This window comes from Loxodonta africana, unplaced genomic scaffold (assembly GCF_030014295.1).
Source record: "Loxodonta africana isolate mLoxAfr1 unplaced genomic scaffold, mLoxAfr1.hap2 scaffold_95, whole genome shotgun sequence".
NCBI classification, from domain to species: Eukaryota; Metazoa; Chordata; class Mammalia; order Proboscidea; family Elephantidae; genus Loxodonta; species Loxodonta africana.
Genome location: NW_026975669.1, coordinates 150812 through 294990, shown reverse-complemented (window position 1 = coordinate 294990; position 144179 = coordinate 150812).

Genomic DNA, 144179 nt, shown 5'->3' with positions numbered 1-144179 from the left:
GTAACTTAATTCTCAGTGAAATGAAACCTCATATGGAAACATGGGAATTTTACTCTTCCTTGATAATTACATCATCTAGAATCATCTCATGTGAGATTTTTATCATAAAGGAAGGGTTCATGGAAAGGAGATGCCTGACTGGAGCCCGCTGTGGATTATTCTTAATTGCCTCTCCACTCTCACATTCCCAAAAGGAAGGAGGATATCAGGGCTTAATATGACTCAAGTAAAGCATGAGAAAATGGAATATGTTTACAAATGTCAACACAACTATCTGTAAAATAATTCGATATTTATTAAATCTTTTTGTGAGAAATGAAGTGGCTCTAATCAGACTTAAATAAATGGGTTGACTAATTTTTTTTTTGTTAATATTTGAATGTACCATGCAACTAGGTTGATGGAAGTTGTATATAAAAGTTATCCAAATCACTCAGTAGGATGATTTCGAAGAATCTGAAAAAAGTTAGGAAAATAAATTTGAAATACTGTGGCACTATGAGTCAACCAGAATTACAGAGCGTTCAGTAAATTGGAGTAAAAAAGAACTGAAGGTATCATTTTCAAATTGATTGTTATTGTTAGGTGCCATCAAGTCTGTTCTGACTCATAGCCAACCTATGTATCACAGAACAAAACACTGCCTGGTCCTGTACCATTCTTAAAATCGTTACTATCCTGGAGCCCATTGTCGCACCCACTGTGTCAATCTCTCTCTTTGAGGGTCTTCCTTTTTTTCCGCTGATCCTGTACTTTACCAAGCATAATGTCCTTCTCCAGGAACTGATCTTTCCTGACAACATGTCCAACGTATGTAAGACACACTCTCGCCATCCTTGCTTCTAAGGAGCATTCTGGTTGTACTTCTTCCAAGACAGATTTGTTCCTTCTCTTGGCAGTGCATTCAATATTCTTTGCCAACGCCACAATTCAAAGGCGTCAATTCTTTTTTGGTCTTCCTTATTCATTGTCCAGTTTTCACATGCATATTGGGCGATTGAAAACACAATGCCTTGGGTCAGGCACACCTTAGTCTTCAAGGTGACATATTTGCTTTTCAACACTTTAAAGAAGTCCTTTGCAGCAGATTTGCCCAATGCAATGCGTCTTTTGATTTCTTTCTTTTTTTTTTTTTTTAATTTTTGTTGTGCTTTAAGCAAAAGTTTACAAATCAAGTCAGTCTGTCACACAAAAACTTATATACACCTGGTTACATACTCCCAATTGCTCTTCCCCTAATGAGACAGCCTACTCCCTCCCTCCACTCTCTCTTTTCATGTCCATTCCTCCAGCTTCTAACACTCTCTACCCTCTCCTCTTCCCTCCAGACAGGAGATGCCAGCATAGTCTCAAGTGTCCACCTGATCCAAGAAACTCACTCCTCACCAGCATCCCTCTCCAACCTATTGTCCAGTCCAATCCCTGTCTGAAGAGTTGGTTCCTGTCCTGGGCCAAGAGAAGGTCTGGGGGCCATGACCACCAGGGTCCTTCTAGTCTCAGTCAGACCATTAAGTCTGGTCTTTTTACGAGAATTTGGAGTCTGCATCCCCCTGCTCTCCTGCTCCCTCAGGGGTTCTCTGTGTTCCCTGTCAGGGCAGTCATCAGTTGTAGCTGGGCACCATCTAGTTCTTCTGGTCTCAGGCTGATGTAGTCTCTGGTTTATGTGGCCCTTTCTGTCTCTTGGGCTCTTAATGACCTTGTGTCCTTGGTGTTCTACATTCTCCTTTGATCCAGGTGGACTGAGACCAATTGATGCATCTTAGATGGCCGCTTGCTAGGGCCAAAGACTCCAGATGCCAATCTTCAAAGTGGGATGCAGAATGTTTTCTTAATAGATTTTATTATGCCAATTGACTTAGATGTCCCTTGAAACCATGGTCCCCAAACCCCTGCCCTGGCTACTCTGGCTTTCGAAGCGTTCAGTTTATTCAGGAAACTTCTTTGCTTTTGGTTTAGTCCAGTTGTGCTGACCTCCCCTGTATTGTGTGTTGTCTTTCCCATCACCTAAAGTAGTTCTTATCTACTACCTAAAGTAGTTCTTATCTACTACCTAATTAGTGAATATCCCTCTCCTTCCCTCCCTCCCATCTCTCTTAACCATCAAAGAATATTTTCTTCTCTGTTTAAACTATTTCTTAGTTCTTATAGTAGTGGTCTTATACAATACTTATTCTGTTCTAACTAATTTCACTCAACATAATGCCTTCCAGGTTCCTCCATGTTGTGAAGTGTTTCACAGATTCATCACTGTTCTTTATCAATGCGCAGTATTCTGTCATGTGAATATACCATAGTTTATTTATTCATTCATTCATTGATGGGCACCTTGGTTGCTTCCATCTTTTTGCTATTCTAAACAGTGCTGCAATGAACATAAGGGTGCATATATCTGTTCCTGTAAAAGTTCTTATTTCTCTAGGGTATATTCCAAGGAGTGGGATTGCTGGATCTTATGGTAGTTCTATTTGTAGCTTTTTAAGGAAGCGCCAAATTGATTTCAAAAGTGGTTGTACCATTTTACATTCCCACCAACCGTGTGTAAGTGTTCCAATCTCTCCACAACTTCCCCAACATTTCTTGTTTTGTGTTTTTTGGATTAATGCCAGCCTTGTTGGAGTGAGATGAAATGTCATTGTAGTTTTGATCTGCATTTCTCTAATGGCTAACGACCATGAATATTTCCTCATGTATCTGTTAGCTACCTGAATGTCTTCTTTAGTGAGGTGTCTGTTCATATCTTTTGACAATTTTTTAATTGTGTTATTTGTCTTTTTGTAGTTGAATTTTTGCAGTATCATGTAGATTCTAGGGATCAGGCACTGATTGGAAATGTCATACCTAAAAACTTTTCCTCAGTCTAGGTAATCTTTTAACTCTTTTGGTGAAGTCTTTGGATGAGCATAGGTGTTTGATTTTTAGGAGCTCCCAGTTACCTGGTTTTTCTTCTGCATTATTAATAATGTTTCATATACTCTTTATGCCATGTATTAGGGCTCTGAACAGTGTCCCTATTTTTCTTCCATGATCTTTATCATTTTAGATTTTATATTTAGGTCTTTGATCCATTTTGAGTTTGTTTTTGTGCATGGGGTGAGGTATGGGTCTTGTTTGATTTTTTTGCAGATGGATATCCAGTTATGCCAGCATCATTTGTTAAAAAAAACTGTCTTTTCCCTATTTAACTGTTTTGGTGCCTTAGTCAAATATCAACTGCTCATATGTGGATGGATTTATGTCTGGATTCTCAAATCTGTTCCAGTGGTCTATGAATCTGTTGTTGTAGGAGTACCAGGCTGTTTTGACTACTGTGGCAGTATAATATGTTCTAAAATCAGGTAGAGTGAGGCCTCCCACTTTATTCTTCTTTTCCAGTAATGCTTTACTTATCATTAAAAAATGTCGTTGGACTCATTAGACATGGATTGGACTGGACAATGGATTGGAGAGAGAGATGATGAGGAGTGAGCTACTTGTATCAGGTGGACACCTGAGACTATGTTGGCATCTCCTGTTTGGAGGGAAGATGGGACGGTTAGAAGCTTACAAAATGGTCACCAAAAAAGAGACTGGAAGGAGGGAGCGGGCTGTCTCATTGTGTAGTAAGGCGTATATTATAAGTTTATATGTGAGAGACTGACTTGATTTGTAAACTTTCACTTAAAGCACAATACAAATTATTTTTAAAAAGTTGGAATTTGGCTCAGAATTGCATTAAATCTATAGATTGCCTTTGGTAGAATAGACATTTTTATAATGTTAAGTCTTCCTATCCATGAGCCACGTATGTTTTTCCACATAGGTAGGTCTCTTTTGGTTTCTTGCAGTAGCGTCTTCTAGTTTTCTATGTTTAGGTATTTTACATCTCTGGTAAGATGTATTCCTAAGTATTTTATCTTCTTCGGGGCTATTGTAAATGGTATTGATTTGGTGATTTCCTCTTCGATGTTCTTTTTGTTGGTGTAGAGGAATCCAACTGATTTTTGTATGTTTGTCTTGTATCCTGATACTCTGCTGAACTCTTCTATCAGTTTCAGTAGTTTTCTGGAGGATTCCTTAGGGTTTTCTGTGTATAAGATCATGTCATCTGCAAATAGAGATACTTTTACTTTTTCCTTGCCAATCTGGATGCCCTTTATGTCTTTATCTAGCCTAATTGCTATGGGTAGGACCTCCAGCACAGTGTTCAATAAGAGTGGTGATAAAGGGCATCCTTGTCTGGTTCCCTATCTCAAGGGGAATACTTTCAGGCTCTCTCCATTTAGGATGATGTTGGCTATCGGTTTTGTATCAATGCCCTTTATTATGTTGAGGAATTTTCCTTGTATTCCTATTTTGCTGAGAGTTTTTGTCATGAATGGTGTTGAACTTTGTCAAATGCCTTTTCTGCATCAATTGATGAAATCATGTGATTCTTGTCTTTTGTTTTATTTATATGATGGATTACATTAATGGTTTTTCTAATGTTGAAACATTCCTGTATACGTGGTATGAATCCCACTTGGTCATGGTGAATTATTTTTTTTTGATATGTTGTTGAACTCTATTGGCTAGAGTTTTGTTGAGGATTTTGGCATCTAAGTTCATGAGGGATATAGGTCTGTAATTTTTTGTGTGTGTGTGATGTCTTTACGTGGTTTTGGTATCAGGGATATGGTGGCTTCATAGAATGAGTTTGGGAGTATTCTGTCCTTTTCTGTTCTCTGAAATACCTGTAGTAGTAGTGGTGTTATCCCTTCTCTGAAAGTTTGATAGAACTCTTCAGTGAAACTGTCCAGGCCAGAGCTTTTTTGGGGGGGGGGGGCAGTTTTTTTGATTACCCTTTTCGCTTCGTCTTTTGTTATGGCTCTATTTAGTTGTACTACCTCTGTTTGTGTTAGTTTAAGTAGGTAATGTGTTTCTGGGAATTCATCCATTTCTTCTAGGTTTTCAAATTGTTAGAGTACAATTTTTCAGAGTAATCTGATATGATTCTTTTAATTTCAGTTGGGTGTGTTGTAACATCGCCCATCTCATTTCTTATTCGGGTTATTTGGTTCCTCTCCTGTTTTTCTTTTGTCAGTTTGGCCAGTAGTTTATCAATTTTGTTGATTTTTTTCAAAAAAACTAGCTTTTGGTCTTATTAATTCTTTCTATTGTTTTTCTGTTTTCTATTTCATTTAGTTCTGCTCTAATTTTTATTATTTGTTTTCTTCTAGTGTCTGTGAGTTTTTTTTTTGTTGCTCTGTTTCTATTTCTTCAAGTTGTAGAGATAATTCTTTCATTTTGGCCATTTTTTCTTTTTGTATGTGTGCATTTATTGATATAAATTGGCCTCTGAGCACTGCTTTTGCTGTGTCCCAAAGGTTCTGTTAGGAAGTGTTTTCATCTTATTGGATTCTATGCCATCCTTATTTTTTTTTTTAATGTCTTCTATAATCCAATCTTTTTTGAGCAGGGTATTGTTTAGTTAGTGTTTGATTTCTTTTTCCTGCTTTTCCTGTTATTGATTTCCACTTTTATGGCCTTCTGGTCAGAGAAAATGCTTTGTAATATTTCAGTGTTTTGGATTCTGCTAAGGCTTGCTTTATGACCTAATATGTGGTCTATTCTATAGAATGTTCCATGTGCACTAGAAAAGAAAGTTTAGTTGGTTGCTGTTGGGTGGAGTGTTCTGTATATGTCTATGAGGTCGTGTTAGTTGATTGTGGCATTTAGATCTTCCGTGTCTTTACTGAGCTTCTTTCTGGATATCCTGTTCTTCAGCGAAAGTGGTGTGTTGAAGTATCCCAGTATTATTGTGGAGCTATCTATCTCACTATTCAATGCTGATAGAGTTTGTTTTATGTATCTTGCAGCCCTGTCATTGGGTGTGTAAGTATTTAATATGGTTATAGCTTCTTGGTGTATTGTCCCTTTAATCATTATATAGTGTCCTTCCTTATCTTTTCTGATGGATTTAACTTTAAAGCCTATTTTGTCAGAAATTAATATTGCTACTCCTGCTCTTTTTTGCTTATTGTTTGCTTGATATATTTTTTCCATCCTTTGAGTTTTAGTTTGTGTCTCTAAGTCTAAGGTGTGTCTCTTGTAGGCAGCATATAGACAGATCGTGTTTCTTTATCCAGTCTGAGACTCTCTGACTCTTTATTGGTGCATTTAGTCCATTTACATTCAGAGTAATTATGGATAGGTGTGAATTTAGTGCTATCATTTTGATGTCTTTTTTTGTGTATTGACAGTTTCTTTTTCCCACTTGATTTTATGTTCTGAGTAGATTTTCTTTATATATTGTCCTTTCCTCATATCTGTTGTTGTTGATTTTGTTTCTGCTGAGTCTCTATTATTATTATTATTTTTTAATGAGTAGGGTAGCTTGTCTCCTTTGTGGTTACCTTATTATTTACCCCTATTTTTCTAAATTTAAATGGAACTTTTATTTCTTTGTATTGCCATATTTTCCACTCCATATGGAAGGTGTATGATAACATTTCTTACTCCCTCTTTATTATTCTAATGTTGTCTTCTTTTCTATGATAACATTGCTGTTACCCTGTTTTGAGCTTTTTTTTTTTTTTTAATAATCTTGCTTTGTTTTTTTGGATTTCCCTATCTGGGTTGACTTCTGGTTGCTCTGCCCAGTGTTCTAGTCTTGGGTTGATACCTGATATTATCAATTTTCTAGCCAAAGAACTCCCTTTAGTGTTTCTTGTAGTTTTGCGTTGGTTTTTATGAATTCTCTAAACTTCTGTTTACCTGGAAATGTCTGAATTTCACCTTTATATTTGAGAGACATTTTTGCTGGCTATATGATTCTTGGCTGGCAATTTTTTCCTTCAACTTTTTATATGTCATCCCATTGCCTTCTTGCCTGTGTGGTTTCTGCCTAGTAGTCCAAGCTTATTCTTATTGGCTCTCCTTTCTAGGTGACTTTTCCTTTATCCCTAGCTGCTCTTAAAATTCTTTCTTTATCTTTGGTTTTGGCAAGTTCAAGTATAATCTGTCTTGGAGACTTTCTTTTGACATCTGCCTCATGTTCAGTTAGACGAGTATCTTGGATAGATATCTTCTCATCTTTCATGATATCAGGGAAGTTTTCTGCTAAAAAATCTTCAAAAATTTTCTCTGTATTTTGTATTATCCCTCCCTGTTCTGATACTCCAATCATTCGTAGGTTATTTCCCTTGATACAGTCTGCCATGATTCTTAAGCTTTCTTCATTTTTTAAAAATTCTTTTATCTGATTTTTCTTCAAACATATGACTGCCAAGTGCTTTATCTTCAAGTTCAGAAATTCTGCCTTCCATTTGCTCAAATCTGCTTCTCTGGCTTTCTATTGAGTTGTCTATTTCTTTAATTTTATTGTTAATTTTCAGAATTTCTGATTGCTGTCTGTCTATGGATTTTTCCAGCTTATGAAATTTTTCATTATGTTCCTGAATAATCTTTTTAATTTTTTCAATTGCTTTATCTGTATGTTCCTTGGCTTGTTCTGCACATTGCCTTATTTCCTTCTTGATGTCTTGAAAGGTTCTGCATATTAATGTTTTGTTTTCTGCCTCTGGTAATTCCAGGAATGCACTTTCATCTAGAAGATCCCTTGATTCTTTGTTTTGAGAGTTTGTTGAGATAATTATGGTCTGTTTCTTTATGTGACTTGAAATTGACTGTTTTTTTTTTTTTGAGCCATCTATAAGTTATTGCATTAGTTTATTTTATGTTTGCTTACTGTGTCAAAGCTTCTTGCTTTGTTTTGTTTTGATATGCCCAGATGGTTGCTTGAGTGAGCTAACTTGATTATTTTCACTTTTGGAGCTCAGATGTCCTCTCACCAGATGGTTAGAGCTGTTATCAGGTAGATCAGTCTAGGAGTGCATTCAGTTTTCTTGTATGAATTCAGCTCAGGTGTCTAGGTAGCTGATCATCAAGTGTGTGGTGCAGGCTGTGTCCCACACCCTTAGAGGGGCAGGGGTGATTGGTGCAGGTACCTGTATCTGGTTGTAGCAGGTGGTCATACTCTGAACAAGGCAGGGGGCTGAGAATCATCCCCCAAGTGTCTCTGAGGAAAGTGTGCCCCTATTCCCTAGAGTGTACAGTTGGGTGGGTTCTTCAGACGGACCATGGGCACCCAATATTTTTGGTTGTAAGAACTGAGAAGTACCAGTTATCCTCGGACCCCTTTTGCGGGTGGCTGGGTGACCTGAGTGGAGCCATCTGTCTTTAGGCCCCTGATATGGGTAGGTGAGGACCCTGTTTAATAGGCAAAGCAATGTCAAACATCAAACACCCACCTCTCCACCACACAGCTGAAATAGTTGGTGTTTGCCAACAGGGGCCTATTCTCCTGAAATAGGCCCAGACAGGTCCATGCAGGGGGGAAGTTTGTCAAAGTCCACAGACCGTTTATGTCTGATCAGGAGCTGCTTCTGTCCTGAGCTTCCCCAGTTAATGGAGCTGGTAAATTATGTTTTTCCCCAATTGCAAATTTATTCCTTCTCAAAGCCCATGAGGATAGGTCTAGGCTCTCAACAGGACCTATCTCAGGCCCAGGGAAGTCAGCCACTGAAGCCATCTTGGGAGTAGGGGGGGCGGGGGGGCAGAGTGGGGGGTGCAGTGAAATATATGCAGGTAATTAGCTTTTGCTGAGAGCGCCATTCTTCTCTGGTTCCAGAGGTCTGAGTAGGCTGTATGGCTGGCTGCTTCTCCCTGAGGAAACTGTGGCCGAACACTAGTACCAACCCGCCACTGCAGCTCCTGGGAATGGGGCCTAAGGGCTCCCCATGATTCAGGTCTGGTAACTCCTCTCCACTTCTGAACCATCTCTTCCTCCCCCTGCCCCTCAGTTCTTTTTCTAAGCTTGCCTTTGATACTCAGGGCTCCTAGCTTGTCATAAATATACTTGTTTCACTTGTTTTTTTCAGGTGTTTGTTGTAAAGAGAGCTCGCTGGAAGCGCCTGTCTATTCTGCCACCTTGGCTCTGCCTCTGGAAATAGCATCTTTCGATTTCTTGATTGCTGCTGCTATGGTATTGATTGTGGATCCAAGTAAAATGAAATCCTTGACAACTTCAATCTTTTCTCTGTTTATCATGGTTTGGCTTATTGGTCCAGTTGTGAGGATTTTTGTTTTTTTGTGTTGAAGTGTAATCCATAATGAAGGCTGTAGTCTTTGATTTTCCTCAGTAAATGCTTCAAATCCTCTTCACTTTCAGCAAGCAAGGTTGTGTCATCTGCATAATGCAGGCTGTAATGAGTCTTCCTCCAATTCTGATACCTCATTCTTCTTCATACAGTCCAGTTCCTCAGATTATTTGCTCAGCATAGAGATTGAATAGGTATGGTGAAAGGACACAACCCTGACATTCACCTTTCTTCACGGTAAACTACTCAGTCTCCCCATGTTCTGTCTGAACAATTGCCTCTTGATCCATGTACAGATTCCTGATAACACAATTATGTGTTCTGGAATTCCCATTCTTCACAGTGTTATCCATAATTTGTTATGATCCACACATACTCGAATGCCTTTGCATAGCCAGTAAAACACAAGTAAACATCCTTCTGGTATTCTCTGCTTTCAGCCAGGATCCATCTGACATCAGCAATGATATCCCTGGTTCCACTCCCTCTTCTGAATCTGGCTTGAATTTTTTGCAGTTCTCTGTTGTTATACTGATATTCAAATCTATTAATGTCCCGTTTATCTTACCATTAATAAGGACCAGTTATAAAAATATATAAATGGTCACCTAATGGTATTAAAAATATGATATTCAAGTCAGCTATTATAGGGACATCTTTGGTTTAGGGTCTGTCAAAACCAATATGCCTATTGTTCATAGGAGACACCTGTGATATCTCACTGGTTTCTAGTCATGCTTGTAGAGCAAGTCAAAATTTCACCCAAGCTCCTGTCAGTATTAATTATATAAAATACATATGGGTTGGGACAGGTGTATATCATCACCATTATCATCAGCAGCAGCACTTTTTTTGCATTATCACTAAATCAGTTAAAATTTGTGTTAACTGGGTTAAAAAAAAAAAAACCTGAGTTCAAACTTGTATAATAATTACAGGTGCATGAACCCCTTCTAGAATAAATAAACAGTTGACCTAATTAGACAACATCTGGTTTAATTCATGCTCCAGAAATAATCACGACAAATGGGATTACTGTTATTGGTGAAATGGTTGGGTTATATCCTTGGAACTGGGCTTGAACTCTATCCTAGTTGATTGACAATCCACAAGTTTCATTGACTTAAAATGTGGGGATATTTCTCATTTATAATACCTCTTGGGTGTGAGTCAAGTGCAAATCTGCTCTGAATTATCATCTTTCCTATTTCATTTCTGGTTAGCAGCTCTTATGTTAGTCACTATCCTGGCAAATGCATAGGAATATGGATGGAACCAGGTAAATGGCACTTAATTCTTCTGTTTGAATGTGGAATCTTTCACTTCATTCATATTCCATTTGCCCAGCAAGTCATATGGCAAATCCTGATGTGGAAGAGATGAGAAATACCCCACTACTCAGGATGCACCAAGGATAACCCTTTCCCTTGTTTCTAGGTATAGTGAATTAATCATACACTTCATATACCATTAGGTCTGTATTTGGCTTCCATATCATGTTCCTATATTAGTCATGGAATCGACTCGAAGGCACTGGGTTGGGATATTAGTCAGAATTTTACTACAATAATGATGTATAAAAGACAACCACAAAATCTTAGTGACACGTAATAAAAAGTATTTCATGCAACTCTACAGATGAGCTAGGTTTTGAGTTCAGGTTGTTTCCATGCATCTCTTAATTTCCTTGGACAAGTTGAAGGGGCGGCAGACACTTGAGGCAAGTTCATCTCATGGTAGAACTTCAAGCTTTCAGAGGAGAAATCTCTTACAGACTAGGCTGGGAAACACCACACTCACACTCATATCCACATTGCATTAACCAAGTAACATGGCCAAGACTAGTGTCAATGGGTCAGGAAATATACTCCTCCCATGGAGACAGTGTAGGTCTGTGTGGGGGGGGGGTCAAGCAGGGGAATAATGTCAATATTTGGTGACTAATAATCTAATCTACACAAGTTGCATTCACTCATCCAAGAAATACTTTCTGGACACAAATATTTTTTTCAGATACCAAAGCAGGATGTCAAAGTATATGCATTCTAGTTGTTGTTAGCTGCCATCAAGTTGGTTCCGAGTTACGGTGACTTTATGCATAATAAAATGAAAGATTGCCATGTCCTGTAACATCTTCATGATCTTTGGTATTTTGAGTCCATTGTTGCAGCTATTGGGTTATTCCGTCTCACTGAGGGTTCCCCCCATTTTGGTTGGCTCTCTACTTTACCAAACATGGTACCTTTTCCTAGCAATTGGTGTTTCCTGATGACATGTCCAAAGTAAGCAATTTGAAGTCTCACCAGCTGTCATGGATTGAATTGTGTCCCCCCAAAATATCTGTCAACTTGCCTAGGTCATGATTCCCTTGTCCGATTCTATGATTGCCTATCATTTTACGATCTGATGTGGTTTCGCTAAGTGTTGTACACCTTATCACTATGATGTAATAAGATGGATTAGCAGAAGTTATGTTGATGAAATGTATAAGATCAGGTAGTGTCTTAAGTGAATCTCTTTTGAGATACAAAAGAGAGAAGTGAGAAGAGAGACATGGGGGCCTCATACCACCAAGAAAGGAGTGCTGGAGCAGAGCATGTCCTTTGGGTCTGAGATTCCTGCACTGAGATGCTCCCAGACCAAGGGAAGATTGATGACAAGGGCATTCCTCCAGAGCAGACAGAGAGAGAAAGCCTTCCCCTGGAGCCGACGACCTGAATTTGGACTTGTAGCCTACTAGACAGTGAGAGAATAAATTTTTCTTTGTTAAAGCCATCCTCCTGTGGTATTTCTGATATAGCAGCATTAGATGACTAAAACACTGTCCTAATTTCTAAGGTACATTTTGGTTGTATTTCTTCTAAGACTGAATGAGTAAACATTCATTCTATTGGGAGTCTATGGTATATTCAATATTCTTCATCAACACTGAAGTTTGCATGCATCAATTCTTTTTCTAGTAGTAGACAGAAATAGATACACATAATTACATATATAGTTAGATGGTGCCTTGCTCTCTGAAGAAAAATTAAAAAAGTAGGGTAAAGAACAAGATAGTAACTGGTTCAGGGATGAAGTCTCTCTATCATTTCTAGAAGCAGACTGCTCAAAGCAAATGAACTGGCTAAAGCCCTGAAATAAGAGATGAGTTAGTATCCAAAGAAGAAACCTCAGCAAAATGTAGCTGTAATACAATGAAAGAGCCCAGTGATGTAATAGGAATTGAGGAGCACACAACAATGGAGGCCAGGTGGAGTTGGGCCTTGAGTTTAATTTTAAAAGCTTTCCATTCAACTCAGGTTTTTGTAAAATTGAATAGAACCGTAATAAAATCTAACATACTTTAAGTGGATTATTCCATGTGCTTTATGGTACAAAGATGGGCACAGTAAGACAATTTAGATAGATATTACAAAAGTACAGGTGAGTAAGTATGATGACTTGAACCATCAAGTATGGAAAATAGCAAAAGTAGCAAAATCCTGAAGACAATGAGCAAATGTTGAACAATGCATTCTTTGAGAGAACAGTGGAGTCAGGGATGCTACTAAAGCTTTGGTTGAATAAAGGCATCATTTATTGATAGGATGAAGATTGAGCAGGAAAATATCTTGGAGAGCCTAATCAACCTTTAAACTTCAAACACGTCAACTTTGAATACTTAACATATATCCTCATGGAGAGATTAACTTGGAAGTTGATATTCAACCATAGATTTCAGGGAAGAGATTCTATTTGGAGATATAAATTTGGTAGTTGTAAACATAGAGATAGAAATTAAACAATGACATAAACGATTTAGTCAAATGAGAAGTCTGTTTATTTAAATAAGGACACAGCACTGTTCATTTATTACAAAATGTCAGGTATCTGGTAGGGGCTGTTACTTATTTTTTAGTACTACTCTAGCTACTATTGGGCCTTTACATACCTACGTAAGTTTTAGAATTAGTTTGTCATTTTCTTTACAAATTTTGTTGTGATTTTTATTAGATTTGCATAGAATATATAAACAGTATTGATGGAATTTAGTCTTCTTAACCATTAACTTTCTATATCTCAAGAATTATTGAGATCTACCTTCATGTCAATATTATAATTTTATCCGTGAAATCCTTGAGTGGATATGTGTGTTCATGAGTGTAGGAGTGTGTGCATGCATGTGTGTGTTCATATACACGCGTGTAAGTCTGTTCACAGATATACATTAACAAAATATAATCAATAAAATACCAAAAAAACACTGAATAGAAAATACCTAAACTAGAAAGCTACTGAACCATTAAAATCCAAAGCAAATCACTGTCATATAATTTTTATGTTACTTTTATCAAAATAGCAAGAAACTTGCAATTCTTATACTTTGTAATATATTGCAGACACAGGGCATAGTGAGGGTAAGGAGTTTCCAGGGGCAATCTCTAAGTTCAGCCTTTCCCTATCCCAAATTTCAAGATGAATAGATGTTGATGAGTCAGCAGAAATGTCTTCCCCCTCTTGTCTGGCTTTCATATTTGTGGTGCCTAAAAGTATTCTGTACCTTGTCTGCTGCACCCTTGGACTTGGACCCTGGGGCATGTGCCCTCCTCTGCCCCCCTTTTGTGATGCTTCTGTTTAGACAATGGAGAATATAAAATAGAACAAAACCATGTGATTAATAATAATCATACGAATTCTAGTTGCATGACCAAGAACAAGTTACTTAACCTCTCTGAGCCTCAACTTTGTCATCTGTACAATGGCAGTAATAACAGTAACAGATTCAATAGAAGTAATAGGTTTTGATGTTGTGAGGATTAACTAGTTGCCATCCAACTGATTTCATCTCATGGCAAACCCATACTCTGTAGGGCTTTCAATTGCTGTGACCTTTTGGAGGTAGATCACTAGGTCTTTCTTCTGAGGTGCCTCTGGGCAGACTGAAGCCACAAATATTTTGGTTAACAGCAAAAAAAAAAAAAAAAAAATTTTTTTTTTTTTTAGTGCAACTAGGGACTCCCTGTGAAAGTTAAGTGACTTATTATAAACAAAATGTGTAGAACACTGCTTGGTATATTGTAGTTGCTACTTAATTGTTATCAGAAATTGTTATCAATATATCATGAATATTTATGGCATTATCACTGAAACATTTGATAAAAAGAACAAAAATATAAAGTTGGACAAGCCTCACTTATGCATATTATTTAATACCATAAATCAAATCCCAGAAAATGAATGCTGTCAGTAGATAAAAAAGATACTGTATTTTAAACATATATTTGTAATTACAAAATTCCTAAGATGGCCCTACAATAGGACCAGTACAATAATCCATTCATTAAAAAATATTAAGTAAGTGCATATTGTTTGTCAACTGCTGTTTCAGGTCCCATAGAAACAGAAGTAAACCATCAGACAAATCTCTGCCCATCAGAAACTTACATTCCAATGTAGAAGTACACAAAAAATGCATATACAAATAGAGATACAGTAAAATTCAAAGTAATGCTAATGCTTACAAAATGAGCAAGGCATTGAAGTAGAATGTTAATTTATAGGTTAAATTAGTTGGTCAGCAAAGTCCTTTCTTAAGAGTGATATCTGAGCAGAGATCTGAAAGAAAGGGGAGAGACAACCAACAGGAAAATATGCAAAAAAAAGAAAAAAATGCTAGGAGAGAGAACCAACCCCAGTCCAAAAGCCTGGAGGCAATGAAACAAAACAAGGAGGATGCACAACAGAAATCAAGGGAGAGAGGGGTGCTCTGTAGTGAGGTGAGAGATATGTCCAAAAGACTATCATGGCAGCCTAAAGGACTTGGATTTATTTAAAATCTTTGAAAAGATTTGATCAGAGAGACATGTCACCTGAGTAATGTTTTAAGAACTTCTCCCTGGTTGTTGTCTGATTAGACTCTAGAGGGAAAAATTGAAGGTTGGGAGAGCAGTTAGGAGGCCCTTGCAGTGTCTGAGCAAGCTGTAATGGCAGCCAGGCCCAGGGTGTTGGCAAGGGAGTAATTTAGAAGTGGGCAGATATGGAATCTATTCTGAAGATACAACCAACAGAAAGTGTTGTATATAAGATGTTAGAGAAAGAGAGAAGTCAATGATGACTCCAAATTAGAGAAAAACCCTGACATCACATAAGTGGGGGATAAACATTTTTGGTAAAAAATAATGCAAATTCCCATAGAACACTAAATACAAACATACTAATTTTTTTTGATAGTCTAGAAGAGGCAGAAAAAAATCTGTAATATGATAAAATGCATACATAGTTTAAATGGAAAATAAAACACTGTTAATGTTTTCCATCAATGTTACAATCAAACATTAAGGATCAAATACTCAACATTTTTCTTGGAAGTTGTAGACCTGGATATCATGGCAAACAACACTGGAACCAAAAATATGTTACCTTTGAAAAGCTAGCAAAAACGAATGGTATTTACGTATGATATAATCAACCTGCAACACTATTAGACTCAACTGAAAAATCATATGAACTAAAAAGAATGCTCAGAAAGTATAATTGGCACCCCATTAATATAGATAAAGTATAACCCTGAAGAGTTACAAATTTTATTTTCTCATAAATAAAAAATGCAACAAAATTTATACATTTCCTAAATCTAAATTATCAATTTAGATTTAGGAAATGTATTTTGCGATATTTATATAAAACATTTTTTCCTTGAACTCCACTTAAACCAAATGAAACCCGTTGTTATTGAGTTGATTCCAACTTACAGCAACCCTATAAGAGAGATGTAACTGCTCAGTAGGATATTCTTGCTGTACTTCTTCCAAGGCAGATTTTTTTTCTCCTTTTGGCAGTCCACGGTACATTAAATATTCTTCACTAAAACCATTATTCAAAGGCACCAACTCTTCCTTGATCTTCCTTACTCCTTGTCCAGCTTTCACACACATATAAGGCAGTTGAAAACACCATGGCTTGGATCAGGCACTCCGTGGTCCTTAAAGTGACATCTTTGCTTTTTAACACTTTAAGGAAGTCTTTTGCAGCAGATTTGCCTAAAGTAACACGTCATTTGATTTCTTGAATGCTGCTTTGATTGTCACTCCAAGTAAAATGAAATCCTTGACAAGTTCAATATTTTCTCCTTTTATCATGACGTTTCTTAGTGGTCTGGTTGTGAGGATTTCTGTTCTCTTTATGTTGAGGTGTAGTCTATAATGAAGGCTGTGGTTTTTGATCTTTATCACTAAGTACTTCAAGTCCTCTTCACTTTCAGTAAGCATCGTCTTGTCATCTGCATATCACAGGTTGTTAATGAGTCTTCCTCTAATCCTGATGCCAAATTCTTCTATACAGTCTGGCTTCTCAGGTTACTTGGTCAGCGTACAGATTGAATAAGTATGGTGAAAAGATACAAACCTGATGCACATCTTTCTTAACTTTAAACCATGAAGTATCCCCTTGTTCTGTCGGAACGATTGCCTCTTGATCTATGTCCAAGTTTCTCATGAGCAAAATTAAGTGCTCTAAATTCCCATTCTTTGCTATGTTATCCGTAATTGGTTATGATCCACACAGTCGAATGTCTTTGCATAGTCAATAAAACACAGGTAAACATCTTTCTGGTATTCTCTGCTTTCAGCCAGGATCCATCTGACATCAGCAATGATATCCCTCATTCCATATCCTCTCCTGAATTCATCTTGAACTTCTGGCAGTTCCCTGTCAATACACTGCTACAGCCACTTTTGAATGATCTTTAGCAAAATTTTGCTTGTATGTGATATTAATGATATTGTTCAAGAATTTCTGCATTTGATTGGACCTCCTTTCTTGGGAATAGGCATATATATTGGCTCTCTTCCAGTTGGTTGGCCAGGTAGCTCTCTTCCAAATTTCTTGGCATAGACAAGTGAGCACTTCCAGTGCTGCATTTGTTTGTTGAAACATCTCAATTGGTATTCTATCAGTTCCTGGACCCTTGTTTTTTGCCATGCCTTTCAGCATAGCATGGACTTCTTCCTGCAGTACCATTGGATCTTGATCATATGCTACATCCTGAAATGTTGAACATTGGCCAATTAGTTTTGGTATAATGACTCTGCGTATTCCTTCCATCTTTCTCTCGATGTTTCCTGAGCTGTTCAATATTTTGCCCATAGAATCCTTCAATATTGCAACTTGCAGCTTGAATTTTTCTTCAGTTCTTTTGGCTTGAGAAATACTGAGAGTTTTCTTCCCTTGTGATTTTCTAGCTCCAGATCTTTGCACAGTTCATTATAATATTTTATTTTGTCTTTCAAGCTGCCCTTTGAATCTTCTGTTCAGCTCTTCTACTTCTTAATTTCTTCTATTCCCTTTAGCTACCAGATATTTTAGAGAAAGTTTCGAAGTCTCTTTTGACATCCATTTTGGTCTCTTCTTTCTTTCCTGTCTTTATGATACATATAAACCAAGTCATTGAGTCAATTTTGACAGAGTGGAACTGCCCCATAGGGTTTCCAAGGAGCACCTGGTGGATTCAAACTGCCAACCTTTTGACTGGCAGTCATAGCTCTTAACCACTATGCCACCAGGGTTTCCTATAGCACTCCTCAAATCAACATAAAAGTATAAAAATGAGCAAAATATATGTCAGGAGAGTCCAGTAGAAGATAAGAAGGCACTAATATATTCATGGAAATTTATCTAATTTCACTAAAAAATAAATTTAAATTTAAATGGCAGCTGGAATTCATCCTTTTTCCAAATGGTTTATCAGCTATTGGAAGACTTAAAAATAGTAATAGAAATGGTCCAAGGGAAAGCAGGTGCCCTCAACCATTGTTGCAAATATGGATTGTGAAACTTTGTGATGATATATTTGCAGTTGTTTTCAATATTTATATTTATGCTAGAAATAATCCAAGTTAGGAATTCATAAAATGCAAATAAACAATTTTACATACTTTTCTTCATTACATTTTATAAGAGGATTTTTTGAATCAAAAAAAAAAAAAAAAAGGAAAGAATTCCCATGACTGTGAATTTCCATCAGTCAGGCATGAGAACATAATGTCTACTTTGAAAGCATGAGGAAAACTTATGTTCTAACCTAGAAAAGTATCTATCAAATATAGCTAGACAAGAATGCATCAGATGCAGGCAGGGCCAAGATAGTGGAGTAGTCAGATGCTTCTGATAGTCCCTCTTACAACAAAGACCTGAAAAAACAAGTAAATTGATTATATATATGACAAGCTAGGAGCCCTGAACATCAAAGGCAAAGTTAAGAAATTGGACTTAGCAACAGAGGGAGGGAGATACGGTTCAGAAGCAGCAAGAAGTTGCCGGACCCAACTCAGTGGGAACCAGCGCCCCTCATCCCTGATCTGCTGGTGTGACTGCAGAAGGGCTGGCAGTAGCTTTCTGTACACGGTTTCCCTAGCCACAGAGAGCCAGTGGCACAGAGTCTACTCATGCCTCCAGAATCAGAGAAGAACAGCGCTCTCGGCATAAGTGCTAGCATTTAATTCACTGCACAGATCAAATACCTCCCCTTTCAAAAGAACTCTCTCCCATTTATCTGATCCCTCACCCTCTGTCCCAGGCCCCCAAGCTGGCTTCAGTGACATTCGATTTCCCTGGGCCTGAGATAGGTCCTGGCATGCAACCAGAGCCATTGGAGAAGGAGCAAATTAACAAACAGGGAAAAAATAATCTGATGGCTCCTCTAAGCTGGAAACTCAGGGCAGAAGCAGCTCCTGTCCAGGCACAAGTGGACCATAGACTTTGAATGGCTTTCACCCCTGCATAGAACTGTGTGACCCATATCAGGAGCTGGGTTCTTGTTACAGTGCAAGGGTGTGTGGCCTAAGGTCTGACTTTAATGGTTTCAGCTGTGCAGTGGCAAGGTGGGTTCTTGATGCTTGACACTGCTCTAATAAGCAGGGTCCTCACCTACCCAAATCAGGGGCCTGAGGACTGGTGGCTCCACCTGCACCACCTAGCCACCCATGTCAGGGGTACAAGGATAAGTGGTGTCTCCCAGTCCTTACAGTTAAAAGTATCGGGTGTCAATGGTATGGCTGCAGAGCCCACCCACTTGTGCACTCTAGAGAACAGGGACATGTCTTCCTCACAAACACTCAGGGAAAGGTTGTCAACCCCCTACCTTGCTCAGAGTGTGACCACCTGATGCAACAAGAGACCTGTGCATACACCAATCACCACTGCTCCTCAAAGACAGTAGGTGAGAGCCTACACCACACACTTGGTGACTAACTACCTGGAAATATGAGCTGAATCCTTACAAGAAAACTGAATGGACTTCTAGGCTCATATATCTGATAACAGCTCTAGCCATCTGGTGACAGGACGTTAGAGCTTCAAAGGCTCCATTAATCAAACCAACTAATTTGAGCAGCCTATTAAGTATTTCAAAACAAAACAAAGCAAGAAGCTAGGACACAGTATGCAAACATACAGAGACAACAGTCAATATCAAATCACATAAAGAAGCAGACGATGATCATGTCAGCAAGCTTCCAAAGCAAAGAATTGAGGAATCTTCCAGATGAAGATATATTCCTAGAATTACCAGAGATAGAATACAAAATAATAATATACAGAACTCTTCAAGATATCAGGAAAGAAAAAAAAGAGCTCAGGCAAAATGCAGAACAAGCCAAGGAACACACAGATAAAGCAGTTGAGGGAATTAAGAAGGTTATTCAAGAGAATAACGAAAAATTTAATAGGCTTCAAGAATCCTTAGAGAGAGAGCAGTCAGAAACTCAGAAGATCAACAATAAAATTTCAGAATTAGACAACTCAGTAGAAAGTCAAAGGAGCAGAATTCAGGAAAGTGAAGTCAGAATTAGTGAGACTGAAAATAAAATACTTGGCACCAATATATTCAAAGAAAAATCAGATAAAAGAATTTTAAGAAATGAAGAAACCCTAAGAATCATGTGGGACTCTATCAAGAGAAATAGCCTACAAGTAATCAGAGTACCAGAACAGGGAGGAAAAACAGAAAATACAGAGAAAATTGTGGAAAATTTGTTGGCAGAAAACCTCCCAGATATCATGAAAGACGAGATATCTTTCCAAGATGCTCATCTAACCCCACAGAAGGTAGATCTCAAGAGAAAGATATCAAGACATATTATAGTCGATCTTGCCAAAACCAAAGATAAAGAGAATTTTAAGAGCAGCTAGGGATAAACAAAAAGTCACCTGTGAAGGACAGTCAGTAAGACTAATCTCGGACTACTCAGCAGAAACCATGCAGGCAAGAAGGTAATGGGAGGACATATATAAAGACTTAAAGGGAAAATAATTGCCAGCCGAGAATTATATATCCAGCAAAACTGTCTCAGATATGAAGGTGAATTATGGCATTTCCAGATAAACAAAAGTTGAGGGACATTGCCAAAACCAAACCAAAATTACAAGAAATTCTAAAGGAAATCCTCCAGTTAGAAACTCAATAACATCAGATAACAATCCAAGACAAGAACAGAGGACAGGGAAACCAGATATCATTCAAGACAGAGAAATCACAAAACTAAATCAAAGCTAAAACGCTCAGAACAGGGAAACAGACATCATGAAGTAAAAGATGACAACATTAACTCAAAAAAGAAGGACTAAAAGATATAGTCATAGATCTTTCATATGGAGTATGAAAATAGGGGTAAATTTATCAAGGTAATCACAAAGGAAAATAACAATCCTGCACATCAAAATAATAATAAAAAAGAAAAACATGAAGACAGCAAAAACAAAAGCAACAACACTGAAAAAGAGGAAAAGATAAAATTACTTAATAAAGAAAAATTACTCAGCACAGAAAATTCAGTGGAAAAAAGAAACTGTCAACAACCAAAAAAAAAGGCATCAAAATGACAGCACTAAACTCATACCTAGACATAATTACGCTGAATGTAAATGTACTAAATGCACCAATAAAGAGACAGAGAGTGGCAGAGTGGATTAAAAAAACAAGATCTGCCTATGTGTTGCCTAAAAGAGACATACCTTAGACATAAAGATACAAACAAACTAAAACTCAAAGGATGGAAAAGAGATACCAAACAAACAACAACCAAAAAAAGAAGAGTGGCAATATTAATTTCTAACAAAATAGACTTTAAAGTAAAATCTACCACAAAGGATAAGGAAGGACCCTTTTGTGCAGCCAATGACAGGGCTCCAAAATACATAAAATGAACTCTAAAAGCACTGAAAACAGAGATGGGCAGCTCTACAATAACAGTAGGAGGCTCCAACACACTACTTTTGGTGAAGGACAGAACATCCAGAAAGAAGCTAAATAAAGACAGTGAAAGTCTAAATGCCGCAATCAACCAACTTGATCTCATAGGCACATACAGAACACCCCACCCAACGGCAGACAAGCATATTTTCTTTTCCAGTGCACATGGAACGTTCTCCAGAATAGACCACATATTAGGTCATAAAGCAAGTCTTAACAGAATCCAAAACATCAAAATATTTCAAAGCATCTTTTCTGACCATAAAGCTGTAAAAGTAGAAGCCAATAACATAAAGCAAGTGAAAAAAAAAACCAAACGCACAGAAACTGAACAACAGCTTGCTGAAATACTACTGGGTTATAGAAGAAATTAAGGGTGGAATAAAGAAATTCGTAGAATCAAATGAGAATGAAAACACTTCCTACCAGGACCTGTGGGACACAGCAAAACAGTGCTCAGAGGTCAATTTATAGCAATAAATGCACACATCCAAAAGAAGAAGAGGCCAAAATCAAAGAATTATCCCTACAACTCAAAGAAATAGAAAGAAAGCAGCAAAAGAAGTCCTAGGGTACCAGTAGAAACAAAATAATAAAAATTAGAGCAGAATTAAATGAAATAGAGAAAAGAAAAACAATTGAAAGAGTTAACAAGACCAACAGCTGGTTCTATGAAAAGATCAACAAAATCGATAAACCATTGGCCAAATGGACAAAAGAAAAATAGGAGAGAAAGCAAATAACCAGAATAAGAAATGAGATCGGCAATATTACAACAGACCCAACTGAAATTAAAAGAATCATAACAGAATATTATGAAAAATTGTACTCCAACAAATTTGAAAACTAGAAGAATTGGATAAATTTCTAGAAACACACTACCTACCTAATCTAACACAAACAGATGTAGAACAGCTAAATAAACCTATAACAAAAGAAGAAATTGAAAAGATAATTAAAAATTCCCAATAAATTAAAGCCCTGGCCCTGATGACTTCACTGGAGAATTCTACCAAACTTTCAGAGAAGTGTTAACACCACTACTACTAAAGGTATTTCAGAACATACAAAAGGATGGAATACTCCCAATCTCATTCTATGAAGCCAGCATAACCGTCATAACAAATCCAGGTGAAGACACCACAAAAAAAGAAAATTACAGACCAATATTCCCCATGAACTTAGACACAAAAACCCTCAGCAAAATTCTAGCCAACAACATATTGAAAAAGTAATTCACCTTGACCAAGTAGGATTCATACTAGGTATGCTGGGATGGTTTAACATTTGAAAAACAATCAATGTAATCCATCATATAAATAAAAGACAAGAACCACATGGTCTTATGGGTTGATGCAGAAAAGGCATTTGACAAAGTCCAACATCCATTCATGATAAAGACTCTCAGCAAAATAGGAGTAGAAGGAAAATTCCTCCACATAATAAAGGACATTTATGTAAAGCCAACAGCCAACAGCACCCTAAATGGAGTGAGTCTGAAATCATTCCCCTTGAGAACGGGAACCAGACAAGGATGCCCTTTATCATCACTTTTATTCAACATTGTTCTGGAGGTCCTAGCCAGAGCAATTAGTCTAGGGAAAAAAAAAAAAAAAAGCAACCAAATTGGTAAGGAAGAAATAAACTATCTCTATTTGCAGATGATGTGATTTTATACACGGAAAACCCTAAAGAATCCACAAGAAAACTCCTGGAACTAATAGAAGATTTCAGCAAAGTATCAGGATACAAGATAAACATGCAAAAACCAGTTGGATTCCTCTATATGAGCAAAGAGAAAGTCGAAGAGGAAATCATGAAATGAATACCATTTACAATAGCCCCAAGAAGATTAAATACTTAGGAACAAATCTAACCAGAGACATAAAAGACCTATACAAAGAAAACTATGAGACACTACTGCAAGAAACCGAAAGAGACCTACATAAGTGAAAAAACATACCTTGTTCTTCAATGGGAAGACTCAAGATTGTGAAAATGTTTATTCTACTCCAAGCAATCTATAGATAAATGCAAGCCTGATCCAAACTCCAATGGCATTTTTTAATGAGATGGAGAAACAAATCACCAAGTTCATATGGAAAGGGAAGAGGCCCTAAATAAGTAAAACAGTACTGAAAAATTAGAACAATGTGGGAGGCCTCACACTGCCTGATTTTAGTACATATTACAACACCAGGGTAGTCAAAACAGCCTGGTACTGGCACAACAGCAGGTACATAGACCAATGGAACAGAATTGAGAATTGAGACATAAATTCATCCACGTATGAGCAGCTTGTATTTAACAAAGGCCCAAAGTCCATTAAATGGAGAAAAGACAGTCTCTTTAACAAATGGTGCTGGAATAACTGGATACCCATCTGCAAAAAAATGAAACAAGACCCATACCTCTCACACCATGCAGAAAAACTAACTCAAAATGGATCAAAGACCTAAATATAAAATCTAAAATGATAAAGATCATGGAAGAAAAAATAGGAAGAACTCTAGTAGCCCTCAAGCATAGCATAAACAGTATACAAAACATTGCCAGCAATGCACAAACACTGGAAGGTAAAGTCGATAACTGGGAGCTTCTAAAAATGAAACACTTATCCTCATCCAAAGGCCTCACCAAAAGAGTAAAAAGACTACCTATAGACTGGGAAAAAAAATTTGGCTACAACAAATCCGATCAGTGTCTAAATCTTTAAAATCTACAAGATACTGCCAAACTTCAACAACAAAAAGACAAATAAACCAATTAAAAAATGGGCAAAGGGTATGAACAGAAACTTCACCAAATAAGACGTTCAGGCGGCTAACAGCTACGTTAGGAAACGCTCATGATCAATAGCCTTTAGAGAAATGCAAATCAAAACTACAATCAGATACCATCTTACCACAACGAAGCTGGCTCTAATCTAAAAAACACAAAATAATAAATGTTGGAGAGGTTGTGGAGAGACTGGAACACTTATACACTGCTGGTGGGAATGTAAAATGGCACAACCACTTAGGAAATCGATTTGGCGTTTCCTTAAAAAGATAGGAGTACCATACGATCCAGCAATCCCAGTCCTTGGAATATAGTGTAGAGAAATAAGAGCCCTACAAGAATAGATATATGCACACCCATGTTCACTGCAGCACTGTTACAATAGCAAAGAGATGGAAACAATCAAGGTGCCCACCAATGGATAATGGATAAACAAATTATGGTATATTCACACAATGGAATACGGTGCAACAATAGAGAAAAACAATGAATCCATGAAACATCTCATAACATGTAGGAATCTGGAAGGCATTATGCTGATTGAAATTAGCCAGTCGCAGGACAAATATTGCTTGAGACCACTATTATAAGAACTCAGGAAAAGGTTTAAACACAGAAGAAAACATTCTTTGATGATTACGAGAATGGGGAAGGAGGAAGAGGGATATTCACTAATTACAGAGTAGACAAGAATCATTTTAGGTGAAGGGAAGGACAACACACAATACAGGGGAAGTCAGCACAACTGGATTAATCCAAAAGCTAAGCAGTTTCCTGAATACAACGAAACACTTCGAGGGACACAGTAGCAAGGGTGGGGGTCTGGGGACCATGGTTCAGGGGACATCTAGGTCAACTGACGTAACAAATCGTATTAAGAAAGTATTCCACATCCCACTTTGATGAGTGGTGTCTGGGGTCTTGAAAGTTAGCAAGCGGCCATGTAAGATGCATCAATTGATCTCAATCCGCCCGGAGCAAAAGAGAATGAAGAACACCAAGGACTCAAGGAAATATGAGCCCAAGAGACAGAAAGTGCCACTTAAACCAGAGACTCTAACAGCCTGAGACTGAAGAACTAGATGGTGCCCGGTTACCACCAATGACTGCACTCTAAGGGAACACAACAGAGAATCTCTGATGGAGCAGGAGAAAAGTGGAATGCAGACCTCAAATTCTAGTAAAAGAGACCAGGCTAAATGGTCTGACTGAACACTGGAAGGACTCCAGAGGTCATGGCCCTTGGACTCTCTGTTAGCCCAAAACTAAAACCATTCTGAAGCCACTTCTGCAGACAAAGATTAGACTGGGCTATAAGACATAAAATGAAACTGGTGAGGATTGTGCTTCTTAGCTCAAGTAGACACATTGTGACTGTGTGGGTAGAGCCTCTCTGGAGGCGAGATGAGAAGGCAGAGGGGGACAGGAACTGGATGAATGGACACAGGAAATACACAGGGGAGAAAGAAGGAGAGTGCTGTCACATTGTAGGGAGAGCAACTAGGATCACATTAACCATGTCTGTATAAGTTTTTGTATGAGAAACTTACTAGAATTATAAACTTTCACTTAAAGCACAATAAAAAGAATACTTAATATTAAAAAAAAGAATTGTTATCCATACACATTTGCTAAATATTTACTTCTGAAAAGGTTCCATATACCATAACTTCCCCATTACCCTCACTCTGTTTATGATTTTTAAAATAAGCTTAAAAATTTCAAATTAGAACAATTTTATATCTTGCTATTATGATTTCACTTAAAGTAAATTTATTGCCAATCATAGCTTTTATAACAAAATATTAATTCTTTTTCCCTTGCAAATAATTCATTTGATTGGACTATATATATATATATATATATATATATATATATATATATATACACATTTTTTCTCAATAAGTCCATGTTTAAATTTCTTGTTTATAATTTCTTTTCTTATCCACTCCAAGCCTGGAAATACAATTTGCAGAATGTAGTAGCAAGTTTTGATATAAGACCGTGGATTCACTTTGGAAACCCTGGTAACATAGCGGTTAAGAGCTACAGCTGCAAACCAAAAGGTTAGCAGTTCAAATCCACCAGGTACTCCTTGGAAACCCTATGGCACAGTTCTACTCTGTCGTATAGGGTTGGTCGGAGTCAGAACCCACTCGATGGCAACGGGTTTTAGGGAACTTACTTTATGCTACATAGAAAAAGAAAATATAGCCATCAATTTACATATTATTTAGGTCAACAATTAGGTTATCAAACACTTATCATTTATTAGTCACCGTGCAGGTCATGGTGCCATGAATAGTGATGTTTATGGTCTCCAGATACCAAAAGAAAAATGAGTAGTGATGGTGAACATTTAGAAATTTATTTCATCTAATAAAAAGGAAATACTTTTTTTCTGATTTTTGATGCTCTACCCACTTTTTTTTTTTTTTACCCACTATCATCTGATGCCTACAGCCACGTTTTCTTAGCATTAGAAATATTTGTTTGTTTTTCTGTGAAAGTAATTTACAAGTGAGAACAACTTTCGTGAGGGAAGGGGTCATGTGCATCCTCTGAGGGAGGCTGAGGAATATACTCAGCATTGCATAATCCAGTATATTGGCTGATGCCTTATTGTTTTCCTTGGCAATTTTATTGCATACTCCCAGAAATAAAACAAATTAAGAGAACAGTTTATTGTGATACACTCAGTGATTATTTTTGAAAGCTGGAAGAATATATTTATTTTTACCTTTCAAATATTTTTGATATGAAAATAAAATGGCAGAAATCTTAATGAAAAGTATGATTTCTGAGATTATTCTATAAAATATGAGAAGAACAAAATAATTTATTTTGTATTCCCCTATGTAATTTCCATCTATCCTATATCAGTATTTTTGAAGATTGGGTTACTTCAGAGTCTATGTCTTATTTTGTTAGAAAAAAATTTTAAAAACTACCAAATTATTTTAACATTGGTCTTTACCACTTATACACAAATCTAATTCCCCTTCAACACTGAAATTTTACCCTCTGTGTACTTAGCTACATTCCCAAATTTCTCACTGGAATGACAAGATTTTGTTAATTTTAGATGAGTGGAATCACAAACATGAATTTTCGTCTAGAATGTGGGCAATTAGTTATAACATTCTAGTTTACGCTGTAGTATAACACCAGTGATTAAAAAAAATCTCTATCATAAAACCACAATAGTGGATTTCTGGATCACGCTGCACGTTATCTTGGGATTTGTCCTCCCTCAGGGACACAGGCTGATGGTGCTTCCCTCATTGTGAAGCAACAGCAATTTATGGAAGGTGTAAAACCCAAAACCCAGTGCCCTCGAGTCGATTCCGACTCATAGCGACCCTATAGGACAGAGTAGAACTGCCCCATGGTTTCCGAGACGTTAATTCTTGCCATGGGTTACACATGTCACTTGCACTAATGTTTCACAGTCCACACCTAACTTCAGAGAAAAGGGAAGTGCAATCTAAACTTGAGCCAGGAAGGATGAAGATCAGATGATTAACCAACATTCCTAATCAAGTAGTTCACCCTTCTGGGTCCCAACTCCTCTCCAAAGGAGACAACCAAATGTCCTGTTCAGTCATGGAATAAGCTCAAAGCCCAGGATCTCTTGGTGATAAGCAGTCACCAATAAGGTCCATCTTTTATCTGATGACCTGTGAATTATCTAAATTTCCCAGTTATCCAAATATCCAGCATGTCTTGGTTGGACAGGGACAGGATAACGGAAATAAACACTGGTATTAGGAAAGAAAGAATGAGATATCCACAGGAATCGTGGGTCCCCAGAAATTCTGAAATTCCATTAGGCAGACATTTAAAGGCCCACTATATTTCTGATGAGGAATAGTCACTGATAAGGCCACTTTTCTGCCTCCTTGGAGTAGTTTTCACATTCATTTTTTTGATAGCATAGCCCCTGGATCTTCCCTCTGAGATATGCTTTTTAAAAGATTCATATTGCCTTATCTGCCATGATGCAAAACCCCAAAAAACCCACTGCTGTTGAGTCGATTCTGCCTCATAGTGACCCTATAGGACAGAGTACAACTGCCCCATAGAGTTTCCAAGGAGCGCCTGGTGGACTCGAACTGCCAACATTTTGGTTAACAGCCATAGCACTTAACCACTACGCCACCAGGGTTTCCTATCTGCCATGATAATTGTGGAATATACTCTTATGGTTGCTAAAGAGTTTTTTCAACTAACTTTCTGCCCATGGTGTTTGGAGTCTGTGATAAAGAGACTATCATTTGACAAGTATTTACTGCCTTCTGCTGATCACATGAGGAGCACACTTCTTCACTCCATCACGCGTTAACCTAGTGATTTGATAAACTTTGCTCAATAGCATGTGGCTGAAAGTGTCTGTATACCACTTCCAAGCCTAGAGTTTCAGCGATATTATATTTTCATATTTCTCTATTGTTTCTTCCATCATCATGAGAAGAAAATGTCTCCAGTAGGTTGTCTCTTTCAAAAACTTTTTTCTAGGCCTAATTTCCTCATCTAAAAATCAGTTATCAGGAGAGAGATCACTAGCTATTTCAAAAGAGAGAACAGAATTCAGATAAGTGCTTCAATAGGAGATGAAGGAATCAAGGAACCAAACAAGGGAAGCTGAATCAACTTAGAGACTCCCATCAGTATGTTGCTTCCAACACCCAGAAAACTGTCAAACAGCAGGACAAGGTGGCTTCCAGGACCCCATGGGTGGGGCCCTCATGCAGAACCCAGAACCAAGGTGAGGACCAGCAGACAATATTTGAAACCATGAAGAGAGTGGCTATTTATTCAAAGTGAAATCATGGCGAGCCACGGTTACTTCCAGGAACTATAGTTGAAGTGGGGAAAGAGAGAAGGAGAAATTTGCTGACTTCTGTCCTATAGCCTTTCTAATCTTCTGACAGTCTTACATTGTGATTTCCTACAAGAAATATGCTGGCAAAGGATCTTGGGAAATGTAGTTCTCCTTGGTATAGAGTCAAATAAAGTCAGTGAAAGTATCTGAAAACCAAGGAGCATTACAAAACATGCTGGCTAATATGAAAAAATAAAAACCAATCATGTTGAGTCAATTACAACTCATAGCAACCCTATAGGGCGAAGCAGAACTGCCTTGTAGGATTTTCAAGGAGCAGCTGGTGGATTTGAACTGCCAACCTTTTGATAAGTGTCAGCTTTTAACCACTGCACCACCAGGACTCCAAGCTAATAATCAAAAAAATAGAGCCTGTCTTATATGGTGTGTGTGAGCATCTTCATATCTAGAGTTTTTTTTCTTAAAATCTGCTTTGTTTAATATTTTATAGCTAAACCATATTTCCTTTTAATTAATATTTGTCTTACGTATCTTTTTGACCTTTTAAATTTCATATATTCTTTGTCTTTATATTTAAATATGCCTCCTTAAAATTTCACTCAAGTAAAATTTTGCTGAAGATAATTCAAAAATGGCTGCAGCAGTACATCAACAGGAAACTGCCAGAAATTCAAGCCGATTCAGAAAAGGATGTGGAAACTAATGGGCCGCAACTACCACAGCCTCCACCAGACTGAGTCCAGCATAACTAGATGGTGCCCAGCTACCACCAACGACTGCTCTGACAAGGATCACAATAGAGGGTCCAGGACAGAACTGGAGAAAAATGCAGAACAAAACTATAACTTACAAAAAAAAACCATACTTACTGGTCTGACAGAGACTGGAGAAACCTCGAGAGTATGGCCCCTAAGTGTCCTTTTAAATCAGTACTGAAGTCACTCCGAAGGTTCACCCTTCAGCCAAAATTTAGACAGACCCGTAAAACAAATCAAGACTAAATGGGCACACCAACACAGGGACAAGGATGAGAAGGCTGGAGGGAACAGGAAAGCTGATAATGGGGAACCCAAGATCGACAAGGGTAGAATGTTGACATGGTGTAGGGTTGGCAACCAATGTCGCAAAATAGTATGTGTATTTATTGCCTAATGAGATATTAATTTGCTCTGTAAACCTTCATCTAAAGCATAATTAAAAAAAAAAGAGAAAAATTAAAATATCTACCTGATAACATTTGGGAATTACTGTTATTTCCATCATTGCTATCACATAATAACAATTATAACATGTGCATTGTTAATTATAATTACAACATTTATTGTGCACTGTCAGGAACAGTACCAAGTACTTTTCATACATTGCTCATTCCATGCCCGTATTAACCCCATGAAGTAGGTGCTATTATCACATCCAGAGTCCTGTGGATAGTAATGGGTAGGAATGTAAACCTAGGTTGAAATTCTTAACCACTGTTACATTAACTTCAGTTCTACTTCTGGCCACGGTGGTTCTGTTTTTATATATTAATTGATTAAATGTATTGAGGAAGACTGAGACTATAAACCTAGAGAGATAAATTTGAATACGTAAGTATATAGCCAGTGGAAGCATTTCAAAGAATAATGGAATCAGGGTATTATAATGAAGAAAGATCTGGATCATTGGGATGGCAGACCAAAGAGTAAGAAACACTAACTCTTCAGATGAACTATGTGAGCACTACCCAACTGGCACAATGGTAAGTTCCATCACTTGCCTTGTCAAAGAAGATATGACATACTGAAGCCATATACAGCTGTATTTCTGTATGACTTGATTCTGATCCATTGGGCAGACAACCATGTGTAATGACTCTGATCTACAAGAAATATGTGCTCTGTGTGCTAGGCTTTGGGTACACAGATATATGTTCCCTTTCTTTTCTTTTCTTTTTTAAAAATAAGATGTGGTTAAATAAATATTAAAATAGAAAAATCCTGATTTGAAAGAAAAAAAATAAAGAAAATGACACGGAAGGAGGGATATAATTGCTGATGTCCAGTGGATCTTGGCTAAAAGCTGAGAATACCAGAAAGATGTTTATTGTTGTTGTTATTAGGTGCAGTGGAGTTGCTTCCGACTCATAGCGATCCTATGTACCACAGAAAGAAACACTGTCCGGCCCCGTGCCATACTTACACTCGTTGTTATGCTTGAGCCCATAGTTGCAGACACTGTGTCAATCCATCTCATTGAGGGTCTTCCTCTTTTAAGCTGACCCTGTACTTTACCAGGCATGATGTCCTTCTCCAGGGACTGATCTCTTCTGACAACACGGCCAAAGTATGTAAGATGCAGTATCACCATCCTGGCTTCTAAGGAGCATTCTGGCTGTACCACTTCCAAGACAGATTTGTTTGTTCTTTTGGTATATTAAATATTCTTTGCCAACACCACAATTCAAAAGCATCTATTCTTCTTCAGTCTTCCTTATTCATTGTCCATCTTTCACATGCATATGAGGCAACTGAAAATACCACTAATGCTTGGAACCTGAAATATACGAAGTATGAATCTAGGAAAAACGGAAATCTTCAAAAACGAAATGGAACACATAAGCATCGATATCCTAGGCATTAGTGAGCTGAAATGGACTGGTATTGGCCATTTTGAATCGGACAACACATAGCCTACTACGCCAGAAATGACAACTTGAAGAGGAATGGTGTTACATTTATGGTCAAAAAGAACAATTCGAGGTCTATCCTGAAGTACAGTGCTGTCAGTGATAGGATAATATCCATAGGCCTATAAGGAAGACCAGTTAATATGACTATCATTCAAATTTACGCAGCAACCACTAAGAACAAAGTTGAAGAAATTGAAGATTTTTTTCAGCTTCTGTAGTCTGAAATTGATTGAACGTGCAATCAGGATGCATTGGTAATTACTGGTGATTAGAATGTGAAAGTTGGAAACAAAGAAGAACAATTGGTAGTCGGAAAATATGGCCTTGGTGATAGAAACAATGCCGGAGATTGAATGATAGAGTTTTGCGAGACCAATGACTTCTTCATTGCAAATACCTTTTTTTCACCAACATAAACGGCAACTATGCACATGGCCCTCGCCAGATGGAATACACAGAAGTCAAAACGACTACATCTATGGAAAGAGACAAAGGAAAAGCTCAATATCATCAGTCAGAACAAGGCCAGGGGCTGACTGTGGAACAGAAAGATCTTTCTGTGTTAATTATTGACTATTCAAAGGCATTTGACTGAGTAGATCGTAACAAATTTTGGATAACATTGCAAAGAGTGGGAATTCCAGGACACTTAATTTTGCTCATGCGGATTCTCTACATAGACCAAGAGGCAGTAACTGGAACACAGCAATGGGACACTGCTTAGTTTGAAGTCAGAAAAGATGTGCATCAGGATTGTATCCTTTCACCATACTTATTCAATTTGTATGCTGAGCAAATGATCTGAGATGGACTATATGAAGAAGGCAGCATCAGGATTAGAGAAAAACTCATTAACAACCTGCAATATGCAGAACACACAGCCTTGCCTGTTGAAAGTGAAGAGGACTTGAAGCACTTGCTGATGAAGATCAAAGACGTCAGCCTTCAGCATGAATTACACCTCAAAATAAAGAAAACAAAAATCCTCAAAACTGGACCAGTAACCAACATCGTGATAAATGGAGAAAATAGGATTTAATTTTACTTTGATCTACAATTAACTCCAGTGGAAGCAGCGGTCAAAAAATCAAAGGATGTATTGCATTTGGCAAATTGGCTGCAAAAGCCCTCTTTAAAGTGTTAAAAAGCAAAAATGTCGCTTTGAGGACTAAGGTGCACCTGACCCAAGCCATTGTATTTTCAGTTGCCTTTTGCCACTTCTGCATGTGAAAGATGGACAACGAGTAAGGAAGACCAAAGAAGAATCGATACCTTAGAATCACGGTGTTGGTGGAAAATATTGAATATAAAATGGACTGTCAAAAGAATGGTCAAATTTGTCTTGGAAGAAGTACAGCAAGAATGCTCCTTAGAAGCGAGGATGGCGAGATTTCGTCCCATGTAATTTGGACATATTATAAGGAGGAACCAGTCCCTGGAGAAGGACATCATGCTTGGTGAAGTAGAGGGTCAGCAAAAATGAGGGATTAACACAGTGGCCGCAATAATGGGCTCAAACATAGAAATGATAGTTAGGTTGGGGCAAAATGGGGCAGTGTTTCATTATGATGCACATAGGGTCGCTCTGAGTAGGAACCCACATGAAGGAACCTAACAACAACAATTAAAATACGAAAAGGTTTTCTCCAGTCTAGATTCTTTGCTCGGAATATTTAGTCTATTTACATTTGCTGAAAAACTTATGTTTTTCAGCAAATGTAAATAGACTAAATATTTTAAATTAAAAAAAACTTTATATTATTCAATGTAGTGATTTTTAGTTACTTATCTTCTCTGTGTCCCCCCTTCATCTCATTCCTGTCTTCTTTGGATTGATTATTTTTTTGCATTTCACGATTTCTTTGTGTCATTTAAGACAATATGCACTTTACTTCTTTATGTTTAGTGATAACCTAGGACAATGTACCATACACTTAATTAATCAAAAACTAATTTTATTACAACTTCATCTACTCAAACAATAAAAGGTATTATATATTTTAACTCATATCTTCACAGCTATTGCTGTCTAACAAAACACCACAAAACTTGGCAGTTTAAAACAATAAGTTATTATCTCCCCAGGATTCTGGGTTGAGTGGGTTGGTTCTCTGCTGGAATGTCCATTTTGAAGTTGCAATCAGATACTGGCTGGAGTCACCTGAAAACCTATTGGGCTGGATGTCCAAGAATACTTCTTCACTCCCATGTCTAGTGCTGCAATGCTGCTCCATGGGACCTCTCTCTCCAGCAGACAATTATGGGCTTTTTATGTGACCTACAAGTTCTTGACCGAGTTCTCAGCCACTCTACTTGGTGCCATTCACTGAGAAAGAATTTTCTGCAGATTTCCTGGACCTACTTGAGGAGCTGGGAGGTTAATTTCTAGCTAACTCAGACAGAATTGTGTTGTCCCTTACATTCCCTGGTTTGTTCAGAGTTCTTCTGAATCCTCACCTTTAGGGGCCTTGTAGTTTATCTCCTGTTGTCCATGAAACACAGAGCCATGAAAGTTGATACAGCATTGTTTTTTTATTTCCTTTGACTAATATTCTGGTAAAGAAGCTACTTCCTTCTGCCTTATTTTTCTAATTACTGTTTTTATTTGTGTATGTGTGTGTCTGTGGTATATATATGCAGTTCTTTAATGCATGAAAGAAGAACTTAGATCCACATGCCTATAATCTCTTTCCAAGTCTGTCTATCTATCTATTCAACTAGCTCTGTGTGTTGGTTATGATACCTTATCTGCCATGTTTCCAGGCACTGAAGTCTCTGTCATGTTATTTTCACATTACTAACTTAAATTAATCTTGATAATACATATATTTTTAATTTTAGGCATGCTGTTTTTATAGACAGAATAGCTGTATATCAGAGAAGCTAACTTACCCAAGGTACATGTTCTTAGTTGACTGATCCCAGACGGCAACCCCTGGCCCTCTCACAGAAAAATCTAAGTGGTTTTCCTCAACCACATTGTTTTTGATTTTTCACTTCTAGAACATCTTAAAACTTTAATCAAAGCCGAAGTGGTAAGACTTCTCTGTAATATAAAATAATTCTAAACAGATAAAAATATTATTTTCAGAACAGTGGTTCCAGATTATATGAAGTAGGGAAAGAGAATTATAACCCCTTTTATTCAAATGTAGTTCATATCTTTATTATGGGTTTTAGATAACACATATATTCACCTGAGCACTATTCCAGTGTGTGTATATGTGTGTATGTGTGTGTGTGTGTGTGTGTGTATCCACAAAGCACAGAAGTTTAAAACAACAATTATTTATTTTGCAAATGAATTTGCAATTTCAGCAGGTTTCATCAGGGACAGCTCATCTCTACTCCACGCTTCATCAGTGGAAGTGGCTCAACTGGGAGGTGAAAGATACACTTGCATGATGTGCCACCAAGGACTGAAAAAAATGGCTTTGAATTTGGTTGGGCTCTCAGCGGGGGATGTGCACTAGAAGTCTTGGTTTCTCTCTTTGTCACAGCATGGGGATTATATAATTGCACCAACACAATTACTCTTAAGACATTTCTTAAAATAGGGAATGGGGTAGCATACAGTCACTTGCAATTCTAAAATTCTGGTAGAAATTGTTGCCAGCTCCTTAACTAAGATTCAGTGTGATTCTCTGGGAATTATTCTACATGATTTTTGCCTCTGCTTTCTGAGTCACCCTTGCTCTACCATGAGAAAACGGAGTAGTCACCTCAATCAGCTTACTCCTTAGACCAAACTAGTGATATTTCTGTCAGAAAAACATGCTTGCAAACATTGTGAGTTTTCCATGAATCTTACTGGAATTTACTCCATTAGACAAAACCCACAACTACCAACCTTGGGCTTCCTGTGACTCTGCTGCACTACAGTGCCCTAAAACATTTTAGTAGTCCTATATATTTTTAACTAAAGAGAATCTACAAGACTCTCAAGATTTATAGAAGGTCTTTTGTCTCTTTGGATGTTTATTTAAGGTTTTTTTTTTTTTTGTACAGTGTCTTAAATCGTCCTGAAGCCTTAATAAATGATTTTAGAGTCACAACTTGTGTTGGATCTTTGGCCTGAGGCCCTTTCTTAATTTGAGACTTCTTTGCTGAAAGAAAGTTTTATTTTTGAATCCACTGTGTACTGACTCCTTTGTACACAATATATTTTTTTCTTCAGCTCATCTCTCTACTCTTATGTTTTAACATAGGTCATGAAAAGCCAATTAGCATTTTTATATTCTGTCTGGAAGTTTCTTTAACAAATCTTCCCACAGCAACATTTTGCAAATATTTCTTGATGTCTTCTTACGTATTTTATGTTTGATGGTCACATTGGGTCCTTATTTCATTTGAATTTATTTTATCTTCATTATGTGATTTAGGATCTACATTTAGTTTTCAAAAGGTATATCCCCATCAAAATTAATGATTTCCATTATTTATCAAAAAATACAAATTATACACTTATCATATGCTATTTAGAAACTCAGTCACTCATACTTATTGCCAGAGCCCTAATTTCAGAGCAAAAACACCATTGCAAATTATAACAGGAGGACAAATATAATTTTTAATTAGTTTACCATATATAAAAACAATCATATAGGAACAATGGAGCCAGATTGGCAAAGTAAGAGCAAAATAACTTGATAACACAAAAAGAAGAATTTAAATGGGATGAACAAAATAGCAAAACAATATTTTAGAAATGTAACCTGTATCCAGTTTGGTTGCTGCCCTTTTGGCAAATTATGCTCAGCATTGATATCACATAAAATGTCTCTCCAGCCACCTCCTCAAGGCACCCTTGACTTCTTTATTTCTCACACTGTATATAAGGAGGTTCAAGACAGGTATGAAGATGGTATAAAACACTGAGACCACCTTATCATGGTCCTTTGAATCGTTAGATTTGGACCTCATGTAGATGAACATGATGGTGCCATAGAAGAGTCCCACAACCACCAGGTGAGAGGAGCAGGTCTTAAAGGCTTTTTTCCCAGCTCCGGCTGACCGCATGCAGAGCACTGCAGCCAGGATAAGGCTGTATGAGGCCAAAATGAGAGACAAAGGGATCAAGAGCATCAGAATGCAGCAGACATACATGAAAAACTCAAAAATCGTGGTGTCAGCACAGGCAAGGCATACCAGTGATGGTGCTTCACAGAAAAAGTGATTGATTTCCCGTGAGTGACAGTAAGGGAAGCTCAAAGTGGCACCAGCCTGCATCAGCCCATCGATCCCTCCCAGGAGCCAGGAACCTGACGTCACGAGTAAACAGAGCTTCTGACTCATGAGAATGGGGTAGCACAGTGGGTGACATATGGCCACATAGCGGTCATAGGACATGGCCGTTAAGAGGAAGCATTCACTCCCTCCCAGAGTGAGAAGCAGGAAGATCTGGACTCCACAGCCAGTGGGAGAGATAGACCTAGTGTCCATCAGGTAGTTGGCTGCCATTTTGGGAACGATGGTGGAGACCAGCATCATCTCCATGAAAGAAAGCTGGCTAAGCAGGAAGTACATGGGCATGTGGAGTCCACATGAATGAGAATGATCATAAGGGTGTTGCCCATCAGTGAGGTGATGAAGATCATAAGCACCATGGCAAACAGGAATAGGTGGATCTGTGTGTGGTTAAAGGCCCTAGAAGAATGAAGTTTATTCCTGTGGTGCCGTTTGCATTGACCATGGCTCTACTGGTGCCTGAAAGATGTAAAATGATGCAGAAATAAGATTTGTTTAAAAGGAAAAAAAAAAAAAATTTTTTTTTTTTTTTTTAAAGGAAGCTTGTACATATCTTTATGAAAACTTGATCAAATGACTTGGGAAATCGCAGACTTGGAGGGCTAATTGCTACTTTAATCTTTCACTTACAAACAAGATTTTTGCCATAGCATAGTACTATCCATCTCTGCTGTTACTATACATTATTTTTTATTCACACAAAATTAGATAACATACATGTACAGTAGTACAACTTACACCTCTATTGTTTTTTAATAATTTGTCAGTATGCCACACGTAATTTACTCATGGTGTTAAGAAATATTACTTATGCAGTCCGAGTTCTTTACACTTTGGGTATTTCTATATTGAAGGAAATTCAGATTTATGCACTTTAGTAGGTATTGAGGTGATATGCCTATAGTTATTACTTTTGCATGTGTTTTAGATATTTGCTTAATGGATTCTCACATGATTTTCTTCAATATCAAGACAAATAAATTACAACTGATAAAACTAAGTTTGATGGGGAAAAAACAAAAGCAAAAATTCTCTATTCCACACTTACATGCAGCCTGTGCTCTAAACACACTAGGCTTTCAGCCACCACAGATACTACTGTACCCATCGCCATATCATTTATATTATCATGACTTGCTTTCCTGATCATGGTGCCTACATCTCATTAAGTTTAGAACCCCCTCAACATTTAAACTTTTATGTATTATGTTCTCAAACAATGCTGCTGATTTTAATTTAATATATAATGTATCCATTCTAAGGGAGCCCTGGTGGCACAGTGGTTAAGCTTTCGGCAGCTAACCAAAAGGTTGGCAGTTCAAACTCACCACCACTCCTTGGAAACTCAATGAGGCAGGTCTACTCTGTCCTATAGGGTCAGAATTGACTTGACAGCACAGGTGTTTGGGTTTTATCCATTCAAAAAAGTTAATAATTTCATAAATGAACATAATTTGTATTGCATGCAATTTTCACATAAATTTGGACATCAATAATCTTATACTTCTAAAAGTAGAAGACAAAAACTAATCCATTGATTATGACTTATCCAAATGATATTCTCATATAATGAACCTGAGGTCCAACATCTCCCACAGGTAAAATATACAGGTACTCATTCACTTTCAGAATAGCTCCTCTTTTCACTAGAACCTATAACTTCCGTTTCTTTTACGTCTAAGTATATTTGGTGGTAGGAATGGATGCACATGTAAATGGATTCACCTATTATACTTAGGTAGGTGGTGTCTTTTGCTCACAAATTCAAATTGTCAGAGAGAGCTGTGAATTCAGGATTACCAACAGTATTATGTTTGGACTTCATTCATAATCTGTGGTGTAGTAAATCCTTTTTTAGTTTTTCTGTAATTTATTTGGAAAACATTGCAAATTTTGTGAATGGTCTATGATCTTCACACCTTTAATACATATTAAAATTTTTTGATTCTTAGTATATACCAACATTGACTTTCATATCAATAAAATATGTAGATGTTCCATTTTTCAAAATTGATATACATATGCTATAATAGTGAGCATATCATTCTTTTATGCTTTGTTCCCTCAAATATATATATTTTGAGTGAAATATATATATATTCCGTTTAATATATTGTTAACTACTGCCAAATTTTATTACATCATATATATGCAATTTATATATATAAATATAGATGTATATATATATAATGTTTATTTAAGAATACTTAGCTTCTTTCCAATCTTTTGTTAATATAACCCATATCCTTGTGCATGTGGCAATATTTTCTCAAGTAAATATTTCACTAGAATATTTTGGGTTTAAGATAATTGCATCTCCACCTTTTACACTCCAGTCAACTGTCAATTTGTGTGATAATTCCTCCACATATTTTACTGTTAGATGCGATAATTAACAGCAATCATGTAAGTGTGAAAATAAATTTAAATTGCATGTCACTTAAGTTACATGGCAGAAACTCTTTTAATCTATTCATCGACCTCTTGGATTTCTTCTGCAAACTGTGAATATCTCTAATTCATGGTTTCTAGATTGTTTGGCTTTTTCTTAATAATTTAAAGAACTTCCCATGTATTTTGTAATTTATATATTTAATTTATATATCTTTATAACTTGTTATTTATATGCATTGTGAATATCTTCTCCAGTTGATTTTATACATTTGACATTTTTGTTATTTTGGACTGAAGTTTTGCATTTTATATTACATATATTTGGGATACTTATATGATATTAATAATTTAATATTAATGTTCTGCATTTCATTAATAGGCTACCATTTTAAACAATTTCAATGTTATTTGGATCAAACAACTTGTTATTGGTATATAAGTTGTTTGAATCTATGATCATTGTTGATTTAATATTACATTGTACTGTCTTTGCATGCATGAATATTAAACATATTAAACTCACAAAATGTATTGCTATAGTTCATCTTTTAATTTGTAGTCTCTGATTTTTTTTTTTTAAACAAAAGAGGGATAATCAGTGTTCTTAAAGGCCACTAAAACATAGGGGTAAAGTAGTCTGTGTCTGTAGATTTTTTTTTTTTAAATATTGTATTCACTTTCCTATTAGTTTCAGGTAAGCTGTGTTTTCCTATTACTTTTTAAATTCATATGACTTTCTATTTTTAAGGAAACATTTTCCTTTTCTAATCTATTTTCTTTGTTAGCGTTTCTCACTGCATTGGGTGGATGGACAGGTCTGTGTCTCTGGCTGCCGCTGAACTGGAGGTCATGACATGCAAAGTTCATTCACTTAAGCTGGCCCTGGGTCAGGGCACACTGGGTATAGACATACGAGTTACGAGTCGCTTAAATAACATGAAGACTAGGAGTCAGAACTCTAAAGACCTGTCCATATTTTGTTCACAAATACGTGTTATATTTGGGGAAGGTCACTTACTTTCCTATGAGCCACTCTCCTTGTTTCTAGACTGGGAAAATTCACAGACTTTGGTAGACAGCTGTACTGGAGCACTGTTTTCAATTGTTTCCATCTGGCTCATTCTCTGCTTTGGCGATTTGATAACCACCTGCTAAGGCCCTGAGCTTAAGGGCAGCTTTCCAATGTTTCTCAGATGCCAAGATTCAATGAATATGATTTTGAAAGTCTTCTGTAGATTTAAATTTAAGATGAAATTATCTTAAATTAACTGTATTTGAAAATATTATCATATCAGGCATTCTATTCGCTGGACAAACAGTTCATATAATGTGAAATATATGTATATTTCACATTTAATCAGTATAAATTACGAAGTTCAGAAAAGTTACATGACTAATCTAATAATAAACATTTAAACTGGTAGCTGTATTCATCTGAAGGTTGTCTGAACACAAAAGTACATATTTAATGGCCAGGTTTCTGGAGTTTGAATACCTATGCCACTGTTTAGTAGTTGGATAAATTTGAGCAATATGCTTAAACCTCAGTTTCATTATGTGCAAAATGAGATGACATAATAGTATCTACTATCGGATTATTTGATAACTACAAAATAAAATGTATATAAGTACATTGGAGAATGCATGCACAAGAAGATAGCTCTAAAAAGTTATTGATTATTATCATTATTATATTGTTATTGGCCATACATAGATGTTTCCTACCAAAATATTTTGAAAGTAAAATTAGTATTTTCCCATAACTCACATGGAATGTAATGTTACTTATTTCATACCAAAGAACAAAAATATCATTACATATCAGTCTTCATTTTTCAGCATAAGTGACATGTTTTCTGTGTTCCTTGAGATTTTTCTGTCTGCCCTCTGTCTGTCTACCTTCTATGAATTTATTCTGAACATAGAGGAAACACTCATGACCATGGTAAATTTAATTATTCCAAGGCTATTAGGTTACTTGATTATTAATTTTACAATGTGTTCTCATGCCTTTAATATTCAATGTGTTATAAGAATTGTAATAGATACCATGAAACTTGCCACAAATTCAATAATGTCTCAAAATTCAATCAAAATTTTTTAAAATAGCAGGTAAAAAGAGAAAATATTATCCGTATTTCACATCAAAAAGGCAGTTGTTCCCAAGTGAATTCAATTCTGTGTAATTCCACACTACCAAAGTACAAGAGGGTATGTAGATCAGATAAACTTCTAGTTGTCTATAATATTTCTGTACAATTTAAAAGAGGATAAAAACGTATTCCCATTTATTTTCTAGTTGTATAAAGTGGGTAATTGCAGAGAGCTCAGAGTACTTTTAGATCCATTGTCACATTTTTCTGTCTACCTCAATGTGGTGTTCCCAGAATTAGCAAAGCTTCCCCTTTCTCAAAGGTACACTCTATGTTACATACCCACCTGTCCAATATTCTGGCCTGGCACTAGTATGTTCATTTCTTCAATTCAATCCAAAACAATTCCAAGCCAAAATGACTCTTACTTCACATCTGCATGATATAGATGGAGTAACTCAGACATAACAAGGATTTTTATAACTGTAGCGAACAATGTCCCAAGTCCTGTGTTAACCCTGGATGTGCATTTCCTCATGGAATGTCACAACAATTAAATGAGGTAAACTGTCACTGTTTCAGATTTGCAGATGAAGGACTGGAGGGTTAGATTAATTTATTTTTCCCTGGTCTCAAAAGTAGGAAGCATGGGTCCAAAATCCTGGTCATGAAAGTAAACTCCCCACAGTTATTTTGGGCTTGCCAGCCAGTTTTTTGTTCCAATTATTATCTTAATAATGACAAAACTTTTTGAATAAAACAGACAACATAAATAAAGGAAAAAAAACTTTTTGAATAAAACAAACAGCATAAATGAAGAATGGACCCTCAAACACATCGTTGTTGTTAGATGCCATTAAGTCACCTAACACACGGCTACCCCGGGCAAAATGCTGCCCAGTCCTGCGCCATTCCCATAATCAGGTGTTGATCGGACTATTGCCATCCATCGGGTTCACTTTGGCTGACTTTTCAGAAGTAGATCGCTAGCCTTTTCTTCCTAGTGCATCTCAGTCTGGGAAATCTGCTGGAGCTCACTGGAGCAACTGTGAGTTCTGTGAAGTTAGGCACCTCTCTTATAAACTGTGTGTCTCAGGTTAGTGTATTTAAAATGGGTAACTGTCTTACTTTGTAAAAATGAAAAAAGTGCATGTAGAATGTTTAATTAAATTGTTTATATTTAGTATGTTATCAAACATAAATTTTGTCTCTACACAAACTTTTTCCCAAAGAGAAATTCATGAATAGAGAATTTAATAGAATCAGATACATGCATCCATTTACCTCAGAGTCAGAGTATTAACTAAGACTCAACTTTCCTAAAAGCTTAGTACAGATCGTCCCCGACTTAAGACATATTTGAGTTACAACGAACTGCCCTATGACTATCCTTTTTTTTATCTTTGTACATCTTATTATTAGTAATATGTACTACATATAACGTTGTAGCACGTAATTTGTTGATGTTATCATTCTCTTGCCAATCCCAAAGACAAATAAAGATTGGATTTATAAAGATATTGTTAATAGGAGACAAAAATAATGAATATTTTTTAAAAAATTAGATATTCTACTTATATCAGAGCTGACTTATGACAGAGTCTTCAGAATGGAACCCTGTCTTACACTGGGAAATACCTGTAATATTATTTTCATAATTACAATTTGATAAAGATACATTAGTGCAATATAATCATGAAAGGATGTTTTTTCTCACTGGAAATTAATACATAGTTTAAACGAAATTTTTATAATTTCTATGCATTCAAACATTATACACTCAATGTCTCTTTATGATATTCATTACCAGTAGGGATGCAATGAAGATTAATCTCAGGGTAAAAGTGAAAAATCCTTTATTAGTCAATTTGGCAATATGGAGTGAGAGCCAGAGAGCTAGTCTTGTCCCTTGAAGCATTGCCATACCTTGTGGATATCGTTCTAAAATATGACTAAAAAAGAAGGGCTGGGAGGAGACCCTGTAAACACAAAGGGCTTATTTTGCAAGGTTTTCCACAATGTGCATCCTGAACTATTGTAGAACTAATAAATTTCCCATGGAACACAATAAATATAACAGCTGGAACAAGCTTAGATATCATGCTAATTGTATAAACAATATTTTTCAAATTGTAAAAAATGTATATGGAAGAATATAAAAGGAATAGTTATGATGTTATCAAGTGCAATCCAGGTGCTTTAATTTCTGTGCTTTCCAAATAGTATGATTGTGATATAGTTTTTAAAATTACAGAAATTAAGTGGGCCACAGTGAAAGCATTAGCGCATACCATCCCCGGTTGTAAGCACTCAGTCTAGGAGTCGTAGCACTAACCTGCATCAGAGGAGCCACCGTGCAGGAGGTGTGGAATACTCTAAGCCTCTGGTTCCCAGATCACCGTTCGGATCCCCACCAATGCCTCTGTTGCCGGTATAAAATACAAGGCACCTGGCTAAAGCCTTAGGGATTCCTGAGCTTCAGGCTGCAGAAATGCTCGTGGGAAAGCATTCGGAAGAATACAGATGAGCACATGCTCTCCTCATTTATCACCTCCATACAGGATTATTTTAAAATTTCAGGATATTTGATCTCTGAAGATAATGACCTGTTTTATCAACATGCTAAAGTCAGGATGTGATTATTTTGAATATGATGCTTGCCTTATAATATTATTAGTATTAAACGAGATACGATGCATAAAGCACTTAACTCATACCTAGAAAATATACTTAGTCCACAATCCTGTTAACCTAAACTTTCACAATAACTAATGTGTCAAGAAAGAGCTGGTAATGATGTGGGGAATAGAGTGGACTTCTAGACATGTCTTACCCAACAAAAGGCCATGACCGAATTGAACTTTTCCAGTCTTGAAACTTTCTAGTTATATATTTTGGGCCTGTTATATAACCTCTCTGAGCGTCAGTTTAATCATCTGTAAAAGGGGCATAATAATGCCTCTTCCATAGGATTATTTTTAGGGGCTACTGTATAGAATAAGGAGCCCTGGTAGTGCAGTTGTTAAGAGCTCAGCAGCTGACCAAAACGCCCACAGTTCAAATTCACCAGAAGCTCCTTGGAAACTCCATGGGGCAGTTCTACTCTGTCCTATTGGGTCTCTATGAGTTGGAATAGACTTGATGACAATGGGTTTGGTTTTGGTTTCAGGTATGGAATAAATATAAAGTACCAGATCTATCAAATAAATATAATTTCATTATCTCCTTTCTTCTCTGCTTTAGCTGAATATGTTGACTTATGAACTGACATACAGTAATGAGAGTTTTTTTTTTAATGTCTTTATCTTGCAACAGAAAACAGTAAAAATCAGTTGCCATTGAGTTACATCTGACTCATGGCAACCCTGTGTGTGTCAGAGTGGAACTGTGCTCTGTAGAGTTTTTAATGGTTGATTTTTCAGAAGTAGATCACCAGGTCTTTCTTCCAAGGTGCCTTTGGGTGGACTTGAACCTCCGTCTTTTCAGTTAGCATCTGAACATGTTAACTGTACCACCCAGGGGCTCTGCTCCAGGAGATTATACAGTATAAGTGTTTGCACCACTCAGGAGCTCCAATATGGGAGGTTATACGATGCTGTGCTACATAATCAAAATATAATAAGCATTAACTGATTGATTTGTTACAGCTCTGCTTATGAACTGGTTAAGGGTTAAGAAAATGGGCTGAATTATTGCCGTGCAATGAATCACTTTTATATGGCTTTTCTAGCCCTGGTCTTGTAATTTCACAAAATGATTGTCTGGGCCAAAATTTTGCAAGGTATTAGTAGATTTACTACAAAACTAGTGGATTGAAAATTCACTTAATGGGATTGTGCCCTTTGTGGTCCAACTAGGAGATTGGTTGTTGTTCCTATTCTGTTAGGCTTATATAAGGGCCAAATCCACAGAGGTTCTGGGGCCCCTCACTACCATCAAAAAGAGCATAGAGTGGAGTGCATCCTTTGGACCCAGGGTCCCTGCATTGAGAACTCCCTATATTAAGAAGAGAGAGTTGTAACAGTGAAGACAGGGATGGTGGCCTTGCTGGTCCATAGAGAGAGAACTGAGTGTCTTTGCGCAGGCTTGTGCCTCCTACTAAAGTACTGCAACAGTTGTACCTGCGGGACAGAGACCTGAGTGTGGCTGGTGTAATTTGCTTCCTTCCCCCTTTGGGCATCGTGGTGGGAACAATACATTCCCTCATGCAGGGTAGGCCTTGGTATCACGGCAGCAAGACAGAGAACCACTCTGGCCTGGGTAGCATGGTAGGAGGCAGCAGCATAGGTCAAAAAGGGCCCAGGGGCAGAAGCTCAGGAGATCCTGTGCAGGGGTCTTTCCATTAGTGAAGCAAGGCCCAGTGAGGCCCAGGGGCAGAGCAGAAGCCTCGGAAGCCATGCAGGTGTCCCAGGTAACATGGTGGCAGCCAGAGGCAGTGGTGACATGAAGACAACATTTGACCAGAAACACAATGTGCCAGTACAGTGATATTAGAAAGAATATGAGTAATTTGGAGAAGAATAAGCAGATCTGCTTTGAGAATTTGTTTTACTGTTTACTGTTTGCTTTCTAGAAATAATAATAGTGGCTTTCACTTTGCCAATATTGTGTAAATGTCTTGATCACAGATGGCTGTAGCACTCATGGAATGGTTGATGCCAGTGGTTGTACATGCCTCATTCCTAGTTGTCTGGTAGTTTGAGGCACATCCTGTTTGCATGTGCAATGTGGTTAGATAGACAAACCACACAATTATATAATTATACTAGGATTGTCAAACCAATCTATGAAGGGATATTTGAATTTTATTTTCAAACAGGCATATACCTATGGATATAGTCAATAATATGAGAAAAAAGAAAGTGAAAGTAGAAATATAAGTCAAATTCTGGTAACCCTGAATAAATTAATTAAAAGAGAAAATAATAATATTAAAATCAATAACAAAAATCAGGACAGTTAATATTTATTGAGTTATTAATTTCTGACAAAACAATAATAGTAGAAGACTTCAACACACCACTTTTGGTGAAGGACAGGACATCCAGAAAGAAGCTCAATAAAGATACGGAAGACCTAAATGCCACAAACAACCAACTTGACCTCATAGACATATACAGAACACTCCGCCCGACAGCAGCCAAGTATACTTTCTTTTCTAGTGCACATGGACATTCTCTAGAAGACCACATATTACGGCATAAAGTAAGCCTTAGCAGAATCCAAAACATTCAAATATTACAAAGCATCTTCTCTGACCATAAGGGCATGAAGGTGGAAATCAATAACAGGAAAAGCAGGGAAAAGAAATCAGACACTTGGAAACTGAACAAAACAAAAGACTGGATTATAGAAGGCATTAAGGATGGAACAAAGAAATTCCAATGAGAATGAAAACACTTCCTGTAAAAACGCTGGGATACAGTGAAAGAAATGCTCAGAAGTCAATTTATATCAATAAATGCACACATCCAAAACGAAGAAGGGGCCAAAATCAAAGAATTATCCCCACAACTTGAACAAATAGAAAGAGAGCAACAAAAGAAACTCACAGGCACCAGAAAAAAAAAAAACAAATACTAAAAATTAGAGCTGAACTAAAAGAAATAGAAAACAATGAAAAGAATTAACAAGACCAAAAGCTGGTTTTTTTGAAAAAACTAACAAAATTGATAAACCATTAGCCAAACTGACAAAAGAAAAACAGGAGAGGAACCAAATAACCTGAATAAGAAATGAGATGGGCGATATTACAACATACCCAACTAAAATTAAAAGAATCATATCAGATTTCTGTGGAAAATTGTACTCTGACAAATGTGAAAACCTAGAAGAAATGGGTGAATTCCTAGAAACACACTGCCTACCTAAACTAACACAAAAAGAGGTAGAACAGCTAAATAGACCCATAACAAAAGAAGAGGTGGAAAAGGCAATCAAACCCCCCCCACCCCAAAAAAGCCCTGGACAGCTTCACTGCAGAGTTCTACCAAACTTTCAGAGAAGAGTTAACACCACTACTACTAAAGGTACTTCAGAGCATAGAAAGGACAGAATACTACCAAACTCATTCTATGAAGCCACCATATCCCTCATACCAAAACCACGTAAAGACACCACAAGAAAAGAAAATTATAGACCTATATCCCTCAGGAACTTAGATACAAAAATCCTCAACAAAATTCTCGCCAATAGAATTCAACAACATATCAAAAAAATAATTCACCATGACCAAGTGGGATTCATACCAGGTATGCAGGGATAGTTCAACATTAGAAAAACAATTAATGTAATCTATGACATAAATAAAACAAAAGACAAGAATCACAGGATTTTATCAATTGATGCAGAAAAGGCATTTGACAAAGTCCAACACCTATTCATGATAAAAACTTGAGCAAAACAGGAATAGAAGGAAAATTTCTCAACATAATAAAGGGCATTTATATAAAGCCAACAGCAAACATCACCCTAAATGGAGAGAGCCTGAAAGCATTCCCACTGAGACTGGGAACCAGACAAGGATGCCCTTTATCACCGCTCTTACTCAACATTGTGTTGGAGGTCCTAGCCAGAGAAATTAGGCTAGATAAAGAAATAAAGGGCATCTAGATTGGCAAGGAAGAAGTAAAAGTATCTCCATTTGCAGGTGACATGATCTTATACACAGAAAACCCTAAGGAATCCTTCAGAAAACTACTGAAACTAATAGAAGAGTTCAGCAGAGTATCAGGATACGAGATAAGCATACAAAAATCAGTTGGATTCCTCTACACGAACAAAAAGAACATTGAAGAGGAAATCACCAAATCAATGCCATTTACAGTAGCCCCCAAGAAGATAAAATAATTAGGAATAAATCTTACCAAAGATGTAAAAGACTTATACAAAAAAACTGCAAAACACTTCTGCAAGAAACCAAAAGAGACTTACATAAGTGGAAAAACATACCTTGCTCATCGATAGGAAGACTTAACATTATAAAAATGTCTATTCTGCCAAAAGGGATCTATACATTTAATGCAATTCCGGTCCAAATCCCAACGGCATTCTTGATGAGATGGAGAAACAAATCACCAACTTCATATGGAAGGGAAAGAAGCCCCAGATAAATAAGGTATTACTGAAAAATAAAAACAAAGTGGGAGGCCTTACTTTACCTGATTTTAGAACCTACTATACCACCACAGTAGTCAAAACAGCCTGGTACTGGGACAACAACAGATACATGGACCAATGGAACAGAATTGAGAATCCAGATATAAATCCATCCACATATGAGCAGTTGATTTTTGACAAAGGCCCCAAAACAGTTAAATGGGGGGAGAAGACAGTTTTTTTTAACAAATAGTGCTGGCATAACTGGATATCCATCTGCAAAAAAGTGAAACAAGACCCATACCTCACTCCATGCAAAAAAATGAGCTCAAAATGTATCAAACACCTAAATATAAAATCTAAAAAAAAGGTAAAGATCATGGAAGAAAAAATAGGGACACTGTTCGGAGCCCTAATACATGGCATAAATAGTATAGAAAACATTATTAAAAATACAAAACAAAAACTAGATAACTGGGAGCTCCTAAAAATCAAAAACCTATGCTCATCCAAAGACTTCACCAAAAGAGTAAAAAGACTACTTACAGAATGGGAAAAAGTTTTCAACTATGACATTTCCAATCAGCGCCTGATCTCTAAAATCTACATGATACTGCAAAAACTCAACTACAAAAAGACAAATAACCCAATTTAAAAATGGGCAAAAGATATGAATAGACACATCACTAAAGAAAACGTTCAGGTAGCTAACAGATACATGAGGAAATGTTCACGATTACCAGCCATTAAAGAAATGCAGACCGAAACTACAATGAGACTTCATCTCATTCCAACAAGGCTGGCGTTAATCCAAAAAACACAAAATAGTAAATGCTGGAGAGGCTGTGGAGAGATTGGAACACTTATACACTGCTGGTGGGAATGCAAAATGGTACAAGCACTTTGGAAATCAATTTGGGTCTTCCTTAAAAATCTAGAAATAGAACTACCATAGGACCCAGCAATCCCATTCCTTGGAATATATCCTAGAAGAATAAGAGCCTTTACACAAACAGGTATATGCACACCCATGTTTATGCAGCACTGTTTACAATAGCAAAAAGATGGAAGCAACCAAGGCGCCCTAAGAACTTGAGAAATAGTTTAAACTGAGAAGAAAACATTCTTTTGTCATTACCAGAGGGGGGAGCGAGGGAGGGCGGGAAAGGGGTTTAGATAGTAATAGGAACTATTTTAGGTGAAGGGAAAGACAGCACACAATACAGGGGAGGTCAGCACAATTGGACTAAACCAAAAGCAAAGAAGTTTCCTGAATAAACTGAATACTTCAAAGGCCAGCGTAGCAGGGGCAGGGGTCTGGGGACCATGGTTTCAGGCGACATCTAAGTCAATTGGTACAATAAAATCTATTAAGAAAACATTCTGTATCCCACTTCGAAGAGTGGCATCTGGGGTCTTAAACGCTAGCAAGCAGCCATCTAAGATGCATCGATTGGTCTCAACCCACCTGGATCAAAGGAGAATGAAGAACACCAAGGACACAAGGTGATTACGAGCCCAAGGGACAGAAAGGGCCACATGAACCAGTGACTACATCATCCTGAGACCAGAAGAACTAGATGGTGCTTGGCTACCACTGATGACTGCCCTGACGGGGAATACAACAGAGAACCCCTGAGGGAGCAGGAGAGCAGTGGGATGCAGACCCCAAATTCTCATAGAAAGACCAGACTTCATGGTCTGAGATTAGAAGGACCCTGGTGGTCATGGCCCCCAGACCTTCTGTTGGCCCAGGACAGGATCCTTTCCTGAAACCAACTCTTCAGACATGGATTGGACTGGAAAATAGGTTGGAGAGGGATGCTGGTGAGGAGTGAGCTTCTTGGATCAGGTGGACACTTAAGACTATGTTGGCATCTCCTGCCTGGATGGGAAATGAGAGGGTGGAGGGGATTAGAAGCTGGTGAAATGGACACGAAAAGAGAGAGTGTAGGGAGAGAGCGGGCTGTCTCATTAGGGGGATAGCAATTGGGAGTATGTAGCAAGGTGTATATAAGTTTTTGTGTGAGAGACTGATTTGATTTGTAAACTTTCACTTAAAGCACAATAAAAACTATAAAAAATATATTTATTGAGAAATTACTGAGTGAGCTATATCGTTCCTAACAGTCTATTTGCATGATTTCATCGAAGGAGATTCATGAAGATAATGTTATTTTTAGCTCCCACTGACTTTTGATGAAACTGGATCTTAGTAAAGTTAAGTTACTGCCCAAGGTTAAAACCTTAAAAAGATTAGACTAGGAAAATGGTCTGGTGGTCTATTTCCAATAATTAGCCAATGTAAAACTTATGGATCACAACAGAACATTGTCTGACTCACTTCCTTTGGACAAACCATTAGGAGGGATCAATCTAATGCAGGACCTCATGCTTGGGGAAATACCGGGCCAGAGAGGATAAGGGAGACCTTTGTTGAGGCAGACTGGCACAATAGCCACTATAGTCATTGCAAATTTGTACTTGTTTAATGAATTATTTTAATACATTTTTTACTGCAGTAGAGATATTTTTAATTTTATTGAAGTTTGTAAACAGATACAGTTAAACAAAAAGTCATAGTAGTACAGTGAGATGAATTAACTCAAAGGGAAGAGAACTGAGTACAAATATCCTAGAAGAAGAAGTAGAATGTTTTTTGACATCTGGGAGCTGACCTGGCACTATCAATTAGGTTTTTGTATTGCCAGGAGCTGGCCTTGATGTCTGCCTGTTGAACAGACATGGTTTTACAAAATATCAATACGGAAGATAGGAAAAAGATTCTCCAAAGGTGTCCTTGTCTCAATCCCTGGAATCTGTGAATATGTTAAGTTACATGGCAAAGGAGAATTAAGATTGTACATGGAATTAAAATTGTTAATCAGCTGACCTTAAGAAAGAGTATCCTCTGATTATAATGACATAAAATTAGAAATCAATAACAGAAACAGTAAGGAAAAAAAATCAAATACGTGGAAACAGAACAACACCTTGCTTAAAAACTACTGGATTATAGAAGAAATCAAGGATGGAAAAAATAAATTCATAGAATTAAATGAAGAATGAAAACATGTCTTACCAGAACCTTTGGAAAACAGCAAAAGCAATGCTTAGAGGTCAATTTACAACAATAAATGCACACATTCAAAAAGAAGAAAGTGCCAAAATCAAAACATTAACCCTACAACTTGAACAAATAGAGAGAAACAAAAGTAGCCCTCAGGCACCAGAAGAAAGGAAATAATAAAGGTTAGAGCAGAAATGAATGAGATAGAGAATAGGAAAACAATTGAAAGAGTAGACAATACTAAAAGACGGTTTTTTGAAAAGATCAACAGAATCAATAAACCATTGGTCAAATTGACAAAAGAAAAAACAGGAGAGGAAGCAAATAACCTAAATAAGAAATAGAATGGGTGATATCACAACAGACCCAATGGAAATAAAAAGGATCATAACAGAATACTATGAAAAATTGTACTCTAACAAATTTGAAAATCTAGAAGAAATGGACAAATTTCTAGGAACACACTACTTACCTAAACTAACACAAATTGAGGTAGAAAAACTAAATAAACCCACAACAAAAGAAGAGATTGAAGAGATAATTAAAAAAATAAAAACCACCACCAACAAAAAAGCCCTGGCCCAGACGGCTTCACTGGAGAATTCTACCAAACTTTCAGGGAAGAGTTAACACCATTACTACCAAAGGCATTTCAGGCATAGAAAAGGATGAAACACTCGCAAACTCATTCTATGAAGCCAGCATAACCATGATAGAAAAGTCAGGTAAAGATCCACAAAAAAAAGAAAATTACAGACCAATATCCCTCATGAATATAGACCCAAAAATCCTCAACAAAATTCTAGCCAATAGAATTCAACAACATATCAAAAAATAATTCACCATGACCACGTGGGATTCATACCAGGTATGCAGGGATGGTTCAACATTAGAAAAACAATAATGTAATCCATCACATAAATAAAACAAAAGACAAGAACCACATGATCTTATCAACTGATGCAGAAAAGGTATTTTTAAAAGTCCAAAACCCATTCTTGATAAAAACTCTCAGCGAAATAGGAATAGAAGGAAAATTCCTGGACATAATAAAGGCCATTTATACAAAGCCAACAACCAACATCATCCTAAATGAAGAGTCTTAAAGCATTCCCCTTGAGAAGGGGAACCAGACATGGATGCCCTTTGTCACCACTCATATTCAACATTGTACTGGAGGCCCTAGCCAGATCAATAAGGCAAGAAAAAGAAATAAAGTGCATCCAAATTGGTAAGGAAGAAGTAAAAGTATCCCTATTTGCAGATGATATGGTTTTATACATGGAAAACCCCCCAAAATCCACAAGAAAACTACTACAACTAAAATAGAAGATTTTGCAAAATATCAGGATATAAGATAAACATACATAAGTCAGTCAGATTCCTCTGCACCAAAAGAGAGAACTTCCAAGAGGAAATCACCAAATCAATACCATTATAATAGCCCCCAAGAAGATAAAGTATTTAGGAATAAATTTAAACAGAGGTGTAAAAAACCTACACAAAGAAAACTACAAGACACTATTACAAGAAATCAAAAGAGACCTAAATAAGTGGAAAAACATACCATGCTGATAGACAGGAAGACTCAACATTATGAAAATGTCAGTTCTTCCCAAAGTGAGCTACAGATACAATGCAATCTCAATCCAAATTCCAATGACAACTTTTAGCATGTTGGAGAAACAAATCACAAACTTCATATGGAAAAGGAAGAAGCCCCAAATAAGTAAAGAACTACTGAAGAAGAACAAAGTGGGAGGCCTCACACTACCTGATGTTAGAACCTGTTATACCACCATGATAGTCAAAACAGCCTGGTACTGGTACAACAGACACATAGACCAATATAACAAAATTGAGAACCCAGACGTAAATCCATGCACCTATGAGCAGCTGATAGTTGACAAAGGCCCAAAGTCCATTAAATGGGGGAAAAGACAGTCTTTTTAACAAGTGGTGCTGGCGTAACTGGATATCTGTCTGCAAAAAAATGAAACAGGACCCATACCTCACATCATGCACAGAAACTAACTCAAAATGATCAAAGACCTAAATATAAAACCTAAAATGATAAAGATCACGGAAGAAAAAATAGGGACAATGCTAGGAGGCCTGATACACGACATAAACAGAATACAAACCATAACCAACAATGCAGAAACATCAGAAGAGAAACTAGATAACTGGGGTCTGCTAAAAATCAGTTATGCTCATCAAAAGAGTAAAAACAGAACCTATGGATTGGGAAGAAATTTTTAGCTATGACATATCTGGTAAGGGTCTAATCATTAAAATCTACAAAATACAGCAACACCTCAACTACAAAAAGGCAAATAAAAAAAATTAAAAATGGGCAAAGTATATGAACAGACACTGCACCAAAAAAGATATTCAGGTGGCTAATGTACACATGAGGAAATGCTCATGATCATTAGCCACCAGAGAAATGCAAATTAAAACAACAAAGAGATGTCTTATCACCCCAATAACACTGGCGCTAATCCAAAAAAAGGACACCCTGGTGGTGTAGTGGTTAAATGCTGTTAACCAAAAGGTCGGCAGTTGGAATCCACCAGGTGCTCCTTGGAAACTCCACAAGGCAGTTCTACTCTGTCCTATAGGGTCTCTATGAGTCAGAAATGACTCGATGGCAATGGGTTTGGTCAATCCATAAACCACAAAATAAAAATGTTGGAGAGGTTGTGGAGAGATTGGACTCTCATGCACTGCTGGTGAGAATGTAAAATGATACAATCACTTTGGAAAACAATCTGGTGCTTCCTTAAAAAGCTAGAAGTAGAAATACCATAAGATCCAGCAATCCCACTCATAGGAATATACCCAAGAGAAGTAAGAGCAGTCGCAGGAATAGACACATGCATACCATGTTCATGGGAGCACCATTCACAACAGCACAAAGATGTAAACAACCTAAATGCTCACCAACAGACGAATGGGAAACAAATTATGGTACAGACACACAGTGCAGCCTACTGACGGAGCCCAGTTCTACTCCGACACCCAACGGGTCACTGTGAGTTGCGTTTGATTCTACTGCAACTGGTGGTGGTTTTTGTTTTATATGAAGATATAGCTGTAGCTATGTTGTTGTTGATGTCTTGTGCTGAATGTTGTTGTTGAGAGCAGTTGCTATTTAGTTGGCTTCTACTCAAAGTAACCTAATATATAAGAGAAAGAAATTTTCCCTGGTCCCGTGCCATCCTAATGATTGTTGGTATGTTTGAGTCCATTGTTGTTGTTATTGGGTCAATCCATCTTTTTGAGGGTTTCCTTTATTTTTGTGATCTTCTACTTCACCTAACAGGACTTCTTTTCCTAGTGATCGGTCTTTCCAGATAATGTGTCCAAAGTAAGTAAGATGAAGTCTTGCCATCCTCATTCCTAAGGAACATTTCACTGTTTTATTGTAAGACTGATTTTTTTGTTCTTTTGTTAATCCATGGTACATTCAATATTCTTCACCAACACCACACTTCCACGCATCAGTACTTCTCCTGCCTTCTTTTTTCATTGTCCAGTTTTCACATTCACAGAGGCGAACAAAAAGACCACAGTGTTGAATAGAAGTAGGGAAAAGAGATATCCTTGCCGTGTTCCTGATTTTATGGCAAAATCTTTCAGTCTTTCACCATTGAGTATAAAGTTAATTGTTGGTTTTTCACAACTGTCCTTTATCATTTTAAGGAAGTGTACTGAGGTGAAGGAAATTCAGAACTATATGACAGTATTGCACAACAAGCTATTTAATGGGGCCAACACATTGAAAGTCACATGCAAGGGGGTGGTCCCTGTAGCAGAAGGTCTTCCAGAGGCTAGAGTCACAGGTAGCATCAGAAGGAGAAGAGAGCAAGAAAGCTCCCAGGGGTGAGAAGCGATATCCTCCTGCAGCCAGGCGATAAGTCTCTGGGTCAGAGAGCTCTAAAAGCAGCAGCATCTTAGGGTCTTTATAACTACAGGAATTTATCTTCTTTTTTTTTTTTTTTTTTAGGACTAGCAGAAGTTGAGTCCAGTTTTGCAGGGTATGTAAAACAGGCAGGTCCTAAGTGGCTAAAAATCTGCTTATCTGGGCTATTTTTAAATCAGTTGGACATGTACAAGTTTGAGTTTCATGCCAGTTTCTTTTTTTTTTCCATATAATACGCCTCGGCTTACTTGAAGAAGTAAATAACTTGGGGCTAATACACAGAGGCCATTTTTGACTCTCACACAATAGGAAGTTTGCTTTTATTCCTGATTTTTGAGTGTTTTTTTGTTAAACGCTTTTTTCTGCATCAGTTGATAGATCATCCCCCTCTCCCTACGTTCTATTAATGTGTTGCATTACACTGATTGACTCTTATATATGCTGCACTTGTGGGACAAAGCACACAGGGTTATGGCATATGGTCCTTTTAATATGCTGCTGGATTGGAGTTTTACTATTTGGTTGAGGATTTCCATAGATATTTCTATGCAATATTTTTTTCTGATGGCTTTGTCTGGCTAAATATCAGGATGCTGATAGCATCATGGATTGAGTTACAAATTATTCCTTCCTTTTAGTTTTTGGAAAAGTTTGAGAAAGATTGATGTTAATTTCTATTTGATGCCTTCTTTATAATTTCTTTGTCATTATTGATATTCTCTATTCGTTGAGACATTCTCCTGTTTTCCTTTAGGTCTTTGACCACGTTTAACACAGTAGATTTAAACGATTTGCCTAGCAATTCTATGTCATTGGTTCTTCAGGGACTGCTTTCACCGATTTTTTTTTTTTTTCCTGTGAATTGGTTGTACTTCCTGTTTCTTGGCATGCCTAGTATTTTTACCAAACACTGGGCTTTGTGAATTTTATGTGTTAACTCTGAAAAGCAGATTCTCCAGCCTACCTAGTGCTTGCTGTTATTGTTGAGGGCTGCGGTCATCTGTTTAGTGACATTTCCAAACTATTTATTTGTTTGTATGTATTTATTATTTTTCATAGACTGTTTTCTTTGCCATGTGTGGTCACTGAAGTCTATCTTCAGTTATTTTAGTGGTCAACCAGTGACCTGATAGAGACCTTTTTTGGGGTCAAAAAGAGAAGAAAAAGAAAACTAAAAACCCTTTCCTGGTCATTGAAGATTGACTCTGAATTAGGTACTCTTTCAATGCTTAGCCAGGCCACCTACAACTGGGCCTTAGTCTACACCTCCGTTTGTGCAGAGCCCAAAGATCTGCCAGAGGCTCAAACCTAGGGTCCTCTCAGGTCTTGTCTGAGCATGCATTCAACCTGGGTATGTACATTGGATCTCTGATCCTTCAGTACATTCAGTATCTCTACAAACAGTTTATTCTCCCATGCATCTGCCTCATCAGCCTCTTCTTTTCCAGGCTATCAGGTTTGTCTGCTTCTTTCCCTGTTCTCCATTCCTTACCTAAGCTGGTTATGGCATTATATGTCTTTAAGGCTTTTCACAGACAGACACCACCTGGTAGCCACTCATGTCTGAGAGGAGTAAAGCCAAGGCCTATCTCAGAGCAAGTATCTCTGGAACTACCAGATTGGTCAAAATAAACAACAACAACATTTTTAGAAAAAAGATCTGTCTTGTCCACACCCTGGCACCAGCAAGCCACGCCAGGAATGTGGGCTGCTGTCTTCATGGCAGCTGCCAAGTGGAGAATGGGGGATAGTAGGTGAATAAACAAAAATGCCACAATTTTTCATCAAAATTCAACAGCATCTTTTCTCATGAAGCACTTAATGTTTATTCTGTCAGGTTTTTTTCCCACTTATTCATTGCTTCAGGGAAACCCTGGTGGCCTAGTGGTTAAGTGCTATGGCTGCTAACCAAAGGGTCGGCAGTTCGAAGCCTCCAGGCGCTCCTTGGAAACTCTATGGGGCAGTTCTACTCTGTTCTATAGGGTCGCTATGAGTGGGAGTCGACTCGATGGCATTGGGTTTGGTTTTTGGTTTTTTTCATTGCTTCAGTGGAGGGAATGAATCCTATACCTTCTTAACACACTGTTTTCTGTAACATCCCCTCTCCTGATGTTTTTAAGTGGCCTTTCTCTTATTTCAGAAACACTGGTGGCATAGTGGTTAAGTGCTATGGCTGCTAACCAAGAGGTCAGCAGTTCGAATCCACCAGACGCTCCTCGGAAACTCTATAGTGCAGCTCTACTCTGTCCTATGGGGTCGCTATGAGTCGCAATCGACTTGATGGGAGTGGGTTCGGTTTTCTGGTTTTCTCTTATTTCAGTATTTGCTTGGTTGCTGTAAATATTTTAAAACTTTCTAAATTTCAAAAAAAGTTGATTCTAACACTTTTTGCTTTGTCGCTGTTTCTGTGCAGGAACAGGCCCTCCACAGAAGCTATCTGAGGCTATCAACTTGGTCATTTTCACTGACATTATCCACATCTCATTTTTTAAAAATATACACGGATATACAATTGATCCAACAACTTTCACTGAAATGTGTATCCTTTTATCACTCCCCATACAAGCACCTGACATATGTGACTCATCATTGTACACATATGTGTGCATCTGAATTATGTATTCTCTTCCACTGGTCTATAATTATATCAATACAAATTTTTAATATCACATAGAATGATGCATCTCATTTTATTATTTTTAAAATTCCCTTTGAGCTATTACTGTTTTTTGCATCATTTTATATAAATTCTATAGCCAACTTGTAAATTAAACACACACACATGCACACACTGATGGGATTCTAATGGGGATTATATTGAATTTATGTAATAATTGAAATGATTTATTTTTTCATTGTTCAGTATAATTCATGGATAATGCACTTAAATATAATGGTTTCATTACAAGTAAGTATGGGTAGCAGCTAGGGGGAGGCATGAGGAATCTTCTCAAGTGCTAATAATATGTTACTACTTTCATATAGGTTCGTTCAATTTGCGATAATCTATCTGATTAGTTGTGAATGTACTGTATATGGATTTCTTTATTCTGTATAACTTACACAAATCATCCTTCAAATTGCTATTAAAAAAAGTTTGTTAGCTATAGCTGTTGAAGTTTAGGCATCGTATTTAGTCAGGTTTAGGCTCTATTGGAACTCAAAAGCATGAAAATGGTCAAAAATACTACAAAAATTAATCACAATAATAAAAGATCAAGGATGTATAAAACTCTAAGGCCAAGATCAAGAAGCTGGGGTGGAGATTACCTGAAACTTGAAGCTAGCAACTGGACATACAACCATATACTTCACTGACTGATGTGGTCTGCAGATGTGAACTTTCATGCAGTCTGTGTGAAAAATATTTAAATATGTTAAAATTCATTAAATTTGAATGTACATTTATTAAAATATGGATTTATTATTTTCATTTTTGATAGTAAGTATAAATTAGAATTTCAAACTTTATGTAAAACACAAATGGTTTACACACTTAAGTAATTTCACCACCAATTCCATTCGTAGATATATACAAAATACAAACTCTTGTTTATGGGAAACAGGAGACAAATGCAACAATGTTTATAAGTGCATTGTATATAATAGTAGACAACTAGAAATAAAACAAGCATCTATCAGCAACAACACCAACAACAAAAAATGGATAAATGTGTAGTATAGTCTTAAAATAGAATGCCATTCAATAATAAAATAGAATGGGCTGTCATTTCATTCAACCTGGAGCGTTAGTAATGTCAACCGAAAAAACAATTTTCAAAAAGATTATCTACAACTTAAGACCCCTTTATTAAGTTCTACAGCATCTAAAAATATTTTCTAATACCCTATGAATTCTATATTATAATTATAGCAAGAGAATTAAAAAAACAAAAATTCAGAATGATGATAGAGGTATAGGAGGATATGAGGAGTCCCTGGATGGTGCGAACAGTTAACATAGTCACTGCTAAATGAAACCTTGGTGGTTCGAGTCTACCCAGAGGTATAGGAGGATATGAAGAGTCCCTGGATGGTGCGAACAGTTAACATAGTCACTGCTAACTGAAAGCTTGGTGGTTCGAGTCTACCCAGAGGCACCTCAGGAGAACGGATTGGTGATCCACATTAGAAAAATAAGCCGTTGAAAACCCTACCAAGAACAGTTCTACTCTGACACACATGGGGTCGCCAAGAGTTGGAGGAGCACTAAAGATAAATTTACTATTTTAGTTGTTGGGTTGGGTGGTGAACTTACAGGTATACATTATATTATAAACAAACTGACCGAAGTAAGGCATTCATAGACCAATAAACACATTTTGTCTTGAGCCAGAAATGAGTGTTCCTAAAGGCCATTACATATAATTATTATTAAAATTATTGACAATGGATCCAGAAAAATCTTGTCAGTGAATCTCTAAAATATTTCACAGAAATATACACTTTCTTCCAATACCATTGTTCATGCACTGATGGCACACTGGTTGTATTTTGCTCTCATGGTTTATATTCCACTTTATATTTAGCAGCAAGTAGTTTAGCAACCCACTGCATTATTTATTATCAACACTCAGACTCTAAGAAGTTTTCATATATTACTGATTGGAAAATAAATGATTAAATCCACTTTGGATAACGCTAAAAAAAAATTTTTTTTTTTTTTTTTATTAGAGCTAAACATGTGCCTAATTTATGACCAAGCAATTTCAATTTAGGTATATGTACAAGAGAATTGAGTTCACGTGTTCTCAAAAAACACTTGTACAGGAAGCTTTATGGTAGTTTCATTCATTATAGTCAAACATTTCTGACATCAGAATGGAAATAATTATTCTAAGCCATATGATGGAATTCAGCTTTGTAATAAAAATGATGGAGACACTCAAAAATATGGTTAAACCTTTTAAACATGTTTAGGAAAAGAAGCCAGACATCAAAGAGAACTTATTTTCTGATTTAAAAGTTTCGACTCAATGGTGATGAGAAATAAGAGCTTCTATTTAATGGCGATAGAAGCCAGAATAATGATTGTAATTGTGGGCCTAAGGCATTAACATGAAAGTAGCATAAGAGATGACGAATGATGAAATGCTCCACCTGTGGTTTCCCTCAAGCTGTAATGATGACAGTTCCACACTTCCAGTTGTTAATTTCAAGTTTTAGCCCAATTCTGAAAGCTTCTTATTTCATAGTATTTCACATCCCATGTGTCCACAAAACTCAAATGTCTGCTTTCTCCCAGTCTCCTGAATCTGCCCAGTCTTTGCCTCTCCACTAATATCCCCTTGGTCCAAGGTAATATCTTGTCACAGCTGGACTACTGCAATGGCTTTCTTCTGCCCACATCAATTCTCTACCACAACTCTGCAAAGGTAGCCCATCGTTTTAGGTTCAAAACCACAATCCTCACATCGATCTAATTTACACTGTAAGACCCAGCTCCAAAACATATACCTATTTTCTGTGTCTCACCAATTTACTCCTTGATCTTTTGTGACTATGCTGGGCATATCCCCACCTCAGGGAATTCTCACTTGTTCTTTGCTCTTCCCAGAACATTCATCCACAGATATCCACTTGTCTCTTGTCCTCGACTCCTTTTACTTTTTGACAAATGTTGCATTCTTGGTTCTCCCTTCTCTGTTTGACTTAACATTGCAAATACCCTTTGTTTTCCCGATTCCAATTTTCCACTTAGTTCTTCTTCATGGTGATTAATACTTTTTGGTATACTCTGAAATTTACCCAAACCCAGTGCTGTCGAGTTGATTCCGACTCATATAAGGTCGCTTTACCCGTTAATTTTATATACTGTCTTTCTCCCCACGATAAAATGTAAACTTCATGAGAGCAGAGACTTACGTCAGTTTTTTCTTGTTTAATCCCATTTCACCAGTGCCTATAACAGTGTCACATACAGAGTTAAAGCATTAAAGCCCTTGTTCAATGAATGAATAAGTAAATAAATAAGTGGATGTATGCATTTTGCTCTATATTATAGTTTGGTCATCATATGTATTTTCCTGATATTATGTATTATATGGTAAATTATATTTCATGTGCATTTTATTTCAGAATATTAAAAAGGTACTAAAAATTTGTTATGGCATGGGAGCATTGTGTTGACAGGGATTAAATCTATTGCTTTAGAAGATAAAGTTGAAAATGGCAACCATTCTCTTGCTTTTACACGGCAAATCCACCCAGTTCCAATAACAAAGCTTTAGTTATTTCTGAGAAGTGTAGAAACCAAGGCATTGTTACGTTTATTTATTTTGTAAACATTTCTTTGAGCTTACTTCTCTCTAGACAGTAGGCTAATCAAATCATGTTGTTCAGTCTCAAACTATAAAGGGTTCCTAAAGTCATATTTTCTGTACAAATGTCTATTTTCCCAGCACTCTTCTCATGGCCCCCATGACCTCCTTATTCCTCAGACTGTAGATAAATGGGTTCAGAAGGGGTGTAATGATACTGTAAAACACCGCCACCACTTTATCTTCCTCAGGGTAATGCAAGGAATGTGGCCTTGTATAGGTGGAGAGAGTAGCCCCATAGAATAGGCTTGCCACAATCAGATGAGAGGAACACGTGGAGATGGCTTTTGTCTGCCCTTTACCTGAGCTCATCTGGTACACCACAATAAGCTCCTGGGCATAGGAAGCCAGAATGGCCATGAATGGTAGTAACAGAATGACAAGGCCACTAAAGAGGACAGTATACTCATACTGGGAGGTGTCCTGACACACCAAAGGCATTAGAGATGGAACTTCACAGAAAAAGTGGTTAATGATCCGAGATGTACAGAATGGAAGTTGAAATACATACAGTGTATGTATTAAAGCATTGATAGAACTACTGGCCCATGCACATATGACCATAGACAAACAGATCGTCTTGCTCATGAGCACAGGATAATGTGAAGGGTGACAGATCGCTACGTGTCTATCATAAGACATGAAACCAAGAAGAGCTTCAGTTCCACCAAGAGTCAAAAACAGAAAGGTTTGAATCTCACAACCTAAAAAAGTAATGGTCTTACTATTTGACAGGAAGTTTGCTGCCATCTTGGGTACCGTGGTGGAGATGTACACCATGTCAATGAAGGAGAGCTGACTGAGGAGGAAGTACATGGGAGTGTGGAGCAGAGTGTCCAATCGGATGAGGTGGATCAGTATGATATTTCCCATCAAAGCCACTGAGAAGATGACAGTAATGGCAACAAAGAGTATCTTGTTCATTTGGCCATATTGGAAAAGGCCAAGAAGTATAAACTCTGCTCCAAAAGTTTGATTTTCTGTCTTCATGGCCTAAATCAAAACAAAGCAGACCATATCTGAAAATTCCATTAACAACATTGATTGACATTTGAGAGAAAACAAAATGATTATTAAATGCAGTAGGATTCCCTTTAATCAGCTTAGGTGACTATGTCTCTCCCTGTTTTTATATAGCAAACCCTGGTAGTGTAGTAGTTAAGTGCTATGGCTGCTAACCAAAAGGTCAGCAGTTTGAATCCTCCAGGCACTCCGTGGAAACTCTATGGGGCAGTTCTTCCCTGTCCTATAGGGTACTATGAGTCAGAATCAATTCAACAGCAATGGGTTTGGTTTTGGGTTTTTATGCACTGAATCTGTGTCTATTGAGCAATGGGCATTTTGAAAAATCAAATAAAAATAACGTTTCTTTAAAATTGATCACAGAATAAAAATATAATATGGGGATAAAACATTTAGATGATTTGCCAACGTGAGTTATTACTCCCCTTGTAAATATCTTCATGATGATAGACTAGAGACATGTTCACATGTTGTGAAAAATCTTTCACTCAATTCCTTCATATATATAGTTTAGAATTGCACTGTTGGTTAAACTTGGTATAATATTCTTTAAAAAAACTTCTCGACTCCATTTTTCAATTTTGAATTTGTATTGGCTATACATTGTAATAAAAATTATATTAACATTTGTGGGTCAGGAATATTTTAGCTCTTCTAAATGAATTGGTGGTTATGTAGATAACATCTATAAGTGTAAATAGGAATTCATTGACAAAGCCCTCCAAAAAAAAAGATCGATCGATCTACCTACCTACCTACCTACCTACCTATCATCTACCTACCTATCTACCTACCTGTCTACCCACCTACCTACCCACCTACCTACCTATCTATCATCTATCTACCTACCTGTCTGTCTATCTATCATCTATCTTTCTTTCATCTATCTATCATCTATCTATCATCTGTCTATCTATCATCTATCTACCTACCTTAAAACCTATCTATCTATTATCTATCTATCTATCTATCTATCATCTATCTAAAAAAAAATTTTTTTTTCTATCTGTCTTTCTTTCATCTATCTATCTATCATCTGTCTATCTATCTATCATCTATCTATCATCTATCAATCTATCTACCTACCTAAAACCTATCTATTATCTATCTATCTATCATCTATCTGTCTGTCTATCTATCTATCATGTATCTATTTATCTATCTATCATCTGTCTATCTACCTATCATCATCAGCATCTATCATCTATCTATCTATCTGTCTGTCTATCTATCTATATGCCGGACCTAAGGGATGGTTGGAGAATGAATCATTAAAATAGAAGTTAACAATTATTCATCTAAATTTAACTCAAGAAGCATGTCAAGAATGGCATTTTTAATTTTACTTAGTCCTGTTATATTAATTGGGGAAATTTACATTTAAACCGCACTTGGAAGAAGTGGCAATTAGTAAAAGTTTATCACTTGCTCCTCAATTGGGATATGAAATCAAAAGACTACTGATGGCTTTTTTAAAATTCAAAAGTTTTGGATAATTCTTATTGCAGAACAACGTTAAGAAATAGAAAATATTTTCAATTAAAAACTAGCCAACTTTAATATAAAACCCCTTGTTGTTGAGTTGATTCCGATTCACAAAGACCCTATAGGACAGAGTAAAATTGCTTCATAGGGTTTCCAAGGAGTGGCTGGTAGGCTCGAACTGCCAACCCTGTGGCTAGCAGCAAAGCACAAAATTAACTGACAATAACAATTGTTGATTATACACGTGCAAATACTAATACAATTCTGGCATATAAAATTCAATGACTCTAAAAAGACCACACTTAATGGTCTGACTGAGACTAGAGGAATCCCGGCGGTCATGGTCCCCAAACCTTCTGTTGGCACAGGACAGGAACCATCCCCGAAGACAACTCATCAGACATGAAAGGGACTGGACAGTGGGTAGGAGAGAGATGCTGATGAAGAGTGAGCTAAGTATATCAGGTAGACACTTGAGACTGTGTAGGCATCTCCTGTCTGGAGGGGGGATGGGAGGATAGAGAGAGTTGGAAGCTGGCAAAATTGTCAGAAAGGAGAGACTGGAAGGGTTGACTCATTAGGGGGAGAGCAAGTGGGAGTACGGAGTAAGATGTACATAAACTTATATGTGACAGACTGACTTGATTTGTAAACGTTCACTTGAAGCTCAATAAAAGTTAATAAAAAAAAAATTCAATGACTCATCATCAGTTGTATTCACTATTAACTTGACTATACTTGGTCCAAGATGCAGTCACATGAGCAAACCAAAATGTAAGTCTTTGTTCTGTAAATGCCTGACCTCAGAAGCCTAAATGTGAATGAACCAGTTAGTATATGAGCTCATAAACTATATCTGCTATTCATGAATTGGGAAGCTATTGTCTGAAACTTCCTATTCATGAATTGCAAATAAAGCTTATAAATTCATATGCAAATTTACTCTAGTAGAAATTTTATTTTTTACATTATCTATAGTCAACCAAGTTCGTATAAACTGAGGCATACTTTGTTTTTTTTAACTAACAATATCATATTAGGAATTTTCATTGTGTAAATAATTTGTAGAAGTATAATAAATGTAATATGCTTTACGGAAGCATTTTAGAATGATGAGTACATGATAAAAACAGATAAGGGAACTAAAAAAATCAGCTTGGTGAGATAATGTGCATGTATTCAAAATCAGTTATGAAAGCTAGATAGTTACACATTATATATAGAAAAATGTATGCATATGCATGTATGCATATATATTTCACTTGAAATAAAACAATTTACGAAATATTTTAATTCAACTGCAAAGACTCTCACCACGAATTTGTATTGCTTGAAACAGTTTACAGCCTTTCACCACTCCAGTAATATTGTTGAATATGTCTACGCCTTGAGCATAATACAAAGTGGCAAGGCAAAAATAAGAAACATTTTTTTCTACCCCAGTCAAGACTACAAGTGATGCCTCCAGGACCATGCTGCCCAGTAGGGGTTGCACTGGACCTTCAAACCCTACCCTTTTCTCGCTTTACAAAGACACATCTCTCACCTTGCTCTTTTGTGATTGCTGTCCTAAGAAAATTTAAAATCAATATATGGCCAAATTAATCTCAGATAACATATCTAGATATTCAATTTTTGCAGTAATCATCCAAATGTAATGTGGATAATCTAGCCAGCCCAGAAATCGCCCAAATCAAAGGAAATGGGCATCCAAGAAAAATACTATTCACTCTACATAATTTATCAAATAAAACACATTCCTTTAAATAGTGTCCCTGAGATTAGTCATATATTGATCTTTTTGACACGAATTGTAGCGAAGTATTCAAGGTATTATAATATTTTAGGTTAAATTCAGAGTAATTAATGGCCCAAAAGAGCTATTTGAAATCTGAATGGTTGTTATTATGAACAAGACTGCTTTACCTCCAGCAGACCACGTTTTTAAAACTGAAAAACAAGCCACTGTGTTGAAAAGCATATTCTTTTTCATTAGGTATTTAGACATATAGATTATTTTACATACATAAAAATAGTTGAAAAAAATTTTTAATTGAGATATATTGTCTTTTATAGAGATAATGTTTCAATCTCCTAGAAGATTTTTTGAAATAAATCATTAAACAGGGAGTTGGGAAATGGATCTGCAAAATTACATAGATGATTTTCCTGTCACCCCACTTGGGCACAGCATTAGAGAGGCACAGTAAGTCTGTCTTTCAAAAATTTTTAAGTTAAATTATATTATTTGTTTGTCATATATATTAAAAAGTCACAGACAAAACTGCATGTATTAAGAAAATCAAGCTGCTTGACACTTGTACAGGGTGGCAGAAAAATAAATTCACAAAGAAATCCAAAACTGTGAAATCCCTAATTTGAAACACATTTTAGGAAGTGTTACCATTCTATGAACTTGCAGGATTGCTTTTTTTTTTTTTGCCTCAGCAAATAAGTCTTCAATCATTTACCATGAAAAAATTTAGTGGAAAAAAGAATCAAATGTTCAAACTCATTTTCTCGTCCTTATATAAGACTTTAAACCTCTCGGTGGACACAGGCTGGCTGCCTGATCAGGGTGGAATTCATACTTTGTTTCTCAGAGACCTTCTGGGAAAACTAGACCTCTAGTCCGTGATTAAGCACATTGTACAAATTACAAGTGATATTTTATTAGTCCTGGTGTCTGCATTCCTGGGGGGAGGGAGGGAAATGAACAAAGGGTCAAGCCTCAAAATATATTTGTTCAAGTGAAAAAAAAATCAAATAATTGATATTAGCTGATTGCTTTAAAAAAATTTTTTTAAAAGTTAACTATTTTACCTTTAAAATACGTACGTAGATTTTGACTCCGTATAGTTAGTAATCAGCTAATATACAGTTTGATTTTTTTTTCTATACAAAATATGCATGAAATACTGAGGAGTTATCTAATACAGGTGATATTGTTAATGTGCTAAATTTTACAATAATTTTATTCCCAAAATAGGAAGGTTGGCTTGGCCATGGAAGTAAGGGACTCCGATTTCTGAAAGTCCACAGATCAAATACAAATGCTGTGATCCCTAAGGGTTAAAGTGCCCACGTGTAGAGTAGAATTTAGATTTTGGCATGGTGCTCAATAATGTTGTTCTATTTCGATGAGATGTATTTAATCTGGAAAAATTGAAGTGAGCTGAAATTTTGCCCAGTCAATTCCCTTACCTGATTCTATGGGATGACATGAAATAGCTGCTGTGCTCAAGAATGGGAAAAGAAAAGTGCAATAACTTAAGAAGAAACTCGATGTGGGTTAGATTTTGGGAAGAAAATACACAGGTTTATTCTCTCATGTACAGACAGGGATGTAAGTCACATCGTAGATCTTATCTTCATTTTTCTCCAATTATAATATATATGTTATTTTATAATTCACAAATTATTATTTATAATAATTATTCCTTAATTTGAAATATTTTGTCTCATTATTCTCTAAATCACCTTCCAGAGAAAACTCCAGGGGCCAAACAATCACTGAGTCAGTTTTAGGATGAAACACAGGTGTTTAGGAACCTTAATCTCAGATTTTTACTGAATGATTGAGTCCTATGAATAGTCAACATTTGCCTCACATTCAGTCACTTGTGGAAGGATTTCTAGAATATTGAAGTGATATTTGTAAGTTTTGAATACTGTGAAACTTGTACAGTTGCTGGCATTTTCTTTAAGAACAAGAGAGCAAAAATACAAATATAAAATTGATATGACTGTGGAAGAGGCCTGCACAGGTGAGAGGATCTGCAGTTCAAGTTTCTTGTGTTTCAATGAAAACCTACCTCTGAAGTTAGGTTTGATACCTTTAAGTGGTGCTTGTTGTTATTGTTTTATTATTATTATCACCTGATATTGCATGAGAAAAATATTTGTGTATTATACACAGACAGTTGTCAGCTATGGGTATGAGAACATGAAAACCTAGAACTCTTCCTGAGGCATAAAAAAGAGAAATATCTCTCAGGGGCCCATATATTAAATCAGGGAGTAAAAGTGGAGCGTGATGGTGGAAGGTAGGATGGGGGTGACTCACTCTGTCTGAATTGCAGAAGCAGGAATATATTACTTGCTCCCTTGATTCATAGATTATCTAATAATAGCATCTACCGCTAATATTGTTTATTAAAAATTAAATTAGTTAACACATGCAAACAACTTACAATGTTGTCCAGCATGCTGCAAGCCCTTAATAAATATTAGCTTAATGATGATTATTAATGATGATGCTGTTTTTACTGCCTTTTTGGATTATTATTTTACATAAACTAAGATAGATTCAAGGATGGAAGCATCTCCTCCACTGCTTTGCTCAAATGTGGACACAAATCCTTCTAAAAGCTTTCCCCATCCCAGTGTGACATGGTTCTACTAAAGTTTCAAGAGAAAAAGAAACAAAACTAGAACAAACTATCTACAGGGAGAATTACTTAAAATAAGCCCTGTACATACAGTCACTCTCTCTGATAAGGTTCAAAGACCTAAAGTTTGGTATTGAAGAAATCTGAAGTATAAGAGAGTAATCAGTAAATAAACAAAGAGAGATAAATGAATGAATGAATAAACAAATAAGCAGAGATATCAAGTTTGGTTCTCCAGAGCTCTAGTCAAAACCTGATTTTTGTGTGTTCCCCTGACATCCTACAATTTTTTTGGATTTGTATATTAAATCTAATAGTTTATTTTTGTTTTTGTTGGTTTGTTGTATGTGAGTGTGTGTATTCTCTGTTGTTGTTGTTAGGTGATGCCAAGTTTGTTCTGACTCATAGCGACTCCTGTGTACACCAGAAGGAAACACTGCTCTGTCCTGTGCCATCCTCACAATCATTGTTATGCTTGAGCCCAGAGTATTTCTTAGGATATGCTGTATATAAGATCATGTCATTTGAATAGGAACAAATTTACTTCTTTTCAAATTTGAATGCCATTTCCTATTTTTTTTTTCCTAACTTTTCTGGCTAGTATTTATGTAATAATATGGAATAAGAGTTGTGAAGTCAAGCATCCTTGTTTTGTTCCTGATGTTAAGGAAAAACTTTCAGTTTTTCACCAATGTGAGTGATGTGAGCCGTGGGCATTTCATAACTGTCCTTAATCAGATACAAGCAGTTTCCTTACATTTCTAGTTTGTTGGGTGATTTTATTATGAAAGGGTATTGGAGTGTGTCAAATGATTTTTCTGCATCAATTAATATAATCATTTTTGTTCATTCTCTTAATTAATTGATATTTATGTTTAACCACTCCTGCATTTGTGGGATAAGTTTCACTGGGTCGTGGTGTATAGTCCTTCCAATATGCTGCCCTATTTGGTTTGCTAGTATTTTGTTGCAATTTGCTGCTGAATTTGGTTTGTTAGTATTTTATAGAAGATTTGCTTCCATATTCATAAGGTATATTGTGATTTATTTATTTATTTTTGCTTTGGTATCAGGGTGATAATGTCATTCTAGAATGAGTTGCCTTCTATTTTTTGGAAGAGTTTGAGAAAGATTATTGTTAATTTCTATCTGGTATCTTTTTATAATTTCTGTCTCCTTACTGGCAGTCTCTATTTGTTAAGACATTATTTCACTGGTTACCTTTAGTCCTTTGTACATGGTATCCATTAGCACCTTGAACATATTTAATACAGTTTATTTATATTATTTCTCTAGTAATTCCAGTATCTGAGTTGACTCAGGGATTGTTTCAAATTTATTTATTTTTTCCTGTGAATGAGCCATGTGCTCCTGTTTATTTGCATGCCTAATATTTTGTTGTTGCTGTTGTGGAAAACTGAACATTGTGAATTACAAACCATAATTATTAAAATTATTGACAATGGATTAAAAACAATCATGTCAGTGATTATCTTAAATACTTCACAGAAAATGAATACTTTCTTCCAATACCATTATTCATGCACTGTTTTAGCACTGGTTGGATTTTATCGTCATGGCTTATATCCAATTTTATATTTAGTGCCAGGTAGTTTAGCAAGTCACTGCATTATTTATTATCAACAATCTTAGACTCTAAGAATTTCTCTTGTATTGCTGAATGGAATACAAATGATTAAACCCACATTGCGATAACACATTCATAGCTGTACATGTACTTAAAATATGACCAAGCGATTTCAATCTTTGATGTATATACAAGATAATTCAGTTAATAGGTTCTCAAAAAGCATTTGTACAGGAAGTTTTATGGCAGTTTTATTCATGATAGCCAAACATTTCCTGCATCAGAATGGAAACAATTGCTCAGGAGCCATATAATGGAATGTAGCTTTGTAATATAAACGATGGAGTTACAGAGACACACAAAAATATGGTTAAATCTTTTAAATATGTTGACTAAAAGAAGCCAGATATCAAAGAGAACTTTTTTTTTCTGATGCCAAAGTTTCTACCCAATGGTGATGAGAAATAAGAGCTTCTATTTAATGGTGATAGAAGTCAGAATAATGACTGCGTTTGTGGGGCCAAGAGGTCAACGTAAAAGTAGCACAAGAGGTGCTGAATGATGAAAACGCTCCACCTGTGGCTTCCCCCAAACTGTAATCATGACAACGCCATACTTCCAATTATTTAGTCCAAGTCTTAGCCCAATTCTGAAGCGTTTCATATTCCAATGTGTCCACAAAACTCAAATATCTGCTTTCTCCCAGTCTCCTGAATCTGGCCAGCTTTTGCTCCTCCACTAATATCACTTCAATCCAAGGCCATATTTTGTCACACCTGGGCTACTGCAATGGCCTCCTTGTGTTCACATCAATTCTATACTCACAACTCAGCAATGGTTGCCCAGCATTTTGGGTTAAAATCCAGAATCCTCATACTGATCTAATTTATACTACATGTTCTGGCCCCATTAAATCTACCTATTGCCTAAGTCTCACCAATTTACTCCTTGATCTTTTGTGACTATGAAGGACACGTTCCCATCACAGGAAGTTCTCACTTGCTCTTTGCTCTTCCCAGAGCACTCTTCCTCAGATGTCCACTTGATTCTCTTCCTTACTCCTTTTAGTCTGATAAATTGTCACATTCTTGTTTCTCCCTTCTCTATTTTACTTATAATTGCAAACATCTTTTAGTTTCCCTATTCCACCTAGTTTTTCTTCATGGCAATTAATACTTTTTGATATACTGTACAATTTATGCATTAATTTTATATATTGTCTTTCTCCTCACAATGAAATGTAACTTTAAGAGAGCAGACATTTATGTCAGTTTTATATTGCTCAATCCCATATCACCAGTGCCTATAATTGCATCACATACAAAGTTAAAGCATTAAAACTTTTGTTCAATGAATGAAAGAATGAGTGGATATATGAAATCTGCTCTATACTACAGTTTGCTCATCATATATATTATCTAGATATTATGCATTTTGAAATAAATTATATTTTCTATGCATTTTATTTCAGCAAATTAAAGAAGAAAAAATATTTGCTGTGGCATAGGAGTATTGTGTTTATGGGTCCTAAATCTACTGCTTTAGAAGATAAACGACATAGATAATGGCAACCATTCTCTTGCTTATACATTGTAAATCAATCCAGTTCCAATAGTAATGATTTAGTTATTTCTGAAAAGAGGAGAAATGAAGGCATTTGTCTAATTATTTATTTTGTAAACATTTCTTTGAGCTTACATCTCTCTAGACAGTAGGCTAATCAAATCATGTTGTTCAGTCTCAAACTATAAAGGGTTCCTAAAGTCATATTTTCTGTACAAATGTCTATTTTCCCAAAACTCCTTTCCTAGCCCCCATGACCTCCTTATTCCTCAGACTGTAGATAAATGGGTTCAGAAGAGGTGTAATGATACTGTAAAATACTGCCACCACTTTATCTTCCTCAGGGTAATGCAAGGTGTGTGGTCTTGTATAGGTCGAGAGAGTAGCCCCATAGAATAGGCTTGCCACAATCAGATGAGAGGAACACGTGGAGATGGCTTTTGTCTGCCCTTTACCTGAGCTCATCTGGTACACCACAATAAGCACTCAGGCATAGGAAGCCAGAATGGCCATGAATGGTAGTAGCAGAACGATAAGGCCACTAAAGAGGACAGTATACTCATACTGGGAGGTGTCCTGACACACCAAAGGCATTAGAGATGGAACTTCACAGAAAAAGTGGTTAATGATCCGAGATGTACAGAATGGAAGTTGAAATACATGCAATGTATGTATTAAAGCATTGATAGAACTACTGGCCCATGCACATGTGACCATGGACAAACAGATCGTCTTGCTCATGAGCACAGGATAATGTAAAGGGTGACAGATCGCTACATATCTATCATAAGACATGAAACCAAGAAGAAGAGCTTCAGTTCCACCAAGGGTCAAAACCACGAAGGTTTGAATCTTACAGTCTAAAGAAGTAATAGTCTTATCATTTGACAGGAAGTTTGCTGCCATCTTGGGTACCGTGGTGGAGATGTACATCATGTCAATGAAGGAGAGCTGACTGAGGAGGAAGTACATGGGAGTGTGGAGCGGAGTGTCCAGTCGGATGAGGTGGATCAGTATGATATTCCCCATCAAAGTCACTGAGAAGAGGCCCGCAATGGTAACAAAGAGGACGGTGTTCATTTGGCCATATTGGAAAAAGCCAAGAAGTATAAATTCTGCTTCAAAAGTTTGATTTTCTGTCTTCATGGCTTAGATAAAAATAAAGCAGACAATATCTGAAAATTCAATGTAAACAACATTGAATGTCCTTCAGAAGAAAACAAAATGATTATTAAATGCAGTAGAATTTCCTTGAATCACTTTAGGTGACTATTTCTCCCCGTTTCTATACACTGAATCTGTGTCTGTTGAGCAATGGCCAATTTGAGAAAAAAAAAAATGATAATTTTTTTTTTTTTTTACTTCTTACAGAATAAAAATATTATCTGGAAATAAACATTTAGATGATTTGCCAACATGAGTTTTTTCTCCCCTTTTAATATCTTCAAGATGAGAGACTGGAGATGTGCTTACTTGGTATGAGAAAAAAAAATCTTTCACTCCATTCATTTAAATAATTAAACAGGACAGTGATGTTCAAATATGATATAATATTCTTACAAAAAGCATTTCTTTCTCCATTTCTCAATTTTGAAATTATATTGGCTATAGGTTGTAATAAATGTTATGTTACCATTTGTATGTCAGGAATACTACAACTCTTACAAATGAATTGGTGGTTATTTCTATAATGTCTGTAATTGTATGTGGAAATTTGTTGCCCAGGCAAAAAACAAATATGCAAGACCTTTAAGAAGGGCTGGAGAAAGAAACATTAAAATGTTATATTAGCAATTATTAATCTAAGTTTAACTCAAGGAACATGTCAAGAATGGCATTTTGAATTTGACTTGGTCCTTTTATATTAATAGGGGAAATTTACATTTAAACTGCACTTGGACGAAATGTCGGTTAGTAAAATGTTATTACTTGCTCCTCAGTTGAGATAAGGAGTCAAAAGGTATTGATGCCCCATTAAAATTTGAAAGTTTTAGATAATTGTTATTACAAATATTGCTCAACAAAGTTCAGAAATTAAAATTATCTTCAGTAAAAACTAGTCAGCTTTAATACAAAGTGTGACAAATAAGAAAATTGACAATACCAACTGTTGATTACACATACATGCAAATATAAATACAATTCTAGCATATAGAATTCAATGATCTATCATAAAGTTTTATTCATTGTTGACCTGACTATACTTGGTCCAAGGTGCAGTCACTTAGGCTAAGCCCCACATCAGCAAACCAAACCTAAGTCTAGTTTCTGCAAATGCCTGACTTCCCAGAAGCCAAAATGTGAGTTAACCAATTAAAACTTGCCTGCTGAGTTTAACCTGGTTCAAAACGTTCCATTAATCCCATCCCCATCACCAGAACTGTTAAAAACAAAATTTTTACAAAATTAAATTTGTATAAGAACTCAGAACCTGTAGTTGCTATTCATGAATTAGAAAGCTCTTGTCTGAAACTTCCCATTCATAAATTGCAAGTTAAACTTATGGGTTCATATACAAATCTAATCTTGTAGAAATTTTGTTTTTAACATTATCTATAGTCAGCCAAGTTGGTATAAACTGAGGCACATTTGACTATAAATAATCATATCACTAAGTTATATAGGAAAGATACTACACACATTTCATATATTCTAAAAAGCTTTGATCCTATTGAACCGTCATTCTTCATTATAGGCCTTTCTCAAAGAACAGTGCTTTTCTCTAAAAAACAGCAAACACGGTGATATAAAATAATGATGGATGTTTGTATAATTCAGAAAAAAACAAAGACTTATTCTAACAACATTATTTTTTTGAATGTTCTAACCCATGAAATAGAATATGACAAATAAAAATAACAACCAAAAAAGAAAAAAATTTTTTCTATTTAAAAGCTTTACTGTTTTTGAAAACCTAATAAATGAAAAACACTTAACTTGCTAAAAGTGTTCGATAAATGGTATAAATTATAATTTACAGTTAGCAACGTTCTAATACATTATATTTTTAATATTCTTAAAATTTTTCACCTTAGTATAACAATACTCAATGACAATAAAATATTATTTAAATATGGTTATCGAAAAAACGGTTTATGTTTTAAAAATATCAAATGCAAACACACGTAACTGAAAGGACAAAATAAATGTCGTTGCAAGCTAGTTCACTGTAAACCAATTGATGTAAATACAATCTAGATTTCAAGATAGGTTATATATTTCAGACCATGAAGCAATTTTTTAATAAAAATCTGAAAGAAAATGATCAAGTTAAAAATAAAAATAAAATGTCGATAAGAGAATGAAGAGGAGGAAATACAACATGTAAAATTTTATGGATATAAACGTGATAAAATAGCATGATAATTGGGCGTGATAGAAAAGCAGGAAAGTAAGAATACAATAGCTGTAGAAGTTATAAGGAGTCTTGATTCTGTGTAGTGATTTTAGCACTGAGCTGGTAACTGAAAGGCAGGCGGTAGTTGGAACCCACCAGCTGCTGAACAGGAGGAGAAAGATGTGCCAGTCTGCTCCTGTAAAGATTTACAGCCTTGGAAACCCTGTGGGGCAGTTCTACTCTGTCCTATAAGGTCACTATGAGTTGCAATTGACTCCATGGCAGTGGCTTTATAGAAGTTATTATATATCATCAATAAATTATATACTCTGCCCATTGCCTTGGAGTCAATTCCAATTCATAGTGACCCCCGGGCAGAACAGAACTGCACCATAGGGTTTCTAAAGCTACAATCGGTACAGAAGGAGCCCTGTTTGTGCTGTGGTTATGTGTTTGGCTGATAACAGAAGAGTTGGTGGTGTGATCCTACTAGGTGCTTTGAGGGAGAAAGATGTGGCAGTCTGCTCCTGTAAAGATTTACTGCCTTTGAAACCTACTTTGTCCTATAGGGTCACTATGAGTTGGAATCTACTGGATGGCAGTGGGTTAATCTTTATGGAAACAGACTGCCACATCTTTCTCCCTTGAAGTTCCTGGTAGGTAGGTTCCAACCCCTGACCTTTGGGTTAAAACCCAGTGCTTAACCACTGTACAGCCAGGGCTCCTTCAATAAAATATGTAGGGAAGTCTGTTCTTTTTGTGAATTTGATCGTCTGTTCTACATTTTCTCCCACTCTGTCCAGGACTTTCTGTTGTAATCCCAGTCAGAGCAGAGAACCCTGGAGACTATGGCCCCTGGAGATCCTTCTAACTCAGAACTGAAGCCACCCCCGAAGTTTACCTTTCAGCCAAAGTAAGACAGGCCTATAAAACGAACAGTATATGACATCAAATGGGCTACACCTGCCAAAAAACAGAGAAGAGAAGGCAGGAAGGGACAGGAAAACTGGACAAATGGAATGTGGGAATGTGGGGTGGAAAGGGGGAGAGTGCTGACACAATAGGGATTGCAGCCAATGCCATGAAAAAAATTGTGTATAAATTTTTGAATGACAAAGTAATATAAACATATATATGGAAGGAAAAATTTATTTAAAAAAAAGAAAATGGGAACACTGGCAACAATTTCCAATCTATTGGAATGCTCATTTCACCAGGTGGGGGTCGTTATTTTGATTTTGTAGTTTTTACCCCCCAAAATTTCATGTAAAGTATTATAAATCTAAACAAGAACCCAAATTGAATTCTTAGAACAAATAAAAAATTTTAATATCACAAATAAAATCCAATTTACCAAAAATTAATAATAAAAATGAAAAGAGCCGACTAAGCAGAAAAAAATATACAAATAAGTGATACATCGAAAATGAAATAGAAGGCTTAAAATAAAGAAATAATCCAAAAATATTAAAACCTAGTTAAACAAAACAACTTTATTAAATTATTAGGCCAAAAATGTTGTGAGCAACGTTATCAGATATGCAGTAGCATAGTTTTGGTAAAACACAGTAGATCTTTTCAAAACTTGCTAATCATTTCTCACAACCTTTGATCATTTTCATACCTGTCGCAGTCGTTGAGTTAGGGCTGCTTACCAAAAGGTTTGCAGCTCGATTCCACCAGCGGCTCCTTGGAAACCATACTGGGCAGTTCTGCTCTGTCCTACAGGGTGGCTTTGAGTCAGGATAGACTTGATGGAAACCGCTTTTTTTTTTTAACTAACAGATTCATATTAGGAATTTTTCTTGTGTAATTTATAGAAATACACTAAACATACAGGAGAAATTTGAAATGAAGGGCACATGATAAAAATGGAGAAAGGAACTAAAAACATCAACTTGTTGAGATAATGTGCATGTATTCAAAATCGGTTATGAAAACTAGACAGTTACACATTATATACACACATATATACATATGCATATAAGCATATATATTTCACTAAAAATAAAACAATTTGCAAAATATTTTAATACCACTGCATAAGTTTCTCAACAGGTGTTTGTATTGCTTGAAATACTTTACATAGTTTACAACCTTTCACGTTTCTAGTAATATTCCTGAACATGACTATGTCCTAAGCATAATGCAAAGTGGTAAGGCAAAAATAAGAAAGAAATGTTTTTACTACCCCAATCAAGACTATGAGTGATAGCTGCAGGGCCTTGCTGCCCAGTAGGGGTTGCATTGGACCTTCAAACCCTAACCCTTATCTCACCTTACCAAGAAATGTCTCTCACCTTGCTCCTTTGTGATTGCCGCCCCAAGAAAATTTCAATTCAATGTATGGTCAAATCAATCTCACATAACTTACCTTGATACTCATTCTTGCAGAAATCGTTCAAATGTAATCTGAATAATTTGGGCAGCCCAGATATCATGCAAATCAAGGAAATGAATGTGCAAAAAAAAAAAAAAACAATACAATCCACTCTACATAATTTATCAAATAAAACACATTCCTTTAAATAGTGTCCCTGAGATTAGTTGTATATTGATCTTTTTGATATGAATTGTAGTAAAGTCTCCAAGGTATTGTAATATTTTAGGTTAAATTCAGAGTAATTAGTGGCCTAAGACAGCTATTTGAGATTTGAAAGGTTGTTGTTATGAAGGAGACTGCTCACGTCCAGCGGGTCATGTTTTTAAAACTGAAGAACAAGCTACTGCATTGAAAAACACATTTCTTCTTCACTAGATGTGTAGACATCCACATTCTTTTCCAGATATAAAGTAATTAATTTTAAAACTTATTTCAGTTGAGATATATAGTGTCTCATATAGAGATATGTTTCATTTTCCCAGGAAATTTTATTTGAAATAAAACATTAGGTAAGACGCTGGGGAAGGGGTCTGCAAAATTAAATAGATTTCCCTGTCACCCCACTTGGGGATAGTGTTACATACTCACAGCAAGTCCGTCTTTCACAAAGTTTTAAGTTAAATTATATTGTTTGTTGGTTATATATATCAAAGAGTCACAGAGACAAACTGCATATATTATGAATAATTAAGCTACTTTATTTGGCACCTCTACGGGGTGGCAGAGAAATAGATTTGAAAAGGAATCCAAAACTGTAGAAACCTCTAATCTGAAACACACTTCAGGAACCGTTACCACACTACGAGTGTGCAAGATTGCCTTTGTTTTTTTTTTTTTTGCTTCAGACAATAAGCCTTCAATCATTTACCATGAAAAATTTTAATAAAAAAAGAAATGTTCAAACTCATTTTCTCATCCTTATATGAGGCTTTCAACCTCTTGATAGAAGTGGGCTGACTGCCTAATCATGGTGGAATTCATGTTTTGTTTCTCAGAGGACTTCTGGGGAAACTAGGTCTCTAGCCCACAATTAAGCACATTGTAGAAATTGTAGGTGATATTTTATGAGGCCTAGTTTTTTTTAGTATCTACACTCCTGGGAGAAAAAAAAAAAGAACAAAGGGTCAAGGCTCAAAATATATCTGTTCAAGTGAAAAACAAATCAAATAACTGATCTTAACTGAATGTTAAAAAAAGAAAAACCAGTTAACTCTATTTTACCTTTAAAATACGCGTGTAGATTTCGACTCCACGTAATTAGTGATCAACTAATATTTACTTTGATTTTTTTCTGTACGAAATATGCATGCAATACTGAGAATTATATAATGTAGGCGATATTATGTTAAATACTGCAATAATTTTATTCTCAAAATAAACAAGTTGGCTTGACCAGAGAAGTAAGAGACTCAGCTTTCTGGAAGTCCACAGATCCAATATAAATGTTTCAGCCCCTAAGGTGTAAATGTCTCCAAGTTCATAGACAGGAATTTAGATTTTGGCATGATGCCCACTTACATTTGTTCTATTTGAATGAGATACATTTAATCTGGAAAAATTAAAGCGAAGTGGGATTTTAACCAGCCAATTCTCTTACCTAATTCCATGGGATGACATAAGACAGCTGCTGTGCTCAAGTAGGAAAAAGAAATGTGCAATAACTTAAGAAGAAAGGTGATGTAGGTCAGAGTTTAGAGAGAAAATACATAGGTTAACTCTATCACACACAGAGATGGAAGTCACATCAGTAAGCTCTAATCTTCATTTTTCCTCAATTATGTTATTTTATAATTTATAAATTATAATTTATAATAATTATAACATAATTATTCCTTAATTTGAAATATTTTATCTTATTCTCTAAAACACCTTACAAAGAAACTCCAGTCGTCAAACAACCATTGAGTCAGTCATAGGATAAAACATAAGCATCCTGGAAACCAATCTCAGAGTTTAACTGAAGAATTGAGTCCTAGGAATGGTCAACACTTGCCTCACTTTTGTTCACTGCTGGAAATATACCTACAATATCAAGGTGACATTTATAAATTTTGAATAATGTGAAACTTGTACAGTTTTTGGCACTTGATTTTAGAACCAGAAAACAAAAATGAAAATATAAAATCAATATGATCTTGGAAGGGTCCTGGACAGGTAAGAAGGTATTTGCTCTCTTGATTCAGATATTAATTATTAACTTTCAAGTGTTACTGGTAATAGCATCTACCACTAATATTGTTTACTAAAAAGTAAATTAGTTAACACATGCAAACAACTTACAACATTGTCCAGCATGCTGCGAACACTCAACAAACAGCTTTAATGATGATTATTATGGATGCTGCTGTTTTTACTGCTTTTTTGATTATTATTTCACATAAACTAAGATTCAGGGATGGAAGCATTGCCTGCACTGCTTTTCTCAAACACAGACACAAATCCTTTTAACAGCTTTCTACACCCCTGTGTTACATGGTTCTACTAAAAACTCAACAAACAAAAATAGAACAAACTCTCTGCACTGAGAATTACTTAAATAAACTCTATAAATATAGTTGCTCTCTCTGCTCAGGTTCAAAGACTCTCCCAACGACATGATCACTGTTGAGGTTTGACCTCCTTCCAGCCAGGGGCAACCTTCCTACCTAATAGCCAACACAGGGCAAATGAATGTTTTTGCCACCACCTGAGAAGCACTGAGTCTATACACATGGGTGCTTGGGCTCAAATAGTGAACCACGAGAGAATCATTAAGTCTCTTTTCCTCCAAATTTAAGCTCTTTAAACTCATACAAATAAGGAAAAAAAAAAAAAAAGATCATCCAATTTTTTTGGATCAAGCTTAATGAGAAGTAATTTAAAGTAGATTTAAAGCAAACGTGTCACGAAGAAAACCAATCAAGTCAATCAATTTTTCCCGTAGGCATAATTAAGAAGTCATTGACATCTTTTTTGCCTTAAAATCCAGGTCAATTTGAAGTTTGGTGTTGAAGAAATGTGAAGCTCAAAAGCGTAATAAGTAAGCAAATAGAGAGAGATAAATAAATGAATGAACACATGCATGGATGGATGGACGGACGGACGGACGGACGGACGGACGGATGGACGGACAGGCATATAGAAAGACAGACATATGAATGAATGAATAGATGAATAAGTAGATAAAGAGATAGCTATATCAACAAATCAATAAATAGATGGATAAATAGATAAATAAACAGATAAATAATAACAAGTTTGGCTTTCCAGAACTGTATTTTTGTGTGTTGATCTGATATCCCGCCATTCTGTTGAATTTGTATATTAAATCTAATAGTTTCTTTTTGTTTTTTATTTGTATTGTATATTTGTGGGTGTGTGTATGTGAGGGAGAGAGAGAGAGAAAGAGAGAGAATTCCTTAGGATATTCTATGTATAAGATCTTGTCATCTTGAATAGGAAAAATTTTACTTCTTTCCAAATTCAAATGCCTTTAAAAAAAATTTTAGCCTAACTTTTCTGTCTAGTATTTCCAGAAAAATGTAGAATAAGAGTTATGAAATCAGGCATCCTTGTCTTGTTCCTGATGTTAGGGGAAAACTTGTAGTCTTTCACCAATGCGTGTGATGTTAAAAAAAAAAAAATAGCTATGGGTATTTCATAAGTGTCCTTAATCAGATACATGTAGTTTCCTTACATTTCTAGTTTGTTGAATGGTTTTATTATGAAAGGGTCTTGGATTTTGTCAAATGATGTTTCTGCATTCATTAATCAAATCATTTTTCCTTCATTTTCTTAATTAATTGATATTTATGCTTAACAACTCTTGCATTTCTGGGATAAGTTCCACTGGGATGTGGTTTATAGTCTTTTCAATATGCTGCTATGTTTGGTTTGCTAGTATTTTGCTGCTGGATTTGGTTTGTTAGTACTCTGTTGAAGATTTGCATTCATATTCATAAGGGATATTGTGGGTTTTTTTGGCTTTGGTGTCAGGGCGATTATGTCATCATAGAACCAGTTACAAAATGTTCCCTACTATTTTCTTTTGCAAGAGTTTGAGAAGGATTAATGTTAATTTGTATTCGGTACTTTGTTATAATTTCTATCTCCTTATTGTTATTGTTGTTGTTTTTCTAGGTGCGCTCGAGTCATTTCTGACTCATAGCCACCCTATGCACAACAAAAGGAAACACTGCCCGATCCTGTGCCATCCTCACAATCATTGTTATGCTTGGGCCCATTGTTGCAGCCACCATGTCAGTCCATTTTGTTGAGGGCCTTCCTCTTTTTCACTGACCCTATTCTTTACCAAGGATGATGTCCTTCTCCAGAGACTGATCCTTCCTGACAACATGCCCAAAGTATATGAGATGAAGTCTCACCATTCTTGCTTCTAAGGAGCATTCTAGCTGTACTTCTTCCAAGGCAGATTTGTTCCTTATTTTGGCACATCATGATATATTCAATATTCTTCACCAACAGATGCCAATTTTTCTTCAGTCTACCTTACTCATCATCCAGCTTTCATTGCTTGGGTCAGGGTCACCTTAGTCTTCAAGGTGACGTCCTTGCTTTTTAACACTTTAAGGAGGTCTTTTGTAGCAGATTTGCCCACTGCTGCTTCCATGGATGCTGATTGCTGAAACAAGTAAAATGAAATCCTTATTGTTTTAGGTTTTATATTTAGGTCTTTGATCCATTTTGAGTTAGTTTTTGTTTATGATGTGAAGTATGGGTCCTGATTCCTTTTTTCTACAGACGGACATTCAGTTTTGCCAGTGCCATTTGTTAGAGACTGTCTTTTCCCAATTTAACAAAATTTGGCCCTTCGTCAAAAATCAGCGGCCCATAGCTGGACGGATTTACATCTGTCTTCTAAATTCTGTTCGATCGGTCTATGTGTTTGTCATCGTACAAATACCAGTCTGTTTTGATTGCCATGCCTGTATAGTAGGTTCTGAGATTCAGTAGTGCGAGGCCTTCTTTCTACCTTGTTCTTCTTTAGTAGCACTTAACTTATCCAAGGCCTCTTTCCTTTTCACATTGGGTTGGTGATTAGTGTTTCCATCTCATTAAAGAATGCCGTTGCAATTTGGATCGGTCTTGCATTATATTTGTAGATCACTTCAGGTAGTATTGACATTTTCATGATGTTGAGTCTTCCTATCCATGAGCATTTTTTTTTTCTTCCAATTATATAGGTCTCTTGGTTTCTTGCAGTAGCATTTTGTAGTTTTCTTTGTATAGGTCTTTTATATCCCTGGTTAGATAGATTTATTCCCAAGTATTTTATCATTTGGGGGGCTATTATAAATGGCATTCTTTTTGTGATTTACTTTTTGAAGTTCTCTTTGTTGATGTAGAGGAATCCAACTAATATGATATTGTACCCTGCTACTTTGCTGACTCCTTCTATTAGTTCCAGTAGTTTTTTTGTGGAATCCTTGGAGTTTTCTATGTATAGGTTCATTTCATCTGTGTATAGGGAAAATTTTGCTTCTTCTTTCCAATTTGGATGTCCTTTATTTCTTTCTTTTTTCCATATTTCTTTAGTTAAGACTTTCAGTGCAATGACATTTTGGTTAGCAGCCGAGCACTTAACCAATGCACCACCAGGCCTCCTCTATGTCGTTACCTTGAAATTTACCGTTATCTTCCTAAGTTTAAAACAGTCTTTTATTTATTGGTATCGCTTTGGCTTCCTCTCCATATGGAAGTTCTATAACTACACCATTTCTTCCCTCTTTTTTGTTTTGATGTCATCATTTACATATTGATGTCTTTGGTTCCCTGTTTTTAGCTTTGTTTTGTTTTTTAAATTCTTTATTTGGGTTGGTATCTGGGTGGTCTGTCCTGCGTCCAAATATCAGATTATTGTTTAATGTTTTTGGTTCTCTATTCGAAGGACTCTCTTTAATATTTCTCATAAGTTTGGTCTGGTTTTTACAAATTCCCTTAATTTCTGCTTATCTGGAAATATTCTAATGTTGCCATTGTATTTGAGAGACTGTTTTACCAAATATAGAATTGCTGGCTGGGTTTTTTTTGTTTTTGTTTTTTTACTTTCGACCTTTTATATAGGTCTTCCCACTGTCTTCTTGCCTACGTAGTTTTAGCTACATAGTTGGAGATTAGTTTTATTGGTTCCCCTTTGTAGATAGGTGACTTTATTTTTCCTTAGCTGATCTCAGGATTCTTTGTTTGTCTTTGGTCCTTTTTTTTTTGCAAGTTTGTTTATAAGTCTTGGTGACTTTCTTTGGGCTCTATCCTGTATGGGGTTCATTGCGCTTCTTGGATGAGTATCTTCTTATCTTTCATAATGATAGATAGCGAAGTTTTCTGCCAGGATTACTTTGACAATTGTCTCTGTGTTTTGCATTGCACCCAGCCCCATCCATTGGATCTCTTATCATATGCAAGTTTTTCCTCTTGATAGTGTCCCACATAATTATTAGGATTTCTTCGTTCTTTTTTCTGATTTTTCCTCAAACAAATTGGTATCAAGGGATTTTTCTTTAATTTCACTAATCTGTCTTCCATTGCTTCAATTCTGGTCTTATATCCCTCTTTTGAGTTGTCTGTTTCTGAAATTTTATTCTTAATCTTTTGGCTTTCTAGTTGATGTTTTTGTATGGTTTCTAGTTGTTTCGTTTTTATATTGTTTTCCTGAATTCTTTATCGCTTTTATGAGTTGTAAACAACTTGACAACAATGGGTTTTTTGTTTGTTTGTTGCTTTCTTTCATTTTGTCAGTGCCTTCCTTGATTTTGTCTATATTTTTCTTGGTTTTGCCTGTGTTTTCACAGGCTGTTTCTTACCCCCGGCAGTTTTTTTGTTCTTTATTTCAGTCACTTGCTGACTCCATCTTGTCCTGCTTCTTTTTGTGATTTGATATTGTCTGTTGTTTCCGAAGCATCAAGAAATTATTATATCTATTTATTTACTGTGTGTTTGTTGAACCCTGAAATTTTGTTTTGTTTTGATATATCCAAGTAGGCTGGGCCTGTGTTTTGCTCTGGTCTCTAATTTTGCCATTTTGATGCTCTCAGTACCTTTCTCAGGGTTGGTGGAGGAATGACTGCATGTGTGAGTGTGGGTCTCTCGTGGGGCTGTTGAGGATATAGGTGGTGTTTCTGTTGAGGTGGTGTGTTTGTCTGTCCAGCTGGACCCTGGCTGTGGGTGCAGTGGGTGATCTTCCTAGTTTTGGGGTTGGGTGCTGTGTGTGTGCTCTGCTGATTGCAGGGTGGTTGGGTTTGGGGTATCTGGGTTGTTGGTCCCCAGATGAGTTGTCTGGAAACTCTCATCAATGGTTCCAGGTGAGCAGGGTTATGTGGGGATGTTTAGAATTAGAATATAGAATACAGAAGAATATACAATATACATTATAGAAGAATATACACAGTAGAAGACTACACAATACAGAATATAGATTATACAAGAGCATGTAATACAGAATTTAGAACATAGAATGTAGAATAAAGACTATAGAATACAGATTATAAAATATAGAAAATTATGGAATGTAGAATGTAAAATATAGAATACACTATATTCTATTTTCAAAGTTCTTTTATATTCTGTATTCTATCTTCAGTGTTCTATGTTCCATATTCTATATTTCAAATTCTCTATTTTCTATAATCTATGTTCTTCTATATTCTATTTTTGTATATTCTATATTTCATACTTTGCATTCTATATGCGATGTTCTACATTCTATATTTTTCTACATACAATATTCTTCTATATTCTATATTTCATATTCCATATTCTATATTGTATATTTTAAATTCTTCCATATTCTATGCTCTATATTCTGTATTCTACATTCTAAATTCTTTATTCTATGTTCTTCCATTTTCTTCTATATTCTATATACTATATTTTTCTGTATTCTATATTCCATAGTCTACATTCTTCCTTCTATATTCTACATTTTTCTATATTCTGTATTCTTCATAGTGTATATTTTGTTTTACACTCTATATTCTTATTCCATTATCTTCTATATTCTATAATCTATATTCTTCTATATTCTGTGTTCTTTATGCTTTATTTATATTCTATATTTTGTATTCTACATACTATACTCTTCTATATTCTATATTTTCTATATTCTATATTCCATCCTCTGTGTTCTATATTCAATGTTCTTTTTCTATATTCTATAATTTTCTGTATTCTATATTCTATATTCTTCTATAGTCTGTATCATATATTGTTCTATATTGTATATTGTGTATTTTGCATTCTACATTCTATATTCCATAATCTTCTATATTGTATAATGTATATTCTCTATATTATGTATTTTTTATTCTATATTTTATATTCTGTACTCTACATTCTATTTTCTAAATTCTATATTTTCTATATTCCATTGATTGTATTCTATATTCATTTTTTTCTATAGTCTATATTTAATAATTTTCTGTATTCTATATTCCATATTGCATATTCTGTATACTCTATTCTACATTCTATATTCTCTTATATTCTATCTTCTATATTTAATTCTACATTCTATATTCCAGTCTTCAATATTCTATAATCTATATTCTTCTATATTCTATGTTCTTTATTCTACATTTTATATTCTACTTTGTACATACTCTATTCTATATTTCTCTATTTTATATTTTTCTATATTCTCTATTCCATACCCTGTATTCTATATCACATATTCTATATTCTGTGTTCTATATTCGATGTTCTATATTCAATATTTTTATATACTATATTCTTCTGTATTCTATATTATATATTCCATATTCTACATTCTGCATTCTATAGTCTTCTATGTTCTGTATTCTATACTCTTCTACATTCTTATTCTACATTCTATATTCTTCTCTTATAATCTATATTCTTCTATCTGCTATATTCTGTATTGTACATTCTGAACTGTATATTAAATATTCTATGGTCTACATTCTAAATTTTGTAATATTCTTTATTCTTCTCTATACTCTATTCCACATTCTATGTTCTCTATTCTACATTCCATTTTCTTCTATATTTGACATTTTCTATTCTAAATTTTTCTGAATTCTATATTCTTCTATATTCTGTATTTTTTAGTGTTTATTCTACCTTCTAATCTCTATATTCTATATTCTTCTGTAATCTAATATTCTCTTGTATTCTCTATTCCATATTCTCTATTCTACATTCTATATTCTTCTATAGTCTGTAATCTATATTCTTCTACTTTATTCTATATTCTTCAATAGTATATATCTGGTACCTTATATTCCATATTTGTCCATAGTCTATTTTCTTCTATGTTCTATCTTCTATTTTCTGTAGTCTGTCATCTATATTCTGTATTCTTCTATATTCTGCATTCTATATCCTATATCTTCTAAATTTTTGCTCTATATTTTCCTATATTCTGTATTGTTTTTCAGTTTTCTATATTCTTCTATAATTATACTCTACATTCTCCTATTGTCCATATTCCATATTCTTCTATACTCTATATTCTTTTTTCTTTTATATTCTGCATTGTATTTTCTATGTCCTATGTTCTTCTATATACTATATTCCTCTATATTCTATGTTCTACGTTCTAAATTCTTCTATATTCTATATTCTGTACTTTATATTCTACATTCTAAATTCTATATTCTCCTATGTTCTATATTCTTTTATATTCTCTTTCTGTATTTTTACATATTCTAGGTTCTATATTCCATACTCTGTATTCTATATTGTATATTCAAAGTTCTATGTTCTATATTCTTTATTTTTATGTATACTATATTTTTCTGTGTGGTATATTCTATGTTCCATATTCTGTAGTCTACATTCTGTATTCTTTTAAATTCTGTATTCTTTTATATTTTACATTCTACATTCCATAATTCTCTGTATTCTACAATCTGTATTCTATATTCTATAGTCTTTATTCTATATTTTATATTCTGTAGTCTACATTCTATATTCTAAATTCTGTATTCTATGTTCTTCAGTAATCTATATTCTTCCTTGTATAGTCTTCTACTGTGTACATTCTTCTATAATGTATATTCTGTATTCTATATCCTAATTCTTCTGTATTCTCTATTCCATATTCTGTATTCTTCAATATTCTGTATTCTACATTCTACTATATTCTTTTTCTTGTATTTTCCATACCCTTGTACATTCTATATTCTATATTTCGTATTCTATGTTCTTCTATATTCTATATTTTACATTGTACATTCTATATTCCATTATTTTCTATACTGTATGATTTATTTTTTTATTATATACTTCTGTGTATTCTTCACTGTATACTTTGCATTGTATAATCTGTATTCTACATTGTACATTTTATTCTTCTGCATTCTATATTCTAAATTTATATTCTATTTTCTTCTATATCCTGTATTCTGTATGCTGTATTCTTCTATAATGTATATTCTATATTCTTCTTTATTCCAAATCCTCTATACACTATACTGTTCTGTTTACAACGTTCTTTTATATTCTGTATTGTATCTTCCGTGTTCTATGTTCCATATTCTATATTTTAAATTCTCTATATTCTATAATCTATGTTCTTCTATATTCTATATTTTTGTATATTCTATATCCCATACTCTGTATTCTATATTCTACATTTTTCTACATACAATATTCTTCTATATTCCATATTCTATATTGCACATTGTATATTTTAAATTCTTCCATATTCTATGCTCTGTATTCTATATTCTAAATTCTATATTCTTCCATATACTTCGTCTATATTTTTCTATATACTATATTTTTTGTATTCTCTATTGCATATTCTATATTCTTCCTTCTATATCCTACTATATTCTGTATTCTTCTATAGTGTAGTCTGTATTTTAAATTCTATATTCTGTTATCTTCTATATTCTATATTCTTCTATAATCTGTGTTCTTTACCCTTTATTTTATATCCTATATTTTGTATTCTACATTCTATATTCTATATTTTTCTATATTACATATTCCATACTCTGTGTTCTATATTCAATGTTCTTTTTCTATAATCTATATTTTTCTATACAATTTTCTGTATTCTATATTCATTCTTTACTCTATATTCTTCTATAGTCTGTATCATATATTTTTCTATATTGTAAATTCTGTATTTTACATTCTCCATTCTATATTCCATAATCTTCTATATTGTATAATGTATATTCTCTATATTATGTATTTTGTTCTATATTTTATATTCTATATCCTGTATTCTAAATTCTTTATTTTTCTATATTCCATTGTCTGTATTCTATACTCAATGTTTTCTATATTCTATATTTTTTATAATTTTCTGTATTCTATATTCCATATTGCATATTCTGTAAACTATATTCTACATTCTATATTTTCTTTTATTCCATCTTCTATATTCTATATTTAATTCTATATTCCAGAATATTCTATAATCTATATTCTTCTGTATTCTATGTTCTTTATTCTACTTTGTACATACTCTATTCTACATTCTTTAAGTCTATTCAATATTTTTCTATATTCTCTATTCCATACTCTGTATTCTATATTCCATATTCGATGTTCTATATTCTATATTTTTTATATCCTATATTCTTCTGTATTCTACATTCTGCATTTTATTCTTCTATGTTCTGTATTCTATACTCTTCTACATTCTTATTCTACATTCTATATTCTTCTGTTGTAATCTATATTCTTCTACCTGCTATATTCCATATTGTACATTCTAAATTCTATATTCAATATTCTAGTCTACATTCTATATTCTGAATTTTTCAATATTCTTTATTCTTCTCTATTCCCTATCCCATATTCTATGTTCTCCATTCTCCATTCCATTTTCTTCTATATTCTATATTCTGCATTTTATATTCTAAATTTTTTCTGAATTCTATATTCTATATTTTTTATGTATATTCTACCTTCTAATCTCTATATTCTATATTCTTCTGTAATCTATTCTCTTATATTCTCTATTCTCCATTCTATATTCTTCTATATTTTGTCATCTGTATTTTTCTACTTTATTCTCTATTCTTCAATACTGTATATCCTATACCCTATATTCCGTTTGTCAATATTCTATTTTCTTCTACATTCTATCTTCTATATTCTGTAGTCTGTCATCTATATCCTTTATTCTTCTATATTCTGCATTCTATATCCTATATCTTCTAAATTTATGCTCTATGTTTTCCTATATTCTGTATTCTATATTTTTCAATATTCTACATTCTTCTATAATTATATTCTACTTTCTCCTATTTTCCATATTCCTTATTCTTCTATACTCTATATTCTTCTGTATTCTTTTTTTCTTTTATATTCTGTATTGTATCTTCTATGTTCTTCTATATACTATATTCCTCTATATTCTATAGTCCATATTCTATATTCTACGTTCTAAATTCTATATTTTATATTCTGTACTGTACATTCTAAATTCTATATTCTTTTATATTCTATTTCTATATTCTTCCATAATCTAGGTTCTATATTCCATTCTCTGTATTTTATATTGTATATTTAAAGTTCTATGTTCTATATTCTTTATCTTTCTATATTCTGTTTTTCTGTATGGTATATCTTATGTTCCATATTCTATATTCTATATCCTATATTCTTCTGTATTCTGCTATAGTATGCATTCTATATTCTTCTGTATTTTACATTCTACATTTCAGAATTTTCTATATTCTATACTCCGTAATCAATACTCTTCATTTTATATTTTATATTCTGTATTCTACATTCTTTTCTTTTATTCTACATTCTATTTTCTATATTCCAAATTCTGTATTCTATGTTCTTCTATAATCTATATTCTGTATCGTATAGTCGTATAGGGTAGCCCGCACGCACGAGTAGGCCCGAATAGCGGAGCCCCGCAGGTAAGGCGAAGCCTGAAAGGAGAGCTCCACAGGCATGAATAGGCCCGAACAGAGAGTCCCGCAGGCATGAATAGGCCCGAACAGAGAGTCCCGCAGGAAAGAACAGGCCCAAACGGAGAGTTCTGCAAGCAAGTATAGGCCCAAATGGAGAGTCCCGCAGGCAAGGATAGGCCCAAACTGAGAGTCTGGCAGGCAAAAATATCCCTTAATAGAGGAGCCCCACAGGCAAGAACAGGCCCAAATAGTGGAGCCCCGCACGCAGGAAAAGGCCTGAATAACGGAGCTCCACAGGCACGAAGAGGCCCGAATAGAGGAGCCCCGCAGACAAGAGGAAGCCTGAAAGGAGAGTCCCGCAGGCAAGAATAGTCCCGAACTGGGACTCACGCAGGCAAGAATAGGCCCGAACAGAGTCACGCAGGCAAGAATACGCCTGAATTAGAGCCCGGCTGGCAAGAAAAGGCCCTTACACAGTCCCGTGGGCAAGAATAGGCCCGAATAGAGGAGCCCCGCAGGTAAGAATAGGCCCAAACAGAATCCCCCAGGAAAGAATAGACCCTAACAGAGAAGCCTGGAGTTGAGAATAGGCCCAAAAGGAGAGTCCTGCAGGCGAGAACAGGCCCAAAAGGAGAGTCCGGCAGCCGAGAAAGGGCCCGAACGGAGAGTCCCGAAGGCAACAACAGGCCCATACCGAGAGTCCCGCAGACGAGAATAAGCCCGAAGGGAGATTCCCACAGGCCAGAACAGAGGAGCCCTGTAGGCAAGAATAGGCCTGAACAGGGTCCCGCAGGCAAAAATAGACCTGAACGGAGAGTCCCGCAGGAAAGAATAGGCCCAAATGGAGAGTGCTACAGGCAAGAATAGGCCAGAACGGAGATTCCTGTAGCCAAGAATCAGCCCGAACAGAGTCCCGAAGGCAAGAATAGGACCGCACAGAGGAGTCCCGCAGGCAAGAACATGCCCGAATAGAGGAGCCCCACAGGCACGAACAGGCCGGAATAGCGGAGCCTGGCACGTACGAACACGCCCAATAGCGGAACCCGCCACACGAGAACACTCACGAATACCGGAGCTCCGCAGGCACGAGCAGGCCCCAAGAGCGGAGCCCCGCACTGATGAACGGCCCCAATAGCGGAGCCCCGCACGCACGAACAGGCCAGAATAACGGGGGCCCGCAGGCTCAAACAGGCCCGAATAACGGAGGCCCGCAGGCTCAAACAGGCCTGAATAACGGAGCTCCGTAGGCACGAGCAGGCCCAAATAGAAGAGCCCCGCAGGCAAGAGGAGGAAGGAAAGGATGCTCCCGCAGGCAAGATTAGGCCCGAACGGAGGTTCCACAGGCAAGAATAGGCCCAAACGAATGATCCCACAGGCAAGAATAGGACTGAACAGAGTGTCCCACAGGCACGAATGGGCCCGAACGGAAGGTTCCGCAGGCGAGAATAGGCCCGGACGGAGAGTCCCGCAGGCCAGGATAGGCCCGAATAGCGGAGCCCCGCAGGTAAGAAGAGGCCCTAACGGAGAGGCCTGCAGGCGAGAACAGGCCGGAACAGAGAGTCCCACAGGCAAGAACAGGCCAGAATAGAGGAGCCCTGTAGGCAAGAATAGGCCCCGACGGAGAGTCCCGCAGGCCAGGATAGGACCGAATAGAGGAGCCCCGCAGGTAAGAAGAGGCCCTAACGGAGAGGCCTGCAGGCGAGAACAGGCCGGAACAGAGAGTCCCACAGGCAAGAACAGGCCAGAATAGAGGAGCCCTGTAGGCAAGAATAGGCCCCGACGGAGAGTCCCGCAGGCAAGAATAGACCTGAACGGAGAGTCCTGCAGAAAAGAATATAGAATGTTGAGTACAGTATAGAGAATATGGAATATAGAATACACAAAAGTATAGTATATGTAAATATATAGAAAATAGAAGATTGAATATAGAAAAATATAGAATATAGAAAAATTGCAAATGTTTAATATAGAATGTAGAATATAGAAGATTTTAAAATGTAGACTATACAATATGGAATATAGAATACAGAAGAATATAGTATAGAGAAAAATATAGAATATAGAACATCGAATATAGAATAGAGAGTATGGCATATAGGATATAGGAAAATATAGAATATAGAAAAACATAGAATTTAGAATGTGGAATATAGAATATAGAAGAATTTATAATATAGAATATGGAATATAGAAGGAATAGTACATAGAAGAAAACTGAACATAGAACACAGAACACAGAAGATATAGAATGTAAAAGAATATAGAAAATAGAATATAGAATATACAAGAATATGGAATACAGAAGAATATAAACAAGAATATGGATTATAGAATATACATTACAGAAGAATATAGAATACAGAATATAGAAGAATATTGAATATAAATTTAGAATATAGAAGAATATAGAATATAGAAGGCTATAGAAAATACAAGAAAAATATAGTAGAACGTAGAATACACAATACGGAAGAATAGAGAATATAGAAGAATAGAATATAGAATACAGAAGAATATAGAATATACATTATAGAAGAATATACACAGTAGAAAACTATGCAGTACAGAATATAGATTATACAAGAACATGTAATACAGAATTTAGAATATAGAAAGTAGAATGTAGAATACAGAAAATACAATATAAAATATAGAATAAAGACTAGAATACAGATTATAGAATATAGAAAATTATGGAATGTAGAATGTAAAATATGGAATACACCATATTCTTCTATTTTCCAAGTTCTTTTGTATTCTGTATTCTATTTTCAGTGTTCCATATTCTATATTTTAAATTCTCTATATTCTATAATCTATGTTCTTCTATATTCTATATTTTTGTATATTCTATATCCCATACTCTGTATTCTATATTCTACATACAATATTCTTCTATATTCCATATTCTATATTCTACATTGTATATTTTAAATTCTTCCATATTCTATGTTCTGTATTCTACATTCTAAATTCTTTATGTTCTTCCATATTCTATATTTTTCTATATACTATAATTTTCTATATTCTACATTCCATATTCTACATTCTTCCTTCTGTATTCTATATTATTCTATATTCTGAATTCTATATTCTTCTATTTTGTAGATTCTGTATTTTACATTCTATATTCCATTATTTCTATATTCTATAATCTATATTCTATATTCTGTGCTGTTTATGCTTTACTTCATATTCTATATTTTGTAGTCTACATTGTATGTTTTTCTATATTCTATATTCCATACTCTGTGTTCTATATTCAATGTTCTTTTTCTATATTCTATATTTTTCTGTATAATTTTCTGTATTCTATATTCTACATTCTATATTCTTCTATAGTCTGTACCATATATTGTTCTATATTGTATATTCTGTATTTTACATTCTACATTCTATATTCCATAATCTTCTGTATTTTATAATGTATATCTCTATATTATGTATTTTTTATTCTATATTTTATATTCTGTATTCTACATTCTATAATTTTCTATATTCCATTGTCTGTATTCTATATTCAATGTTTTTTCCTATAGTCTATATTTTTTTATAATTTTCAGTATTCTATATTCCATATTGCATATTCTGTAAACTATATTCTACATTCTGTATTCTCTTATATTCCATCTTCTATATTCTATATTCCAGAATCTTCTATATTCTGTAATGTATATTCTTCTAAATTCTATGTTCTTTATTCTGTATTTTATATTCTGTATTGTACTTTGTATATACTCTATTCTATATTCTATATTTATCTCTATTCTATACTTTTCTATATTCTCTATTAATACCCTGTATTGTATATTCCATATTCTATATTCCAAATTCTTCTATATCCCATATTCCACATTCTAAATTCTATGTTCTTCTATATTCTATATTTTCCTATATTCCGTACTCTCTATTCTATATTTGATGTTCTATGTTGTATATTCTATATTTTTCTCTATACTATATTCTTCTGTATTCTATATTCCATATTGTATATTCTACATTCTATATTCTAAAATCTTCTATATTCTACATTCTGTATTCTATATTCTATATTTTTCTATATTCTATGTTCTATATTCAATGTTCTATTTTCTATATTTTTACACATACTGTATTTTTATATATTCTATATTCCATATTCTTGATACTATATTCAACATTCTATGTTCTTCTATATTCCATATTCCATATTCTCGTACATTCTGTATTTTACATTCTACATTCTGTATTCCATAATCTTCTGTATTGTATAATTTATAATCTTCTATATTCTATAATCTATATTTTCCTATACTTTGCATTCTGTAATCTGTATTCCACGTTGTACATTTTATATTCCTCTGTATTCTATATTCTAAACATATGTTCTATGTTCTTCTATATTCTGTTATCTATGCTATATTCTTCTATAATGTATATTCTATATCCTTATTTATTCCAAATCCTCTATACACTATATTCTTCTATTTTCAAAGGTCTTTTATATTCTGTATTCTATCTTCAGTGTTCTATGTTCCATATTCTATATTTGAAATTCTTTACATTCTATAATCTATGTTCATCTGTATTCTATATTTTTCTATATTCTATATTCCATACTCTATTCTGTATTTGATGTTCTATATTCTATATTTTTCTACATACATTATTCCTCTATATTCTATATTGCACATTTCATGTTCCATATTCTACTTTCTGCATTGTATATTTAAAATTTTTCCACATTCTATGTTCTGTATTCTATATTCTTCCATGTTCTATATTTTTCTACATACTATATTTTTCTGTATTCTATATTCCATATTCTTCATTCTTCCTTCTATATTCTATATTCGTCTATATTCTGTATTCTATATTCTTCTATATTGTATATTCTGCATTTTATATTCTATATTCCGTTATCGTCTATATTCTTTAATCTATATTCTTCTATATTCTGTGTTCTTTATGCTTTATTTCATATTTTATATTTTGTGTTCTACATTCTATATTCTATGTTCTATATTCTTCTATATTCTATATTCCATACTCTGTGTTGCATATTGTTTTTCCTATATTCTATACTTTTCTATATAATTTTCTGTATTGTATATTCTACATTCTATACTATATATTCTTCCATAGTCTGTATCATATATTCTTCTATATTGTATATTCTGTATTTTACATTCTACATTCCGTAATCTTCTATATTCTGTAATGTTTATTCTCTCTGTTATGTATTTTTATTCTATGTTTTATATTCTGTATTCTATATTTTTCTACATTCCATTGTCTGTATTCTATATTCAATATTTTTCTATAGTCTATATATTTTATAATTTTCTGTATCCTATATTCCATATTGCATATTCTGTATATTATATTCTGCATTCTATATTCTCTTATATTCCATCTCCTATATTCTATATTTAACTCTACATTCTATATTCCAGAATCTTCTATATTCCATAATCTATATTCCTCTATATTCTATGTTCTGTATTTTATATTCTGAATTCTACTTTGTACATACTCTATTCTATAGTCTATATCTCTATTCTGTATTTTTCTATATTCTCTATTTCATACTCTGTATTCTATATTCCATATTCAATGTTCTATATTCTATATTTTTATATACTATATTCTTCTGTATTCTACATTCTATATTCCTTATTCTATTTTCTACATTCTGCATTCTATATTCTATATTCTTCTATGTCCTGCATTCTATACTCTTCTACATTCTTATTCTATATTCTTCACTTGTAATCTATATTCTTCTATCTGCTGTATTCTATATTGTACATTCTAAATTCTGTATTCAATATTCTACAGTCTACATTCTATGTTCTAAGTTTTTCAATATTCTTTATTCTTCTCTATACTCTATTCCATATTCCATGTTCTCCATTCTACATTTTATATTCTATTTTCTTCTATACTCTACATTTTATGTTCTAAATTTTTCTGAATTCTGTATTCTATCTTCTATATTTTTATTGTATATTCTGCCTTCTAATCTCTATATTCTTCTGTAATCTAATATTCTCTTGTATAGTCTATTCCATATTCTCTATTCTACATTCTATATTCTTCTATAGTTTGTAATCTATATTCTTCTACTTTCTGTAGTCTATATTCTTCAGTAGTGTGTATCCTATACCCTATATTTGTCAATACTCTTATTTTCTTCTATGTTCTATCTTCTATATTCTGTAGTCTGTCATCTATATTCTTTATTCTTCTATATTCTGCATTCATATATCTGTATCATCTATATTCTAAATTTATGCTCTATGTTTTCCTATATTCTGTATTCTGTATTTTTCAACATTCTATATTCTTCTATAATTATATTCTACATTCTCATATTTTCCATGTTCTGTTTTCTTCTATAATCTATATTCTTTTTTCTTTTATATTCTGTATTGTATCTTCTATGTTCTATATTCTATATACTATATTTCTCTCTATTCTATAGTCCATATTCTATATTCTACGTTCTAAATTCTTCTATACTCTGTATCCTGTATTTTATATTCTATATTCTTCTATGTTCTATATTCTTGTATATTCTATTTCTATATTTTTCAATAGTCTAGGTTGTATATTCCATATTCTGTATTCTATACTGTATATTCTACATTCTATATTCTAAAATCTTCTATATTCTACATTCTGTATTCTAAATTCTACAGTCTATATTTTTCTATATTCTATATTTTTCTATATTCTATGTTCTATGTTCAATCTTCTACTTTCTATACTTTACCTATACTATATTTTTGTGTATTCTATATTCCATATTCTTGATACTATATTCAACATTCCATATTCTTGTATATTCTGTATTCCATTTTCTTCTATATTCTACATTTTATAGTCTACATTGTATTTTCCATAATCATGTATATTGTATAATTTATAATCTTCTATATTCTGTAATTTATATTCTCCTATATTGTTCTTTCTATAGTTTGCATTCCATAATTGCTATTCTACATCGTACATTTTATATTCTTCTGTATTCTATATTCTGAATTTATATTCTATTTTCTTCTATATTCTGTATTCTTTATGCTATGTTCTTCTATAACGTATATTCTGTACTCTTCTTTATTCCAAATCCTCTATATGCTATATTCTTCTATTTTCAAAGTTCTTTCATATTCTGTATTGTATCTTCAGTGTTCTCTGTATCATCTTCTATATTTTAAAGTCTCTGTATTCTATGATCTGTGTTCTTCGATGTTTTTCTACATTCTGTATTTTTGTATATTCTATATTCCATACTCTGTATTCTATATTCGATGTTCTATATTCTATATTTTTCTTCATACGATATTCTTCCATATTCTATATTGCATATTTTTTATTCCATATTCTATATTTTACATTCCATATTTTAAATTCCTCTATATTCTCTATTCTATAGTCTATATTCTTCCATATTCTGTCTTTTTACATACTATATTTTTCTGTATTCTATATTCCAATTCTACATTTGTCCTTCTATAGTCTATATTTTTCTATATTCTGTTTTCTTCTATATTGTGTATTCTATATTTTACATTCTATATTCTATTGTCTTCTATATTCTATATATTCTATGTTCTGTGTCATTTATACTTTATTTCATAATCTATGTTTCGTATTCTACACTTTATAGTCTATGTTCAATATTCCACATTTTTCTATATTCTATATTCTCTATTCCATACTTTATGTTCTATATTGAATGTTCATTTTCTGTATGTGGCAAACAGGTCATCCGTCTCCCCACGTCCATAAACCATTGGACTGCTGGGGCCCAGGCTGCCAGGATTTCGGCCTTGCCTTCAGATCCCAGCCACATAGGCAGCTTTCCACCAGAGGCGGGGACATGGAGACAGCAAAAATTTGCAAAATGGCAGTGTCTCCTCTATTTCCCTGGCATTGTCTTTTTCAGCGGCATGCTTTTTTTCTCAGTAGGGTAAGGCACTGACGGAGAAAAACAGGATTATGTGTGCAGGAAAGGTGTCTGCTGAGAGGGTGATAACGTTGAGACCAGTTTGGGATCTTTTGTCCCAGGAAAGGCCCCTGGCAGGTGTGGGTCAATGTTCTCTGCCCATCCCATTTGGGGGGGGGTGGCACCAGACAAAGGAGCAGAGGAATTATTACTGGCCTGGAAAGTTGCATCTGCCCACAAGCTCCAACTGGCCAGGGTCCACCCTACTGTATTGCTCATGTCAATCAACAGAAGCTAAGACATTCCAGAGAGACTACCTGCTATTCTCTGCCCATGGGGAAGCGGTACAGCCAGAAGCCTCCCCCGTTCCATCTCCAGGCTCTATCTCAGGAACCTCATACATGTGATGTGTCTCAGAGGTAGAATGAAGAGACTTCTCTGAACAAACACTTAAACGGAGGGGCATTAGATGCTGAGGAAGGGCGTCTGGACTACTGATATCCTAGCATAAGTGGAAAAGAGGTACCTGCCTGCTGTCACAGTGTGTCGAACCTGTCCACATCAGGGGTTCACTACTGTGAAGTTATTCCCTGAGTGCCCTCGATTTTGTGACGAAAAACACACGGGGCTGTTGTGTGTCCATGGGTAAAATGGAGGGCTCTGCGGAACTGGCCGGTTAGGCTGGACCTCTCCTATTGCTCACTGCTTGTGACCCGTCCCCGTCAGAAGTTCCGGCCAGCCTTCCCGTGGCTGTCTCCACGGTGATCGGGAAAGAAGCCTTAGGCCCCGCACTCAGCCTTCACCTGGCCTACCTGGCCTCTTTACACTCACCTAGACTGCTGTGTGGATGAAAGAAAGGCTGTCGGCCACTGACCATGTGTCCTTATTTCCTTTGAAGGATTAAGCTCCTTCCCTGGGCAGAAGACAGCCAAGGTCCGCCCGAGCCTAGACACCAAGTGACCTGTGACACTGCAGCCAGTGATAGATGTTGATTTCCATGCTCACGTATCCTCAGGTGGCAGATTCAGAGTGCTCGGAGGAGAAGTGTAAGTAGAGATCACACACCCACGAGGGCACGGGCCAAAGGTCAGGGAAAATAGCTGAGGTCATGGAGCTCTAGCGGAGCCAGTGTAGGGCCGAGGCCTCCGTCCTCTACATGGCAAAGAGGTGATCCATATGCCACCATCCGCAGACTCTGGACTGCTGGGGCCCTGGGTGCCTGGATTTCGGCCTTGTCTTCGGAGAAGTGACGCACATGCAGTGTGCCACCGGAGGCTGTAAAGCAGCAGAGGGCAAAAACTTGAAAATGGGGGCTTCGCTTGTCTTTGCCTGTGCTCTCTTTGGCTGAGTGACATCGTGTGTTTCCTAGCAAGAGCAGGCATTCGTGGAGATAGGTGGATTCCGTGTGTGCAGGCAAAGTGTGTACTGAGATGATCAGTCCATGGAGACCAGGGTAAACTTTTCGGACCCAGGATAGGACTCTGGCAGGTATGTGTCAACGTTTTCTGCCCAACGCACTGACCAGGGTACTTCCATACAATGTTATCAGCGGAATTAGTAGTCTCTGGGGAGGCTGTCACATGTCAGCAAGCTTCACCTGGCCAGGGTCCGCCCATGATGTAGCTCCCCAATCGATGGCTACTCTCTAGACCTTCCAGATAGACTAGCAGATCTTCTCTGCCCCTGGGCAACCAGTAGAGCCAGAGGCCTTCCCCCTTTGCTCTTTCGTCTCTGGGCCCTCTGTCAGGCACTCCAAGGTGTGAAGTGACAAGGGGGAGAAGGAAGAGATTTCAGAGAAGGAACACATCGAGAGAGAGACAGAGAGAGGCAAGAGATGCTGAGTGGGGATTCCTTGCGTACTGATATCCTCAGGAAAGTGGGAAAGAGGTACCTGGCCTGCTCTGCCAATGCCCTGAAGCAGTCCGCACCAGGGGCTCCCTTGTGCCTGCGTAGCCTTTCCCAGGGTGTGCTCAAATCCTGTGGCCACTAGGTGTCCTAGGTCACAATGGAGGGCCCTGTGTCATCTGCCTGGCGGGCCGGATCTCAGCTAGTGGCTCAGTCTTGTCACCAGGCCAATCATAAGCTCTGCCACTCTTGCGGTGTGGGGACTGTCTCCATGGTGATGGCAAACAAGCCTTAGCCTTGACCACCTGGCCTTCACTTCACCTACCTGAACTGCTGACCCTCACTCAGACCTCTGTGTTGAAAAAAATGAATGTCTGCCCGTGCCCAGGTGTCAGCATCTGGGATAAAGGATTCGGGACCGTGCCTGGGGCAGAAGGAAGCCTAGGTCAGCTGGAACCTGGAAGTCTAGTGACTTGTGACACTATGCCAGTGACAAATGGTGACTCCCACACTCACATATCCCCTGGTTGCAGAACAATAGTGATGGGTGGAGAAACATCGCTGTGAAGCACACGTTCAGTGGGAACCGGAAAAGGCCAGGGCCAGTAGTGGACGTTGTGGAACTGAATGGCGACCCAGGGGTGGGCCCAAGGATCCCTCCTGTATGTGGCGAACAGGTCATTCGTGTCCCCACGTCCATAAACCACTGTACTGCTAGGGCCCAGGCTGCAGGGATTTCGGCTTTGCCTTCGCAGCCCGGCCACATACGCTGCCTTGCAGAGGAGGCGGGGATATGTCAACAGCAAAAATTTGGAAAATGGCAGTGTCTCCTCGATATCCCTGGCATTGGCCTTTTTGAGCGGCATGCTTTTTTTCCTAGTAGGATAAGGCACTGATGGAGAAAGGCAGGATTATGTGTTCAGGAAAGGTGTGTGCTAAGAGGGTGACAATGTTGAGACCAGGTTGGGATCTTCACTCCCTGGAAAGGCCCCTGGCAGGTGTGAGTCAATGTTCTCTTCCCAGTCCACTTGGCCGCGAAGAGTTTTCACCATACAAAGAAGCAGTGGAATTATTCGTCACCAGAGAGGTTGCATCTGCCCACAAGCTCCACCTGGCCAGGGTCCGCCCCTACTGTATTGCCCATGTCAATCAACAGAAGCTAAGACCTTCCAGAGAGACTAACTGCTATTGTCTGCTCATGGGGAAGCGGTCTAGCCAGAAGCCTCCCCCGTCTCATCTCCAGGCTCTTTCCCAGGTCCCTCACACTTGTGATGTGTCTGAGGGGTATAATGAACAGATTTCTCTGAATGACCACATACAGAGAGGGGACATAGATGCTGAAGAAGTGCGCCTTGCCTACTGATACTCTAGCGTAAGCTGAACAGAGATACCTGCCTGCTGTCCCAGTGTGTCCAACCTCTCCACATCAAGAGACGCCCACAGTGAAGCTATTCCCTGGGTGCCCTCCATTGTGAGGCCAAAGACACAACGGGCCGTTGTGTGTACATGGGTACGATGGAGGGCTCTGCAAAACTGGCCGGTTAGGCTGCACCTCTCCTATTGGCTCAGTGTTTGTGACCCGTCCCCGTCAGAAGTTCCGGCCAGCCTTCCGGTGGCTGTCTCCATGGTGATTGGGAAAGAAGCCTTAGGCCCCGCACTCAGCCTTCACCTGGCCTACCTGGGCTCTTTAGCCTCATCTAGACCGCTGTGTGGATGAAAGAAAGAATGTCGGCCAATGACCACGTGTCCTCATTGCCTTTGAAGGATTAGGCTCCTTGCCTGGGCCGAAGACAGCCAAGGTCAGCCTGAGCCTAGACACCTAGTGACCTGTGACACTGCAGGCAGTGACAGATGTTGATTTTCATGCTCATGTATTAGCAGGTGGCGGATTCAGAGTGGTCGGAGAAGAAGTGGAACTAGGGATGACACACACACGAGGGCACGGGCCAAAGGTCAGGGAAAATAGCTGAGGTCGTGGAGCTCTAGCGGAGCCAGTGTAGGGCCCAGACCTCCCTCCTGTACGTGGCAAAGAGGTGATCCATATGCCGCCATGCGCGGACTCTGGACTGCTGGGGCCCTGGATGCCCAGATTGCGGCCTTGTCTTCCCAGAAGTGACACACATGCACTGTGCCAGCGGAGGCTGTGGCCCAGCAGAGGGCAAAATCTTGCAAATGGGGGCTTCAGTTGACTTTGCCTGTGCTCTCCTTTGGCTGAGTGACATCCTGTGTTTCCTAGCAGGAGAAGGCATTCGTGGAGAGAGGCGGATTCCATGCGTGCAGGCAAAGTGTGTGCTGAGATGATGAGTGGCTGGAGACCAGGGTGGACTCTTCAGACCCAGGATAGACCTCTGGCAGGTATGTGTCAATGTTTTCTGCCCATGGCACTCAGCCGGGTATTTGCATAGAATGTTATCCGCGGAATTAGTAGTCTCCGGAGAGGCTGCTGCATGTCAGCAAGCTTCACCTGGCCAGGTCCGCCCGTGATGTAGCTCCCCAATCGATGGCTACTCTCTAGACCTTCCAGGTAGACTAGTAGATCTTCTCTGCCCATGGGCAACCAGTAGAGCCAGAGGCCTTCCCCCTTTGCTCTTTCGTCTCTAGGCCCTCTTTCAGGCACTCCAAGGTGTGAAGTGACAAGGGGGAGAAGGAAGAGATTTCAGAGAAGGAACACATCGAGAGAGAGACAGAGAGAGGCAAGAGATGCTGAGTGGGGATTCCTTGCGTACTGATACCCTCAGGAAAGTGGGAAAGAGGTACCTGGCCTGCTCTGCCAATGCCCTGAAGCAGTCCACACCACGGGCTCCCTTGTGGCTGCGTAGCCTTTCCCAGGGTGTGCTCAAATCCTGTGGCCACTAGGCGTCGTAGGTCACAATGGAGGGCCCTGTGTCATCTGCCTGGCGGGCCGGATCTCTGCCATTGGCTCAGTCTTGTCAGCAGGCCCATCACAAGCTTCGCCCACTCTTGCGGTGGGGGGACTGTCTCTACGGTGATGGCAAAGAAGCCTCAGCCCCGCCCACCTGGCCTTCACTTCACCTACCTGGCCTGCTGACCCTCACTCAGACCTCTGTGTTGCTCAAAATGAATGTCCGCCAGTGCCCTGGTGTCAGCACCTGGGATAAAGGATTCGGGACCTTGCCTGGGGCAGAAGGCAGCCTAGGTCAGCGGGTACCTGGAAGTCTACTGCCTTGTGACACTGCTGCCGGTGACAAATGGTGACTCCCACACTCACATATCGCCTGGTGGCAGAATGATAGTGATGGGAGGAGAAACATCGCTGCGGAGCACACGTTCAGTGGGGCACCAGCCAAAGCAAAGGCCAGGGCCGGTAGTGGACGTGGTGGAGGTGATTGGCGAGCCAGGAAGGGCCCAAGGATCCCTCCTGTATGTGGCGAACAGGTCATCCGTGTCCCCACGTCCATAAACCACTGGACTGCTGGGGCCCAGGCTGCCAGGATTTCGGCCTCGCCTTCGGAGCCCGGCCACATACGCAGCCTTGCAGCGGAGGCGGGGACGTGTAGACAGCAAAAATTTGGAAAACGGCGGTGTTTCCTCGATTTCCCTGGCATCGGCCTTTTTGAGCGGCTTGCTTTTCTTCCTGGTAGCATAGGGCCCTGACAGAGAAAGGCAGGATTACGTGTGCAGGAAAGGTGTGTGCTGAGAGGGTGACGACGTTGAGACCATGTTGGGATCTTTAGTCCCAGGAAAGGCCCCTGGCGGGTGTGGGTCAGCGTTCTCTACCCATCCCACTTGGCGGGGGGAGGTTTTGACCATACAAAGCAGCAGCGGAATTATTCGTCGCCGGAGAGGTTGCATCTGCCCACAAGCTCCACCTGGCCAGGGTCCGCCCCTACTGTATTGCCCATGTCAATCAACAGAAGCTAAGACCTTCCAGAGAGACTACCTGCTATTGTCTACCCACGGGGAAGCAGTACAGCCAGAAGCCTCCCCCGTTTCATCTCTAGGCTCTCTCTAAGGCCCCTCATACTTGGGATGTGTCTCAGGGGTAGAACGAAGAGATTTCTCCAAATGAACACATACGCAGAGGGGCCATAGATGCTGAGGAAGGGCGCCTTGCCTACTGATATCCTAGCGTAAGTGGAAAAGTGGTACCTGCCTGCTGGCCCAGTGTGTCGAACGTGTGCACATCAGGGGCTGCGGACTGTGAAGTGATTCCCTGGGTGCCCTCAGTTTTGTGCCCAAAAGAGAAGGGGCCGTCGTGTGTCCATGGGTAAGATGGAGGGCTCTGCGGAACTGGCCGCTTAGGCCGGACCTCTCCTGTTGGCTCAGCGTTTGTGACCCGTCCCCGTCAGAAGTTCCGGCCAGCCTTCCGGTGGCTGTCTCCATGGTGATTGGGAAAGAAGCCTTAGGCCCCGCACTCAGCCTTCACCTGGCCTACCTGGGCTCTTTAGCCTCATCTAGACCGCTGTGTGGATGAAAGAAAGAATGTCGGCCAATGACCACGTGTCCTCATTGCCTTTGAAGGATTAGGCTCCTTGCCTGGGCAGAAGACAGCCAAGGTCAGCCTGAGCCTAGACACCTAGTGACCTGTGACACTGCAGGCAGTGACAGATGTTGATTTTCATGCTCATGTATCCGCAGGTGGCGGATTCAGAGTGGTCGGAGAAGAAGTGGAACTAGGGATGACACACACACGAGGGCACGGGCCAAAGGTCAGGGAAAATAGCTGAGGTCGTGGAGCTCTAGCGGAGCCAGTGTAGGGCCCAGACCTCCCTCCTGTACGTGGCAAAGGGGTGATCCATATGCCGCCATGCGCGGACTCTGGACTGCTGGGGCCCTGGATGCCCGGATTGCGGCCTTGTCTTCGGAGAAGTGACACACATGCGCTGTGCCAGCGGAGGCTGTGGCCCAGCAGAGGGCAAAATCTTGAAAATGGGGGTTCAGTTGACTTTGCCTGTGCTCTCCTTTGGCTGAGTGACATCGTGTGTTTCCTTGCAGGAGAAGGCATTCGTGGAGAGAGGCGGATTCCATGCGTGCAGGCAAAGTGTCTGCTGAGATGATGAGTGGCTGGAGACCAGGGTGGACTCTTCATACCCAGGATAGACGTCTGGCAGGTATGTGTCAATGTTTTCTGCCCATGGCACTGGGCCGGGTATTTGCACAGAATGTTATCCGCGGAATTAGTAGTCTCCGGAGAGGCTGCTGCATGTCAGCAAGCTTCACCTGGCCAGGTCCGCCCGTGATGTAGCTCCCCAATCAATGGCTACTCTCTAGACCTTCCAGATAGACTAGCAGATCTTCTCTGCCCATGGGCAACCAGTAGAGCCAGAGGCCTTCCCCCTTTGCTCTTTCGTCTCTAGGCCCTCTTTCAGGCACTCCAAGGTGTGAAGTGACAAGGGGGAGAAGGAAGAGATTTCAGAGAAGGAACACATCGAGAGAGAGACAGAGAGAGGCAAGAGATGCTGAGTGGGGATGCCTTGCGTACTGATACTCTCAGGAAAGTGGGAAAGAGGTACCTGGCCTGCTGTGCCAATGCCCTGAAGCAGTCCGCACCAGGGGCTCCCTTGTGGCTGCGTAGCCTTTCCCAGGGTGTGCTCAAATCCTGTGGCCACTAGGCGTCATAGGTCACAATGGAGGGCCCTGTGTCATCTGCCTGGCGGGCCGGATCTCTGCCATTGGCTCAGTCTTGTCAGCAGGCCCATCATAAGCTCCGCCCACTCTTGCGGTGGGGGGACTGTCTCTACGGTGATGGCAAAGAAGCCTCAGCCCCGCCCACCTGGCCTTCACTTCACCTACCTGGCCCGCTGACCCTCACTCAGACCTCTGTGTTGCTCAAAATGAATGTCCGCCAGTGCCCTGGTGTCAGCACCTGGGATAAAGGATTCGGGACCTTGCCTGGGGCAGAAGGCAGCCTAGGTCGGCGGGTACCTGGAAGTCTACTGCCTTGTGACACTGCTGCCAGTGACAAATGGTGACTCCCACACTCACATATCGCCTGGTGGCAGAATGATAGTGATGGGTGGAGAAACATCGCTGCGGAGCACACGTTCCGTGGGGCACCAGCCAAAGCAAAGGCCAGGGCCGGTAGTGGACGTGGTGGAGCTGAATGGCGAGCCAGTTAAGGGCCCAAGGATCCCTCCTGTATGTGGCGAACAGGTCATCCGTGTCCCCACGTCCATAAACCACTGGACTGCTGGGGCCCAGGCTGCCAGGATTTCGGCCTCGCCTTCGGAGCCCGGCCACATACGCAGCCTTGCAGCGGAGGCGGGGACGTGTAGACAGCAAAAATTTGGAAAACGGCGGTGTTTCCTCGATTTCCCTGGCATCGGCCTTTTTGAGCGGCTTGCTTTTCTTCCTGGTAGCATAGGGCCCTGACAGAGAAAGGCAGGATTACGTGTGCAGGAAAGGTGTGTGCTGAGAGGGTGACGACGTTGAGACCATGTTGGGATCTTTCGTCCCAGGAAAGGCCCCTGGCGGGTGTGGGTCAGCGTTCTCTACCCATCCCACTTGGCGGGGGGAGGTTTTGACCATACAAAGCAGTAGCGGAATTATTCGTCGCCGGAGAGGTTGCATCTGCCCACAAGCTCCACCTGGCCAGGGTCCACCCCTACTGTATTGCCCACGTCAATCAACAGAAGCTAAGACCTTCCAGAGAGACTACCTGCTATTGTCTACCCACGGGGAAGCAGTACAGCCAGAAGCCTCCCCCGTTTCATCTCTAGGCTCTCTCTCAGGCCCCTCATACTTGTGATGTGTCTCAGGGGTAGAATGAAGGGATTTCTCTGAATGAACACATACAGAGAGAGGCCATAGATGCTGAGGAAGGGCACCTTACCTACTGATGTCCTAGCATAAGTGGAACAGAGGAACCTGCCTGCTCTCCAGGTGTGTCAAACCTATCCACAGCAGGGGTTTCCACCTATTAAGATGTTACTGGAATAAGGTTCTTGCCTCTCACTGGTCAGGAATGAGTAGGTAAGGCATGTATCTTTCTGGAAGATGCTTGTAATTGGAGATTAGGAGGGCCTAGAGCGATGTTTACCCTCATCTCACAGAATAAATGAAGGGCCTGAGTTTTTAAAGTTCTTTGGCAGGATAAGGTTTGTGTTTACTTATTGGCATAGGTGGGGATATGTTAACTAAGGTGCTTGGCGAGTAGCTTTCCAAGATGGCTTCTGTCCTGGACGCTGCTGGGATTCGTAGCAGGATGTATCATGGGATGTCACGCCTGGGCAGTTTCCTGCTCTCTGGATTCTATTCCCTGGCTGGGTCTGTAGCCCCTCATTGCCGCTGGCGGAAGGTCTCACAGCATTCACAGGTGGATGTTTTGTGCATGTCCTTGTGCCTGGTTTTCTGCAGCTTTTTCTGAAAAGCAACTTTAAAGAAGTTTGTGAGCTGTTTTTAGATACCCTGCCTACCCCAATGCTCTGGCGAATGGCTTTGTTTTTGCGCCCTGGCCTATTTCTTGTTACTTGGCAGATTTGTGGGCCCCTCTGTTCTTTGTCTTACGAAGTCTCTGGGTTCCACACTCATCCCCCTATTACCTCTCTTATAATATAGTGTATTTCTCTTTTACTTGCTTCTCCTCTAAGCACACCAGTCTCTTCACTATTTCTCAAACAGGCACCCTCTAATCTCAGGCCTTTGCTCACTTGTCTTACTTCCCCGAGAGATTCAACCCCATAAATCTTTATGGGAATGTGGATGAAGGTCTCTGCTTCTGTAACTTCTACATGCTGGACTGGGCATTGTTTTTCCTAACGGAGCAGAAGTCTTTCACTACCTGATCTAAGTTACTATCAGTACCCCATCTTAGGGAATCAGTTGGTAGCCTTGCATGACCAGGAGCTTGGCCTGACTAAAAGCTTAAACAGGCAGGGAATAATAATATTATTCCCCCCGTTAAGGCTGTAGACACTACAGTGGCTTCTGTCATGGAAAGACCTTGGTGGTCTAAATCGGGGAACTATTTGTTTTAATAGCCCTTTTCTTTTTATGCATTAGACAATAGTCTTAGGAGGGCATCCCTGCCATAGTGTGTGGCATCATGGAACGCTTTTACTATTTTCCATAATAAGTACTCAGGAACATATACTCCCTCACCATTCTTCATCCATCCTGTCTCATCCTAAGAAAAAAACCCTTCTTTTCTCTAAGGGCACGCACCAGGGCAGTTAGCTTTTTGGGCCGATATTTCTGGTGGTAAAGCTCTTGTCTCAATAATACCAGTCTGGCTGATGATTGTATAGAAAGGTGGCAGGGTTCAAAGTTTGGCACACTTTTAAGTTTAATTCTGGGGTATCTAGGAGGTGGGCCCCAAAAGAGTAGAAACCAAGTAATAGAGGGGAATGTTTTCTACACTGCCCACCAAGTATCTTGACCTCCCCCTGTTGTTTTTTACATTCTTTGGCCCACCCCAGGAAAGGGAAAAGTAAAGTTGTTTACCTTAGGCTTCCTGTCAACACCAATGACTATACAGTCATGACTGGATTTTGGGTTAAAACAGAGAAGGTAGCTTTCGTGTCTAGCAAAAATTCACTCTCCTTACCTCCCATGTCAAGAGTAACCCAAGGCTCTGTTGTGGAAATAGTGATGGTCTTGTGGCCGGGAGCTGAGTGGACTTCTGGGCCTTGTCAATAGGGCTACTCTTCCTCCTCTTCCAAGAGGGACATCAGGCACTGTGGGCCTGCCTGTACTGGCTTCTGGTGGAAGTCAACTGGGCACCCTGTTATAGAACACTCAGGGCAGTCCACCTTAATGGCGTCTCCTTTTTTCAATACCCACATTGGTCTGGCTTGATACTCACCAGCCGATGAAGAAATTCTTGTGGAGCCCGTCATCTTTAAGATCCTGTTGGGTTACCTCGAGATGGGTCCTGACGTGCTATTGCCAACATTCGGGCCTTTTTCCTCATTTTATCTTCTGCTTCCAGTTCCCTGCTCTTAAAGACCTTACAGGCTTCCTCAACCAGTCATGAGAGTGGCATCTGGGGTCCTGCCTCTATCTTCCGCTGTTTCTTTTTAATCATAGTTAGCAAAGTGTTTTCTTTTGGACACTCAGGGTCAGACTATTTCTTCAAAGCCTCAATCAGCCTGCTGAGTTCTCTTCTGTCTGGGTAATTTCTTTTACCCTATTATAATTAACAAGCTTGGCTATACACTTCTAAATCTTGCCTATTACACATGGAACTAAATAATTGGCTTTTTTTTTTTTTTACCATCTCTATTGTAATCCCAATTTGGCTCCGCACTGGGGACTGTTTCTCCTCCCAGTCTGAAAATAACATGTTACCACCATCTGTCTGTTCTCTAGCCTTAGTCAGGATCTTAGTCTCTTCATCCATACTACAACAGTGAGTTAAAATGACCATCACATCTCTTTAGGTCAGATTAAAATTCAAGCTGCATTTCATGAACTCATCCTTAAATCTCTCAGGGTCTTCTACACACTCTCTAATCTTTTTTTTTTTTTTGCATAAATTTCTTAAAGATGTCTCCTATTTAAATATACCATAAATAGGAATTAAAGTTACCAACCATACCCTGAGTGTTGGACCAATGGGCTTTCTTCTGACTCTTGTTTTACAAAGGATGATAAACTTAAAATTACCTCTAACACACAAAGTTTGTCCGGAGAAAACAGAAAATACAGAAAAACTTACATGTGGCAACTAAGTTTTCATCATTGGCTTTTCTTGTTGGAGGCCTTCAGTTAATCCATCTAAAATATACTAAGCATTCTCACTGAGGGCAAGCTCTCCCTCTTTGGTTTACCTATTAACAGTCAGGGGTCACTTATTCAGAAGCAGAACTGGAATCTAAGACAAGATGAAGTCTGAGCCATGAGGTTGATCTCTGAGAATCTGGTTTAAGATACATAATTTTCTGTATATTTACCCGAAACATAACTCAGTCTAATCTTTGGAGTCAGTTTTTCAAAACAGACTGAATTCTTCAAAAAAAAGCACATTGCCCAGAGCAAAATCGTCTTGCTAGTTTATCTGGGCAATTGTTTATAAAAGGATACCCAAAGGCTATGGCCTGTGTGGGTTGCCCCAACTTCTATGAAAGTCAGAAATCTGGATTCTAAGAGAATTACGTACAAGTCTTTCATGGCATGATCTTGTTATAGAATCTTCGATTAAAAATATTCAATACTATCTGTTTTTAAGATCTCAGGCACCTTACAGCAAATCAGGAGGTAGGACAGAAACACTAACATTAGGCTAATTGTCTGAATTCACCACTGAAGCTGTTACCGCAATTTCACGAGTTAGAGCCGCCTGCCGCAGAGAGCCAATTCTTGAGACAGGGTGAGGTGGGTAGCAAGAGCTTTATTAGATATACCGGTATATGGAGACAGAGGGGAATGATCTCCTCCTACAGTCATCTGTCTCACCAGACTACCGATGGGTTCGGGTTTTTAAGGGAAAAGGGGCCATAAGTTTTAGGGACTTGTGGAATATGAGCTCTTTTTCTTGTTTGGTTTTGGTGGTCCTATCTCAAACGTGTTGATCTTTTCCTGCCATTATCCCATCAGCTCAGGGGGTACCTGGTGCCATCCTTCATCTTATTTGACAGGCTTAGATCAATATCACTTTTTTCCCACAGTCTTAGAGGAAACATTGGTTAACACTTAACCATTTGGGGAGCTAACATCAGGATCTTACTTGGAGGCAAGGATGGGCTGGGGGAGGGAAAGAAGAGAAGGAAGAAAGAAGAGAAAAAATGGCTCAGGTATGGTTCAAAATATGGCTGAGCAGCTTGTTTCAAAACCTTGACTCTAAGGCTTTTGAACCAAGGAAACAAATTTCCTGAGGTGTTTGTTCACACATGAGCAGCATCAGTAACTGTTTTTCATGTGCCTCAGCATTCTGCCAAGCCTAAGATTGCTATTCTAATTTGTAAACTCATGGGGCAAATTTCAGACACCTTTCTGGTCATGATATCCACAACTTTGTTAAGTTTGTCAACAAGAACTTTTAATTCAAGAGTTACAATATTTAAACCCACTAGTTAGATAATTTAGGAAAAAAGAAGAATATGGTTTCTTATCTCCAGAAAGTCGGACCTTAAAGCATCAGGGGTATTCTCACATAAAACCCATAGTGCCCTTTAGATATTTTGGTCAAGTGTTTTCAGGAAATCAGTAAAGTAAAAACTTATCTGTAGCTGACAAAAACTTAATATAGGCATGATTAATTGGTAATACATAATCCTTGATGATGAAAGACCTGACAGAAATCAGTTACAAACCATTAACCATATTTTTAAAGAACTTCAGATGTAACGCATAATATTGAGACACAACACCATGCAGTCAGGATATATCAAGAATATACCAAGACCGTTAAGGCTCTAAATACCTGAACAGCAACAAAAATCACTTCATAGGTAAATGATGTGAATTCTCCATTCAAACCTTTTAATGGTGTTAGACTCCAAAGATAAATCAACGAAGTTAGCAACAACCCAAAAAGAAAAAATCAGGCACTTCTTACAACTTTAAAAACATGTTCCATGTAATTTATATCATATTAAATAAACCTTTTTAGCACTTTTTCTTTATGAAAAGTTTTGTGGCTTTCAAACTTGTCAGGAGTTTATCGTAAGTTACCAAGAAACAATAGTTATTTAACCCAAAGATCTTAAAAAACCTTAGTTTTTTCTTAAAGCCATATGGCTTGGTTTCTGACTCAGGAATCTTATTCTAATGACAGACTGAACCTATGTCTTAGAAGCAGATTCAATTTAACATCAATAAGTTACCTAAAAGATAAAACATAACTAATTGAAATAAAGTTTCTCTAAATATTCCAAATTTTCATTCGACTTTTACTATTTCTCATATTTTCCAATTTAATTTTATCAAGTGGCTTTGGAAACCACAAGGTTCCTGCATAACTGACCAATTAACATTTCTCCAGGCCATTTCAGACATGTTCCATTGTGGCCTTGGCAGCTGAGGGCTGGGGGCTAACAAGGACTGATATTGCCCCACCCTACATACCTTTTAACTCAAGGTAGAAGACAAGATGAGCCCATTCGGATTCATTTACATACAGAGGCATTTTGAAAGGCTACCTACCCAGTAAATACCAAAGCCCTTTAGCAATTTTGTAAACGAATCCAATTGGTAGCTAGGGAGACTGGAAGCTGGAGGGAGTAATCCCAATTCCAGACATTTTGAAAGACAAAAGACAACAATTTCTTTCTCTTCTGCTGTTCTGAAACTACTTTTCCTTTAAGACGAAATTACCTTTTTTCTTCAAACCACCTACAGCAAAAGATGACCAATTGCTCAGTAAACAGCCCAGTCAGTAAATTCTCAGGAGTCTCTACAAGCATGCTCCAATTCAACCTGAATTTCTCTTCACCAATTAGTTTCTACACAACACACACATTACACATAAGACACAGAGGCGAGTGAGACAACCTCACAGCCTCAATCTCCCATAGAGCCCCGGTCACATATAAGACAAACAGAGAAAGCTTGGACTAGACAAGTCAGAAATGGCTTAGTGAGGCCTAACACATTACTAGGCATATCTGCATCTCCACTTTGATTTTCCAGATACCTCTTAACCCCAATACGGAAGAGAGGGGCTTCAATCTCTCCATCTAAACAGAGACCTCTACATCCATTCCCCCAGAAACACGGTGTACCATCTAGAGGCAGACAATATCCAGACGCACAAAAAGACGGCTGGAACAAGTGGCTGGACAAAAGGCCAGCTTGAGAGGAGAGCAAAGAGAGGAAAAGGGGCAGGCTGCAGTTCCTGCCAAGAGTGCACTACCAACAGGTCAGAAATTCTCTACTCCCTGGGGTCAAACAGAAGGCGTCCCTTGGTCCCTAGGGCTTGAAACCCCGTCACTCTGGGGCTGCTCCGTGGACTGTGTCCCTTGGTCTCTAGGGTCAAATGACCCATCTCACTGGGGACAATCCTGAGACCTTTCTGTAGTAATTTCTGATGGGACCTTTCTGTAGTAATTTCTGATGGGAAGATCCCTGGTCCCTAAGGTTTAATGTATCTCTTGTTCCCTAGGGTCAAATGACCTGTCGCACTGGAGACCCTTTAGAAGGTGTCCCTTGGTCCCTAGGGTCAGTTTAGGCCCATCGCTCTGGGGATGCTTCACCCTTCACTAGTGCCTCCAGCCCCCACAGTATGAGACACCCATCCATGGAGGACTCCCAGGTGGCCTTACCCACGTGAGCGACTCATCTGCCACTTGGATTTCTTTTGACTCCTCATCATTGCACTTCACATTTCCAAGGAAAAACAGACGCAACAACAGGAAGTTTGCTCGGGAGGAAAATGAAACTAAGGTTGGGCCGTGAGGAGTAAAGGGGAGAAGTCCTTACCTGGCGGAGAAACGCAAGAATAAATCAGTCTCAGCAGCTGCTTCGTTCACCGCCAGGGTCAGGGAATTCTCCTCTCCACTGCTGGGTCCAGGAACGGGATGCAAAGGATCCCTTTGTGCCTCCTGGCTCACCAAAATTGTTGCTGGAATAAGGTTCTTGCCCCTGACTGGTCAAGAATGAGCAGGTAATGCACGTAGTTTTCCACAAGAGCAAAGCATTTTTGAAGAGTCTCGCAGGCGGAGACAAGGAGAGCCTAGAGCAAGGCTTACCCTCATCTCACAGAACAAAAGACAGGTCCGAGTTTTTCAAAGTTCTTGGGCAGGAAAAATCCATGTTTATTCATAGGCTCAGGCCAGGGTTATGTTAACTAAGGTGCAGCCACAGCAGCTTTCCAAGATGGCTCCTGTCCTGGAGGCCTCTGGGATGCGTAGCAGGACTTATTATGGGGTGTCACACCTGTGCAGTCTCTCGCTCTCTGGGTTCGATTCCCTGGCTGGGGCTGTAGCCCCTCACTGCCCCTGGTGGAAGGTCACACGTGTATGTTCTGCGCATGTCCCTGGGTCTGGTTTTCTCCAGCTGCTTCTGAAAGTCAGAAGGGGGCCCTTCTGCTCCTTCTCTTACGAAGTCTCTAGGTTCCACACTCATCCCCCTGTTTTCTCTCTTATAATACAGTCTATTTCTCTTTTACTTGCTTCTCCTCTAACTACACTAGTCTCTTCGTTATTTCTCAAACAGGTACCCTCTATTCTCAGGCCTTTGATCCCTGTCTTATAACCACAGTAGCCTCTTTGCTATTTCTCAAAGAGTCACCCTCCGATCTCAGGGCCTTTGCTACCTGTCTTAAAGATATTCCCTGGGTGTGCTTAATTCCTGTGGCCAAAGCCAGAAAAAGGCGGTTGAGTGTCCATGGACAAAATGGAGGACTCTGCAGAACTGGCCAGTTAGACCGGAATTCTCCTATTGGCTCAGTGTTTGTGACCTGTCCCATCAGAAGTTCCACCCAGTCTTCCGGTAGCTGCCACCACGGTGATTGGGAAACAAACCTTAGCTCCTGCAGTGGACCTTCGCCTGGCCTACCTGGCCTCTTGACCCTCACCCAGAATGCTGTGTGGATGAAAGAAAGGATGTCGACCAGTGACCACGTGTCCTCATTTCCTTGGAAGGATCAGAGCCCTTGCCTGGGGCAGAAGACAGCCAAAGTCAGCCTGAGCCTAGACACCTTGTGACCTGTGACACTGCCACCAGTGATAGATGTTGATTTCCATGCTCACCTATCTGCAGGTGGCAGATTCAGAGTGGTCGGAGGAGAAGTGTAGCTAGAGATCACACACTCACGGGGGCACGGGCAAAAGTTCAGGAAAAATATCTGACGTTGTGGAGCTCAAGCAGAGCCGGTCTAGGGCCCAGACCTCCCTCCTGTACGTGGCAAGCAGGTGATCCATATGCCCACATCCACAGACTCTGGACTGCTGAGGCCCTGGATGCCTGGATTTCGGCCTTGTCTTTGGAGAAGTGACGCACATGCAGTGTGCCACCAGCGGCTTTGGACCAGCAGAGGGTAAAATCTTGAAAATGGGGGCTTCAGTTGACTTTGCCTGTGCTCTCCTTTGGTTGAGTAACGTGCTGTTTTTCCTAGCAGGAGAAGGCATTCATGGAGAAAGGCAGATCTGATGTGTGCAGGCAAGGTATGTGCTGAGACGATGACAGCGTAGAGACTAGGATGGGATTTTCATACCCAGGCTAGGCTTCTGGCAGGTATGTTTCAGTGTTTTCTGTCCATTCCTCTAGGCCTGGTTTTCCCATACCATGTCTCAGCCAAATTAGTATTCTCCGCAAAGGCTTCCATCTGCCTGCAAGCTTCACCAGGCCAGGGTCTGCCTGTGGTGTAGCTCCCCTCAACAATCACTACTATCAAGACCTTCTACACAGACTACCTGCTCTTCTCTGCCCGTGGGCAAGCAGTACAGCCAGAGGCCTCCATCCTTTCATCTCTAGTCTCTCAGGCACTCCAAGTTGTGATGTGTCTCAGGGGTAGAATGAAGAGCTTTTGTACAATGAACTCAGAGAGAGAGAGAGAGAGGCAAGAGATGGTGAGTGGGGATGCCTTCCTACTGATATGCTCAGGAAAGTGGAAAACGGGTACCTGGCGTGCTCCCCCAGTTCCCTGAACCTCTCTGCACCAGGGGCTCCCATCTGCCTGCTTAGCTTTTCCCAGGTTGTACTAAAATCATGTGGCCACAGCCAGAGGTGGCCACTAAGTGTCATAGGTCACAATGGAGGGCCCTATGTCATAGGTCAGGTGGGCCAGATCTCTCCCATTGGCTTGGTACTTCTGACCTGGCGCCTCAGAAGCTGTACCTACTCTTCTGGGGGCTGGAAACATGGTGATGGTGAACAAGCTTTATTCCCGCACACCCATCCTTCACCTGGCATGCTGACCTGGCCCAGACCTCAGTGTTGATAAAAATTAATGTCCACCACGGCCCAGGTGTCACCATCTGGGATAAAGGATTCACGCCCTTGCCTGGGGCAGAAGACAGCCAAGGTCAGTTTGTGCCTAGAACTCTAGTGACTTGTGACACTGCTACCAGTGATAAATGGTGATTTCCACGATCACATATCCCCTGGTGGCAGAATGATAGTGACGGGACGGGAAATATGGCTAGAGAGCACACATTCACGGAGGCACCAGACAGAGTCCAGGGCCAGTAGTGGACGTCGTGGAGCTGAATGGCGAGCCAGTCTAGTGCCCAAGGCTCCCTCCTGTATGTAGCAAACAGGTCATCCATTTCCCCATATCCAGAAACCACTGGACTGTTGGCTCCCTGGCTGCCAGGATTTCAGCCTTGTCTTCAGAGGGCAGACACATAAGCAGTGTTCCACCGGAGGCAGTGGTCCTGTCGGGAACAAAAATCGGAAAATGGCAGTGTCACTTCATTTGGGCGGTACTGCCTTTAACTGAGTGGCATGTTATTTTTCCTAGCAGGATAAGGCATTCACGGAGAAAGGCAGAATTATATGTGCAGGCAAGGTGTGTGCTTGTAAGGCGATGAGGATGAGACCAGGTTGGCATCTTTAGTCCCAGGAGATATTCCTGGCAGGTATAGGTCAATGTTATCTGCCCATTCCACTTGGCAGGGTTGTTTTTTGCCATACAAAGGATCAGTGGAATTACTAGTCGCCGAAGAGGCTTGCATCTGCCCACAAGCTCCACCTGGCCAGGGTTCGCCCGTGGTGAATTTCCTATGTAAGTCAATAGTATCTAAGACCATACAGATAGACTACCTGCTATTCTCTGCCCACGGGGAACCAGTACAGCCAGAAGCCTTCCCCCTATCGTCTCCAGGCTCTCTGTGAAGCACTGGTACTTATGATGTTTCTCAGGGGTGGAATGAAGAGAACTCTCTGAAGGAATGCATACAGAGAGGGACCATAGATGCTGAATAAGGACACCTTGCCCACTGATATCCTCAAGTAAGTGGAAAAAAGGCACTTGGCCTACCTTCCCAGTGTCTTGAACCTGTCCACATCAGGGTTTGTCACATGTAAGGATATTCCCTGGGTGTGCTCAATTTCCGAGGTGAATGCCAGAAGAGACAGTTGAGTGTCAGTGGACAAAATGGAGGACTCTGTGGAATTGGCCAGTTAGGGTGGACATCTCCTATTGGCTCAGTGTTTGTGACCCATCTCATCAGAATTTCCACTCTGTCTTCCAGTGGCTGTCTCCATGGGGATAGGGAAAGAAGCCTTAGCCCCGCCCACTTGTCCTTGACCTGGAATACCTGGCTTGTTGACCCTCACAAAGACCCCTGTGTTGATGAAAAAAATAATGTCCGCTAGTGCCCAAGTGTCATCATTTCCTTTGAAGGCTTAGGGCCCTTTCCTGGGGCAGAAGACAGCCAAGGTCACCCTGAGTCTAGATACCTAGTGACCTGTGACACTGCCGCCACTGATAGGTGTTGATTTCCATGTTCACATATCCCCTGGTGGCAGATTCAGAGTGGTTGGAGGAGAAATGGAGCTAGAGAGCACATAGTCACGGGGGCAAGGGCCAAAGGTCATGAAAAATAGCAGACATCATGGAGCTCAAGTGGGAGCCCGTCTAGGGCCCAGGGCACCCTCCTGTACATGGCAACCAGGTCATCCATATCCCCACATCCACACACACTGGAATACCGGTGCCCTGGCTGCCAGGATTTCGGCCTTGTCTTAGGAGACCTGACACATGTGCAGTGTGTTACTGGAGGCTGTAGACCAGCAGACGACAAAATGTGGAAAATGGTAGTTTCAGTTGTCTTTTCCTGTACTCTCCTTGGTGGAGTTTGCCATGCTGTGTTTCCTAGCAGGAGAAGGCATTCATGGAGAAAGGAGGATTTGATGTGTACAGACAAGGTGGAGACCAGAGTGGGATCTACAGACCCAAGCTAGGCCTCTGGCAGGTATGTGTCAATGTTTTCTGCCCATTCCCCTTGGCCGAGTTTTTCCATACCATGTGTCAGCCAAATTTAGTACTCTGCACAAAAGCTTCCATCTGCCTGCAAGCTTCACCAGGCCAGGGTCTGCCTGTGGTGTAGCTCCTCTCAGTAATCAAGACCTTCTACACAGACTACCTGCTCTTCTCTGCCCATAGGCAAGCAATATAGCCAGAGGCCTCCACCCTTTCATCTCTAGTCTCTCAGACACTCCAAGTTGTGATGTGTCTCTGAGGTAGAATGAAGAGATTTTGGAGGATGAACACATACAGAGACAGAGAGAGGCAAGAGATGCTGAGTGGGGATACCTTGCCTACTGATATCCTCAGGAAAGTGGAAAACAGATACCTGGCCTACTCTCCCAATGCCCTGAACCTCTCTGCACAAGAGGCTCCCATCTGCCTGCATAACCTTTACCAGGTTGTGCTGAAATCGTGTGGCCACAGCCAGAGGTAGCCACTAAGTGTCATAGCTCACAAAGGAGGGCCGTATGTCATTGGCCAGGTGGGCCAGATCTCTCCCATTGGCTCAGTACATGTTACCCAGCCCCTCAGAAGCTGCGCCCGCTCTTCCAGTTGCTGTCTGCATGGTGATGGTGAACAAGCCTTAGCCACGCCAACCCGGCCTTCACTTGGCCTGCCGACCATCACCCAGCCCTCTGTTTTGATAAAGATTAGTGTCCGCCATGGCCCAGGTGTCACCATCTGGGATAAAGGATTCAGGCCCTTGCTTGGGGCAGAAGACAGCTAAGGTCAGCTTATGCCTAGATCTATAGTGACTTGTGACACTGCTGCCAGTGATAGATGGTGACTTCCACAATTACATATCCCCTGGTGGCAGAATGACAGTGACGGGTAGAGAAATATCGCTAGGGAGCACATGTTCAATGACGCATCGGCCAAAGGCCAGGGCCACTAGTGGACATCGTGGAGATGAATGACGACCCAGTCAAGGGCCAAGGATCCCTCCTTTATGTGGCAAACCGCTGGACTGCTAGGGCCCTGGCTACCAGGATTTCGGCCTTGTCCTTGGAGGAAGGCCACATACACAGTGTTCCACCAGAGGCAGTGGACCTGTCGGGAGCAAAAATTGGAAAATGGCAGTTTCACTTCATTTGGGCTGTACTGCCTTTGACTGAGTGGCATGCTGTTTTTCCTAGCAGGATAAGGCACTGATGGAGAAAGGCAGAATTATGTGTGCATGCAAGGTGTGTGCTGAGAGGGTGACAAGGTTGAGACCAGGTTGGGACCTTTAGTTCCAGGAGAGGCTCCTGGCAGGTGTGGGTCAATGTTCTCTGCCCATCCCACTTGGCAGGGGGTTTTTCACCATACAAAGGATCAGCGGAATTATTAGTCGCCAGAGAGGTTGCATCTGCCCACAAGCTCCACCTGGCCAGGTCCACCAGTGGTGACTTTCCCATGTAAGTCAACAGTATATGAAACCATCCAGATAGGCTAACTGCTATTCTCTGCCCATGGGGAACCAGTACAGCCAGAAGCCTTCCCCCTATCATCTCCAGGCTCTCAGGCCCCTCATACTTGTGATGTGTCTCAAGGGTAGAATGAAGAGAACTCTCCAAGGGACCACGTACAGAGAGGGACCATAGATGCTAAATAAGGCCACCTTGCCTACTGATATCCTGAAAAAAAAAAACAAAACCCAGTGCCGTCGAGTCAATTCTGACTCATAGCGACCCTATATCCTCAACTAAGTGTAAAAGAGGTGCTTTGCCTGCTCTCTCAGTGTCTTGAAAATGTCCACATCAGGGGTTGCCAGAAGTAAAGATATTCCCTGGGTGTACTCAATTCCTGTGGCAAAAGCCAGAAGAGGCCATGGAGTATCGATGGACAAAATGGAGGACTCTAAGGAACTGGCCAGTTAAGGCGGACATCTCTTATTGGCTCGGTGTTTGTGACCAGTCCCAACAGAAGTTCCGCCCAGTCTGCCGTGGCTGTCTCCATGGTGATTGGGAAAGAAGCTTTAGCCCCACCTAAAATATTATTTTATTTTTACTTGACCTTCACCTGGCCTGCTGACCCTCACGGTGACCCCTGTGTTGATTGAAAAAAGTAATGTCCTCCAGTGCCCAAGTGTCATCATTTCCTTTGAAATGTCCCTTCCTGGGACAGAAGACAGCCAAGGTCAGCCTGAGCCTAAATACCTGGTTACCTGTGACACTGTCGCCAGTGATAGATGTTGATTTCAACACTCACGTATCTCTGATGGTTTCCCATGTCAATAAAAAGTTTCTAAGACCATCCAGATAGTCTATCTGATATTCTCTGCTTATGGGGAACTGGTACAGCCAGAAGTCTTCACCCTTTCATCTCCAGATTCTCCCTCAGGCACTTGTGATGTTTCTCAGGGTTAGAATAAAGAGATATCTATGAATGAACACATCCAGAGAGGGACCATAAATGCTGAGTGAGGTCACCTTGCCTACTGATATCCTCAAGTAGGTGGAACACAGGGACCTAGCCTGCTCTCCCAGTATGTTCAACCTGTTCACATCCAGGGGTGGCACCTGTGAAGATATTCCCTGGGTATGTTCAATTCCTGTGGCCAAAGCCAGGAGAGGCCGTTGAGCGTCCATGGACAAAACATAGGACTGTTCTGAACTGGCCAGTTAGGCCGCACCTCTCTTACTGGCTCAGTGTTCGTGTGGCGTCCTATCAGAAGTTCCACCCAGACTTTCTGTGGCTGTCTCCATGGTGATTGGAAACAAACTTTAGCCCCACCCACTCGGCCTTCACCTGGTCACCTGGCCTGTTGACCCTCACCCAGCCCCTGTGTTGATGAAAAAAATGATGACGGCCAGTGCCCGTGTGTCTTCATTTAGTTTGAACGATTAGGGATCTTTCCTGGGGCAGAAGACAGCCAAGGTCAGCCTGAGCCTAGATACCTAGTGACCTGTGACACTGCTGCTAGCGATACTGATTTCCACACTCACATATCCACTGGCAGCAGATTCAGAGTGGTTGAAGAAGAAATGTACCTAGAGAGCACACATTCGAGGCGACACAGGCCAAAGGCAAAGGAAGATAGTACACATTGTGGAGCTCAAGTTTCAACCTCACTAGGGCCCAGGGCTCCCTGTTGTAGGTTGCAAACATGCCATCCACATCCCCACATCCATAGACTCTGGACTACTGGGACCCTGGCTGCCAGGATTTCGGCATTGTCCTGGCAAACCTGATGCATATGCAGTGTGCCACCGGAGGCTGTGGACGAGCAGATGGCACAATTTTGAAAATGCTCGTTTTGCATGACTTTGCCTGTAATCTCCTTTGACTGAGTGGCTGAAGTGTTTCCTAGCAGGTGAAGGTGTTCATGGCGAAAGGCGGATTTGATGTGTGCATGGAGGTGTGTGCTGAGAAGATGACAAGACGGAGGTCAGAGTGGGATCTTCTGACCCAGGATAGGTGTCTGGAAGGTATGTATTAATGTTTTCTGCCCCTTCCACTTGCCTGGGTGTTTCCATACAAGCTGTCATTGGAATAAGTAGTCTCCGGAGAGGCTTCCACCTGTGAGCAAGCTTCACCTGGCCAGGGTCCGCCCGTGGTGTAGCTCCCTCATCAATCACTACTATTTAGACTTTCCAGATAGACTATCTGCCTTTCTCTGCCCATGAGCAACCAGTACAGCCAGAGGCCTTCCTCCTTTGGTCTTTTGTCTCTAGGCACTCTTTCAGGCACTCCAAGCTGTGATGTGTCTCAGGGGTAGAATAAAGAGAGTTCCCAGAATTAACACATCCAGAGAGAGACAGAGAGAGGTAAGAGAAGCTGAGTGGGGATGCCTTGCCTACTGATACTCTCAGAAAAGTGGAAAACAGGTACCTGGTATGCTCTGCCAATGCCCTGAACCTGTCCACATCAGGGGCTCCCCTCTGCCTGAACTGCCTTTCCCAGGGTGTGGTGAAATCCTTTGGCCACAGCCAGAGGTGGCCACTGTGTCACAGGTGACAATGGAGGGCCCTGTATCATCCGCCAGGTGGGCCAGATCTCTACCGTTGGCTCAGTAGTTGTCAGCTAGCCCATCAGAAGCTCCTCCCACTCTTCTGAGGCCTGTCTCCTTGGTGATAGCAAACAAGCCTTAGCTTCGCCCACCCGGTGTTCACTTAGCCTGCATGGCCTGCTGACCCTCACCCCGTGCTCTGTGTTGTCAGAATTAATGTCCACCAGGGCAGAGGTGTCACCGTCTGGAATAAAGGGTTCGGGCCCTTTCCTGGGACAGAGACAGCTAAGGTCAGCTTGTGCCTCGATCTCTAGTGACTTGTGACACTGCTGCCAGTGATAGACGGTGACTTTGACATTCACATATCCCCTGGTGGCAGAATGATCATGACAGGAGGAGAAATATCGCTAGAGAGCACACATTCAATGAGGCACCAGCCAAGGGCCAGTGACCTTACTGGGCTACGTAGAATTGAATGGTGAGCCAGTCTAGGGCCCAAGACTCCCTCCTGTATGTGGCAAACAGGTCATCCACATCCCCACGTCCAGAAGCCTCTGGACTGCTGGGGCCCTGGCTGCCAGGGTTTCGGCCTTGTCTTCGGAGGCCAGCTACACCCTGTTCCACCAGAGGCAGGGGACACGTACAGAGCAAACATTTGAAAATGGCAGTTTCACTTCATTTTCTCGGAACTACCTTTGGCTGAGTGGCATGCTTTTTTTCCTAGTAGCATAAAACATTCAGAGATAAAGGCAGAATTATATGTGCAGACATAGTGTGTGCTGAGGTGATGAGGTTGAGACCAGGTTGGGATCTTTAGTCTCAGGAGAGGCCCCTGGCTGGTATCGGTCAATCTTATCTACCCTTTCCACTTGGCGGGGTTTTCCACCGTACTACGTGTCAGCAGAATTAGTAGTCGCCAGAGGGGCTTGCATCTGCCCACAAGCTCCACCTGGCCAGGGTCTACCCGTGGTGTATTTCCCATGTCAATCATCAGTATCTAAGACCATCCCGATAGACTACCTCATATTCTCTGGCCATGGGGAACCGGTACAGCCAAAAGACTTCCCCCTTTCATCTCCATTCTCTCTCTCAGGCACTCATGATGTTTCTCAGGGGTAGAATGAAGAGATTTCTCCAAATGAACACATCCAGAGAGAGACCATAGATGCTAATCGAGGTCACCATGTCTACTGATATCAAGTAAGTAGAGTGCAGGTACCTGGCCTGCTCTCCCAGTGTCTTGAACCTGTCCACATCAGGGGTTTCCACCTGTGAAGATATTCCCTGATGTGCTCAATTCCTGTGGCCAAACCAGAAGAGGCCATTGAGTGTCCATGGACAAAATGGAGGACTCTGCTGAACTGGCCAGTTAGACCGGACCTCTCCTCTTGGCTCAGTGTTTGTGACATGTCCCATCAGAAGTTCCACCCAGCCTTCCTGTGGCTGTCTCCATGGTGATTGGGAAAGAAACCTTAGCCCCACCCACTCCGCCTTTACCTAGCCACCTGGCCTATTGACCCTCAGCCAGACCCCTGTGTTGATTCAAAATATAATGTCTGCCAGTGCCCACATGTCATCATTTCCTTTGAAGGATGAAGGCCCTTGCCTGGGGCAGAAGACAGTCATGGTTAGCCTGAGCCTACATAGTGACCTGTGACACTGCCGCCAGAGATAGAATTTGATTTCCTCACTCATATATCCGCTGGTAGCAGATTCAGAGTGGTTGGAGGAAAAATGTACCTAGAGAGCACACATTCAAGGTGGCACAGACCAAAGTTCTACTCTGTCCTGTAGGGTCAGTTATGAGTTGGAATTGACTCAACAGCACACAACAACAAATGTATGATGGAAATTGAGGAGTACAAAGCTCCAAGAAATGGTCCTCCCTTCTGGGTCAAAGGATGGAGGACAGAGAAAACAGAGATCCAAAACCTTGGAAAAAAAGAAGTCTGGGAGGAAGATTGTTGGTGGAATAAGGACTGTGAAGGGCTACCATACATACTGAGGAATCTGAAGTGTAATGTGCATGCCTAAGGATGGAGACATGCTCATAATAAAAAAAAAATACTGACAAGGCCTTAGGCTTGCACCTCTGGCAGATCTTTGGGCTCCATGCAAACAGGAAGCAAATGCCAAGGCAGAGTTTTAGGCAGTCTGTGTTAGCATTGAAAGGATGTCCCAGTTCGGAGCCAATCTGCAAAGACTGGGAGAGTATTATTTTTTCTTTTTGGGTACAAGCATTTAAAGAAATCACTGTGAGATCATGAACTCACCATTGAGATAACAGAACAGAAACTTCCGTGGCCAGACATGACAAGGAATACAAGCTTTGCAGAAACAATTTGGAAATGTCACTAAGTAAATGGATGATTGGCCCTCAACAATTAAAAAAAAAAAAAAAACCCTAATTACAGGAGAGAACCGGCTTTTTCATAACCATAGTATATTATTTAAAATACCCAGAGTTTTCCTCCTTTTCTCAACTTTTAAGTCTTGTTTGATAGGCCTGTCCAATCTTTGCCTGAAGGGTGAACCTCAGGAGTGACTTCATTACTGAGCTGAAATGGTGTCCAGGGGTCATACTTTCAGGGTTTCTCCCATCTCTGTTTGGCTATCAAGTCCTGTCTTGTTTTTTGTTGTTTGTTTGTCTTTGTAGTCCTTTATTTATTTTTTAAAGTTAACATTCAAGTTCTTAATCCATCCGCAATTAATTTTTGTGTATGGTAGCAGTTAAAGCCCTGCTTTTATATCCTCCATAAGGTTAACCACATAAACCAAATTTCTTGTGACACTTGTTATTTTTATTTTAAATAATACTTTTTTTTTTTAGGATTCCTTAACTGGATTGTGTTTGTACTTTCATTGACTTTTATTTTTCAACTCCCTCCACCCCCCTAAAAAACAGCAAGTACACAAAACGTAATTTTCTGTACATAAAAAGCCTGAGATTTTTCACTACTAATTAACAATTAAGTTCTTAGGGAGGCAAGAGTAATGGTTAGATATAAGCTCTTTAAAGTCAAAGAAATTGGGTTTGAATCTTATGTCTATACATTTCTTAAATTTTTATCTCTTTAAAGGAAATTATTTAACTCATATTTCAGCATTTTTGTAGTAATGAAATAAAATAATTATCTTAAATCCCTTACCATGAGAACTGACATAAAATCTCAGTAATTTGCATATCTCTTGACCCACACAAGGAAGAACAAAAGATTTAAGTAATATGCTGTATAATGTCTTGGATTTGAATCTGTAACTTTTTCCCTGATGTATCTTTGAAATAAAGCCCAAACCCATTGCCATCAAGTCAATTCCAACTCATAGTGACCCTATAGGACAGAGTAGAACTGCCCCATAGAGTTTCCAAGGAGAGCCTGGTGGATTCAAATTTCTGATCTTTTGGTTAACAGTCATAGCACTTAACCACTGTACCACCAGGGTTTCCATCATTGAAGTAGAACCGCATATTTTCATGAAAGAGGAGTAAAGAATGCCTATCTCATTCTACAGAACTAAATGTATTTTTAAGCCCTTTTCTCATATATGATATTTTTAATTCCAGTTTTTCCAAACTAAGCATGTTCTTCTAAGAAAATGTTTTATTACAAAGAACAGTAATAATTAAAATATATTTAATGTATAACTATAAAAAGATGTCCTAGAAGAGGTCCAATCCTTGTAAATAATACTCAGGGTGTTTCGTATATTGAGATCGCTCTAAAACTGCTAAGTGACCAACCAATACATATGTTGAAAGTATCAGGAGTACTCCTAAAATACCATAACCATTCTTATCAAACTATTGTACTTAGTTTTGATCTGCAGCTTCTCAGAAAGCTTTCAGTATGTCTCTTTTCAGAGATGATTTGTAATAACTTAATAAAAGGAAAATAAGACAATGGTGCACTGCAGAGAATATACAAATTGGAAAAAAGATGATATAATGTATGTTGTTCCCAAAATATAGGGCATTGAAGCCTACAGTTTGAGAAAAAAGATTGGAGTTGGCATGTTGGATAGTAGTTTCAGCATCATATTTTGTCAACCAAGTTAGCACTTCATACACTGTGGAAAGGGAGGTTTAAGTTCCCTGCACTCAACCTTTTTTTTCCCCCTTCAGGTTATCCCCTCATCTCATTTCTAAGTTTGTATATTTATTCTTTTTTTAATAATTTTTATTGAGCTTTAAGTGAACGTTTACAAATCAAGTCAGTCTGTCACATATAAGCTTATATACACCTTACTCCATACTCCCACTTTCTCTCCCACTAATGAGTCAGCCCCTCCAGTCTCTCCTTTCATGACAATTTTGCCAGTTTCTAACCCTCTCTACCCTCCTATCTCCCCTCCAGACAGGAGATGCCATCACAGTCTCAAGTGTCCACCTGATACAAGTAGCTCACTCTTCATCACCATCTCTCTCCTACCCATTGTCCAGTCCCTTCCATGTCTGATGAGTTGTCTTCGGGAATGGTTCCTGTCCTGGGCCAACAGAAGGTTTGGGGACCATGACCGCCAGGATTCCTCTAGTCTCAGTCAGACCATTAAGTCTGGTCTTTTATGAGAATTTGGGGTCTGCATCCCACTGATCTCCTGCTCCCTCAGGGGTTCTCTGTTGTGCTCCCTGTCAGGGCAGTCATCGGTTGTGGCCGGGCACCATCTAGTTCTTCTGGTCTCAGGATGATGTAAGTCTCTGCTTCACGTGGCCCTTTCTGTCTCTTGGGCTGATAGTTGTCGTGTGACCTTGGTGTTCCTCATTCTCCTTTGATCCAGGTGGGTTGAGACCCATTGATGCATCTTAGATGGCCGCTTCTTAGCATTTAAGACCCCAGATGCCACATTTCAAAGTGGGATGTAGAAAGTTTTCATAATAGTATTATTTTGCCAATTGACTTAGAAGTCCCCTTAAGCCATAGTCCCCAAACCCCCACCCTTACTTCGCTGACCTTTGAAGCATTCAATTTATCCTGGAAACTTCTTTGCTTTTGGTCCAATCCATTTGAGCTGACTTTCCGTGTATTGAGTATTGTCCTTCCCTTCACCTCAAGTAGTTCTTATCTACTACCTAATCAGTATATAACCCTCTCCCTCCCTCCCCCCTCCCCCCTCGTAACCACAAAAGTATGTGTTCTTCTCAGTTTATACTATTTCTCAAGATCTTATAATAGTGGCCTTATACAATATTTGTCCTTTTGCTTATGACTAATTTCACTCAGCATAATGCCTTCCAGGTTCCTCCATGTTATGAAATATTTCACAGATTCGTCACTGTTCTTTATCGATGCGTAGTATTCCATTGTGTGAATATACCACAATTTATTTAACCATTCATCCGTTGATGGACACCTTGGTTGCTTCCAGCTTTTTGCTATTGTAAACAGAGCTGCAATAAACATGGGTGTGCATATAGCTCTTCGTGAAGGCTCTTATTTCTCTAGGGTATATTCTGAGGAGTGGGATTTCTGAGTCGCATGGTAGTTCTATTTCTAACTTTTTAAGAAAACGCCAGATAGATTTCCAAAGTGGTTGTACCATTTTACATTCCCACCAGCAGTGTATAAGAGTTCCAATCTCTCTGCAGCCTCTGCAACATTTATTATTTTGTGTTTTTTGGATTAATGCCAGCTTTGTTGGAGTGAGATGGAATCTCATCGTAGTTTTAATTTGCATTTCTCTAATGGCTAATGAGCGAGAGCATTTTCTCATGTATCTGTTAGCTGCCTGAATATCATCTTTAGTGAAGTGCATGTTCATATCCTTTGCCCACTTCTTGATTGGGTTGTTTGTCTTTTTGTGGTTGAGTTTTAACAGAATCATATAGATTTTAGAGATCAGGCACTGGTCGGAGATGTCATAACTGAACATTCTTTCCCAATCTGTAGGTGGTCTTTTTACTCTTTTGGTGAAGTCTTTAGATGAGCATAGCTGTTTGATTTTTAGGAGCTCCCAGTTATCTGGTTTCTCTTCATCATTTTTGGTAAAATTTTGTATTCTGTTTATGCCTTGAATTAGGGCTTCTAACGTTGTCCCTATTTTTTCTTCCGTGATTTTTATCATTTTAGTCTTTATGTTTAGGTCTTTGATCCACTTGGAGTTAGTTTTTGTGCATGGTGTGAGGTTTTGGTTCTGTTTCATTTTTCTGCAAATGGGTATCCAGTTATGCCAGCATCGTTTGTTAAAAAGACTATCTTTTCCCCACTTAACTGACACTGGGCCTTTGTCAAATATCAGCTGCTCATATGTGGATGGGTTTCTGTCTGGATTCTCAATTCTATTCCACTGGTCTATTTGCCTGTTGTTGTACCAGTACCAGGCTGTTTTGACTGCTGTGGCTGTATAATAGGTTCTAAAATCAGGTAGAGTGAGGCCTCCCACTTTCTTCTTCTTTTTCACTAATGCTTTACTTATCCGAGGTTTCTTTCCCTTCCATATGAAGTTGGTGATTTGTTTCTTTATCACATTAAAAAATGACATTGGAATTTGGATCGGAAGTGCATTGTATGTATAGATGGCTTTTTGTAGAATAGACATTTTTACTATGTTAAGTCTTCCTATCCATGAGCAAGGTACGTTTTTCCACTTAAGTAGGTCCTTTTTAGTTTCTTGCACTAGTACTTTGTAGTTTTCTTTGTATAGGTCTTTTACCTCTTTGGTAAGATTTATTCCTAAGTATTTTATCTTCTTGGTGGCTACTGTGAATGGTATTGATTTGGTGATTTCCTCTTCGATGTTGTTTTTGTTGGTGTAGAGGAATCCAAGTGATTTTTGTATGTTTATCTTATAACCTGAGACTCTGCTGAACTCTTCTATTAGTTTCAGTAGTTTTCTGGAGGATTCCTTAGGGTTTTCTGTGTATAAGATCACGTCATCTACAAATAGAGATAATTTTACTTCCTCTATGCCAATTCGGATGCCCTTTATTTCTTTGTCTAGCCTAATTGCTCTGGCTAGGACCTCTAGCACAATGTTGAATAGGAGCGGTAATAAAGGGCATCCTTGTTTGGTTCCGGTTCTCAAGGGAAATGCTTTCAGGCTCTCTCCATTTAGAGTGATGTTGGCTGTTGGCTTTGTATAGATGCCCTTTGTTATGTTGAGGAATTTTCCTTCAGTTCCTGTTTTACTGAGGGTTTTTATCATGAATGGGTGTTGGACTTTGTCAAATGCCTTTTCTGCATCAATTGATAAGATCATGTGGTTTTTGTCTTTTGTTTTATTTATATGGTGGATTACATTAATGGTTTTTCTAATATTAAACCAGCCTTGCATACCTGGTATAAATCCCACTTGGTCGTGCTGGATTTTTTTTGATATGTTGTTGAATTCTATTGGCTAGAATTTTGTTGAGGATTTTTGCATCTATGTTCATGAGGGATATAGGTCTGTAATTTTCTTTTTTTGTGATGTCTTTACCTGGTTTTGGTATCAGGGATACGGTGGCTTCATAGAATGAGTTGGGTAGTATTCCGTCATTTTCTATGCTTTGAAATACCTTTAGTAGTAGTGGTGTTAACTCTTCTCTGAAAGTTTGGTAGAACTCTGCAGTAAAGCCATCTGGGCCAGGGCTTTTTTTGTTGGGAGTTTTTTGATTACCGTTTCAATCTCTTTTTTTGTTATGGGTCTATTTAGTTGTTCTACTTCTGAATGTGTTAGTTTAGGTAGGTAGTGTTTTTCTAGGAATTCATCCATCTCTTCAAGGTTTGCAAATTTGTTAGAGTACAATTTTTCATAATAATCTGATGTGATTCTATTAATTTCAGTTCGGTCTGTTGTGATGTGGCCCATCTCATTTCTTATTCGGGTTATTTGTTTCCTTTCCTGTATTTCTTTAGTCAGTCTGGCCAATGGTTTATCAATTTCGTTAATTTTTTCAAAGAACCAGCTTTTGGCTTTGTTAATTCTTTCAATTGTTTTCCTGTTCTGTAATTCATTTAGTTCAGCTCTAATTTTTATTATTTGTCTTCTGGTGCCTGATGGATTCTTTTGTTGTTCGCTTTCTATTTGTTCAAGTTGTAGGGACAGTTCTCTGATTTTGGCTCTTTCTTCTTTTTGAATGTGTGCATTTATCGATATAAATTGACCTCTGAGCACTGCTTTTGCTGTGTCCCAGAGGTTTTGATAGAAAGTGTTTTCATTCTCGTTGCATTGTATGAATTTCTTTATTCCCTCCTTAATACCTTCTATAACCCAACCTTTTTTGAGCAGGGTATTGTTCAGTTTCCAAGTATTTGGTTTCTTTTCCCTAATTTTTCTGTTAGATTTCCACTTTTATGGCCTTGTGGTCTGAGAAGATGCTTTGTAATATTTCAATGTCTTGGATTTTGCAAAGGTTTGTTTTATGACCTAATATGTGGTCTATTCTAGAGAATGTTCCATGTGTGCTAGAAAAAAAAGTATACTTTGCAGCAGTTGGGTGGAGTGTTCTGTATAAGTCTATGAGGTCAAGTTTGTTGATTGTAGCAATTAGGTCTTCTATGTCTCTTTTGAGCTTCTTACTGAAAGTCCTGTCCCCCTCTGAAAGTGGTGTGTTGAAGTCTCCTACTATAATTGTGGAGGTGTTTATCTCACTTTTCAGTTCTGTTAAAGTTTGTTTTATGTATCTTGCAGCCCTGTCACTGGGTGCATAAATATTTAATATGGTTATATCTTCCTGGTCAATTGTCCCTTTAATCATTTTGTAGTGTCCTTCTTTATCCTTTGTGGTGGATTTAACTTTAAAGTCTATTTTGTCAGAAATTAATATTGCTACTCCTGCTCTGTTTTGCTTATTGTTTGCTTGATTTTTTTTTCCATCCTTTGAGTTTTAGTTTGTATCTCTAAGTCTAAGGTGTGTCTCTTGTAGGCAGCATATAGACGGATCGTGTTTCTTTATCTAGTCTGAGACTCTCTGTCTCTATATTGGTGCATTTAGTCCATTTACATTCAGCGTAATTATAGATAAGTATGTGTTTAGTGCTGTCATTTTGATGCTTTTTTATGTGTGTTGTTGACAATTTCATTTTTCCACTTACTTTTTTGTGCTGAGACGTTTTTCTTTGTAGATTGTATGTTCCTCATTTTCATAGTATTTGACTTTGTGTTTGCTAAGTCGTTATGTTTTTCTTGGTTTTTATTTTGAGTTATGGAGTTGTTATACCTCTTGGTAGTTACCTTAATATTTACCCCTATTTTTCTAAGTAAAAACCTAACTTGTATTGTCCTATATCGCCTTGTATCTCTCTCCATATGGCAGTTCTATGCCACCTGTATTTAGTCCCTCTTTTTGATTATTGTGAGATTTTACATATTGACTTCAATGATTCCGTTTTGAGCATTTTTTTCTTTTTAAAATTAATTTTAATCTGTTTTTGTGATTTCCCTATTTGAGTTGGTATCAGGATGTTCTGTTCTGTGACCTTGTGTTGTGCTTGTGTCTGATATTATTGGTTTTCTGATGAATTTCCTTTAGTATTTCTTGTAGCTTTGGTTTGGTTTTTGCAAATTCTCTAAACTTGTGTCTATCTGTAAAGGTTTTAATTTCGCCTTCATATTTTCGAGAGAGTTTTACTGGAAATATGATCCTTGGTTGGCAGTTTTTCTCCTTCAGTGCTCTATATATGTCATCCCATTCCCTTCTTGACTGCATGGTTTCTGCTGAGTAGTCTGAACTTATTCTTATTGATTCTCCTTTGTAGGAGACCTTTCTTTTATCCCTGGCTGCTTTTAAAATTTTCTCTTTACCTTTGGTTTTGGCAAGTTTGATGATTATATGTCTTGGTGATTTTGTTTCTGGATCAATCTTAAATGGGGTTCGATGAGCATCTTGGATGGATATCCTTTTGTTTTTCATGATGTCAGGGAAGTTTTCTGCCAACAGATCTTCAACTATTCTCTCTGTTTTCTGTTATCTCTCCCTGTTCTGGGACTCCAATCACACGCAAGTTATTCTTCTTGATAGAGTCCCACATGATTCTTAGGGTTTCTTCATTTTTAAAAATTCTTTTATCTGATTTTTTTCCAGCTATATTGGTGTTAATTCCCTGGTCCTCCAGATTTCCCACTCTGCATTCCAATTGCTCGAGTCTGCTCCTCTGACTTCCTATTGCGTTGTCTAATTGTGTAATTTTATTGTTAATCTTTTGGGTTTCTGAATGCTGTCTCTCTGTGGATTCTTGGAACTTACTAATTTTTCCACTATGTTCTTGAATAATCTTTTTGAGTTCTTCAACTGCTTTATTTGTGTGTTCCTTGGCTTTTTCTGTAGATTGCCTTATTTCATTTCTGAAGTCATCCCTGATGTCTTGAAGCATTCTGTAAATTAGTTTTTTTATATTCTGCATCTGGCAATTCCAGGATTGTATCTTCATTTGGGAAAGATTTTGATTCTTTAGTTTGGGGAGTTGTAGAAGCAATTATGGTCTGCTTCTTTATGTGGTTTGATACTGACTGCTGTCTTCGAGCCATCACTAAGATATTGTAGTGATTTGTTTTATATTTGCTCACTGAGTCTTATCTTGTTTTGTTTTCTTTCAATATACGTAGATGGGCTACTAGATTGCGCTGTCTTGATTGTTGTAGCCCTTGAGTCAGTTATGTCCTATTACCAGCTGGTCTGGGCTGTTACCAGATATATAAGCCTAAGAGTCCATTCACTATTCTTGAGTAGGATCTGATTTTGGGTCATCAAGTGTGTGGTGTAGACTGTCACCTATCCACCTAGAGAAGTAGTGGTGATAGTTGTGTGCACCAGATTCTAGTAGCAGCAGGGGTTCACACTCCGGGGGGGCAGGATGCTGACAGGCTTCCCCCAAGTGCCAGTGAGGTAGGCGCGTCTCTATTCCTAAAGCACTTTGGTGGGTGGGCTCTGCAGCTGTACCTTAGGCACCCAATGCAAGTACCTCTACAGATTGGTAGGTGTCACCCCCCTTAGGCCCCTAAGGCAGGAGGCTAGGTGGTCTGGGGGGAGCTTCAGCCCTCAGTTCCCTGTGGTGGGTCAGTGAGGGCTCTGTTGAATATGCAGAGGTATCAGACCTGGGAAACTTGTCTTTGCAGTAAATCCGCTAAAAAAAAAATGCAGTCAGATCCCTATCAGAAATGCCTTTGCATTATAATAGCCACCTTGTTCCCTGTAGGGATGAAAGCTCCAGACTGTGAATCACATATGCTTGGCTAGAGCTGGTTCTGTGCTTTCAGTCCAATTAGGGAAGGATTTTTGGTCCCTGGGTTTTTTGTGGTTGCTTCTCTCAGGCCAGAAGAATGGGTTAGGAAAAGACCAAAAAAAAAAAAGGGGGAAAAGAAAAACCACGGAGCAGTTCTCCCTCTGGCTCAGGAAATTCCAATGTTAATGAAGCCGCCTGGGAAGGGGAGGGGAGGGTTCAGAAAAACAGGAGAGAGTAACACCCCAAAATATAGATAAAAGTTACTTATCTTGCTTGGGATGACTATTTTATCTGAGATTCCCGAGGGGCGTCTCTCCTATGTGTGCTGGCTGGGTAGAGATTGCCCCCAAGGGTCAGGCCCGTGACCCGTGCTTGTGCTGTCTCAGAAGCCACAGTTAGTTCCTCCGCTTCCAGTCCACAGCCCAGTGCCAAGGTTCCCCGGCTGGGATGCCGCACTTCTGGCTCCAAAACCAGTCGCTGCCTCCCGGTGACTTCTCCTCCTATCAGCCGTGTCGCTGCGCTGCCTGCATGCACTGGCTGGGCTTCCCCTGAGGTCAGTTCAGGGGGCTAGGGCTGTGCCCCGTATTTGTGCCCTCTCAGGATGCCATGCTCAGATCCCCTGCGCCCAGTCCAAAGCCTGGCACCAAGGTTTCCTGACTGGGACGCAGGCTCCAGGCTCTGAAAATAGTCGCTGCTTCCCCGTGGTTGTTTGTTCTCAGTCTCTGTCACTCAGGTCAACTCTTTAGATCTGTGTTTGATGGTCAGCGTTCGTAGATTGTCATGTATGTGATCGATTCACTTGTTTTTCTGAGTCTTTGTCACAAGAGGGATCCGAGGTAGCTTCTACCTAGTCAGCCATCTTGGCCCCGCCTCTCCTGTCTTCCTTTTTAAGTTAGAATTTTGTACTTCGTTTTTCTCCAGCTCTGTCCATGACTCTCTATTGTGATCCCTGTCAGAGCACACAGTGGTGGTAGCCAGGCACCATCTAGTTGTACTGGACTCAAACCGGTGGAGGCCATCATAGATGTGGTCCATTACTCCTTTGGAATAATCTTTCTCTTATGTCTTTAGTTTTCTTCATTCTTCCTTGCTCCTGAAGGGGTGATACCAGTGGAGTATCCTAGATGGCCACTTACAGACTTTAAGACTCCAGACGCTACTCCCCAAAGTAGAATGTAGAACATTTTCTTTATAAACTATGTGATGCCAATTGAGCTAGACATTACCCGAGACCATGGTCCCCACAGCCCTCAGCCCAGTATTTGGTCCCTCAGGGAGTTTGGATATGTCAGTGGAGCTTCCCTGGCCTTGCCTTCTACAAATTGTGCTGGCTTCCCCAATATTGTTTACTGCCTTACCCTTCACCAAAGATACCACTTATGAATTGTCTATTTAGTGTTTCTCCAGTCCCCCTCCCTTCCCTCGTAACCATCAAAGATTGTTTCTTTTTCTGTATAAACCTCTTCAGTACAATAGTGGTCTCATACAATATTTGTCCTTTTGTGATTAACTTATTTCACTCAGCATAATGCACTTCAGATTCAGATTCATCCACGTTATGATACGCTTCACAGATTCATCGTTGTTCTTTATCATTGTTTAATACTCCATTGTGTGTATGTACCACAGTTTGCTTATCCATTCATCCGTTAATGAGCATCTAGGTTGTTTCCATCTTTTTGCTATTGTGAACGATATGTAATGAACATGGGTGTTCTTATGTCTATTCCTGTGATGACTCCTATTTCTCTAGGATATATTCCTAGGAGTGGGATTGCTGGATCATATGGTATTTCTATTTCTAGCTTTCTAAGGAAGTGCCATATTGTTTTCCAAAATGGTTGTATCATTTTGCATTCCCACCAGCAATGCATAAGAGTTCCGATCTCTCTGCAGCCTCTCCAACATTTGCTATTTCCTGTTTTAGTGATTTGGGCCGGTAATGTTGGGGTGAGATGGTAGCTCATTGTGATTTGAATTACATTTCTCTGGTGGGGAATAGCTAGTGAATTGTGGGCATTACTGCATGTGTCTGTTGGCCTCTTGAATATTTTCTTTGGCGAAGTATCTGTTCATTTCCTTTGCCCATTTTTTTCTCCTTTTTTATTTTTCATTTTATTGTACTTTAGATGAAGGTTTACAGAACAAACTAGTTTCTCATCAGAGAGTCAGTACACACATTGTTTTATGACATTGGTTAACAACCCCATGACATGTCAACACTCTCCACTCTCAACCCTGGTTTCCCCATTACCAGATTTCCTGTTACCCCCTACCTTCCAGTCCCTGCCCCAGGGCTGGTGTTCCCCTTCAGTTTTGCTTTGTTCCATGGACCCGTTCAATTTTTGGCTAAAGGGTGAACCTCAGGAGCAACCTGAAAGCGTGCCTGGGGGCCATACTCTCAGGGTTTCTCCAATCTCTGTCAGGCCAGCAAGCCTGATCTTTCTTTTTGAGTTGGAATTTTGTTCTACATTTTTCTACAGCTCTGTCTGGGACCCTAAATTGTGATCCATGTCACAGGAGTCAGTATTGGTAGCCAGGCACCATGTTGTTGTTCCGGACTCAGTCTGGTAGAGGCAATGGTAGACATGGTCCATTAGTCCTTTGGACTAATCTCTCCCTTGTATCTTCAGTTTTCTTCATTATTCCTTGCTCCCGAAGGGCTGAGACCAGTGGAGTATCCTAGATGGCTGCTCATGGGCTTTTAAGTCCCCAGATGCTACTCACCAAAGTAGAATGTAGAACATATTCTTTATACACTATGTTATGCCAATCGAGCTAGATATTCCCTGAGATCATGTTCCCCACAGCTCTCAGCCCAGCAATTCAGGCCCTCAGGGAGTCTGGGTGTGTCTACGGAGCTACCATGACCTTGTCTCATTCAGGTTGTGCTGGCTTTCTCGGTATTGTGTACTATCTTATCCTTCATCAAAGCTTCTACTTATCTATTGTCTATTAAATCTTTTGCCATCCCCACCCCTCTCCGTGCCCTCATAACTATCAAAGATTGTTCCTTTTTGTACTTAAACCTTTTCGTGAGTGTTTACAGTAGTGGTCTCACTCAATGTTTGTCCTTTTGTAACTGACATTTCACTCAGCATAATGTCCTCCAGATTCATTAAGATGTATCAAAAGTGACAACTCAATAGCTGGATTAGAAGATAAAGTTGAAAAAAATCTCCCAGAAGGTATAGCAGAAAGGCAAAGAGGTAGAAAATTAGAAAACTAGGAGATCCAACTTGTTAAAAATAGGGAATCAAATGGGGGGGTGGGGGGAGAGAGAGAAGGAGTTTCAGTGGGGGAAGAAAACATCAAATACTTCAAAAATTTTTCAGTAACTAAAGAATATCATAGCTTCCTGGAATTATGAATTACGGCATCAAAATTTATTCAAGAAACATCGAGAAGTTTATTAATTGTATTATTTTACCAACCGAATTTATATAATCACTGGGGGGGGGATTAAATTTACAATAGCCTTTATATAGTGTCAAATGTTTTTCTTTAACAGAAGGAGTTTTGAAAACAATTATTTGGATGTCATGTATTAGACAAAAAAAAAATTGAACCATGAATGGGGTTAACTGATTTTCTATTTAAAGTATCTGTTGGTACCACTATAGAACTGGCATCATTTACCCATTAATAGAACCAACATATGTGCACAAGAAAACTTGAAAAAATGAACAAAATTAATTTAGAAGGCCAGCCATTTGATCTAATTGAAAAGTCATGTTTCATAGAGTGATATGTAATAGACCTGTGCTGTATATGTCAAAATGTCTTTAAAAAATACTGTCTTTGAGCAATGTTCTTAAAATAACCAGGAACTTTTGAAGTGTTTGCTGATGTTTCTTCAGCAGATATGTGCATTTAGATTTTCAGATTGTCAGTGATATCCCTGAGCTCCATGATGGACGGAAAATGTCAACAGACATTTTGGGAACTTACATGTTCATCATCAACTATCCTGAGACATGAAAATATAGTACTTAATATTTTACTAGACATGCACTTCAATTCTTAAACCAATTGCTACTAAAAGTATTTCTTGCAAAATAAAAAGTGTTACTAAACAAAAAATAACTAAATCATTGTAGATTTACACCAGACAAAAATGCTCATTCTATGAAGCAAGAGCATTCAAACTACACGCTAAGTGCTCTATGACAGGATTTCTCTCAGTCCCTATGTTTTGCCTATATTTCACATAAACCTAATATATAATGTCCCACATTCACTGACCATCTGACTGGCAGCCTGGTGACTTTATGCATCTTACAGGCCATAGCACAAGCCACTGAAAAACTACCTGCTAAATGAAGTAGCTGGCAGAAGCTTTAATACTTCTACCAGGACCAGAGGCCATAACGAATTATCTAGAGATGCATGATTTTTATTATTGATCATTCTGCATACTGTCCTTGGATGATAGAAGTTAGTTATATTGCACCAGGACAGGATCAGGAAAAAAGAGTTGGGGCACTGGTTATTGTCCATGTTTAATAACATTTTCAGCTGAGAGCTGCATGTGTATCTCACATATTACGGTACTAGATGGGAACATGCAAGAGATGGAAGTGCAAAACTGAGGTCTCTACTTTCAGCTTATGTTAGTTCTACTAATGACATTTCTTTAAAAAATGAAAAACCTTGGTCAAATGTTAAATTGCATGGGGTGGTAAGACAAGAGGTGTAAACAAGACAGTTAAATCAGGATATTTAATCATTCAGTGTTACTTGTCTGATTTGCCAGAGCAAAAACCAGACGAGTTGGAGAATATTGGTGGTTAATCCTCAACTTAATTGTTGATGCCAATTGCAGCTGTGTTCCAGATCCATTGTCACTACTGGAAACTCTTATGTAGCTTTTGATTCAGTAAATGGTTTAAGTTGTATTCTATCAGCAAAAATAATCAGAAGCAGTTTGCCTTCACCTGGCAAGGACAGCAGCACACTTTCTCAGGACTATGTCTACAGACGATTGATCTATGACTATATTTAGAACCCAGGGAACTTTCATGTAGTACCACCATGAATAAAGGACACAGTGTTTTTGGGACCACTTACTATGTGGTAACCCATAAGGCTTACAGCTCTAAAGGCAGTTCACAGCAAGAGAGCGCTCTGGAGCAGATCCAGACTGCAGTGCAAGCTGTCTTACCACTTTGGCCTCATGCCACAAGAAATGCAATGCTAATTTAAATGTCTATGGCAGATAGAAAAGGAGCCCTGGTGGTGCAGTAATTAAAGCACTTAGCTGCTAACTGAAAGGTTGGCAGTTCGAACCCACCAGGTGCTCTGCGGGGGAAAGATGTGGGAGTCTGCTTTCATAAAGATTACATCCTTGGAAACCCTATAAGGCAGTTCTACTCTGTCCTGCAGGGTCACTGAGTCAAAATCAACTCGACAGCAATGGGTATTCTTTCTTTTTTCTATGGTAGATCCCCTTGCCTTTGAGTAGATTCTAACTCACAGCAATCCTGTAGTACCGAGTAGAACTGCCCCATAGGGTTTCCAAGGACTGCCTGGTGGATTTGAACTGCTGACCTTTTGATTGGCAGCCAAACTGTTAACCACTACACCACCAGGTTCTCCATAGGGATGCCTTATAAAGCCTTGGAAAAATCAAAGAGTAGAATTGCAGTTGAGACCCTTAGCGTTTTTAGAGTACTGTCAACTATTCTCCATTTGATAGGCAGTTCCTACCTGGCTATTTTCCCTGGGTGGTATAAATAGTTTATATTCTTGAATGATAACTGGAAGTTTGACGGTTTAAGCCCTCCCAGAGGCACGTCGGAAAAAAGGCCTGCAAATCTACTTCTGAAAAACCTGCCATTGAAAACCCTATGGAGCACAGTTCTACTCTGACATGCATAGGGTGCCCATGAGTCAGAGTCAAGTCAATGGAACTGGTAGTCTAGTAGTACCTAAGTATTGGGCAGTGGTAAATACTGACCTCTTGATCACAAGACACCATGTGAGTATGAGACCTTAGCTGCCTCTATCAGAAAAGAGGTAATTGGAACCATAAATCAGCATTTCAAGAAACAAGGAAATGAAAAGACGACCCACAAAATATGGGAAATTTTTTGCAAATCATGTATCTGGTAAGGTACTTATATCTAGAATAAGGAACTCTCACAACCCAAGAATAAAGAGACAAACAATCCAACTAAAAAATATGCAAAGGACCTGAATACGTGTTTCTCCAAAGTACGTATACATACAGCTAATAAGCACATGAGAAGATATTTGGCATCTTTTCATGCCAAGACATGTAAATAAAAACCACAATGAGACAACACTCCACACCCATTAAGATGACTAGAATCAAAAAGTCAGATAACATCAAGTGCTGACGAGGATGTGGAGAAATAGGAACGCTGATACACTGCTGGTAGAGATGTAAAATTGTGCAGCTGGAAATCAGTCTGGCAGCTCTCAAACGATTAAACACGGTGTTACCATATGGCCCAGCAATTCCACTCTAGTAGATATATACCCAAGAGAAATGAAAACATATGTCCACACAGAAATTTGTACGTGACAACTCATAGCAGAATTATGAACAATAGCCAAAAGGTAGAAACAACCCAATGTCTATCAATGAATAATTGGATAAACAAAATGTCATATATCCATACAAATATTATTCAGCCATAAGGAGAAATGAATTTCTGATTTATGCTACAACATGTATGAACATTGAAAACATTATGCTAAGTGAAATAAGCTAGACACAAAGGGACCAATATTGTATGATTTCATTTCTATGAAATACTGAAATTAGGCAAAATGCATAGAGACAGATTAATGCTTACGAGGGGCTATTGATCTGGTTATCACTGCTGAGTGTTCAACTTGACAAAAGCAGAATAAGAACCTCCATAAGCATCATTCCCAAGTTGGCCCCTGATGTTGGCTATGGGGACAGATTGCGTACATTGGAGCCCTTTTATCATGGAAGTTACAGTTACTTACCAACATTGGAATAGATCCTTATTCTACATATGATTTTTCTTTCCTTGCTAGCCTTGCTTCTACTTTGTTATTGTTAGGTGCCATCTAGTCAGCTCCAGCTCATGGGAACACTATGTACAACAGAATGAAACACTGCCCAGTCCTACGCTGCTCTCATGATCATTGTTATGCTTGAGTCCATTGTTGCAGCCACTGTGTCAATTCACCTCATTTTTGGTCTTCCTCTTTTTCACTGACCCTCGACTTTACCAAGCGTGGTGTCCTTCCCCAGTGACTGGTCCCTCCTGATAACATGTCCAAAGTATGTGAAATGAAGTCTCACCATCCTCATTTCTAAGGAGCATTCTGGCTGTACTTCTTCCAAGGCAGATATGTTCATTCTTTTGGCAGTCTGTGGTACACTCAACATTCTTTGCCAACACTGTAACAGAAAGCTGTCAATTCTTTTTTGGTCTTCCTTCATTGTCCAGCTTTCACATGCATATGAAGTGAATGAAAACACCATGGCTAGGGTCAGGCGCACCTTATTCCTTAAAGTGACATCTTTGCTTTATAACACTTTAAAGAGGTCCTTTGCAGCAGATTTTCACAATGCACGGTCGTTTGATTTTTGCTTCTAGTAGCACCACCATATGTGGACTCATAAATGCCTCATCTATACCACAGAATCACACATAACACCATCTATAACCAAGAAGATGGTCTTACAGAAAAGGCACTGGGGCTATGGGCTTATGCCATGAGTTTTACTATATGCCCCATCACCCAGAAGCAGGTGGCTTGATTGAAATGTGAAGTCACAGGACACCATCTGGGAGACAATACCCTGTGAGGCTGGGCACTCCTTCAGCATACAGTATGTGTCTTATACCAGCAACAAATGTATGGTGTCATTTCCCTTATAGACAGTATGCAATGGTCTAAAACCCAAAAGGTGGAAATGAGAATGCCTCCATATTATTACATATTACAATTACTATTACTGTTTTTTTGTTGTGAGACACGGTTGAGTTCATTCCAACTCATAGCAGCTGTAGGTGCAACAGAATAAAACACTGCTTGGTCCTGCACCCACCATCCTCACAATCATTTCTATATTTGAATCTATTGTTGTAGCCACTGTGTTAATTTATCTAGTTGAGGGAATTTTTTTTTCTTTTTTGCTGACCCCCTAATTTACTAAGCAAGATGTCCTTTTCCAGAGACTGGTCCCTCCTGATAACATGTCCAAAGATGTGAGACAAAATCTCACCATCCTCGCTTCAAATGAGAATTCTGGCTATACTTTCTCTAAGACATTACTATTTCCTACTGTCATGGATTGAATCCTACCCCTAAAATTGTGTATCACCCTGGCTATGCAATGATTCGCAGTATTGTGTGCTGTCCAAGATTTTGTGATCTGATGTGATTTTCCTATGCACTGTAAACCCTACCTCTATGATGTCAATGAGGTGGGATTATCGGCAGGTATGTTAATGAGACAGGACTCAATCTATAAGATTAGGTTTTGTATTAAATCAATCTCTTTTGAGGTATAAAAGAGAAAAATGAACAGAGAGACAGGGGGACCTCATACCACCAAGAAAGTAGTGCCAGGAGTAGAATGTATCCTTGGGATGCAGGGTCCCTGTGCTGAGAAGCTCCTAGACCAGGGCAGAATTGATGACAAGGACCTTCCTCTAGAGCCAACAGAGAGAGAAAGCCTTCCCCTGTAACTGGCACCTTGAATTCAGACGTCTAGCCTCCTAGACTGTAAGAGGATAAATTTGCCTTTGTTAAGCCATCTACTTGTGGTGTTTCTGTTATAGCAGCACTAGGTAACTAAGCCACCTGCTGAAGAGCCCACACCAGAGTGTGTCACCCCGTGAATGCCCAGACCATGGCATGGCTGCAGAGCGAGCCAGCCCCCCGTGGCCCACTGCCCAGCTGCCTACCAGGACGCTGGGCAGCAGCGCTGCTCCAGCTTGGTCTGCCGTGTCCCTCAGTGCCAGTGGATGGTGAGTGGCTGGGAGGTGCAGGGCCTGGGGTGGTGCCTGGGGTCCCGGTGGGGAAGGGGAAGCTCACTGAGGCTGCTCCTTCAGAAGGAATGGGCAAGCAGAGAGCCTGGGAGGGAATGAGGCAAACAGCCCTCCTGTGACCCAGCATCCCTATCCGGACCCTTCAAGTCTCCTCTTGCCCTGGTTCCGGCACTCTCTCTGTGCCGCTGAACCTTCCCTTTAGCACCAGGTGCATCCGGAGGGAGCCTGTGGTCAGCCCTTCAGTCCCTCCGCTAGCTTTCCCAAGATCTGCACGAAAATTCTTTAAGATAAAGTTGCCTCTAGGGTGCCCTCAAACCTATTCTGCAGAGATTTAATTTTCCACCATCCCTCATTTCTCAACATCTAAGAAATGTGTCTTCAGAAGGCAAGGTCAGTGTTTGGAAGACTCCTTCCAATATTTTGACTTGGTTCAGAAAGATCTGAAAGATGAGTGGGAATAAACTAGGCAAAGACGGGAGGAGAGTGTGCCCTGGGTAGAGGGAATAGCACGTGTAAAGGCCCTGTGCATGGCAGGGAAAATGGGAAACAGGATATCAGATAGAGTCTCTGGAGCCAAGGTATAAGGCAAGGATGTCGTGCCACATGAGGCTGGAGAAGAGATAGGGGCTAGATTATTGCAGAATCTCTGAGAGTCGACCCACTTTTGTTGTTTGAAGCTGCACTCAGCTTTTAATACTTTCCTTAAATTAGTGGGTCAGAGCCCTGCCCTCAAGTCCATTTTGAAAAGCTCATTCAGCTGTATTTTGATTTTGAAACAAAACCCCCTTGATTTGGGGGAACTGAAAGAAGAAAGCTTCAAGGTCAGGAGCTTTCACACCCATGAGAGGTTTCCAGTTAGTCCAAGCTTGGTGAAGGAGAAAAACCCTTGGCTGATTTAGGATGCTTTGTAATGATATAAAATGTCTTCCCTATTTAGCAATGTTGGGTAAAACTAGAAGAAGACAGGGCAAAAAGAATAGTGATGGTTTGGGGAAAGGGGAAAACCAAGAGAAAAAAGAACTCCAGATACTGTCTTAGAATTTTCACTGTTTTTTGTCCTTAATACCACGTAAAGGGCTCTTTGCTTCTGATCAAGGATGAATGTCTTATTGCCGATATAGACTGCTGTTAATTCTTTACTTAAGTTGAGATATACTTCATATAACATAAAATTCAATATTTTGGAGTGTCCAATTCTGTTGCTTTTACTCTATTCACTGTGTTGTGCAACCATCACCACCATCTGATTTCAGAACATTCTGGAAGAGAGGAAAAAAAACAAACTAATACCAGTCAGTCCACTATTAATTCTTTATGGTAGTATTTTTTTTTTTGCTTGATTGACACTGAGATATGAAAATTAGCTAATTTTAAAGAAGGCAAGTAGAATAAATAGGAGTCCTATTAACTTTTGAATTACATGTACTGTTGCACCAATTTTCATTCCTCTTAAAGAATATCTGTGTAATCCAGGTTTCAAGTTCATCCCATTATCACTGCTTAAGCAGAATGGCAGATAGGGATCAATATTTTGTGCTTATTTGACTTGATGTTGGTCAGAGAAAATTGTAGGCAGAAATATCATTGGATAAAAAGAAAGACAACAGCAGCAGAGCACACGTTTTCTTGTTTTGTTAGGAATGCCTCCTTTCCTCCCTTCTTCTTCCTCTTCTGGTGGAGAATTATGGCTACACTTCCTTTTAAGAAACTCCATTTGCTGGAGGCAGGGCAAGATGGCTGACCTAGGTAGAAGCTACCACAGATCAATACTATCTCTCTATAGACTCTGAAAAACAAGTGAATCGATCACATACATGACAATCTATGAACCTGGTCATCAAACACGGAACTAAGGAGTTGACCTGAGTGACAAGGGAGAGAAAAGCCGCACGGTGAAGCAGCGACTGCTTCTGGAACTGGCGTCCTCCGCCACAGCCCTTGAGCCCTTGCACTTCCCTGGTGCCAGAGTGGTTGGGCTGATCACAGCTTACTGAGATGGGGCAAACACAGGACGTAGCCCTAACCCCTAACCCCTACCCCCCTGGAGTAACCTCGGCAGAGACTCAGCCAGTGCAAGCAGGCTGCACACTGACGCGGCTGACAGGAG